Source organism: Epinephelus moara, chromosome 1, assembly GCF_006386435.1.
Source record: "Epinephelus moara isolate mb chromosome 1, YSFRI_EMoa_1.0, whole genome shotgun sequence".
Classification (NCBI taxonomy): domain Eukaryota; kingdom Metazoa; phylum Chordata; class Actinopteri; order Perciformes; family Serranidae; genus Epinephelus; species Epinephelus moara.
The window spans coordinates 25,861,549-25,976,937 of NC_065506.1; the positions used below are offsets into that span (position 1 = coordinate 25,861,549).

The following is a 115,389-nucleotide window of genomic DNA, read 5'->3' on the forward strand; positions in this document are numbered from 1 at the left end:
TTGTGATGCCAGTGAATATCTATGTACGATGATACTTTAATTTTTAAAAATGCTTGAGCCTCAGTCGATAAGGGTGTAATAATGTCAGAGACATAAAAAGCAAACAAACAACCACAATTTTATCTCTGCTTCATTAAGCACAGTGTGTCTTTGGTTTAATATAGCAACTAAGCAGCACATTATGTATTGTAATGTAACTTAAAACATGTAACTTTGCCCCCTAGTGGTGAAGTAGGAGCAGAGAGACCCTACAGTATTGGACACCCTACTGTGTTGAGTCAGGGACTGGGTTATCTCAAGAGCCTGGTCCTTAAATCCTTTAGAGAAATTGCCCACATACTCCCCTTAAACTTGGTATTCTATCTGGATGAGTATTTTTACAGGACATGCAGTGCACGACTGGGCAATCTATGTGTCCATCTAAGCCAGTGTTCTGAGTGTGTGTTCACACTTAATGTGCTTCATGTGACCTGCATGTAAGAACAGGTTCTGAACTGTTTTGGTTTGATGAAAATGGAAAGTTGGACAAAGTAGTAAAGTATGGGCTGGTTTCATTTCTAAAATTTGGAGAATTAGGCGAACTAGACTGAATTTTGAAGGCATACAGAATATATTGTTCATGGTTTCCTATCATATGTTTATTTGGTCTCACACCTGTATATATGGAAACTGAGCTAGGCATGAGATCTTCTGTGGGTTTAATCTTGGCGTTAAGGAAAAGATAAGGTAAATAAGCAACTTTTGAGGTTACGGTTTTGCTACTTTATCCAAAAAGTTAAGAGACAACCCAGTGTGAGCCGACTAGAATGCACATCAGACACAAACACTCGTGAAATGCAGGATGTAAGGCACTGGCCCCGGGTGAAATACCAAGTTTTTAGAGGAGTCCATTGGCCTAATGAGGACTTTGGAGCCTCTGAATGAAGACTACCAAATGTACCACTGCTCAATGTAGTGCCTGTATTAAAGCTTCATACACTAATCACGACACACACATTAGAGATGTAAAGTTAATCCTTGAGCTGTTAAATCAATCAGTTAAAGACTTAAAAATCACAAAGCATACATTGCATTGAAAACAGAAATGGACACTCCATACATCACCATAAAAATTATGTTTTTCAGAAGATTTTAAATTATAAGACTGCACATAAGCAGAATCTATGAATAAACAGCTGTAGACCTGATACACCAAAACAACAGGCAAGCACCTTTGTGTTTAAAGTGTGTCTTGCAAAGTGCATTGATTTGGTGAGAGGGTGCTGTCTGAGTGGCTTTTCAGTTAAGTGAATCCTGTTAGTTTGGTTATTTCTTATTTATCACCTCCATCTTTTCTTATTTTCTTTCACAAGCAAAAGACGTTTGGCTGACCACACCAGTGCAAAGTAAAATAAAGCAAATAAAGCAGTTTCAGGTTTTATCATACAGACTCTTAATTTGTATTCTCAGAATATAACAGTTTAATGAAATTAACTTTGGCATGAAAATGTTTGTTTTTGTTAGTTTTTCTGTGATGTTTTTCTGGACCAGGAACAGAGACTATAATTAGTTTGTGCAAAATGTTCAGGCATGTCAGTGGTCAGATGTGGTCTTTGATATGAGTTCAGGTGCAACATTTAACAGAAGATGTGAGGCAGCGTGAGTCGATGCAGTCATCTGTCTTTGTTTGTGTCAGTTCAGGGTAGACAGGGTGTGTTTCATCCCATCCTCATTAGTTTTAGACCCTGGTTAGCCACCACTGTTATTCCTCACTCTACAGTGCCTCGGGCTCAGAGCCACTGAGGAGACCGCACGTTATGTACACTTACACCACCTCGGTAGAAAACTTTTCATTCCCCTGCCTGTACCCTTCAACGTGCCCTTCACCACACCCTGCTGGCCAATAAGGATTTGTGAGCATGTGAAAGTACACACATGCAGTGCAAAGTGTACACACACACAACAGGGAAAAGACAGAATGAGTTCAGATAAAAGTAGCAGGCTTCACCACCCATTTTTTCTGTACAAACACATGCGAACACATAGAGTAGATTTCCCCTGAGAGGCAGGGACAGACACACAGAGCAGGGGGAGAGGAGCGACACAAAAAGAGCACAATGTGGGAAATAACAAACAGCAAAGGGGTCGTCGCTGTCACGGAGAATAAAAGCAACAGAAAGCACAAGAAAAGATGCAACAAAAGAGGTGCCATTTCGCATTGAAAGCACCACGTTTATCACAGACTACCTGTTGCACGCATTGTAGAAAGTTTCTGCAATGACCAAACATCACCATAGGACTTTGTAGAAACATGAGCATTGTAAAAGTAAAGCAAGATGAGCGCCCTTAACGGCACCTATGGTTGGTGATAAGTGACCGGTTAAAGAGTACATATTTATACTGTATATCTCCTTTTAAACACACATGCATTGATGCAGTGCACATGTTTGAAGACTTTGACCCCTGTGTGTATTTGCATGCACTCACATTTTAAAAACTTTTATCTAGGCCTATGTTGTAAAAACAAGGAGCCAATCACCGCACTCAAAGTAACCTTAGCCAGGAAGAAAGAAATGCTATTAAAGAGCTTGCATGTGATACTGATATTGTTATAAAACCTGCGGATAAGGGCGGAGCCATAGTCATTCTCAACAGCATTGACTATATAGCAGAGGCATATCGCCAGTTGAACGATGACCAATTCTATAGAAAATTAAAGAATAATCCCACTGCTGACTTCCAAAAGATTATCAGTGATCTCACTACTCAAGCCCTAGAACAGAACTGGATAACTAAACATGAATTTGAGTATTTGAATAGAAAACATCCCGTGACCCCTGTCTTATACATGCTCCCAAAAATTCATAAAAGTCTGACTAACCCCAAAGGTAGACCTATAGTGGCTAGTAATGAGTCATTCTTGGAACCGTTATCCAATTTTGTTGATCACTACATTAAACCATATGTTCAAAAGCTTCCTGCCTTTGTGAGAGACTCTACTGATGTAATAAACAAAATCTCTGAACTGCAAGAACTCCCTCCTGATACTATTTTAGCTACTTTTGATGTGGAAAGTTTATATACAAACATTTCTCATGAGAGGGGTATTGTAGCACTTGAATATTATTTACAAGACCGACATGAAAATTCTTGCCCTCCAAGTGCTTTCATTGTGATTTAGCATCACTCATTCTCAAACTTAATTCCTTTTCTTTCCACCAGGGAGAGTATTTCTTGCAAGTCAAAGGTACAAGTATGGGGAGCAATTTTGCTCCTAGCTATGCCAATCTTTATGTTGGTTATGTTGAGCAACTGTTTATCTTTAATGAGAACAGAAATCCCTTCTATCACAATATCATAAAATATTTCAGGTACCTTGATGATATTCCATGCATCTTTAAAGGGTCTCAAACAGAGTTTAGAGATTTTTCCACTTATCTCAATACCATGAGCCCTGATTTAAAGTTTTCAGCAGAGTCTGACTCTAAACGTGTGCATTTCCTCGATATGTGGGTCATTTTAGAAGATGGAAAACTTCTCACCTCTCTTACCAGAAGGAGACTGATCGTAACTCCTTCCTTCTGGCCAGTAGTTCTCATCCTAAAGCACTCATACATGGTCTACCTAAGAGCCAATTTTATAGGCTTAGACGTATTTGCCACTCAACTGAGGACTTTGTTGTTAGTGCTTCTGATATGAAACAACGCTTCTTGGCCAGGGGCTACTCTCCTGAAAGTATTAATGAGGCCTACAGCACTGCACTCTCTACACCACGCTCTGAACTATTAAAAAAGAGTGTTAAAAAGGATAAAAAGTTTTCTGTTTCATGTATCACTACCTATACTCCAAAAGCCTATGTGATTAAAAATACCATCATGAAATACTGGCATTTAATCTCCAATGACCCTTCACTTAGTAATAAATTCAAAGACCCACCTTTGTTTGTGTATAGACGGGGCCCTAACCTCCGTAATAGGGTGGTCAGGGCTAGTATACAAACAGCTCCAAGTCAGACCCTCTTGGCACCTCTGAGAAATGAAACTATCCATGCGGCAATTGTGCGCAATGTAATAATACTCATAAATCTTTTGACTTTAAACATCCCAGATCTGGAAGAAGTTATCCGGTGAGAGGTTTCATTACATGTAACACTAAACATGTGATCTACATACTCAAATGCCCCTGTGACATGGTGTATGTAAAACTATACGTAGTCTGAAGCAGAGAATCAGTGAACATAAAGTTCCATCAGACGTGCCGATCCTAACTATCCTGTTGCCAGTCATTTTAATGCTCTTTCTCATCCCATCTCTTCCCTCCGTTTTCAGGGAATTGAGCATGTACAGTTGCCAAGAGGAGGAGACATTGACAAAATATTATGTCAAAAAGAACTCTTTTGGATACACACATTAGACTCTCTACACCCAAAGGGCTTAAATGTTGATTTTGATATGAGTGTTATGCTATAATATGATGTTTGTAGATCTGTCTTAGACTCATCTCTTAGGGTTTTAGGCACTGCATTTTATGACGGTTTGCCTGATGTTTATGCAGTGTCCACACCCTTTATTTAGTGGCATGTATATAGTCAATCTCCTACTTGTTATGTTGTGTATATATGTATATATATTTTTCTCTATTGTCTGGTTGTTTTTGTCTGCGCATGGTTCTTGTGGAGTGTTTCTATAATGTTTCCTTGACTTGAAATCTATTGCTGTGCAGAGAGGACTACACACTCTGCTTTTGAACTACATCTCTGATCTGAGCAGGAGTGGTGCAGCACAGGTGTTGCTGATTGCCTTGATGAATCACATAAGACTGTTCATTGTACTCATGTGCTGATTGTCACCCTGAAGAAGGTCCTCTGACCGAAAGCTTGGTTAATTAAAGATACTTGCATCGATCCAAGTGTGCAGATCCTATTTTTACACAAGTTTATCTAGGCCTATGTTCAAATTTTGAAACCAGCATGACTCATACGATCTCTGGGGAGACGTTTAAAGGCCAAACCCACACCGGCGGCGGCTCGACGCGCGTTACGCTATTGTCCTATTTTTCCAGCGTCGCCGCCCTTGAAAAAGCGCTATTTTGTACTTCCCAGCCTAGCGGACTGGAGTGTGCAATAGAAATCCGGTTAACGCCCCGCAGCGCGACGCTTTTTGTGTGTGTTGGGGGCGGCACTTGACTCGCGTCAATGACGCCGCCGTCATATGACGCCGCCGGTGTGTTTTGGCCTTAAGTGTTTTGTCATGTTTCAGACGCCACAGCTTTAACTAGACGAAGAAAGACGCAGATTTCCCAAATGTGTGACTGCCAATAACTGCAAACACAGAGCTGTACTTCGCAAGTACTTCGGCATTGATTATATCAACTCTGCAACGCCCTCAGTTCATCTGAAACACATTCTCAAGCTGTGGGGAGCACTGCAGTTAGTTCGGATAGCAAAAAGATCACTCAGTGGAGCTCTGAAATCAGAGCTTGTTAAATGTGTGTGATCACACCAGACTATCACGGAGCTGACACACTGACAGCCATTCACTCTCACCTTCACACTTCGGGCCAATTTATAGTCAACGTGTAACCTAACCTGCATGTCTTGAAACTGTAGGAGGAGCCCCTCAGCATATAAATGAAGAAGAAGATCGAAGAAGATATACTGTATTAATCCCTGAGGGGAAATTTTATTCACTCTGTTGTTATATACAGACACAGACCTGAAATACACACACATGCACAAACAAGACCTATACATTGCATTACATGGAGAGATGTCAAAATGAGGGGGTCCTCATCAACAAGCGCCGGAGCAGTTGGGGTTCAGTGCTTGGCTCAGGGGCATCTCAGCAGTGCCCAGTGGTACCGTATTTGGTCTGGACCCCATGATTGTGAGTAGCTTATAGATCTGAACACATCATAAATACTCTCACAATATGGAGCAGCAGAGATCTTGTGGGAGTGGCAGCAACGAATGGAAAGACTCCCCATCAAGAATTAATCTCCCACCTAAGGCACAAAAAATCCATACCAACACTGTAATGAAGTTTGACCTCTTCAGATAATGTCAACTCCCACAGAGCAGACCCCTCAGGAGGACAATCCCACCAAATCCCAAGTGATGACAGATGATTGTGGGTTGCAGCATAATGGAGGTGTGCATTGAACAGAATCACAGCAAGAAGGGACCCTCCTGAATGGACCCCAAAAGCTTTGGTTCAACGTTCACCTTTATTGTTATTACACAGTGCAGGACTGCACAATGAAATGTAATCGTTGAGCCTCCTCCACGGTACACACACTCACAAAATACACTGCTCAGAAAAATTAAGCAAACACTTAGATCACACATCAGACCTTGATGGACAAATTATTCAAATTATTACTGATGTACATTGTATAATTTGTAGAGAACAAAATGAGATAACAGTCAGTGAAAACTGAAATCATCAACCCACTGAGGGCGGGATTCAAAATCACACCAACAATCAAAGTGAAAAACTGAAATCACAGGCTGATCCAACTTGCATGAATCTTATCACATCAACTCCTGACAACACTCCTGACAATGTCTGGGCATGCTCCTGATGAGTCAGTGGATGGTGTCCTGGGGGATCTCCTCCCAGACCTGGATCAGGGCATTAGTGAGCTCCTGGACAGTCTGTGGCGGTACTTGGATGCACCGTTACATAACGTCCCATAGGTGCTCAACTGGATTAAGGTCAGGTCCATTCCCTTTTTGGGGGTTGTTTTGCTTTTGCCTCTCCATTGCACCTGTTGTCACTTTCATTTGCACCAAAGTGGGTGAAACTGATTCACAGTCACTTGTGCTTCCTGAATGGACAGATTGATATCCCCGAAGTTAAACTGACTTGGTGTTAAACTGTGATGATTAAGTGTTCCCTTAATTTTTTTGAGCAGTGTATAAACAGATGTTTGAATATTTAAAATAGAACAGAATAAAACAACATCATTAGGCGATTCAATAGAACAAAGTTTATAAAAATAGCATTAAAGGAATTAAATAAAAGGAAAACTTAATCATGTTAACAGAAGATATACAGTATGTGCATATACACACAAAACAATAAGCACAGTATATGCAATATCAGCGTAATTTGTAAGCTACAGTGCAAAACAGTAGTGGGAATGAAGGTATATGGTAATGTGTAAACCAACATGACTGAATAGTTTCATGGTGCAATATGGCTGGGGTTCACTAAAAATCTAATATTCTTCTATGTGCTATTCATGGAACTTTATGTGAACTCCATTAAAGAAACATTTTTCTAAGGAAGTGGAGATTTCATTTTGGTCTGTACCGTACAGTACACAATCTACATCCACACATAATGAAAATGAACAGTCAAAGTTCCAAAAGCTCTCCCTCTGCTCACAGAGGACCAGGAGATATAATCCCTGCACATGTTGTATATCACTCCTCTCTGTGTCTCCTTCACTCCACGCTGCACCGCAGAAGAAGATAGATAATGAATAGTTTATAGGCAATTTCACGGGAAAACACCACAAAGGGGGCTTTAGCTTTTTCAGGGGAGCTGAAAATTGATAGAAATTCATCTCCCATCCAAGCTGTCCGCCCCCCTCCCCTGCTGATGTGGTCTCTGTTTCATTCATACTCTGCTCATCTTGTTTTAGATTGAGTCATGCACAGCCAACACATGCCCTCAATTAATGCCACTCCTCCTGTGTCTCTTTTTCAGTATATAATATCAGTGTGTCATTTCTTCAGTTTTCTTATTTTTCCAAACATACAAAAGATGCAGAAAATCACAGCCAGAGTTGCCTTTTTTTCGGCTTTTCATTCATCCCCCTCTCTCTCCACCTCCCTCCCTCTGTCTCTCTGCCTTTGTATGTGTAGTTGGCGCAGCTCCACGCGCACAGACGCGTGCCTGCCTGTCAGTGCGTCTCAGTCGCTTTCAGCAGCTTGCCCCGTAATCAGCTAGTTACACATTCCAGGAGAGAGGAAGAGTATGTCTATGTGTGTCTGAGGGAGAGTGAGTAGAGATGTCCTGGTGGATTATTGGATGGATCTGGTTGTCCATTACGCAGACGGAGTTTAATTTTCGGACCTTGTTAACCATGGATTGGACAAACTGATGTTAAAACTGACAAATCAGAGAGGTAAGTGTTAATCTGACTGAGATTTTGTCTCATTTCTATACAGAACTTTTTCCACTGGTGCCGTCCAGTGCATTCATTCATCACTCGTTGCGCGTACCGCAGCCAAAGAAACCTGTTATAGTGTGCGTGTGCCAAATGCGCGTAATGCACGTTGGCTGATGGATGTATTTGTGTTAGAAACAGTTATCAAAGCGTATTTTCAATCAAATGTGGGCTGAAACAAAGTGCAGCTTTATTCAACGCTCAAGGAAATGGTTTATTAAAACTAACATGTGCTGCTGTGAGATTAGGCTCATATCAGCAGGCTGGGGAACTTGCCATAATGGTGATATGATGTATGATTATTAACTAAGGCGACTCCACTGATGTTCAGAGACCCAAATGCTCTCACAGAGAAATTTCACACTTGACGTGATTGCCTGAAATCTGAGATGCATGGATGTTTCATAAGTTTTAAATGGAGCATATTTAAATCAGATTGGATTGTGCAACAGCTTTTATGAACTGCCTGAGATTTTCTTTTTTCCAAATCAAGTTATATTCTAGGCGACTGAGTCTCTCATTATGTCTCGCATGACGCACATAGAGTTATATATGAAGTTTCTGTCACCAGGTGAACGGGAAGGAAACTATGGACGCCGAGAGTCTTATTCAACACGTTGAACGAGACATGGAGGCCACTTCACTGCCGTTTGCAGTGACCACCGACTGGCTGGAGGACGGAAATGAGACGATTGGGAATCAGTTCCAGCAGCCCGACTGGCAGGTGGGAGAGCAGGGATGAGAGATGAAACAGGTTGAAGTCACAGCCAGCTCTTTCTCATTAGGGGAGAGCCTGGGAGCTTTTAGAGGAAACTGTGATCAGATGAGACCAAATGAATCAAAGAGGGCACTAATGTTCATCTGGTAGTGTTAGTAGCCTATGTGTGTGTACCTGCAGATGGACATTATTCAGCAGCTAAATCTGGCACAATACATCTCTCCTCTTAGAATTAAATTAATGCTTTGTATGGTCCCTGACAAATAAATGTAATTCATCAAATTAAACCGAGTGCACAAATGGAGTCTATTGCTGGGGCTGGATATTATGTAGGTCTATTCATTTTTCAGTATATATCTGTGCTCTTTATTTTGATTGTCCACTTATATCATCATTGAGCTGCTCACTGTGGTTACACTTACACTACAGTACAGTACATTTATTTTTACAGTCCTTTATTCCTCCTCTTTCTTTCCCTCTCCACTCATCTTGTCTCCTCTCTTCTCACGATCCATCTTCCTCTTCTTCCCTCTCATCCCGTTTCCTCATTTCTCTTCTCTCATCCCCATCTATCTCATCTTTCCCCCCCTTATTTCCTCTCCTTCCTCCTCCCTTCTTTCCTCTTCCTCTTGTTTTCCCTCCTTGTCTCTCATCATATCCCCTCCTTTTCCTTGTTTCCTCTCCTGCTCTCTACTCTTGTTTCCTCCTCTCTCTTTTTGTATCTTCCTCTCCTCTCCTCTCCTCTCCTCTCCTCTCCTCTCCTCTCAATTCCTATCCCTCCTCTCTTTCATCTTGTCTTCTTCTCTTATTTCATCTTCCTCCTCTCCCCTCTCATCTTATCTTGTTTCCTCATTCCTCTTTCCTCTCCCTCTCTTTCTCTTCTCTCATCTCCATCTCTCTCCTCTCCTGTCCTCATCCTCTTGTTTCCGCTCCTCCACTCATTTCCTCTTCCTTCTCTTTCCTTTCCTCTACACTCCTCTCATCTCCTCTCCTCTTGCAATCCATCTTCCTCCTCTCCCCTCTCTTCTGAACTTGGTTCCTCACTCCTCTTGTCTTCCTCTTTTCTCTCATCCCCACCTCTCTCTTCTCTTTTCCTCTTCTTTCCTCTCCTCTCCTCCTATCTCCTTTTCGTTCCTCTTCCTCTTGTTTTCTCTCCTCATCTCTCCATATCTCCTCTCCTCTTCCTCATTTCCTCTCCTGCTCTCTACTCTCATTTCCTCTTCCTCGTCTTTCTTCCCCTCTCTTATCTTGCTTCCTCTCCTCTCTTCTCCTCCCCTCTCCTTTCCTCTTTCTCTACTCTTGTCTCCCCTTCACCTCTCCTATTTGCTCTTCGTCTTCTTACCTTTCTTCTTCACTCCTCTCCTCTTCCTCTTATCTCTCAGGTGGCTCTCTGGGCCATAGCCTACTCCCTCATCATCCTGGTGTCCATCACTGGTAATGTCACAGTGATCTGGATTATTCTCGCTCACAGACGCATGAGGACAGTCACCAACTACTTCATTGTAAACCTGGCCTTCTCTGACGTTTCCATGGCAACCTTCAACACCCTTTTCAACTTTGTCTATGCCCTTCACAATGACTGGTACTTTGGCCTGGGCTACTGCCGGTTTCAGAACTTCTTCCCCATCACGGCCATGTTTTCATCAATATACTCCATGGCTGCCATCGCAGTCGACAGGTGAGAAAACTCTCCTCATATCATATTACAGTTTTTCTTCTTTCACGTATAACCGAGCATATTTAAACATCCCAAACTATGATGCCATCCACAAAAACAAACACCCATTTCTTAAGGCTTTAAACTCCATTCATCTGTTTCCACACATGTTTAAATATTCAAAACTCTTTCTATGTGCTCTGGAATGATGGATCCTAACGATGTCAGGTCAGTTCAGCGTTATGTATACAGCCCAAAATCACAAATCACAGCTTGCCTTTGGGGGCTTTACAATCTGTACAGCATATGGCACCCTCTGTCCTTATACCCTTGAAGCGTATAAGGTAAAACAACCCCCAAAACACCCTTTACTGTAATGGGTACAATATAGAAGAAACATCAGGCGGAGAAACTGTGACGAGATCTCTCTCTGAGGACGTGCAATAAATGTTGCGTGTACAGAAAGACAATCCATATAGCAAAATGATACATAGATTATAAACATATATGCGATGCGGAATTTACAAGACAAGAGAGAGGACGAGGAAGACACCACCAACAACAAAGATAAGTAATTGTTACTTGGTGCCACCTCCAGATCATTATGTGCTCATGCATGGGAGGACTATGAGAGAAGCTGGACAGCCAGTGTGCAACTCAGCCTCGGCTATTATATGGTTTTATCCATTGTACGTGCTTTCCTAGGGGAAAACAGGTCATTTACCTTGGTGTTACTGTGATACATGTAATGTTGTGGTGCATTCAGACTCCACTCTCAGTGTAGTTTTACCACAGTAATGGATGACCAAAGGTAACTGAGAGGCATCCATCTATGGAGGGGAGAGACTTTTTATAGCTGAGCAGGAAACTGCCCTGGTGAATATGGTTATTGACAATAATACCATCTGTTTCAGGGAAATTCAAACCCCAATAGCTGAGGATTAGTCTTTAAAATTTCCACCAGTGCTGGATGTCTGTGGTGGTGCGTCTGGTGTCAGGCACACAAGGGCATTTTCCTTGTGTTCCTTTGCTGTGTAATCTGTACATTTATTGCATTTGGATTTACATGAACTAAACCAGAACAGAGACACTGTACTAGAAAGCGGACACTAATGGAGGACTTATCCTCATCTCCTGCAGCACCCCATTTACAAGCTGCATTATGCAAACAGTCAGAAATGGGTGGATGACCACTTACTGAAACAGCAACTCAGCAGTTGTATATGCAAATAACCCACTTAAGTGCTACATTGCTACACTGTCTGTGACATGTTAATGTTTCTGTCTGTATGGGTTTTAATTATGGTGTATGTAGCCTTCTTTAAGTACCAATTATCTTGAAAATTACTTGTACAACTATGTATTTGATACAAACGGGTACATTGCAGTAGTTTTCATCAGTTAATTGCTCACTCACATCTGAGTTCCTGTGTCAGTCATGGTTTTTGTCGATTGCACTTAAAGAGAAGCTCCCTGCTAAGTCAGCATGCATTCACATGTATGTGCATCTCTTGATATCAGCAGCAGCAGTACAGAGGAAAATGCTGCATGAAGGAGATATGGGTCAACACGCAGCAGAGATACAGCTGTCATTAATGCGTGTTGGAGCATGAATGGTCGGTCTGTTCTCTCTCTGAAACTGTGCTTAACATATGATATGCCCTGCAATTAACACTGTATTATTAATGAAGCTTATGTTCATTCTTAAGACTGCTATGGGGAGATGTGGTACGTTAGATGGCATTGTGCTGATGCTGGTGTTAATGTTTGTCCACCCCCATTTCGATTTATGAGGAACGTTAGTCTAATTCAGTGGAATAAACACCATCAGCGATTAAAAGGCTATGATGTTAAATCCACACCTTTCTGACACAGTGTCAAAACAAACCGAAAATTATGGACATTACAAAGGCAGAATTTATCGCAGTGTTGTTGTATTAGACTGCATTTGATAGCACAGGTGCCCCCAATAACCTCATACCTGTATGTACACTGCAATACAGTCGTTCCAAATCAGTTTCATTGGAACATTTCATTATTTCTCTCATGACATATATGATACATGGCTCTCTGTGGCTCAGGATGGACGCAGTGATAAATGAGCTGCTAAGATCAGACCAAGTGTAGCATCTGCTTGAAACTCAATAACTCCTCCTCATTAGTTTCCAATTTATAAAACCATCAGTTTTCCTCGGTATCATTACTTGCAGCAGCAAGCACAAAACAATCACATATTAAATAGATAAACTATGAAACATAATCTGCATTCATAGAATGATTCAACATGTCGCAGCAACAACCCTGAACGTTCTCCTTATCCTTTACAGGTGGAACTGGTGCCAATCAGATCAGCAGCAGGGAGGGCTACAACTAATGATTACGTTCACTGTTTTTTTAGCTAATAACTAGTTGTTTGGTCTATAAAATTTAAAAAAACGGTGAAAAATATCGACCAGTGTTTCCAGAAGCCCAAGATTGTATCCTCAAATGTCTTGTTTGTCCACAACCCAAAGATTTAAGTAGCTGGAGTCAGAGAAATTGACCTTTTTTAAATCACTTAAACTGATAATCAAATTAGTTGTTTAATTTAATAGTTGACAACTACTAATTATTGCAGCCCTGTTTAAATGAGAAGTGAGAGTTAAATCTGATGTAAAACCAAATCGAAAGCCTAAGGCTGGGGGGATTTACACAAGAGAGCCATGATATAACCTTCTCTTACTGACAGAATATTTGTGTTATTTATGGTTTATCATTTCTGCCTACACTTAAGAGTTCACTTACATGATTTATGATGATAAGTTAACATATTTCCTTTTTGTTTATGCTCCACTAACCTTATTACATACAACATAATAAAATAAAAAACAGCACTGAAATTGCATCTTTCAAGGAATACGACACCCACAAAATGACCATCTCTATATAAATAAGTCATGCTGTGTTACCTTAAAAACATGAGGATAACTTTGTTTTGCTCGAATCCACAGAAAACAGCACACATATTGATTTATTGATTGTTAGGTGTCCACATTTATCAACAGCAAAACTATATGAAAACATCCATTTACTAACTCTCACATAACTCTTGCAGTATAATCCAAGTCTCATTCATCCATCCGTATGCTCAGTACTTTCCAAACACATGCACTTTATCTAAAACATAACTATTCAAAACTGATCTGAAAGTGAAACGTATCTTTACTAAGTTTTTGGAAAGTACTGAGCATATGACCGGTTGTTTCAGTATAGTTTTGCAGCTATTAAACGTGGTCCACAGTCAGTTATGAAACCAATATTTCCACTGTTTTTCGTGGAGGTTTGCCAGAAAATCAAAGTTTTCTTCCCTAATTCAAGAAAAGCCAGTATAACTAATTGATTTACAAATGGTTTTGTGGTTGAAGTATTCATTTAATGCAAATAATTTCATGCAAGATCACACAGTTTTTATCCATCAAGCTAAAAATGAGAAAAAGGGGCAGAAGCCATTCAAATATATTCATGCTGTCGGTCCTGGATAATTCAAATGAATGATTTATAGTCGTAGTTCAATCATTTGACTGTAACTGAGTAATGTTGTGAACCAAATTAGTATAAATGAATATAACTACATTGCAGGATTCACAACTGATTGCCACAACCAGTTGTTTGTATTCATCATCATTATTCTTCTTTTGTTGACACGACTTTTCATGATCAGTTTGAATTACAGGATATTGAGCTCACGAAGCTTTTTAGGTTGAGAGTTATGTGTTCAGGATGATGGATGAAAAGGTAAGAAAACACAGAGGAAACAAACAAATAAGAAAATGTAATTTGATATAAACTGTGGGTATTGATAAAGGGTTTTGATCGAGGCGGTCATAGAACACCCGACAACATCTTTTTAATTACCTCAAGTGAAGAGATTTGAAATCATTATCTCACAGCTAATGGTTTGATGGATGAGTGTGTGGGTTTTCTCATGAAGAGACAGCTTGACTTTGAACCATCTGCAGCACAGATGTCGACACACCCCTTACAGAATCAGTCTGGTTTCCTTCCACCTGTTCCTGTGAATTAAACATCACATTTCCATGTCATGATATGTATGACTAAACCTTTTTGTCTTCCTTCAGGTACATGGCCATCATCCACCCTCTGAAGCCCCGTCTCTCCTCCACCTCCACTAAGGTTGTGATCGCCCTGATTTGGATTGTAGCAATCTTACTGGCATTCCCTCAGTGCTACTACAGCGTGACAATATTTTACTACCCCAGAACTGTGTGCATGGTCGACTGGCCGGACGATTATGGGGGAACACATCAGCTAAGGTGAAAGAACAAGAGAACTGTGATAAAAAAACACAGACTGATCTGTACTATAAACTGAAACGTAGCCACATAACATTAATGCTAACGAGAACAATTAGCACCATATATAGGCTATCCACATCTTTTCCAGATGTTCCTTCAGCCCCTGGTACTTCTCAGTCTTTTTATCTTCTACTACTGCCCTCCTCTGCTCCTTGTCACCACCACTGTGTCTGGTTGGTTAACTAGAAGTTGAGTGTCAGGATCTTAGCCCTGCTCTTCTCAACCACTTTCAGTGGTGTGTCCTGTCTGGACTTGGTGACTTCTAGTCCACTCGGCACTGATGTTCCTGTATCTCTGCCACTTGGTTTTGCCTCTCGGTGAACACTGTCCCAGCTTGCATCTTACATCCTGCTACTATGTGCTGATCTGTTGCAGGGGCATCTTTGCACAGCCTGCAGCGGGGGGTCCTGTCTGCTATGGTGGACCCCTGCCTCTATGCATCTGGTGCTCAGGGCCTGTTCTTGTGCCGCCATGATCCTCTGTGCTGTCCTTCAGGCTGGCCTTTTGTAGTCACTGATAGGATTTATTAATGTCAGCCACTTCCTCTAGCTGTTCATACATATATATGATCTCTTAAGGATTATAATCATCATATTTCATGGTGTAGTGCAGTGTTAGAGAGTGGGGACGGTTAAAATCATATTTTTTTGCAGTTTTTTGTATTATCATTGTTGTTGTTACCATTATTATTATTGTGTTTATTGTGATGGTGACGAGATGGCCATTCCTATTTCATTTTCTCTCTCTTTAATATTCTCCACACACACACTCCACTCCAATTCCCTTATGTTGCATTCTTTGAATGTAAACAAACCAAAAAAGAAGTCTGCAGTTTGGTGTGTATGGACGTTTTGTGTCCTCTGGTTTGTCTTAAGCTCCTAGGGTTTTAAACCGTGAGAAACATATGGACCAAAAACTAGTTACTGAAGACTCATTGACACCTCTAATTGCGGGCTTGATTGACTTCTATAGGCAGCTAATGGTGTTGGTTTAGAGGTAAAGAAAGTTATGTTGACAGAGATCAACCAAAGGGCCGGTTCGCGATGTCTGAACCCATTAAACATGAGCTTTTTTCTCTCTTTCCCCCTCTGCAGTTACCAGTATGCAGTGATATTGCTCATTTACTTGCTCCCTCTGCTGGTGATGCTGGTGACCTACAGTTTAATTGGCCGATCGTTGTGGGGTGGGCGCATCCCTGGAGAGGCGACAGAACATTACCACAGCCAGATCACAGCCAAGCGAAAGGTCACCCACTTTTATTTTGTCTGAAGTTTTGACGTGTCACTGTCAATATTATCAAAATGCTCAGATAACTCAGGCATAGTTGAACTGAACTGAGTGATATGGGAGTTTAAAATATCACAATCTTGGCTTACTTTTCCTCTCTGTAATTTCTGACAGGTGGTGAAGATGATGGTTGTAGTGGTGGTGACCTTCGCCCTGTGCTGGTTGCCCTACCACATCTACTTCATACTAGGATCGTTTAACAGAGACATTTATAAAAAACAGTACATTCAACAGGTTAGCAGCCACCTTTATGTCTGTTACTCATTTCTCTTTAGACTGAATTATTTATTTATTTACTGGGCATCATGTTTCCTTCCTTTGTCAGGTGTATCTGGCCATATTCTGGTTGGCGATGAGTTCGACCATGTACAATCCTATCATCTACTGCTGTCTAAACCAAAGGTAAAAACATATTCAACTCCTCAAGATCAAGTATCCCACAAAAACGAGGCAGAAAATAAAATTCTCTCTCTTTCTGCAGATTTCGTGCTGGTTTCCGTCATGCTTTCTCCTGGTGTCCCTTCATCAAAGTGTCAGAGGAGGACAGGATGGAACTGCAGCACACGCACACCTTCAGAGTCACCATGACGCGCAGCCACCGCAATGACAGCACACACACCTCCATTAAAACAAACAACACCTTTGACATTAACATGGCTGCCAGCGCTGAGCTCAACACAGAGAGAGATGCTTGCATGCAGCCTAAAAAGCAGACGCCGTCGAAAGCACACAGCACAAACAACACACGTGTGGTGATGAGGCCAGATGATATGAAATCACCAGCTGCCAGACTTTTGCAGCACAAAAGTGACTACTGAGACAAATCATGCAGAGGACATTTTCCATGGAAAGGCAACAGGGTTTTTTTTTTTTAACAGCAACAACGCTGAAAATAAACAGACTGCGGCCAGTAAAGACAGAGGAGAGCCTGTCGAGTGCCAAACAGAGCTGAGTATACACCAATGTGTGTGAGGAGTTGTTCAGTGAACCTGACTTGGGACCAATTACATTTTTTTAAAGAGCATAAACGAATGCAACTGCCAAGCTGATGGATGAAAAGTGGTCGTATAAGCCTGTGAAAATACAGTTATATATGAAGACACTACACCTGGATGCTGGACAACAAGAGAGCTTTATTCTTTGATTGTTAAGGCCGGCTGTAGAGCTCCAATAATAAGTCGATTAAGCGATTATTTGATCAAAAAAAAAAGTTATTCAGCAACTTTTGTAATAATTTATTAATTGTGTCATTTTTCAAGCAAAAATGCCAAACATTTGCTGATTCCAGCTTCTTAAATGTGAGAATTTGCTGCTTTTCTTTGTAATTTATGACAGAAAATGAAGAGTCCGTGGGTTGCTTGGACATTTAAAGATGTCACTTTGGGCTCTGGGAAATAGTAATGAGCATTTTTCACAATATTTTTTGGCATTTTATAAACTTCACTTTCCTCCTCCATTCCTTTCGTCTGTCGCTTCTTTCTGCTGTGAACTGTGGATATATTTTTGTGTAACCGTAGAGTGTTTGTGTGGTCGCTGCTTTTCTCCAGCAGAGAATGGATGAACAGTCCGCTGGCATGAGCACCAAGCCTTAATAATGTTGTTTTTGTGTGTTTCCTTCTTTTTATTGCCACAGACTTCTTTAAAAGAAATTGGCTTTTTCTCACAGGGACATTTTCTGTTTCACTTCACCCATCATAACACACAACGTGATAATTGAAGTCATTTATTGGTCACTCAGTTTAATTGAAAAAAAAAGAAAGACTTTTTAGCTGCTTTTTTGCCAGCATTTGAAATTAACACCAAAGTGCAGGTCAGCTCCTGTAGTTAGTGTGGGGTCGGCCATATAGATGTTCCTCTTATGTGCTGCAGCAACACAGCAGTTAATCAGCTGTCAGATGAAATCTGTGGATAAAGTCAGCAGTTAGAATTGAAATAAAGTAAATGACCTCATTCAAGAGCACAGCGCTCAGTCCTTATAACTTGGTGCAAGTGATGGCATTTTAGAAGGAAAACCAGCCTTCAATTTACTTTAGACTTCACTGTATCTCCTGAATTAAAAGGTCATCATATATGTTACTGTACAGTAGTTCCTTTAACATATCGGTCACAGTGTGCATTCATACGTTTTGTTCCTTGTAGATTTTGACTTCACTACTGTAATTTTTTAACAGTGTACATTGAGCTCAGACAAAGATGTTTAAGTGCTGCTACATAGAAGAATGTGATGTAAAATGTAATCTATTGAGTATATTAATGTGAGATGTTTATGAGGTGTAAATGTAAATAAGGGACCTGTGCGTTGGTTGTGACCACGCACCAGGATCATGATGTTGTAAATAGCCTGTTGGCGTTAACATGTCAGAATGTAGAAGAAAATATTTTGATTCCCTGCAGAAACTTTTTAACTTTTGAAATACTCATGGTGACAAAGTGAAAACATCTGTGTTTGTTGTCTACACAAAACAGCAGGGTATTTGTTTGTGGCCTAAATTAAAGCTGATAATGTGTTTAATAAATGTGACAGCATATGTACGTGTGTGCAGTGGTCCCTCAGTTGAATACTACACATTCTCTGCTGCTAAGTGTTTTGTCAAAGGACACTTGAGATGGCCTGAGGCTGACACAGCTTTATGTTCTTACTGAACAGCGACCCACATCGGTCAGTCTTAGTCTCGTCTTGGACTTGACCACATTTTCACTTGGTCTTGTCTCAGTCTCAGACAAAGACTATAAGAAAATAGTATTTTATTTAAAGACCACAACTATGGGGATATCACTGATTAGCAAGTGCAAAAAAGGAGCCATACACCGGTCAGCCAAAACTGACAGGTGAAGTGAATAACATTGATCTTTTCATTTCAATGCAATGTTCTGCTGGGAAACCTTGGGTCCGCGCAGTCATGTGGATGCCACTTATCGCACTCCACTCATCTGAACATTGTTATAGACCAAGTACCCCCAGTCATTGCAACAGTACCCCCCCGCAGTCCACCATGCTACACCGTAAAAAATGGTCAGGAATGGCCCAAGCAATGTGACAAAGAGCTCAAGGCATCGACCTAGCGTTCAAATTCCCCAGATCCCAACATGATCAAGCATCTGTGAGACCAACGTGACAGGCCAGAGCCAGGTCTGATCGACGGTGGAGCCTCTGACCTGTCGAGGCATGGAGACGAGGCCTCTGGGAGTGTCCTGTGTTGTCTGGCACCAAGGCGTTGTTGACAGACCCTTTGAGTCCTGTGGGGTGCGAGGTAAGGTACGGGCATGCCCAGTGGATGTTCAATTAGATTGGGATCTGGGGAATTTGGAGGCCAGTTTGACGCCTTGAGCTCTTATTCACGTACCCCAGGCCATTCCTGAGCAGTGTTTGTGGTGTGGCATGGTGCATTGTCCTGCCTGAGGGGGCGCACTTCCGTCAGGGAGTGCCGTTGCCAATAGGGGGGTGTATTGGTCTGTAATGGCGTTTGGGAGGGTGGTGTGTGTCAAGTGGCATCCACATGAATGGCAGGATCCAAGGAAAATCCTCTGTAGTTTTTATGGGAATGTGGATCTTTCACATCGCTTTAAGGCGCGTCTATGGTTTGCATGTTTTACATTTTATGGTAAGTGTGTCATGCAGTGTGGGACTGGTCATGACTTAACCCCTTAAAGTCTTGGTCTTGTCTCTGTCTCAATACACTTTGTGTTGACGTAGATGGTCTTGACTACAGCACTACCATCCTCTGAACACGCTAACACCATCACTAAACACAATTTGTACATAAGTGCAAAATCTCTGGCGCAGAAAACAACACTGGGCTGACACAGGTTTGTCTTTTCTTTATTTAGTGACTGATTGTTTGACAGTGTTGGACAGATACAGTCTGGGTTTTGTGAACAGAAGAAGAAGAAGAGATTAAAGTGTCTGTGTGACGTGGGGCTGGCTTTCAGACTTTTCTACTGCTTTGGGGATCATCTGAAGGCAGCTCAGGACCTGCTGGAGATGCTGACCTCTATATTCTGGCAGTGTGAGTATTAAGTAGGAATGAAAATTCAACTTGCAATGCCATTGCTGTTTCTTTCTTCTTTTTTTTTTTAAACTAACAGTTTTGGATTTGTGCTTATCTGTCACCACAAACCAGAATTTAAACTGTGCTTAACAAATATGGCCGTATATTGTGCTGTAGCATCTCACAGATCCTTCCTCGCACCACAATGACCTGTTACAGTTACACTGCCATTATTTGAAAAGCTTTGTCCTCTTATAGTGTAGGATTTACAAAGAAAATATAAACACCAGTGGATAAATTCACCAGTCTTTTAATGAGTATTATTAACAGCAATAATATATTTTTTGGGATTTTGTTACAGAGAAAAATAAATAGGACTTTCCATGAATTGTATTATGAATGAGCCAGACAGTAGTTCACTCAAACACCCCTCTGAGTCTATGGGAGCATATGGAGTACAGTGCGTGAGTATAGGGAGAAGCTTTGTTTCCAACATGTTTAAATTCCACTTAAAGTTTCAGCTACTGTAATATTCTTCTTATAGATCATTTGGCCGTTGTTGCTCCACTGGCATCTATGTTAGCACCGCATTCCTGTTTCATGGCTGTTACTAAGTAACTGATAAGTCTCACTGTGATGATGAGGGTAGCCAGCACCTCTTAAGACAACGACGACAACTTAGCAGCAGCAGAGATCAGAACTAAAAGGATTTCTACTTAGTAAAATACTAGTGCTCTTGAGACATATTTTACAGTATAGAGCACATCAGAATAGAGTGGGATTGCTGTCATAAATTAGACCAAATCGGCACATTTAGCAAGCACGTGACATCTCCTGCAGATCACGGTGAAAGTCCCACTTTTGTTACTTTTCTGCCCTGACATACTTTATTAAATCCACTACAGGACAGGTACCGACTGAGGGGCTTCATCTGTACGCCTCATTATTGCAACAGCAATATTTTTCAACATCGCCCGATACAAAAATAAAATAAATAGCAACAATGTATGTATAACATATTGTATCATATCTGGGTAAGATATTAAAAATTTTAAAGCAAAAATATTCCCTTTCATCTCATTACACGTTTATATATCACCTCATATCTCTGGTTGTAGGGACAGCGAGGAGCCTACAGCAGACAGCAGACACACTTTGGAAACTTTGGTTTAAAACAGTGTTTTCATGTCCCTGCATTCACTCGACATGTTGCAAGGATGAACATTTTTCTACTATGCTTCTTGTCTTGCAACTGTTGCACTTGGTATACTGTAACAGACTGCAGTTATCAGAGGAGTCCTGCAGATGGCGATGATACACAGCTCATGGGAGCATTACAGGAGTGTGCGGACTCTTTTTTTTTCTGCCCTGCACATTTCTTGCAGGAGTTGAATGTGCGTGTTTTATCTCTACAGATAAATTCAACCTCAGAAATCACAAAAACCTTAAGAGTCTGGGTATTGTTACATTGGTTAATCAGACATAATCTAACTACAACACAGTGCCTGACTTTCTGCTACCTAACACAGCAGAGAAGGCTATCTCCTCCCTCTGTCACGCAGACGGGCTAAAGCAGCTACAGGAGTGTTGACTGGACTGGTTGGCTTCAGGAGGACATGGGACAAAGGGAAAGAACAGAAGAGAGGAGAGGGGGAGCATAGAAACGTAGGGAGATACCAGCAAGACAGAAGAGATGTGTTCTATTTATTGTTCAGCTCTTGTCTCAGCCGGCAGCCCACAGCTGTGATGAGTGCAGCTCCTTTCCCACTGCCGTCCTCTGACAGCAGGAAGTTGACGTTACACTTGGGAGCCAGTTCTTTTACCGTCTGGTGCATGACTCCAGAGAAACTAGGCAAAGACAAAAGATTTGGTATTAATCAGTGAAAGCATCTGTTACATGTTTGACAAGTTTAACAACAGCCTGCAGGTCCCAGAGAGCCCGTAAGAACTATGTGCATAAAACCACAGGCTCCTCTGGGTGTGTCAGCTCAGCATGGATAATATCACAGGTGGTAGTAAAATGACAGGATTAGGCAGTTTGTTTATCGCAGGTGCTACAACTAACATGACATGAACAGTAATGTTCTTCTGATAAAGATTCCGTTAAAGGAGCAGTGTGTAGGATTTAGTGGCAACTTAAGTGGCAAATTCTCCCATATGCCAAGCATGAACTCCCAGTTAGAATTCCTTCAGTGTTCGTTGTTAAAACTTAAGATCTAGATGTTCAGGAAGTTTTGAGAGGGAGCCGAATTATCAGCAGAGGGTTCTTCCTCTCAGAAACAAACAGATCAGGTGATTAAAACCAGTAAAAACACTGAACAAAGCAGTTTCATGTTACAAATCAATGTTTCTCTGATGCTGTTCATCTTATCGCAGACAGGCTTCTAGTCCGGCACCTGCTAATGAGTGCTCGCCTTTTTTCTCTGATAACTTCAGCTCCAGATGTTAACAAAGTTTTTACCGTGAACGGAATTATCCACAGAGGTCTCTACTCTCCAAAACAAAGAGACCCAGTGATTCAAACCAGTGAAAAAACTGAATTAAGCAGTCTCACATTAAAAAATGAATGTTTTTCTGACGCTGCTCATCACGGAGAGGCTGCTAACTACGGTGGTCGATATAACAACATGAATGGCCCTTTCTAGAGTCCGTCTTTGGTTTGTCCATTCTGGGCTACTGTAGAAATATGGAGCTGCAACATGGTGGATGCCATTGACAAGGACCTACTCCCTATGTAGATACACAATTCTTATTTTCAGGTGATTATACACTAAAGCAGTGGTCCCCAACTGGTGGGTCAAGAGTCAAGTTTGTAAAAAAACACACTTTATTTTTAAGTTAACAGTGAATTTCTGGCTCAGAGCTTTTATTTTGAAGTGCTGTTTCCTGCTGTAGTGTGAGTGACTAATGGACAGCTACTTAAGAGACAGCAAATAAGCTCGACGATATGGCCAAACGCAAGTACGACGCTAAATATATCGAACTGTGTGGACCTTGAACCAATGACTAAAGGAGCAATCTCAACTCAGCTCAACTCTATTTATAAAGCACATTTGTGTTGAGTGAAGTGCTGTACAAAAGGAATAAATGCTAAAAACTCATACATCTGGACCCAGTGGCTGGATCAGTTGGGAACTACTGCCCTAAAAGGAAATATTCTTATCATATTACGTTCCATTTCTGACAGTATATTTCCCTAAATCCTACACACTGGATGTTTAATAGAGATCTTAACTGTCGCTTGCATAAAAGAAAGGAGGTGGACTAAGAGATTTTATTTAACCACAGGTATCTCTATTGTGTCGAGCAACTGTCAGCACATCTCATACATAATTAGTTCATATAGTAAGCATGACTCATGATCTGCACCCAATAATAATACGAGACACACTCTACATGCCGTTAGCACATTAGCACTTATTGGATAATCAGTTTCTGAACATTTACTCGTTGTTACATTAACTGACATGACATTAAATTAGCACATCAGACCAGTGCATGTGATCAGCATCTGAGATTAGAACTTTTTCTCTAGGCACATGAAGTATGAAGATGGCAAACATAAATGCACAAGCAAGACATAACAGGGACTGCACAGAGTCTTGGTGTATATTAATACCCATCCTGTTATCACTTGGCAAAATACAAGAATATATAGTCGTAGAGAAAACAAAACCAGTGAGATACAGCCAGCTTCCTTCCTTTGATACTGCGGTTTCTCTTTTTAGATTTAGACAAGCAGGTAGCCACAACAGCTGCTACCAGCGGGAGTGATTTTCTGCCAAATGCTTTGGGAGACTCAACAAGAACAATACTGACACATGTTACATGAATCATGAGGTGCCTGAGAGAGAAAACTGCCAGGACAGGATTTTAAAAAGGAGTAAACACAAATTTGCTGAGCTATAATGGCCTGAAGCCACAACTGGTCCACAACTGGTTGAACCTGCCTTTGTCTGCATTTGCTTCTCTTGTGCAGAGTGAGTCCCACCCCAGGGATGGCAAATACTGTTGTCATATGAATAAGGTAAAGCTGTAATTAGATGTACTGGAACATTAACAAGCCCTTTAAAAACCTGTCAGTATACCACATGAAGAAATGGCCTGGTCATCCTATCTTTGTTTTGTAGGCACCTGAGTAGATAGTGAATAGTTGTGATAAATCTGACTCACTGTGGATGTAGTTTGTAGAGCGTCCCGTCCACTCCAACAGTGATGTCCAGATGGTCCAGTCCTCTGTTCTCTCTGATCTTATCAACCACAGCCGCCATTCCTGCCCCGCATATCTGAGCTGCACGATGGGACACCACTCCACATACCTGCATAACAATGAGAACCATTATCATTATTGCAACACTTGGCAGACTGTATTCGCCACGCTTTGCTGAGCCAGCGATATCAAACAACATCATATCACTCCACAAACAGTGAAAATAAATATAACCTAACACGTCTGATTCTGTCAGCTCTTGTACAGTCACATATGCCTGCATCTTTCACAAGACAAGTGTGATAACAACATATTGTGGGGCTCAGATTCGACTATTCACACTCAGTTGTCGTTTATCAGGTACACCTAGTATAATAAAAGAAACTTACGCACATATTTATATTTGGTAAAAGTGTCTGTGTTGGTATGACATATTACATGGGTTGTGGTATTATTTACAATTACGCAACAGTTTCTGTAAATTTTGAAAAGTGCATAGTAGTGGACTATGCTTAAGTTATGTTACTATTATTTCAGTGTAAGAATACAGGTGTAAGTTATTTACGACAGGCATGATGCAGTAAGACTGTTCTGTACGCATCATGGGCGTCACCTGGCCCGTGCATTTGGGACTTCAGTCGCAAAGTTTTTTTTTAAATTGTGACTAAAGAAGACGGCAGTGTTGTAAGTCTGTATCTTCAATGAACAGAGATGAAATGAGCAGTACGGTAGCCAGAAAGATGTTACATGACAGAGCACATTGGCCCTCTGAACTGAGGGTGCATGATGTTCTCGAGGGGCTGTCCCAGGATGAAAAAAGCACAGAACAATATGAGGACAATTTATTTTGTAACAAGTAAGGTAATAAAAGCAAATCCGACCACACTGTGAAGGAAGACAAGAAACTACTGTTTATGTCAGTAGCCCTGTGGTCCGACGAAATAAGTTAGCTTACAGTTAGCAATGGCCTCCACATGACTTTATTCACAATTTCTACAAAAAACTGTGGCTATTCCTTTGATCGGTGAACGCTTACGGACGAAAGGAATATAAATAATGGAGAAATGGACACACATTCTGCTCAGACTAGTTGGTGGTGGGCTCCCAGTGGGTTTTAAGAGGTTTTAATATCCTAAAAGCCAAAATTTTGTTTATTGAAATCAGACAAAAACCCACTGTCCCATACCCTGCCTCATTGCTATTGCACATGACAAAAAAAGACTGGTACAGCATGGTGTTAAAAAGACAATGACATGACTGCATAGGTTTGGATCATAGGCAGTTTTGGACCATGTTATGCAGTGTTATAGTGTGTAATATGTGAGAGTTTATAGGATAAGGACATCAAGTTGGTCGTGGAATTGGAGAGAGGTCATTTAAAAAGGCTTATCTGCCATTTTTAATCCCAAATAAACCTTGTTGTAATTTTTCCCTACCTCATGTCAGTACTTTGGGTCTTCAAAAAAAAAAAAGGAACCTGGAAGTGACCTTGGAACATGGGCATATTAAAATGGCTCCTATACCTAGCTAAAGGTGCTGTGGTCCGATACAACAGTCTGACATAAATCCGACTTTCATGAAGGTCATAATGTTCAGTTTTTGTTGTGTTTGTGTTTTAGAGAGGTGACGATTCAACTGAGGTGCAATAAGGGTCAAGAGTTTGTGCTGACTACTACTAGATGTCTGGAGACTGGATGTCTCATCAAGGGTTGAGCATTACACTGAACATGCTTGTATGCTGATTTTTTTTTTTTATCTTAAAAACAAATTTTTATATACTAGTCTCTTATGTGCACACATTTGTATCTCGCTATACGTTACCTCTTTGACTATGATACTGTCATCGCAGGTGCTGTCCAGCCCTAAGTGTTGCAGGATGGATCTCACTTGCAGCAAAGCCAATCTGTCACTGGAGAAAGAAAAAGACATAAAAACTGACGTGTTAGCAGAAGGGAAATAAACTGCTAATGAAGTTCAATCTACTGGGACTGATGTTGTCACTTTCACAGCTTGACAAAATGAGACACAAAAGTCTAGATTACTTTTCACCTCCTCGAGGAGACACAAAAAAGTGTTAATTATCTTACCTCTCTATCTGTGAGAGGAACTTTGTTTCAAAGATGCCTCTGGTCTTCAGTGTTTCAGAGATCTGTCCTCTGAACAGGAATCCTCTCTTGGTCATATCTATCAGGATGTTTCGCACAATCTCGCCGAGATACATGCCGCTGCACATTTTCTCATATCTGTAAAACACGTGCAAAAACCAAACATGCACATGAAGAGACATACAGATGCATCCACACATACTGAAGGTGTTTCTGATTTGAAGAATGTGCACGTAATATGGGTGTGTGTGCGTGTGTGTTTATGAGGGGGATGTTAACCTTTGTTTGCCTGGATTGAGGGAGAAGTCGTCCACAGCGCGGTCGTACTCCGTCCTAATGTCATCAAGGCATCCGTTGTCTCCGAAAGCCCCCCACTCCATGTTGACACACATCTGTCCTTCATCTCCTTCTATCATCTCGATGTTCCTCATCTCCTCCATGTAACATGCGTTACTGCCAGTGCCTGTAATCACACTCATTAATTAGATGGATAGAGAACAAATCAACTGAATATATATTTCAAAAAGAGTCCATATAAAGGTAAACTAACCAGCGATGAGTCCAATCTCACAGGTGGGCTCTTCGTACGCACAGGTCATCATGGTTCCCACTGTGTCGTTCACTACTGCCACTACATCCAGGTCAAACTCCTAAAGAACAAACATATAATGTGATGCAACATCACAGTCTACATTTTTGCACACAGATTGAATGATGCTGCTCCTCATATCCTACCTCTCTCCTCTTAATGGCCTCCCTCAGCAGACCCACCACGTCCTCTCCTTCACAGTCTGTCGCCTTGAATCCTTTGGTCCATGTCACCAGGATGCCCTTCACACACACACACACAAGGGAAAACTGTCACATCTTGCAGAGCGTACGAGGATTTAACGGCCTGCTCGGAGCTTAGAAAACTTTTCTTGGGGCTCATGAAACATTGTTATCAAAAGTTGTTATTTTGGATAAATTTGGGGTTTCCTCTATCGCTAGTAATATGTGTGTTTTTAAGATGTAAGAGTCTCTGGGGAAGTCAGACACAGTTCAGTTTATATCAGAGAGGGAGAACACTCACAGCGTCCAGGCTGGTCTGGCGGCAGGGGAATGAGAAGGTGAAGCCCAGAGGAAGACGAGCATTCTTCATGCCCATGTAGTCCAGGAAGTCACTGATACACTGCACAATGTGATCAAACAACTGGAAGGAGAAAGATATGACAACATGTGAAACTACAGTAATAATATTAAAAAAGATTTGACATATTTTGCTCCATTTTGAGCCTCCAGTAACTAGTTTTCCTCACAACCTCCAATATTTCTTACTGGCCAGATTAGTATTAACAAAAGTAACTGACCACAGACAGTACACAATGTAATCCATCTGGGCTGTAACGGTTCACCATGCAGGATTGTCGATGCCTGCCAGCCAAAGTGAAAGTAAAAGCCAGTCTCAGATTCACTCCTTTGGCAGTTTGCCTCGCTATATTTGTTTTTTCTTAGCGCTCTCCTGCATGCCTGCTGCTTATGGTCTGGAACCTAGTTGCTACCTTTTCTAACAGCCTTGACCTCAAGTGAGTGCTGTGCGGGTTCATGCCCATAAACGTCCTGCATACAGAAAATACGAAAATACAGGCAGAGGGCAGAGTCTCTGGGAAAGAGTACACCACCACACACTCCTAGTGGGTCATGAATGATGATTGAGAGGGAGTACTTCTATGTGAATCTATATTATTATGAAAATCTTGCCTAGTATATCTTTAAAAAGGCACATAATGGATTTTATAGAACACATTAAAAGAGTGGTTAAAATCCTACGCCTGGGTCCGAGACCTTTGAATCAGCCCATTCCACTGAGTTCGACGTGACCGATTCTGCTCTGGCATTGTGACATAAAACAGTAACTTCTCATTTAAAATATAAACAACCAATGAGCACCCCAGGGGAGGGCTAACGATTAGCCAATTAGCACCAGGGACGCTGCTGTCATATAGGCAATTAAATCCTCACATTAGCTAGAAAATTGTGGCCAGTCATATGAGGCCTGGTCTGTGTCCAAAACTGTTCAGTATTCACCAAACATTCCAGTACATATTGTGTCCTCATGTAGTGGGCTCAAACTATTTCACAATACATCAATTTAAAAGTCAAGCATGTTGTTTCTCCGGCCACACCTCAGTCAGTGACCTCATAACATGTGTTTTCCATTAGTCGCCCAGAACAAAATTTCTGTTGTGACATAACCTTTAGAGTGTGTGAGCAGAAGTTTGCAAAATAGGCTTGAGAGGGACCTACTTGGAAGGTTTAATCAATACTGAGCAGTGGAGAAGCACTTTCTCCACCTACTGTATGTGATTTAGTGTAATTTAGTTGTCATTCAGCACTGTGTCTGTGTGAGAACTAAACTACTTTTCCAGACCATTGCTGGAAATTTGAATTAATTTTCCTGGTTAAATATGTGACACACATCAACAGATAACACCTTTCCCTGTCACAGGTCTGTACTGCCTGCAGACCAGTCAAATTATATAACAGTTCCGTATAATGAAAGCTCTAAAATATGTAAATTACAAGGCTGCATCCACAGTCACATAACACTTTAAAGAGGCCCTGCACACCCACTCACTCTGGCTAACTAGACCTCTGCTCATGTCGATGTTAGGCAGAGATATGCTGGGCCTCAAGAAAAAAGTGAAATAACCTGTAAAATTTTTATAAAATTGTGCCATTTCTATTCTAACTTTCTCGTCCTGTGTACCTCAGGAGGAAGAGAGACACACGGAGGAGTGAGAGTGAAGATGAAAAGGCCAAAGGTGACAGACGGGATTAGCTCCAGCTGGTGCACAAGAGTTCAAAGTTTAAATCTACGGTCAACTCAATTCTAATCTCAACAAATCATCAATCTCTATTTCTGTCCACCTCTTACCTATCGACCTACTTCCCATTGTCTTCCTATCCTCTTACCTCTGAGCGTCACATCCCCAACCTCTGACCTACACTGATCTCTACAGTACCAACAAGGCAACAGGAGGTGAAGTTCAAACAGTCTCAACCGCCCTTCTGGCTTTTACTTGAATGCATTATCTGCATCACTTCAGTCAGTCTAACACAGACTGATGGATCTCACCTCCTCTCCTGTGCCCTGCATCACTTCTAGAGGAATAGCGTAGATCTTGTTGTGCATCTCCACCGTTCTCCGCTTGCCAGAACGAATCTTAACCAGCAGAACTCTGAAGTTGGTTCCTCCTAAATCCAAAGCCAGGAAATCACCATGCTCTGGATAACGAGACAGACAGATAAATAAATAAATGAATAAGTCAGGAACAATGTCAAACACACACACATACCTACTGAAGAATAGAGGAAGTCAATGTGAAAATCCACATTCTGCATTTTGGAGATACACTGTCCAAATCACTCATATGCTTAATACGCAACTGCACTTTAGTTCACCCCCTGTTGTTGTTATTGTTATTAAGTTGCAAAGAAAAGTAACTAATGTTATGTATTGACCTCAGCTGATCTCTCTTTCCATCAGACACACACATGCAGGAACATGTGTGTGTGTGTGTGTGTGTCTCACCTGAACCATCAGGAGTGCTCTTCACAAATGTTGGCAGCATTTTGACAGTCGCAGTGTCCTGTGTGCTCTTTGAAAGGCCATTTTGGATCTCTTCCCTCATTCGCTTCTTTACCTGGAGACAATAAGAACATCTTAAATAGTACAGTGACACACAGTGAATGATGCAGACACACACACACACACACACACACACACTACAGTATCTCTGTCCTCACCTCCAGCAGTTGTTCGGTCGTCAGACGGAATTCGGACAGCGTTTCTGCAATTTGTCGTGAGTGCTCTGCGAGTCGGTAGGCCACAGCTGTCACCATGGCTGCTCCTTTTCCACTGCCGCTCTCTGATAGCAGGAATCGAACATCAGTGTCCGGGACCAAACGGCGGACTGTCTTGTGAAGACGACGAGCATATCTGAAATACATTGAGAGAGTCAAGAGCTTAACTTTGACAGTATATGCTGAACACTGATAAATAACAAGTCAGACCTAATGGAGTAACACCCAAGAGCAGTCCGTAATGATCGTTGTGAAAAGGTGAGGGGCACTGAGATGTATAATATCACATTTAACTGCTGACTGCTGAACATATCTCTAATGTTAATGTCACTCACTGTGGGTGCATCTTGTACAGAGATCCATCGATGCCTACGGTGGTTCGGAGTCGTGTCACGCCTTTGTTCTCCTTTAGCCTCAGCAGGATGCCTGCCAGGGTGGCAGCGATCAGGTTGGCAGAGCGGAAAGACACAATGGTACAAACCTGAGGGGGGAAGGAGGAGAGAAATTCATCAAGAAGCAGATCCGAACTTAATGAACTGCAGAATAAGATGATCAAACTTTATATTCTATGTAAACTCGACAGCTTTGATCTTAGACATGTTTGCAAAAACATATGGCAGCATAAATCTAATTTTGTTCTTCCTATTTCCTTTAGATACATTTAATACTTGGATATATTTTGGCTATGTGTTGCTTCCCCTAATTTAAGTGACATCTCTGAAAAGAGGGATTCACAAGATTCAAGTGCTGTTTCAGCAACAATACCCACATGCTGCACAGCGATGCAGTCGTCGGTCGAGGGCTCCACACCAAGTCTGATTAGAATCTCTTTGGCTTTGGTCAAACCCTCCTTACTCCTAAACAACAAAGACAGAGGCAAAGAAAAAATCTTAATGACTAAAACTAATACTGAAACTAACAAAAACCAAATTAAAACTAAACATTTTTTAACAATAAAAACTAAACTGAAACAGACAACCCCACTCTGGGCACTCACTACAACTAAACTGAATTGAAAACAAAAATTCAAAACGAAATTTAATAAAAATCCAAACTCTAATGACTCTAAATGCGACTTACTTCTCTATGGCTGAGATGTGTTTGGTCTCAAACTTCCCCTTAGTGAGCAGCTCAGGAGTGATCCTTCCCTCAAACAGCAGACCTTCTCTGGCCATCTTCACCAGGATGAGACGAACCAGCTCCCCCAGGTACATACCACTGACCATCTTCTCAAATCTGCGACACAGTGGAAGAGAAGATGAGGAAAACCTCTGGTTAAATATCCTGACAGACAGCTGTTCTCTTACAGCTAAAGATGCCACTAGTTGTATTTTTAGCAGCTGAACACAACCACCTTCACCAAAACTTTACTATCACTATACTAAACACTTTAAACACATATATTCTCGCAGCAGAGTTTTAACACATGCTTGCCCAGGCATGCTAATCGTATGCATAAGTGTTTCACATAGTATGGTTTTGTGTTTGGGAGGTACTGACTGAGCACACTACTGGATAAATGAAACTTGGATTATACTGCACAAGTTGGCTTGTATGAGAGCTTGTAAACAGATGTTCAATTCAACGTAGCAGGGGTGAGTAGTTGATATCCAAATGGTCATTTTATGGGTGAACTGCTCCTTTAATGTGCTAATTCAGACACTGCTCTTCTCATGGTGAGGCTATAAGAATCTCACATTTTTGGAGAAGCAGACTTTGCCTCCCATGTGGGAAAAAAACAAGGGCCAAGAGCCAACAAGGAGCTGCCTGCTGGTCATATTAACAGAGTGCAGGACTTGTGTGACAGTTTGTGTAAACAGCAAGCACGCAGGGTAACTTAGATCTTAAAGCAAAACGTCATAACTCATCTTCATTCATCTAAAGATAACAGCATGTTTAGAAGAACATCGCTGCTATTCCCAAAGTTTTTAATCACTACTGAAAAATGTATGTATTTTTTGTTTCATTATAAATGAATAAACATTAGTCAAATCATCACCAGAACAATAATCAACAGTTGGTTGAGTACAGTAACAGACAGTTAACCATCAGCTGATTCTGTGATTCACTCATTCACATTATCTCAGGGATAAACAACAAGTCTGTAATAGTTTTGGTATGACGTACAGCTGTTTGCCGGGGTTGAGAGAGCCTCGGTCTATCTCTCTGTCAAACTCTGTCCTGATGTCTTCCAGCCTGCCGTCGTCTCCGAAAGCTCCCCACTCAGTGTTCACACACATCCTACCCTCGTCTCCCTCCACCAGGTCAATGTGACGTAGCTCCTCCATGTAGGACGCATTGGTACCCGTACCTAAACACAGAGAAATACACATCAGTACAGTTCAATCTCATTACTATTCTGCTTCTTTTGACTATTCAGATGCACGTTGTTGTAGTACCGATGATAATGCCGACTTCACAGCGCTGGTCATCGAAACCACAGGTCATCATAGTTCCAACAGTGTCATTCACTACTGCCATGATGTCAGCATTATAATCCTACAGAGAAATAAAACACACACAGGTAAGTATGGTTTGCTTTCATCCGTGCCATTTTGCATCCCAGTTTGAATGGAATCAAATGCATTGAAACAAATAAGTTGATAACGTTAGACTGCAGACAATGTGACAAGACTCACTCCTCGTTTTTTAATAGCTTTGTTGAGCAGCGTGACGACGTCCATTCCCTCCACTCCACTGGCTTTGAAACGCTTTGTCCATGTTATCAGAACGCCCTGGAAACAAACAGAGAGAGGACAGTGTTAAAGGACAGAGACATATTTGATGCTATATGTACGTAGGCTGTTTTGTTGGACAGAGCCTGGAACATGTGTTACTGGGTAACAGGTCTCCATAGCAACTGTGGCAACAAATTGTTGCATGGTAATCCTCAAATATTTGAATAAAAGATAATACATGAAATGTGTCGTGTGTTACACAGACGTCAGCGGCATCAACATCTGCATCGATTGATCCATTTTTAATTTAGTTTCACCTCATCTAGTTTGGTCTGCTGGCAGGGGAAGGAGAAGGTAAATCCAACTGGGAGCTTCTTGTCTTTGATGTTCTGTTTTTCCATGAAGTCCCCGAGACACTCTGCCACATGGTCGAACAGCTGGAACAGAGGTGGAGAGGTTGGTTCAGGACGAGCTGATGCAACTGTGTGTGTGTGTGTGTGCCTGTATTTCCGTACAACCTACTTTAGTTCCAGTGCCGTGAATGATGTCCTCTGGTGTGTCATAGATCTGACTCTCCATCTGAACGGTCTGTTTCTTCTCATGGCTCACTTTGACGCGGAGGATCCTGAAGTTGCTGCCTCCCAGATCCAATGCAATGAAGTCTCCCTTCTCTATTGAGACAGAAGAGGTGGGGAGATGATGGCGGAACAGGAAGAGAGTAACAAGGAAAGAGATAGGGGGGAGAAATGTCAATTTGCAGTTAGTTACATAAGGAAAGAGTTGTTGACATTACTGAAGAACAAACATCTAATTACACAGCTCTGGACTGGGACATAACTCGAAAGGAAGACATGAATTAACAGAGCGTCTCCCTTCAGCCAGTGTAGCAGACAAATACAGGTCTCAGTATTGGTCTACAGTGAATTAATGTCAGACAATGCGGCGTCTATAAGCAACATGAAGCTGTTTCAGATAGAAGTGATGTCTTGTCTTTGGGCTAAAGCTGTCATCTATCAGCTCCTTCGAATACAGTGAGTAAATACACAGAAAGTAAGGTTTACACTGTATCTATACACTGTGTGTGTCTTCATATGTGTGTGTATGCTGGTGTCTTCCTTGTGGGTTTGCTTCAATCTTTTCTGCAAGATGAACTTCCTGTATGGTTATTGGTTAATGATTACCCAACCCCACCAGAGCCTTTATGATTACAATACCACCGGTTAAGAGCTTATTAGAAATGATGCTTCATAAGGCAATCAAATATTGTTTTCTTTTACTGAAACTGAAAATTCAGTTTAAGCAATGATAATTTCTCAGCTAACCGTTGTGCCTTAAACATTAGAAGCAGTTATTTTGTCTAATAAATAAATGGATGCCAGTGTGAAATGTTTGCAAATGTTGTGGTGGCAGAAGGAAACCCCTACTGTGTAGAAAGTGTGCACTCATTCTCATTTCCGAGTCCCCAAATAGAGACATCTTGACATTACGGCTGCAACAATTAGTCGACTAATCGATGACTAATCGACTATCAAAATAATCGGTGACTATTTTTGTAGTTGACTAATCAGTTTGAGTCATTTTTCATAGAAAAGTACTATAAAAGTACCCCAAAATACTCTTACTGCAGCTTCTTACGTTCAAATATTGGCAGCTTTACACACTCTCCCATGACGGTGAACTAAAACCCTTTGGCATGAGTACGGAACAAGACATTAGATGACATAATTTTGGGGTTTGGGAGAGACAGACCGACATTTTTCAACATTTCAAGACATTTTTCAATGAAATGATTCGAAGAAATAATCGACAGATTAGTCGACAATGAAATGACAATGACAATGACAATGAATCGTTAGTTGCAGCCCTACTTGACATGCCCCTTAGCACCTTATAGCAATGCACAGGCTAGCTTTCAGCGAAACTATGTGATGCACAGCTTAAACATCTTGTTACACATGGTTTCTTTTGAGAAGCAATAACAGTCAGGGTTAGACAACAAAACTATCTGGTTAGGTTCATAAAAAAGATCATGATTTGGGTTAAAATAAGTTGATACGTAAAGACCTGGTTTCACATGGGACATAAGCACAGAAGTGACTTAATGTTACATTAACTCTGGTATTACAACAGTGGTCTCCTGGATGAAAGTCAGGTTTTGTCTCCTTCTCGCCCTAGGTAGAATTCTCGCTCTTTAAACCATGCCAGTTGCTCTCAGTGTCAAGTACTGCCACAGATGTGTTCACATTGGAGTGACTTGAAAGCCCCGTCCATCGCATAAAGACGTGAAAAAGTGTCTTTGGCATCGATATCACACGCCAAGGGCTGGGACAATTTGACACCCTGGGAATGAGAACAGGCTTGCGTTGCTGTTGATGGTGTCTGTGACCTGTTATTAATTGAATCCTGGGAACTTCTGAAAAATAAATTCAGTCCATGGTTACTTGGCAGTAAACAGTGGTTCTAGTTTATTCTCTCTGTCTGAATTGGGGACATAACTGGTTCAAAGCTTTGTGATTATAATAACTGCTATTTACTGCTTTTCATAACTCATTAGTGATCAGACTAAGAGATTTTACCGACCTTTGATAGGAGGTAATAAAGCAGGAAGTGCCCCCTCACTGACATGCAGTCTGTTTCATTCTTACTACTGTTTCCTTCAGCTATGATTCCTCTATGATCCAGTACAAACAAATCAAACCGCCTAAAATGCCCATTTAGAAAGCAGCAACAAGATGTCCAACACATCACAAAAATTATTGGTGCTGCTGCAGCAGACAGAGTAGAGAGACCACTGATTCGTATGTCAGCTACTTTACAAATAGTCAGTCTTTACATGCCTCTTTAAAACTGTGAATTGTAATGACGGTTGTAGACAGTGATAAAAAATGTACAAAAGTTTACTTTCATGCAGCAGTGTAATTTCACATTATTACCATCTCATGCCACGACTTTTTGTGCAGATCAGAATGCAAGGTCAGGACAGACTGATAATTTATCTGAAAGGAATGTAAATGCAGCAGAGGCAACCAGTGAAACAAAACATGGCTGTGTTAGTGTCTGTGAATAACAGGACAGCTGCGATTATGGTTGAAAAATGATGAGGAAAATATAAAATATTTCTTCTGAACTCCATCTTTATCTTAAACCCTGCATTGGTCAGTGGGAGCAAACACTTGCATTATCACTACTAAAACCTGGCTTTGTAGAGAGCAGATAAGTGCCTCTTTCAGGTCAGTTTTAAATAGTAAAGTTTTAGTGAATATGCATGTGTTTGGAGAGAGTTTGTAGATGGATGTGTCAATATAGTTCTGCTGCTGTTAGACGTGGTGCCCAATCAATCAATAGCTCAACATGTTTGCTGCTTTTCATGCAGGCATGTGTAGAAAAACAAAGTTTTCTCCACCAGATCAAGGAGACACGGCATGATTTATTGATATACAAATGGTCACTTTATGGATGATATATTTCTTTTAGAGAAAGAGAAAGAGACAGCTTTGCCTCCATTAATATTCAGCTGACTAAGGTAATAAAAAACCTCTCTCAGTTTAAGTGGACATACGCTGTCCTCCTTAAGTACAGCATGTACAAGATATGGACTAATTTTAAACTCACATTCACCCGAGTTACAAGGGCGTAATGGCCGCAGTAAATTAGGATTAGTCAGCATGCAGCAGACAATGACATGATGACAGGTAGAGAGACAGGACAATGTCTAAGAGCACTGTAGCAGGAGACAGTAGTTTTGCCTTTTGAGTTCAGGTTAGATTAATGCACCAGATGATGAGTGAAAACTGCAGTATGCTACTCTCTGTCACCCATTTCCTACAAGACAACACTGCGCTGCATAACATCATTAACCATCAGCATGGTTTTGTCTTTCTGGATTGCATTGTTCAAGAGCTTTATTTGTTATCATCAACTCTCAGAAGTGTTTCTGCTGATCTAATCTAATCTCTCTACACTGTGGTGGTTAGCACTGTTGACTGAAAACACACCTTTAAGAACACTGTTTTAGTAAGCGCACCAGAACTGTGTGTACAAAGCTTGCATGTTTGTTTGCCCTGCGTTTCCATCTCGTTCACAAGATCAGACAAGCACAAATCAGGTCATCTGGACACTTTTCACAAATGGGAATGACTTGGTACCGCAGGTATTTTCCTGTCTTCTGAAAGCAGAGCCAGAGCACAGCAACTATGAAAAAATGTGTACAATCTGTTCCTCTCTCGTTCATGCAATACACTTTCCTGGTGACTACATGGCTCAGTTTAATATTGGGCATAGTAAAATATTTTGAATGTACCTCTACCCAGACCTCAGTGGTGGCAAAATAGTTTTTACTGTCCCTGTTGTGTTAATACCTTTATTATTTGGATAAAACAGAAGAAGAGAGGCAGAAAGAGGAGACACAAATGATCATTTTAGCGAATTATTTTCTATTTCTAATGCACTATGTTTATGTTCATTTTATTTGAGAAGGAGCAATGCACGTTAATTAACATAAGTATTTGAGTGCAGTGTGTAAATGTGCCAGTTTAGCCATACAGACTAATTTTCATCTGCAGTCCTGAGCAGATTGATGGAATTCAAGTAATAATCTGAGAGATTTTTATTTCAGTAAATTTTCTGTTAAGTCACAATCTATTGCTGAATGACGTAACACAATGGTGACTGAGTCTACGGCCCACTGATGAAAGTATTGCCATATTTATATATATATTTGCAGTATTATGAACGGGGTGTGGGGTGTATTAAGTTACTGCTAATGCACACTGAACATTTCTTTCTGCTGCAGCTCCACTTTAAAAGCATTTAACTGGCAAACCACAGACTGTACAAAATAATGGAAGTAGCTACCATGAGGTCACCCATTGATTTGTGGACTCCCATTTTGAAGACTCAAGTTTGGCATTTCAGCCGTAGCCATCTTGTTATTTTGGAGCCAGAAGTGAGTGTATTTGGAAGACAGGTTGGAGCTGTGGAGGAGCAAGGCGTGGATCTGACTCACAGACTGCAGCAATACAGTCTGTGAGCCTTAATAAAATGTGCATAGGAGGATTATATAAAAATTCATCCCCTGAACAGTCATCATCAGTGTTGCAATTAGCTACAGAAGACAAAACCGTTTTTGTACTAGGCTGTAAAGGTGTTTATTTCTGCTGTGATGTTGGGCATTTTAACATGGGGGTGAATGGTGACTGACTCATTCTTGGAGCCAGCCTCACGTGGCCATTTGAGGAACTGCAGCTTTTGGCACTTTAGCATCACTTTTCAGCCCTGGAGGTTGCCGCCTGGATGTAACCAACTTCTTTCACTGTGCTCTGGTTTCTGCAGAGTCATGTCATGCGCAGTGTAAAATCAGATCATAACTGCTCACAGAATGATGGACAAAGGCCAATTATTGTTTGACTTCCTTATGAAAACGGTAATACTTGGTTTTGCTGCCCCCAGAACTCTGTGACCTATGGTATTAAACTGCATTTCCTGTTACCACCAGTAACTACAGCTGTTTCAGGACTGAAATCTTTGAGATAGTCACTTAAAAAGAAAACATAAAAGAGCACGCAAGCATTGTGCAGCCTGACCTTTGTTGTCATTCGTTTATGAAGTCGTAAAAACAGCAAACTGGCTTTGATACTGATTTCGTGCTATAAAGTGTCGATGGGGTTCAGATCATCCAACAATGGTAAAAATATGAGTTCAAAGGTACTAACCTGAGCCATCAGGAATTGACCGCACGAACGTTGGCAGCATCTTCAGCACAGCAGTGGGGTTAGTGTCCCTCCCCAGTCCTTGGGCCAGCTCCCTCCGAAAACGCTGCGTGATTTCCTTTAACGTCTCATCAGAGAAACGCATGGAGTACAGGTACTTATCGATCTGAAAGTAAACATCAGACAAAAAAAAATACGTTCATCTTTTGTAATCTTAACTTCTTGTCATCAATCTGTAACCACCACAATAGTATTAATATAAAGCTTCAATACACACACCACTGTCCTCTGACACTAGCTGAGTCATATTTTTTGGGCATTTAGTGAGAAACAGATGTGAAAGGGAACGGAGAGGAGGACATGCAGCAAAGGGCCCTGGACCGGACTGAAACCCAGGTCACTGCAGTAAGGACACAGCTTTAATGGTATGTCCATCCGGAGTGCATCTGGGTCCATCCCGGCGAGTTCACTTTTAGTTTATGACTGAGTAACTGAGATTTACTGGAATTGGTAGAGAATATTCTGTAAGCATGATGAAGCAGTGAATATGACTAACCATCCCATAATGTTTTTAGTCATCCATGTATAAAACCCACTTCATGACTGATCTCAACTCTGCTTCACCCAGAAATGAATCAGAGCCACAAAACAAAATAAATTATTATATTGCTTTCTTGCAACATAATGGAATAAAACTCTGGACAGTTCTTTGATTACACCTATCAGTCAGTATCTAAGGAAAACGTACAGCATCATCAGTGTGACACAGTGAGAACAGGAAGTAGGCTATAGGCACTCGCTTACAGCTGTTATCAAGGCATGTTTGCACAGAAGGGTGTTCCTTGTGACTTTATTATGGGTATGACGGTGGTGAGTACAGAAGTCTGACAAATAACTAACAGGGGGAAAAGTCACTAACTGACTGGTTGCCATAAGGACGTGAGTCGTACCAAATCCACAGATAAAGCACAGCTAGGTGTGCCTTGAAGCAATTATCAGCATGCACTGTATGACTTGACCAGTCAGACTGCCTGTTGAAACTGCCTGCTGTGTAAACTGTCATAGATACAGCACACAGCAGCTTGAGCTGTCTGGCCTTTCAGGAACAGGATGTTAACCAATCCTGGTGAAATCCATTGTTGCATCACACTCTTTAATGCAGCAAGTGTTAAGTGTTACACACCAAGAACAGAATGTAGAGACACATTACTCTGGTTAAATGTCATGTTCACAATGACTTCTTATGTTAAAAATACAGAGAGCTGGATTAACCCATAACTGGATTATCATCAGTTTCATAAAAATGACTACCAGAAAATCAGAGAAATATACAAAACACCTTGCTGCCTAGATCACACAAACGTGCTCACATGATTTAAGAGTCACACACAATACGTGTATGCACTGTGACGTCAGTGTGATAATTCACTAGTACTACTCATTGTAAGTGGCATCAGAAAGGAATGTTCTGACTTCCTGTTTTACAAGTCACAAATTAACTGTATTTCCTATACAGCTCTGGTGTAACAGGATCAGGACAATGTCAGTTTGGGTGTGAGTGTACTTCACATCTGCTAGAGTAGAGAAAATGAGTGTTGGGGAAAATACACTAAAGCTGTAGTTCACCTAACTCCTAGCTACTTCACACTGAAAAGGAGTTAAACTACATATTTTCTACTCAAAATTTTCAGCTTGTCAAAGTTAAACTTCTCAAAAACTAACTCAACTACATCCAAACTACATTACAGGATATGATCACAATGTGAGTCTGGAATCTCATGTTGCCACAGCTGAGATGACAGGGTGGGCGTGTTTGATTTAGGGACTATGGCAGGTCAATCTTCACCTAGGCAGCCCAAGTAAGGATGTGTTTTAAGGAGAGAAGAAGGAGCAATGGGCCTTTTTCACGGCAAACATTTTGGCTTGTCATAGTAGGAATAGCACAGGTGAGACTGACATTAACGATGGCTCAGTTACAATAAGTGTGCCAGACAGCTAATCCAGTGGGCCAGCATGCACAAGACCAGGACCTTCCCCAAAGTGGAATTTAGCTGTCTCATTTCTTACCTATAAACTTACTAGTTACTGAATTAACTATCAAAGTGCTGTGGGTGAAGTAAGAGAAAATAAATTTCATATCACACTATCTAATATATCTGTGCTTCTTCTTCTACAGTGACATGTTAAAATTGATGCCTTAAAAAAGGTCTGTTTTGTGGGTGGAATCAGGAAATTGCTTAACTTCTAGTCAAATACTTTGTATTCAGTGGCAGATGTTGTGGTCGCAAACCAGAGTCAAACAGGAGGTGACTGTCACATGACAACTGTGACCAATGAGCTGTGGTGTTGCATCATACTGTATGGCAAGAAATATCATGAGAATATGATGAATATGTAGTTTGTAATTAACTACATTAACTACATGACCCAAAGTAGTTAACAAGAAAAAAAGCTGCTTACATTTAAATATATTTAAACTGACACCCAACTATTACAAACTGTAGTTAAACTAGTAATGTGACGTTAACTTCTCCTCAACACTGGAGAAAATATGTGCTGACACTAAAGGACAAATATAGTTTTTGATATGAAAGGTAAAATCAGCAGACAATTACCTCATTGTACATATTTGGGATTTGATGTCAGATATTATGCATATTGAAATAAAACAAAAAGGTGTCTAAGCAAGTTAAAAAAGAGTTGGTACAGAGTGTGAGAAGACTTTGTCTGCCATAGTAAGGGGTCAGTTTGGCTTTAATGATCATATGTTAAAGTGGACAAAGAGTAATGACATGCTGTTCAACAATTCATGTTTGAATAGTATAAACAAGTTGTGAGTCAACACGAAGTGGCGGATCTTCCTGTAGATGACATAGGCAGTTGCCTTGGGTGCTAACCAAAGGAAGGGAAGGGGGGGAGGTCTTCCTTTTTTTGGACATTAAAAAAAGCATTGAGGATGAGGGAAATGGTGAGTGGAGTGCATGATCAGAGCAGTAGGGTACAAAAAAATGAAAACGCAAAAGCTACATACAGTATTCTCTCATTGTTTGTTATATATTATTGTTACATTTAATTCAATTCAATTTAATTCAAATTAATTCATTTAATTTTCATTTTAATTTAATTTAATTTAATTTAATTTAATTTAATTTTTATTTTGTTTTATTTATTTTTCTATTACCCCTGGGTTGCCTCGGGCGCAGAGTGTGCTAGGTCACATACATGAGAAGAGCACTGTCCACCTGCTAACTACTCTGTGGGTGTTACATTCCCTATATTCTGTCTAAATGTGGAGTCTGCCTCTGGGATGAAAGCTCATTAGCACATACCCCTGTCATACAGGAGCCGGCAGCTGACTAAATGTCACCTTTCCCCTTCATAAGCTCAGTAAAATAAATTTAGACTGTAAACCTGCTGGACCACAAACAGGTCCACACACACCCCCCCCCCCCCCCCTGTGTCTTACCCTGAGGTCTAGTCGGCAGTTAAAAGAGACATTTAAACAGCACTGACACGTGGGTGCTTGATGACACCCTCCCCTCATGACGCTGCAGCTTACCCTCAGCATCTGTTATTTCAATTATACTACAGTCATGCACTAATACAACCACATGTCTCTCTGCTCTCACTTTCCCTACACACAAATACTACCCCTTCTACCTGCTACTACCACACTCTAAACACACTCAGAATATGTTAGTATTTAGAAGAACTATTTGACAACAACTGACCTCTGCAGAAATATCTACATATATCAAGATATGTAAACAAACAGGTTGACCAAATAATTTAACAACTTCAGTTTTGTTAAACACTGGATGGATAGAGTTGACAAATACAAAGTGTCAAACACACAAAAGATTGTTTCAAGCACAGAATTTGTAAGTCAACTTGGTAAACTAACATCCTGCTTATTGTCCTGACACTGCGCCCCTTAGGCACCAAACAGGTTAGAAACGCAAACACACAACTTTATGCTGTTGTATTTGTGTGTATACATGTATATATTTGCATGTGGTCTGTTTGACCCAGGGTCAGCTGACAAATCTGAGGAAGTGAAAGCAGAGTTGGATAAGAGCTACTACCCCACAAATGTCCGTTTACAGCATACCTACCTAACTGTCATAAAAGCCATTGGAATTTATAGCAGAGTGTAACTACCCATCTGTCTAGTCACACCCAACTTCACCACTACAGAATCTTTTGCCTGAATAAGGAGCAGGAATCCAGAGTAGATAAGAAAGCTCTGGCCTTTCTCCAAACTTGGCAACATCCTGTACTGACACATTTGCACTTCTCTTCAATTACATCTTGTTAAAGTTCCATTTATCGATATGTGTGATGCATCCCTGTAATGTGAAATGGTTCCCAGTACTGGTGATTCCATTGGGAATCAATAGTCTAGTCTGAAGCTCTTTGCAGTCTACAGCTCACTGTGTTGTTTGACTGGTCCTCGTGACTGAGTTCATCCAGCTCTCTCTAAACTCTATGTGCTAAATGCTAAAGTGTGTGAGGGACAAACACTGACAGCGTTAACATGCACACTAATATTACAGTATTAATCCAAATATGACTATATTCTGAATTTGATACAGGTCATGTAAACAGTGTAGTCTGTTTGTACATCCTGAATTAGGCCTTTTTCCGATTTAAGCATTTTTCATGTAAGACATGTGGGTTATGTCGATAATATTCAGGTTTTAGGAGCATTCTTTGCACATGTATATAGCGCATTCACAATATGCATCTCAGTTGCAATTTTTACTGCAGTTTACGACTAACAGCCCCTTGCCTGTTTATAGTTGGCTCCGTGTGTTGTCATGGAAACGTGCACAAACCAACTAGCCAACAGTTTACAAGGCTGTGGGGTAGAGGTGCACGCCCAAAAGAAAATCCCATATTTGTGGTTGGACAGAGAAACACACGTACTTTTAAACACTATGAAAAACTTGGAATGTGCAGGTTTTTGGATATATGCAAATATCTCTACACCGACCTTTCAAAGTAGGTGGTTGAAGGAATGAAAGAGGGAGGCTGTCTGCATGGTCCAACAAGTCTTCTACTGGTGGAAACCTCTCTAAAAAATCCCACTTTGATGCAAAGACACAAATCGGAACAAGCAGCTCCAGACGCTCCACTTTCTGAGATTTTGCGTGATAAACGACATGTTAGGGCACGTTAATTGAAGTATGCATGTAAACAGGAATATTAGTGGAATATTCATTTTCATTTGCCAAGCAACAGCTTGAAGAGCTTAGTAGGAATGTTTTATTGTTCAGAATAAGAGCAAAAACCAGAATATTTTGTGCATGTAAATAGTTAATCAGTATGTTTACATGCACGGTTAAGTCGAGTTATGGTTATAGCTCGACTAGGCCATTTAATTGGACTACTGTCCTTGTCCCAGTGTACGAGCACAGGAGGGGAATCGATTGTATGTTCGCCTACCATAGGTGGCGATATGCCCTCTTTCAGTTTGTTACTAGTGGACCTTTTTCTGGTTGACCTATGACATCAGAGGCCATACAACAGACAGACAAATTAGCAATGGTAAGCTAGCGGCAAAGTGGTACCGTAGTGGAAAACTTTACAGCTCTGTGCATTTGTCCATCCAAAAATGCACGGCTCGGGATGTAGATTTCACCATATTACTACCAGCTTCTTCTTCTGTTACACATTTAATGCTTTTGACTTCCGGGTCAAAGCCGGGGGCGGAAACTGTGGAGCATGCACCAAGCGCCTTGGCCAGTTTGGGTTTGATTGACTGTATACATGCAGGAGTAATTTGACTCCTGATTGCATTATCTGGGTGTGTTAGTCCAACTTTGAGAAATTCAATTTAGTACGATTTCAATCTGACTAACGTGTTATCAAATATTTTAAAAGTCTGATTTTAGTCGAACTAACACAACAAATCAATTTTCTCTGATGTCATGTTAACGCACTAAATGAGGCCTCAGGTCAGCTAGAGACAAAGGTAATCACACCCTAACACCAATCAGGGAAAGCACTTTTTCCTTTTACCTCCATAGGACAAACTTTGCCTGTCAAACAGTAGATCATGTCTCAACATTATATTAATAATCACTGAAAGAAAACTTTTAAAAATAAAACTTGTATTTGGCAACTTGAGTTGTCCAATGATGTGAAAGTCCAAACTTTCTTTCACACATCTAAGTCTGTTAACAGCTCATGCGGAGTTCTACTTTATATGTGAAAAAGCTTGAAGCCTTTTGTGTCTCCAGAAGGAGCTGCATAAAAATCTAATACACTGCCTCAAGTGATGTCACATATCATTAGCTGAGTGTTTGCATACCTGTTAAGAGCCATAAAATTTAACAAGTTTATATTGCATATGAGGGGTGGGACATTTATTCTACTTTACATGACACTGTGGTACACACCAATGTGATTAACTTGAAAACAGATATTTATGTCTGTGAATGAGCACGAGTTACTTTAGTGCAGGTCATGTGCACCCCTCAAGCTGTCAGCTGATGTACTCAGATCTACTGAGGTTACACTTATTTAAGCTGCCAACCCATTCTGCTCATGCCAACTGCTACTACACCGCTGCTGCCTGCCAGTGCTGCTACTCATTGCTCTTAATAGAAATTCTGATCTTTTCACCACCTCGCCTTGAGATGAATCAACATGATGTGAACATCCCAGTGTCACATAACTGTATAACCATTCACTCATAATGTTTTCATTTAATAACATAAGCCTTCTGACTGTATTTTACATGAACCAACCAGTTTATATACAGTATACACTCAGCTAACTTGGGTTCTCAATGCATTTCTAATCAGCCAATTGAATGAGAATGCATCCTTGGAGAGTCTACTTGAATAACAATGTGTTACTGGATGAGCAGGCGTGCTATGTTACAAAGGAGGGGATTAAATGCAGGCATTGTCCACGTTTCTTTACATCAGACTAAGAGAAACACACTGAACTCAGATTAAATTCAGTCCCTGCTGCAGGAAAGAAATTAGCATTTATGACTCAGCACTCTGCAGACAGAAACCATGCCTAAGCACTTTGTTAAAGCAGGGCATCATCTGATATCACAGCTCAGATCTCTGCTGTGGATTCTCACCCCTTACATGAATACAGCAAATACTGTGAACAACAAGTATGATTCATCTTCATTAGATTTATTAGGGTCTTTTAACCAAAACAGGAGTTTTCAGTTTTTCCACTGATGCTGAGCAAAGTGACATTTCCAGTAAGGTCACATGAGGTCTCTGCGGTGTGTGTCTGTATGCGTGAAACTGTAAAGGCCATGTTTTCCCTTAAACACACCTCTGACACACAGCTTTCTATGGCAGTGCCTCAGGCTAAGCTAAACTCCCTCCCTCCCCCTTTCTTCCCCTCTTTCTCCTTCTCTCTTGCCTCTCTGTTTGCATTCCTCCCCTCAACAATGGCGTGGTTCTCCTTGTCACCATGAGGTGGTTTGAGGAAGCACTGAAACCTGACTCCATTGTGTATGTACGTGTGCACGATGTCGTGCACACACGGCCTTGCCATGTGGAAAAATACTGTCCTCTACACTGGCTGCCCTCTCCTGCTCCTTCCCCTCCACACACTCCGCTCTGGATGTCCGCTAACAGCCCACAGTGTGTCAAAGAGTACAGTCAAGGATACTGCAGTGGACTGAATGAAGTGAGGACACACTCAGCTGATCGCGGCTCTTTGACAGCTGCAGCTACACACAGTTTGTCTGAAAATACATTAGTAATGAGATTATCTGCACACTTTCACTCATGGTTGCTTAAATCCTGAGCTGTATGTTTCGCAACAAGAGAGGCTGATGTCTCGGTCCAGACAAGCCCTGCTCTTTGCAGAGATACACAATAGCTACACACCTGGCGCAGTGTGTGTGTGGGTGTGTGGGTGTATTTGTGTGTAAGCCTTCTCCTCCTGTCACCTATGGTCACATGACTCAAAGCTGGCCTATTTTAGGGAGGCAGGGAGAGGAAGAGAGCAGGAGTAAAGAAGGAGGGAGATGTGTTGTATTACATCAGATCCTGGCTGCTGATAAATGTATTTCACCTTTACAGACTGATTTGACACGAGGCACACCTGGTAATGGCAGCTCTGTGTATCGCCTCGAGTGAATAAAGACTGCTGAATTCAACTGAACTGAGAGTGTGGCGACAGGCAGGCAGAGGAATGAAGGACGGAAGTGTGACAGCTGTGAACTTTTTCCACTTATACAGGAAGAAGATCAGCATTTTATGTAGAATCTGCAGTTTGTGATGACGTGTGACATCATCAGGGAGCGACCTTAAAGGGGCTCTGCAACATATGTTGACAGCACATGTGGAGACATGGCTTTGGATTAAATACAAATTTAACAAAATGTAATTAAGACATTTCCACTGGTGTAGAAAAAGAATTTGATACTGACAAATACAGACAGATATTTAGTTGTCCTTTTGGAAAGTCATCATGTAGCATACAGTGATTGTCTGATACATTAAGAGACAATTATAATCACACTAACAACAACAACAACAACAACAACAGCAGCACTAAAATAAACAAACATTATTATAGTCCTATTCATCTTCTATTATTAAAGTGCTCTACATATCATAAGAGGCAGCATCCTCGCAGTCATTTTTGTTCACAGTTTGTTCAATAGTGCAACAGTGGTAGCAGCCCAGGTGGTTTGAAGGGATGGTAACCTATACCGTGCCTGAAACAGCTCAAATACACTGAATAAAGGATGTGAAACTTTTCTAGTAAACGCCTACCCTTCCTGACTACTCGTGACTCATGTTGTTCTGCTGCTGTCCAGCAGTCTTGTTGTCATGTTGAATATCTAATGCAGTTGTTTGTTATTGTTCACCAACAATGAAAAATATCAGGCTATAGAAAACAGAGTTAAAAGGCTCTCTATAAAAGGTGCAATAAATTTATGATGTCACAGACTTCCTCTGACTGAGTTTTACTTTATGGGACTACATTTCCTGCCTGCACTGGAGGTCAATGAGAAGTCAGAAAGCAACTGGACACCTTGTACAGAGGTTAAATTTAGGTTGGAATGAAAATCTGATTGACGATATTTTAAATGTCTAACGTTAAAATTTCATGTTGTGTACATTTGGAAGACTCTGGATTTTGTTTTTTGGATCTGTCATCAGTATTCTGTGTCAAATCGATGTTGGCCTGACACTGAATTTTAGTCGCCCTACATCACAACCTTAATTCAACCAGCTACCAATGTCTAACAGCGCTGGTGGCCACCTGGGATAGTTTTACAGAATGGAACTGTGTGTGTTGCCAGGCAACATTATTTCATCTCACATTTACTCAGGAAGTGCTTCACACTGTTAGTGTTGTCTGAGCGGATAAGATCAATTCCTTCAGCGCACACACACACACACACACACACATACACACACAGTTCTACAGACGACTAAAACTGGTCCAGTCAGTTTTACACCAGCAGTCACACTGACGGTGTGGGCTGCTCAGCTGAGAAGCTATGAAAGACACATTCATGGTGCTCAACTCATGACACTCTTCCCCTCTTTCACCTTGAACTTTTTCATATCCAATCATGCTTTAAAACCTACTAAAAGACTCTTTTAGTTCTCTTTTAATTCTTTTAGGTAAACACCAATTAGTGCTACAGAAGACTTTAGACAACACCCAAAGCATGCGGACATATGGTAGGAGCAGATATGGAGATAAGGGATCTTCGCTACGTGTGTTGCTGCCACTTTCTTAGTTGATTTTTCTCTCAAGGAAACACACAGTAAATTCCTGGTTTTACTATAATCACAATGAGCATGTCAAAGGATCAGCTGTTAACAGGCTGCTATAAAACAATGAAAGGCAGGCAGCACATTTACTGAATATTTTATCTTATTAAAGCAGCTTAGTTCTTTTTCCTCTTTGTCCTCTGTTGAGCTCAACTGAGAGAAATTAAAGTTTCAAGTATCATTCTAACGAGAACATAAAGGAAATCCAGTGACCCCTGAAATAACTCTGCTCTTTCCTGTCAAGCTCTATAGTTTCTCCTCCATCAGCTCATCTGTCCGCTCATCTTCGCTTCTGACTTCCTCATTTCTCTTCTTCGCCACACCTTCCAAAACTTACATCATGGCAACACTGATGTGCCATGACTACACATCTTACTACTACCCTGTGCAGTTTGTCACGTCCCACTAAGCCAGCCTGATTTACGTCTTACAATAAAAACAAATCCTTGTGGCCATGAGGTGACTACCGCACTTCGGCATGCTCCACGTTTTGATCATTTCCTGAAAGAGATGTATCATATAACAAAGATTTCCTGATATGCACTTTACGGCACAACTCCAGCTTTACAGCAAAGTTCTGATGATGCCGGTATGAGTAAACTCATTGACCTCTACCAGCACATGCTGTCCTCTCCTCTCCTCTCCTCTCCTCTCAGCCTCTGCTTTGTCTCCCCATCAGTCTCTCTCATCCACACAATCACAATGTCAAAAAATGGAGGCAGAAGTAAAGAACATCACTCACCTTTTTGACCTGATCATCCTTGAGTTCAGTGAAGTAGTAGGCTAGTAGCTGGGCCGCAATCATCCTGCTCCTGTTTCTCTATCACACACACATGCAGACTGACTCAAACACACTTTCTCTGTCACACACACGATCACCTCAAGTCAGATGGATAAAAATCCTAAACAAAAAAACTAAAACAAAGAAAATCAAACTCTGCCCCTGGCTGTACTTGGTACATACAATCTGTCACACGCCGCAAGAGATATACAAATATCCTGAGTCCAATCCGGTGTGGTTTAAAATAGACAGAGCTTCTTCATGTGCAGCTAAGACTCTCTATAGCTCTTCCCTCTCTGAGCATGTGAGTGAAGCCAGGAAGCATGAGTGAGACAGCAAGTCTAGCTGCAGGAGGCAGTGAGAGGGAGAGAGAAGCAGGGAGGGCCAGAACACGACCCTGCCCACCATCTCTGAGCTCATTGGTTGGACAGGATGAGTGGCCATGGGAGGGTGAGTGCCACATCCTCTTTTTTGTGATTGGCTGGCCTGCTGACGCCGCGGAGGCAAACTCAGTGATGGAGGAGGAAGAAAGAGAAAGAGGGGGACTGCCTAATTAGGGAGGGGGAGGGGGAGGGGAGGGGAGGGGGGACATAGAGAGGAAGAGGGAAGTAAGTTGCTGAGGAATTTAGCACTGGCTGTTTCAGGGTAGTTATAAAGTTACAAACCGTACCATGTGTGTTAGTGAGAAAATGACTCATAGTCATAAGCTCTTTAAAGCTCTCAATTAAATAGTCATTTGGCTACGAAAGGTAGGAAGGAGTGGGAGAGCTGCAAGCGTCTGCTTCTTTGATTCTGAAGAAGTTCTAGGGGTTTTATACACAGCTCTGGTAAAGTTCAGGACTGTGACAGTAGTGGGTTCAAAGTTATCTGTGAGACAAAGTGTGGCAGGAGTGGAGGAAGGTATTTGGTGCTGTTGCAGTGTCTGTGTTATATTCAAACTTGACTTGAATGTCAGGCAGGGTCGTCCACACCTGAACATATGCACCATGTTTGTCATCTGGCTTTATTGTCTGCTCTCTGTATGAAGATGGGAGGGGAGTTCTTTGCAGGTTTGTACATACTGGAGTCAATGTGTAAACACAAATTAAAACTGTGTTGGGTTCTGGACCATTGCTTAGAAGAAACAAGTAGGGATGCACAATAATATCGGCATGTCATCGTTATCGGCCAGTATTGACTTTAAAATGAATTATCAGAATCGGCCAAAATGCTTTTTCTTATTTCGTATCTATGAATGAATATAACTTACATTGAAAATCATTGTATTTCATGTCTCCATCTGCTGGTGGGCCATCACAATAAGAGTGTTCATGCAAAATATGATGTTAATTCCACTACAGAAGATGATGATCACTAAAATTAGGAAGGGGAAAAGTGGATATATCGATATCAGTGTCAGTTATTGGTCAAATGAGTTATCTATCTATCTATGAGCCAAACAGCCTCAGTACTGAGTGCGGACTGGTAGCTGGCGAGGTGCCACTTTGCCTCCTGGGCACTGCCAAGGTGACCTTGAAGGAGCTGTGTGTGAGATTCAGGGAGATTTTGTGGTGTCCAGCGGTGAGGATTACACATTCTAACCAGCTGAAACTTCTCGTGATTAGAATTACTTCAGTGTTCATTTGTCAGGAGATTTTTAAGGAGAGCCGAATTATCCGCAGAGGACTTTTCCTCTCAAAAACAAATGGACCGGGTGATTAAAACTGAACTGAATAAAGCAGTGTTTTTCTGACGCTGCTTGTCACAGAGGAGCTACTAACTATGGTGGCTGACACAAAAAATGTGAATGGCCATATCCAGATCCAGTGTTTTGTTTGTCCATTCCGGGCTACTGTAGAAACATGGTGGTGCAATGATCTCCGCAGATGAGGACCCGCTCCCTGTGTAGTTATTAACAACTCATTCTAAGGTACTTCAACACAGCAGTTCTTATTTTCAGGTGATTATACACTAAAGAAAACATACCTATGAAATTATATTCCATTTCTGCCAATATATCCCCCTAAATTCTACATACCGGACCTTTAAGCAAAACACAGAACCTCCATGGGCAGCCCCCTCACTCTCGCTCATTACTGCATAGGTTTGTGCTTGTTCTGGCCTGTGTGTGTAATGTGTAAAACATAATAACAGAGTGAATCCCCCTCAAGGAACTACAGTAATAAAGGAATGCATTATTTCACTTTGCCTTTTGCCATGACTGGTTTCATCCCTGCCCGGCCTTTCTGCCTCAGATAACACATGAGGCTCTCTGGTGTTTTGCAGTGCCTTTGTTGGCTGGCAGTGAATCACAGTGCCTTATCTGTGTCTAATGCCTTTCATGGATCTTTACTTGTTCTTGTACTTGGGCATGTTTACATTTTTATGTTATGTCTCTGTGGTTGAAGGTCTATGTTTTGACATTTAAAAGCAATTGTTTCGTCATATTATTTAGTGTGTTGAACCCTAAAAAGGCTACTGTCTTTTATCACCTCAGGTGTGCTAATGAAAAATGTATGATCCCACCTCCCTGTGTGTGAGACTACTTGTACTGTGTGGGTCTGTGGGACTGAAAGCTTAGACAGTAAACTAGGTGCCTGCAATAGCGACCAGTGTACAGATGCTTTGACCTTGTGTCATTTCTCTTCATACCTCTTAGAAATTGCAGAACAGTGTTACTGACAGAATGCACCTGCCTGATCTGTTCACTCCACCTGCATTTCTAAAATTCTGGTAGACAGATGAGCCTCTCACTCAGTCACTCAGTCACTCACTCCAGCATCCTGAGAGCTGACCCATCAGACAGCCACTCCACCTCTCTCTCGCTCTGCTGTCCATTCAGACAGACGTGACGTCATTATCATCACGACAACAGCTGCCTGTTGTCTGGCCTCTCTAGAGAACAACCACAGACACAGATGCACTGTAATCCTTTATACACTTAATATATCCGCCATGGAGTTAATTCCACCTTAATACCCTATCTAAAAGGCAGCAGTGCAGCAAAGTGAGTGGCCAGGACTCACTTCAGACTCTGCTGAAGAGTCCTCCAAGACATTGTGTACAGATGATGCTTTGAAACGGAGTATGACTTCTGAATTCATTATGGAAAGGTTTAGGCAAAATTAAAGTGGTACTAATTTAAAGTGGTACTAATTTGGTTTTCTTTAAGGAGCCTTTTTCTTAGCTTAGAGGTCCACTGTGTAGGATTAAGGTGCATTTAATGGCAGATATGGTATGTAATATTCATACACCATTCATTATTCTTCAATCACCTAAAACTAAGAATTATTGTGTTTTCATTTTATAGACCACTTTTAGAGCTGTCATCACAATGACGTCAGTTTGTAAGCTGGAGGCAAAACATGACTCTCCACCACAGGGCTGTAGGCTACATAGGAGTCTTAAAATGTCGCCTTGTTGTGTTTTTGGGAGCCATAATAAAAGGAGTCATAGTTTAAAACTTTAATTTTATCGCATACCAGAGGCCACTGCCCATCTACAAAAACTATTATAACTATGACTAAATGCGATAAGCCGAAAGGACTGGACGGAGGCGATCATCAAAATGCTCGTGTGTGCAGCGCACACTTCATATCAGGTTAGGGAAAAAGTATTTACTGTTATAGGAATGAATAACTTTATGTGTATTAAGGGTTATCATAACCACCTAATCAGAAATTGGGGAAGTATTAAGAAGAATATTGGATTTCTCTGTAACTTTTTAGCACATTAGCTAACGTTAGCTTCAATAGCAAAACAAACTGGAGGAAACTGTTTGTGTCGTCCTCCTTTGTAAGATTGGTATAGTAGTCAACCACAAAGCCAGCCACCCCAATCAGCCATCCACTGAGTGAGAGCATAGGGGTGGGCCAGTCTGGTCCTGTTGGTTACGAATTTACGAAAAGTCCAGTTTGTGCCAGAGTGCCCTTCGGTATTTCTGAATGCACCACTTGTATCATCTTCCTCCACTGTCTAAAATAAGCCAAAAGCACTTACTAATGTCTGTGGAGAATTGTTTTGCATCCAGCTAAGTCCTGCCCACCAAAAACAAAATCATACTGTTTACTAACAATAAAAGGGTCTCTTAGAATGAGCTGTTTATATCTAAATATGGAGCAGTTCCTCTTTCAATAAGTCCACCATGTTGTTTCTACAGTAGCCAGGAACAGACAAATCAAGCACTGGCTCTAGATAGGGCCATTCATGTTTTCACATTTTTTCACACTGTAGCTCTCCTACACGCTAAGCATACTGGAAACGTGTCAGTTGGTTGCATTCTGCACGCTCACCACTAGATGTCACTAAATTCTACACGTTTGACCTGTAATGGGTATTTTTGCCAATGATTGGAGCAGCACTAATGGAATTTTCGATTTGTCAAAGTCTCCAGTGTTTCTAGTAAATGTCCCATAGAGAGGTAGCCTAACCCAAATCTACGATGTCAGATTGCTCAGAACAGCAGATAGTGTTCCTAGTGCAGATTTTTCCCCTTGTATTTTTGTTTTGTTTGACAGACTGCAGCACAGAAACCTGAATCTGTGCTGTTCATATGAAGCTCCATGCACTACAACATCTGTGATGTTTATTTATGCATTCCAGAAATTTCACCGTATTTTAAAGGTGTGGTTGTTTTTGTTTTGTCACGGTACCCGTCTACCTCTCCTGCTTGTGATTTCTACCTAGAGTACCATTCGACATCCTCTCTGTCAGCCTGCCTGGGCTTGTTGTGCTCATACGTGCAGTGAGGGTTGTGCTGCTTACACAAAACACAGACTGCCTGGCTGCATTGAAGGTATGTCTATTTAAACAGATGTTACAGAGCAGTAACACAGTTTCTCTCATAGAACTTGATCTGAAGTGAGAAATAATATATTGATGTAAAATCATGTCATCTACATTTATTCACTTATACAAAGTCACTAGAAAAACATCTTGTCTCTAAAGTTTCCACAGAAAGTTTTCACGTTAAAACTCTTCTTCCATCCTAACAATTCAAATGAAGTATTTTGGTCATTTGAGGACACAGAATCTGCTCTTAATCCTGTAATTGGTGCAGTTTTCCTACAGTGAAGGTCATTTCTCTCAGTCAAAGCATTAAGTAAGTTAATCCTAGTGTTTGTCTACAAACCATTTGTATGTTGCTTTATTTATCCATCAACATGCCATGTCAATCTGACACTCACACACAACCCCCTGACCAACACCTGATTGTTTTCCTCTGATGTGTCCAAAATGCTGAAAAAGCTTTTAGGAACAGCAGGAGATTTTTAAGATTTTAAGTTTAACCTTGGAGAATGTCAGAGCAAAAAGAAGATGTGGAGATCAAAATGTCTGCTGCTGAGAGAAAGTCTGCTTCATCGGCTGCTCTTTAATCGGTCTTAATTAAAAAGCGATAACAATTAGCCACCTGGTAGCATGTCTCTCACTGTGAAGATCACCAGCAAGCAGCTAAATTTATGCTACGGCTCAATAAGCTTTCATTAGTCACCTTGCTCCAGCTACAGGTTGTGACATATGGCAGTAAGTTAACCAATAGCACAACCCAGTATTAAACATTAGCTGCTAACAGGTGTGTCTCTGCAGCGTGATGTTAAATGACAACACACAGTATTTTCAAGCTCGAGAGTTCAAGTTTATGAACATGTTTGTGCTTCGTCTCTTTCGTATTTCTCATCTTTTTTCTACAGACGCATTACAGATAATCCCAATCCAAGCAGTGTTAGCTCCAATAGATTATTATGCTATGTCAATAATTAAATTACCTTCATTGATAACGTTTTCCCCTGATCAAGCGAAGCTGGCATCCGACAGTTGTCACCACAATGTTGTTTCGGGACATTGTGTTCTCTCATTTTTCCACGATCCACTCCATATAGAGGTTCAAATCTTTGATTCATTATATCTCTGGAGACAATAAGGGACTGTCAAATAAAAATTAAAGCCTGTGCTCCCTGAGAACTACTGCTTGATAATTAAACAGAACAATCCTTTCAGAGGAGGGCCAGAGCTCGTCTCGCTGTAGGTCCTGAAGAACCAGCGTCTCAGCTCTGCCAAGTCTACTGGTGACCATTTCTGTGTTTGTGTGTGCATGTGTGTGTGTCAAAGGTCTGATTGTTGGTTTACAGAGAAGACAAAGAAACATACTCACAGAGCTGTGAACACACACACACACAAACACAAAGAAAATGGATGTATAAGACTCACACACCTTGCTCCCTGAGGAATGCTCGTTCAGGCAGACTCTGGAAGATGTGAGGGGCATTTGAGGTTATTCAAACTCAAATAAAAGCTAAAATAAAAAAAGGATGTACAGTGATTGTGTATGAAGTGTACAACAGAGTGGAGGGAGTTTGTTTAGAGACATTAAAGGAAACTGAGGACAAGAACAGGAGTGACAGAACGTGCCAGCTTCTGTTTCAGTCATTTCACTGTGCTGTGCTGCACGAGCTGCAGATTCAGCAGCCCAGCTGTGTTTGCTGCATTGAAGCTGCAGAGTCAGTGCATGTGTGGTTTAACTGTGAAGCTACTAGGTCACTACTAGGACAGTGAGGGATTACTGTGCAGTGTGTGTGTGTGTGTGTGTGTGTGTGTGTGTGTGTGTGTTGTGGCCCACGGCGGGTAGCATTCTAACATGTTAATCCCTGACAGATTAGCTAGTGTTTCACTTCTGTTAGCACGCAGCCTTTCCAGATACATTTCCTTCCTCCTTCCTTTATTCCTTCCTAATTTGTTTCCTCCCTTCACTCTCTTTCTTGATGTTTTGCTTTGCATTATTTTCTGTATTCCCTGCACTCTGCTGTTTTCTCCTTCATCTTCAATACATCATCTAATCAGTCACGACTGGATTAGCATAAGTACGCTGATCATTGCACTGCTCATTGTGTTGGACTGTATCCAGTATTGTCAAGTCAATAGTAAGAGATTATAATGCAACTTGTAAATACAAATACTAACTGTATTTTCTGCCGAGAATGAGAATGATTGAAATTTAATCCGCGATACTAAAACACGTCAATTCATTTGTTGCATCAAACCCCCTCAGCGGAGTTTTTCATGTTTCTGTTTGTACTGTTACTTCAGCATTACTACGCAGTGGGACCAGATAAAGACACTGGCAAATGGGCAAGGATCCAGCAAGACAGATAAAGCAGACAGACAGAGTGGCCAAAATGGCACAGATGCACAGGCAGACAGACAGACAGACAGAGAGAGCGTCCTCTCTGCCAGCTGATCCCAAAGCTCTGCTCACACACCCCAGGGCTTCAGGACAGACACCAAACAACCTCGCCCAACCACATCAAAAAGACAACTGTGTCAAATGTTGGAATGAAACCATCAAATCACAAGTAAATTAGAATTTTATTTGAACCTCAACAGAGAATAAACGGCGGCAGACCAGCGTGACCGATATAAAATTAAGGAAAATGATGTACAGACTGAGTGGACACAGGAAGAGGCTGTGTTCACATTGTCATCAAAGGGAGAGAGAGAGTTAAGCGACCACAAGGACAGAGAGTCGGTCCAGAACGACTGAACAGAGCGCCGGTTGTTGTTATTGTTGGGAAATGTGGTCAGCGGCATTCCAATCCTCCTCCTGCCTTTTATCAATACTGAGATACTGCTGACTAACACACACACACACACACACACACACACACACACACACACACACACACACACACACACACACACAACCTTTCATACTGATGTTTTATCTTCTTTCCTTCAGTAATAGCTGCAGGAAAGAAGATAATTCAGACACTAAATGAATTGTTTACATTTGAATAGTTTTAGCCCCAAAAGATGAGGAAATTAAGTGATTCAAACTTCCATTAAGTCGATGTCCTCACAGTGGAGAGAATACTGCTGTAACATTTTTTTTTTGCCTGAAATAATCTTCAATTTTGAATTTGTCCTCCTGTCCAGAAAAGCATCCGTGACCCTGGATCATGACTGAACACAAACACGCCATCCCTTTGTCTTTCCTTTATACAACACACGATATTTTAAAAGGTCCAGTGTGTAGGATTTAGAGGCATCTATTGATAGAAATGGTATGTAATATTCATAACTATATTTTCATTCATTAATAATCACCGAACCTACAAAATGTTATGTTTTCATTACCTTAGAATGAGACATTTATATGGCCATATGGAGCAGGTCCTCTCTCATGGACTCTGCCATGATATTTTACAGTAGCCCAGCATAGACAAATCAAACACTGGCTCTAGATAGGGCCATTCGCATTTTCACATTGGCCACTGTAGTTCTCCTACACCAGGGGTGTCCAAACTTTTTTGAATGGGGGCCAGCTGCTTCTTGCATCAATTGGGTTATTTAAAAAAAGGAAATCACAAACAAACCAGATAAAGACAACTGTTTCATCTTTCAGTGAAAATGTATTCTTGTCTCCTCTGCTGCTGCTGAACGTGACAGCCCTCACTGTTAACTTTATGCTTATTTGCTGTGGCTGTGACACGTATGCTGTCAGATAACCGTTCTGTTTGCCTGTTTACTGTCTGACTAAGACAACACATTAGTTCTGCCTGCGTACCTACTTGATGCATGTCTACAAACTGTATGATAGTCCTGCCATTGTGAAGTGAAGGGAAAAAATGCAAGTGATATTGTGTGGTGGGCCATATATAGTATATTTAAAGATGGTCCACAGGCCAGACTTTGGACATGCCTGTCCTACACGTTTAGCTGAGGGAGAAGTTCGAGTTGTGCAACCTCACCACTAGAGGCCACTAACTCCGACACATGGACCTTTAATAGCTTGACACTGAATATACAACACAATAATTTATAGTGTGTATGAATCATCTGGTTGAAAGAACTGAATTGATACAAATTACTGCAGTGCAAAAGTTTATTAAACACTTCAAACACAGTAGATTTAATGTGCGTGTGTGTGTGTGTGTGTGTGTGAGCAGAAGTGAAGAGACTGTTCAGTTCTTGAGAGAATCACACCACGTGTACAGATCACACTTTGACAGCTGAATCTTATTATCAGTCTTGTATGATAACTTCACTTTTTGTTTGGTCTCACATACATGCCAACCTTGAGGAGTTTGCACGGTGTGATTTTTGATATCAGCGTTCTTTCTTTTCCTAAACTAAGCACTCAGCCGTGTTATCAAAGGCAGAGTCTAATCAGTGCATGGCTAATACTGGCATGTGACTGTGCAGCTGTGGGTGTGACACTTCCCACATCTAATCTGGTAATGATTGGGAAATAAAAGGCTTCCAGTTTTTGCATTGGCAAGCTTTGTTGTAAACATTTGGTAGTTTGAATCAAGTTCGTTAAATATTTTTAGGGACCAGAAATTAATTGCGGTCTGCACAGTGCAGCACAAATGGCTGTATTCATGGGTGGGAAGCCTGTCAGTGAAAAACCTCTGCGTGTTTTATGCCCTTCAGGCGAGGCTCCGCTGTCAGGTGAGAGAAGCTGTTGGTGAATCCATGTGACACATGACAGTCAGCAGCTCTCTCACATCAGATGACAATGGCAGCAACAGGTGCAGCAGTGCTGACAACATTTCAAATAATGAGAAAAGTGAAAAAAGGACTTCAGTCAGGTGAAGTTACATCTCCGGCTTCTGTTTGGCCACAGCTGTGATGAGGGCGGCACCCTTCCCGCTGCCTTCCTCTGATGGCAGGAAGGTGACGTTACACTGTGGGGCCATAACTCTGGCAGTTTCTTGGAGGACTATAGAGAAACTAGAAACAGCAGAAGAAGAACAAATAATTTAGTTTTTATTAAGTAACTTGAAGAAGCTAAATAAAGAGAAACAAGTAACATCAAAACTTTTGATTGGACTGATTCCTTTTAAAGTATAGTTTTGTGTCCGTAGCATACACCGACTACAACAAATAAAAAAAACTCACTGTGGATGTAGTTTGTAAAGTGCACCGTCCACCCCGACAGTGATGTCCAGATGATCCAGTCCTCGGTTCTCCCTGATCTTTTCGACCACGGCTGCCATTCCTGCCCCACACATTTGAGCTGCACGACGTGACACTGCTCCACATACCTGCGTAACAATGAAAACCATTATCATTATTACAACACATAACAGACTGTTGGTGCCACAGTTTGCAGAACCAGACAAAATCATATCACCCCTCATTCAGTGGAAAGAAATCTTACTGACTCCCAAAGTGAGGTTGCAACAGAGAACATGCTTTTCTGGGCAAGTGTGTCAAAACGTCAACTCTTAACCTCTCTGTGGTATTTGAGACAAGAAATAGGACACAGGGTTGCAGAATTTTGATATTTACATCTAAATACTTTCAACTGGTTGACAAAGTTCAAAAGTTTAATATCAATGGTTCCTGCACACTGGCTCAACAAGGAAATGAGAAAACTAAAATGAAGCAGAGTGATGTTAACGAAATTACTCCTGTGTTTTTCTTGCACTGACTGAAGTATCTGCGAGTAAGGTAATGGATTTAGACTTCAGTCCTGTGAGATGCAGTGCTGCATTCAGAATCGCATACTCACTTCATACTTAAAATCACCATTGCGTTAGTGAGTTTGTCTTGTACTGGTGATGGGTGCAGTTTGTAGGGGCATGTTGTGCAGCCTTCAAACAAAATGTGCCTGCAGCTATACATGTCTCAGACATCCTGGTATTTCTGGCAAACTGCATTTGACACACTGACATACTAAATCTTTATCTGACATATCAAACAGTATTATAGTATGGAGGCTGATAAAGTAGTAAAATAGACTATAATCATTGTTAATGATATTAAAAGCACTTGCTTAAAACATCCGTGTTGGTCTTGCACAAACATTAGTTACAGTATAACAAAGATTGTGTCCTTAAATTTGTTTTTCTCTGACTGAGACGGCGCTGAAACAGCTGTTTGTCTACAAACATGACACAGTGCTGCTCATTATTTTCTGTCTTCTACCTCTTTGGCGATGATGCTGTCGTCACAGTTGCTGTCGAGCCCCAGCTGTTGGAGAATAGCTCTGACCTGCAGTAGAGCCAGGCGGTCACTAGGGGGAGACAACACAGTTTAGACACATTACAGTAAGCTACAGCCACACATTTACACTCACACACACCCAGGTGGCATCATTGAATAAGGGACCATCTGAAAAAGACATGCATAGATTTTCATACGCAGTCTCACTTACAAACACACACATACAGTATATACTCTTCCCATTCACACACAGTTTCTCCTACCTCTCTATTTGTGACAGGTATTTGGTTTCAAATATTCCAGGTGTTTTTAAAGCTTCAGTGACGTGTCCTCTGAACAGCAAACCTCCACTGGTTAAATCCAGCAATACCTGACGGACAACTTCTCCTAAATACATCCCACTGGTCAGCTTTTCAAACCTGCACACTCACAAAGACACAAATCATTTGTTAAAAAGACCATGTGACCACCTGATGGAGTCACTGAACAGCTAAAAGGTTCGGAAAACACGCAGAGTCACTGGAGCATGAGACACACACTGTATTTGTATAAAAGTATACAAATAATGTGGCCTTAACACATGTGCACAAACTTTACAAAAAGTGTTTCTCACCGTTGTTTTCCAGGGTTGACTGAGTTTTTGTCGACCTCAATATCATAAGGTGTGATGATGTCATCCAGAGAGCCATCATCACCCAGACCTCCCCACTCTGTGTTTACACACATCTTTGATATCTCAGCATCCCCCTCCTCTCCCTCTCTCTCCATCCCATCCTCCTGCAGGGAGCAGAAGCTAATGAGTTTGTTTTAACAACACCACAGCTCATTGAAGGACTAAACAGTGTGAGCCTTTTATAAATTTTATACCCAATCTTCTCCTTCAGGGGTCCCCTCTTCTCTGTCCAGTCTTCCTTTCTTTTGTTCTGTCTTCTCAATGTTCTTCAGTTCCTCCATGTAACACACATTAGTGCCAGTTCCTGTGAAACACAGTCACATGGTCTATCTTGTATTAAATATAACAACTACAATAAGGAAAGCATTCGTACTGCTGGTCAAACTCATTATGGTTAGAGACAATCCAGTGTGCTTAGCAACACACACATGCATTACTGTTACAGTACTCAGGATGACCCTGATTGGTGAGTGCTTTTTTTTACCTCACGTTATAACACAAACCATCATAACTACGTACTGACAACAACCCTTAACACAATTCCAGCCTTTTTTGAATACAGAGACAGGGGTCTATTTTGGGTCCCCTTCTATTCACCATATACATGCTACCTCTCGGACAAATCATGCATAAAAACATAACTTTAACTTTCACTGTTACGCGGATGACACTCAATTATATGTCCCGTTAAAGCCTGGTTCCTCTGATGCTGTCTGTTTTATGTCTTGTCTGGCTGAAATCAAATCCTGGATGTCCAAAAATTTTCTGCAGTTGAATGACTCTAAATCAGAAGTAATCATCATCACCCCCTCTGGCCCCAGCACTAGCACCATCACCAATCTCACCTCTAGTCTGGGTACACTGTCTAATAATGTCCAAACAGAGGCCCGCAACCTGGGTGTCATTTTTGACTGTGAACTGTCTTTTGATGTGCAGGTGACCAGAGTACTTCAGTCCTGCTTTGCCCAACTGAGACAGCTAACCAAAATCAGGTCATTCCTCTCCCCTGCAGATTTAGAAAAGGTCATCCATGCTTTTATCTCTTCCAGACTCGACTATTGTAATGCACTTTATTCTGGCATCAGCAAACGAAACATTAAAAAACTGCAGTTGGTACAAAACGCTGCTGCCAGGCTTTTAACAGGTACTAAGAGAAGTGACCACATAACACCAATCCTTGCTGCCCTTCACTGGTTACCTGTGAGTTTTAGAATTGATTTTAAGATTTTACTGCTTGTTTTTAAAGCCCTGAATGGTCAGGCTCCTGCCTATATCTGCGATCTACTAACCCCTTATGAGCCTGATCGCTGCTTGAGATCCTCCAGCAGGGCCCTTCTATTAGTTCCAAATTGTCGTCTTGTCACTAAAGGCGACCGGGCCTTTGCTGTTTGGGCCCCTCAGCTCTGGAACTCCCTGCCTGGAGATCTCAGGCAGGCTAACTCAATCTTCTTTTAAATCTCTTCTTAAGTCTCACTTTTATCGTATGGCTTTTTCTTAACCAATGATAATTATTGTAACTGTTTTTAAATTATTTGATGTTTTATTGTTTTTATGCACTAATTGTTCTATTGTGTATTAATTGTTTTCATTGTTAAGCACTTTGTAACTCCGTTTTGAAAGGTGCTATACAAATAAAGTTATTATTATTATTATTATTATTACTTAAGTAAACCAAAGTTAGTAATCAGTCAGACATCTGCAGCTCCTCCAGAATGCTGCAGCCAGAGTCCTTACTAACACCAAGAAAGTGGAGCACATTACAGCGGGCCTTGAATCACTTCTCAGCTCAACTCAACTCAGCTTTATTTATATAGCACTTTACTTAACACACAATTCTGCTGATGCTCAACATCATACACAGAGGAAAACAAAAAGCAAAAGGAGAGAACAAACAAGAGAAAAAGAATAGTACAATCAAAGATAATAGTAGAATTAGAATAAGGTGCAATAAAAACCTGATAAGGATAATAATAGTAATAAAAGCACAATAAAGGCACAGACTTCAGGTTAAAAAACTTGGGGTGGTTGGCTTAGACACAATCAAAGGTGGCAGAATACAGGTAAGTTTTTAAATGACTTTTAAAAATCTCAATGGTGGGGAGGAACCGGATGGGAGGAGGAAGAGAATTCCACAAATTTGGGGCAGCGATAGAGAAACTCCTGTCCCTCTAACACTTAGTCCTAGATCTCGGGACTGATAAAAACCTTTGATCGGAGGATCTTAGCTCTCTGGCTGTGTGATATGGGGACAGGAGCTCTGTTAAGTAGGAGGGGGCGAGACCATTGAGCGCCTTATATGCAAGCATCAGAATTTTTAAATCAATCCTGTAGCTAACAGGCAGCCAATGTAGTGAGGCAAGAATGGGGGTGATTTGCTCCCTCTTCTTTGACCTTGTCAAAACTCTGGCTGCTGCATTCTGGACAAGTTGAAGACGGGATAAGGAGGACTGACTGATACCAAAGTATAGTGAGTTACAGTAGTCAAGGTGGGAGGATATGAAGGCATGGATGACTTTCTCCAGGTCAGAAATACAGAGAAATGATCTGAGTTTGGATATGGTGCGGAACTGCATGAAACTTACTTTAACTACCTGATTGATTTGTTTTTCAAATTTTAATGCCGCATCGAAAATGACTCCAAGATTTTTTGTATGAGATTTGACAGCAGGAGCTAACAGGCTCACCGGCTTCCTGTGGGTCAAAGGAGGATTTTAAAATGCTTTTATTTGTCTGTAAAGCACTGAATGGCCTCGGGCCTAAATACATTTCTAGATTTACTTGTACAATATGAAGCATCCATTAGGTCATCTGGAACCAGTTTACTCAGCGTTCCCAGGATCAAAACCAAGCATGGTGAAGCAGCTTTTAGTTTCTATGCTCCCCAACTGTAAAACAAGCTCCCCGGCCTGCTAAAAACTGTTAACTCATTTTAATCAGGGCTTAAACATTATTGTTCAGAGCGTCTTTCCATTTTACTAACCCCTGTAAAGCATTTTAAATTTCCTTGTGTCTAAATGGTGCTATATAAATAAACGTACCTTGCGTTATTGACAACTACTCAGAATGTCATCAATTTGAAGGTCACATACCAGCAATCAGTCCGATTTCACACTGAGGGTCTTCATAGGCACAGCTCATCATGGTCCCCACTGTGTCATTGACCACTGCTACTATGTCCAGGTCAAACTCCTGCAGGTACAAGCACGCAGTACATACAAGAACAAACATTTAGCACACGACTCAACAGCCAAGAAAATGCAAGGCGATTTACTCTACAGAAAAATGACGATGACTTCATTTGTCATTATAATTTACATTCAATTTGTGGTGAAACAGTTTTGTGCATCTTACAGGTTCTTTACTTCCACATGCACATAAACAAATATGTATAAATAGGAAAGCATGCAGGATTATTCTTTCACCTTATCTGACAAATCCCAGGTAATCCATACTGAATCTTTTCTGTTGTATTTTACTCACGTTGAGCCTCTTTATGGCTTCCCTCAGCATGCTGACAACATCCTGTCCTTCACAGTCTGTGGCCTTGAAGCCTTTGGTCCAGCTCACCAGTGTGCCCTACAGGAGAGTTACAAAGGTTGAAAAAGATTACAAAATCAATGTCTGTTTACTTGTGTATTTTTTACTGTATGTTTCTCTGAAAAGCTATTAATTTGAGCATTGGTTGATCATTGGTTGTTATTCTGACGAGAAAGTTTTCTATGGTTGTAAAAAAACTAAACTAACATAGTGTCCACACTCACCGTGTCGAGAGCTGACTGCTCGCAGGGGAAAGAGAAGGTGAAGCCTGCAGGAAGATGAGCGTTCTTCATCCCCATGTAGTCCAGGAAGTCACTAACACACTGCGCTAAATGATCAAACAGCTAGAGACAGACAGAGAGACAGAGAAGGAAAGGTTTTTACTGAAAGATGACCAAGTATGTACTGTTCATGCAATGCTGTCAGGTCAAATTCATTTTCCACAAATGTTCTTCTTAGCTCAGTAATTCAAATCCTCATTAAATCATTATCAATATTTTACAAAGGCAAGCCATGGTTTAATTTCTGCACAGCTTTCTGTGTATATTATTTGAAACCCCCATCACAATGTCCTACCTCTTCCCCAGTTCCCTGCATTATCTCCAGTGGTATGGTGTAGATCTTGTGGTAAAGCTGTGTGTTCGGCTGCTGACCTTTTGTCAAGTTCACCAGCAATGCTCTGAAGTTCGTCCCTCCTAGATCCAGGGCAAGGTACTTCCCATGCTCTGGAAAAACACACATATAGTAACTTATTGATTATCTGTTTTAAAATGATTCTGTTCAGTTTATTCTATTAGAAAACAACAATTTTGGAAGGCCTTTTAATTGTTCACTTTGATTTTCATTTAAGTTTCTGACCTGTGCCGTCAGGTGTACGGTACACAAAAGAAGGCAGCATCTTGATAGCAGAGGGGCCTTTACTCTTCAGCCCTGCTTCCAGCCCCGCCCTCATCCTGCTCTTCACCAACTGGAGCTGCTCTGGGGTCAGTTTGAAGGGAGACAGCGTCTCATCCACCTGCGATACATGTCAGAGATACTGTATAATATCAGACATCAGGGCTGTGCAGAAACCTTTAGAGGGGCAGGTGCTAAAAGTTAAAAAGGGGCACATGGACCAGTATTTTAAAAAAGCAAACCACACTAACATAATTTATAGCATAACCTGTTGAATTATTACAATCCATATTTCCACAGAATGCAACTTGGCATCCTACAACAAACTGCACCTGGTGAAATCAGAAGGGCACTATGATACATAAATATCCTCCTGAGACCCTGTGTCCTCGTATGGAGACATCACATTTTAGGTTTACTTGACCTTATACCATCTAGTGGTAGTAAGACCACAATACACTAATCCATGTAAAAACAAGATGGCAGCTAGCTTTGCCACGTCAGTATACAACCGATCCTGACACAAAAGTGGACAAGGTCCAAAACCTGATCACATTTTATGGTTGAAAGTTGTTTATTTATGATTAATAATGTTGGTAGTTTGATATGGCAACAAACTGTAGCAACAGTAACAAGCTAAGACACTGTTAATTAGGAAGTACTTGTTTGAAGACATTGGGACTTTATTATCATCTTGTTTGAGGACTCTAGGACTTTATTGTTGTCTCGTTTGAGGATGGTGGGACTTAATTGTTGTTTCGTTTGAGGATGGTGGGACGTTTTATAATCTCATTTGAGGACATCAGGACTTAATTGTTGCCTCGTTTGAGGATGGTGGGACGTTTTATAATCTCATTTGAGGACATCAGGACTTAATTGTTGTCTCATTTGAGGATGGTGGGACGTTTTATAATCTCATTTGAGGACATCAGGACTTAATTGTTGTCTCATTTGAGGATGGTGGGACTTAATTGTTGTCTCGTATGAGGATGGTGGGACGTTTTATAATCTCATTTGAGGACTTTAGGACTTTATTATCGTCTCATTTGAGGACATCAGGACTTAATTGTTGTCTCGTATGAGGATGGTTGGACATTTTATAATCTCATTTGAGGACATCAGAGCTTACAATTGTGTCTCGTTTGAGGACATCAGGACTTAATTGTTGTCTCGTTTGAGGATGGTGGGACGTTCTATAATCTCATTTGAGGACTCTAGGACTTTGTTGTCGTCTCATTTGAGGACTTTGGGACTTAATTATCACTGACAGTGTTTAGTTTTTTTACTAATTGGGTCCTATTAATTAATTGATATAAGAGAAATTAAAAATACAAACAGGACGAAAGTTTGGGTCTCAGGATGGTATGAGGAAATTCTAAGTGTGTTGAAATGTAATTTGAGCTGATTTTCCATAAAGATTTCTCCAGAACTGTGCAGTTCAATCACAATTTCTCATGGACATAGTCGGGGTCATCCTGAACAGGAATCCTTTGAAAATTTCATATAACCTATTGAAGATTTTTACAAATGAAATTTCTAATGTTAAGAAACGACAACTGTGTTAGAATGTAATCTGAGGGCACTTTCCCTTTATATTCCTCAGAACCTGCACGGTGAAATCACATGAACCTTTGCATGGTCATGGTCATCCACAGCAGGAAGCCATTGGAAATTTCAGCTAACGTATGAAGGAAAGGTTTTAATGACGGGTCAAAGGTGATTATTCGGAGATATTTTAACTTTTGAGGTCTCTCTTTGTATAAAAACAGTACAGTAAAATGACTCTGAGTTTTACGATAACTGGATTTTATGTAATATGCAGTATAAAGTCTTTGGACCTTGGACATCAAGTAACAAAGGGGCAGGTTCTCAGGCACCCTCAGCCTTCCCCTCTGCACGTACCTGACAGATACAATAGCTGATGAGGTTAGAATTAGGGGTGTAAGAAATAATGATACAATAGAGTACTGAGACAAAGTGTTTTGTGATACTGTATTGATATGCAAAAACACTGTACTGATGTTTAATTAATAGTTTACATACAAAGATTTGTGACAGTGGTTCATTTTGTGTTGTGTTTAAACCCCCCTACTGCTAGATCTGTCAGTGTTGTAACCTATCTGCAGCCATCTGACTCTTACACTCATAACATATTGCTAGCGCAGTATATATATCAATATATTTAATCATAACTCCTGTATTGTAAGGTATCAGCAGAGTCTTGCCAATACGCTGCCCTAGATAAAAACATAAACTACATTCAGTATACAGAAACACACACAAACAACATCCTAACCTGTCGCCTTCGTGATGCCAGTCGTTGGGCGACTGCTGTTACCAGGGCAGCTCCTTTGCTGCTGCCATTGTCTGAGAGCACAAATCTGACTTGACAATCAGGAAGCAGCCGCCGCACTACTTTATGGAGACGTTTAGCATACCTGAAATGGAAAGAGGGGAATCTGTAGCAGCTGCAACAACATTTGATTTACATACAAATGTGTTTTTACAGGTTACAATATTAATTCAAGGTTCCTGCTATTAGCATGTGAATAGTAAGGAGGATAATTCAAGATATCTCCAAATGAAAAAGGTCTATTGATGATTTTTGTTGAATATTTGTTATAATAACCTACTGTGGATGTGTCTTGTATACAGTTCCATCCACACCTACAGTGATCCTGAATTTCCTCAACTTCCGGTTTTGCTTAATTCGAGTCAAGATGGCAGCCAGTCCTGCAGCTACCAGATTTGAGGACCTGAAGGACACTATGGTGCTGACATGTTGAACAGCAGCACAGTCGTCAGACGATGGGTTCAAATCAAGATCCGTGAGGATGTTTATAGTGTTCTTCAGACCAGTTTTGTACCTGTAATAGACAGATGTGGATGGTATCACTTGTTTTTACAGAGAGGGAGTGTGACACAGACAGAGAGACAGATAACTTACTCCTCCATGGCCGCTACATGTGCTGTGGTTATTGTCCCTTTAGTCTTTAGGGCCTCAGACAAATGTCCATCAAACAGCAGCCCGAGTTTAGCCATCTTTAATACAACCAGCCTCACGAGCTCACCCAGGTACATCCCACTGACCATCTTCTCCATGCTACAGTGAGGAAAAAAAGAAAGAGATGGGGTTCACGTCACGGTTGATATTGTGTCATACATGCTGTGCTGTACCATATCAATCTCATGAGGAAAGACAAAGCTGCTCTCCTCACATTTGTTTTCCAGGGTTGTTGGAGGCTGCGTCCACTTCCCTGTCAAACTCAGTGATGTAATCGTTCAGAGCCCCATCGTCTCCGAAGCCTCCCCACTCAGTGTTCACACACATCCTACCCTCATCTCCCTCCACCAGGTCAACATGACGCATTTCCTCCATGTAACACGCATTGGTGCCAGTGCCTAAACACATAAACATACAGGATATCCATGCATTCATGTTTATACTATTGAAAGAAACTTGCTTCCTTTTGTTATCTTTAAATAATCACAACGTGTTGTGCCTAAACTAACATTAAACAAGCAACTATTATTCTAGATTTTGAATTTGCCTCAGAGTCTAGTCCAAATAGTTCAAACACAGAAAACAGAAAACAGTTTCCTCACACACATGCATTAACATAGTGAACCACTAGAGGGAGCAACATTTTAACCAAATAAATGAATGAAGGAATGACTATTATTTATATAGAACCTTTAATGCACAAAATGCAGCACACAGAGCTTTACAATTCAGACAGCAGCGACAAACAGCAAAGAAATAACACCATGCAATTATACAACACTCATTCAAGGGGAAAAGAGAAGAGTAAATAAATGCATCAATCAATAATTAATCAAGTAAAGTAAATACATATATACAAACACGTTAAGAATATTAAAACAGATAGCTGCGAGTTATAGGCCATGTTAAAGAGATATTTTTTGAGTCGTCATTTTAAACTGTCCACTCAGCCAGCAAGTCTAATATTCTAAGGCAGGGTCTTCCATATTTTTGGGGTGTAGTTGCTAAAAGAAGCATCCCCAAAGGTTTTTGTAGTGACATTAGGAACAGATAAAAGGGCAGCTGCAGAGGATCTCAGGTTTTATGGAGGGACATGAGGTGCACAACAACTATTTGTATCTGATTTTTTTCATCATAGCATGTCAAAATATGTTAATTTCAAACTAAAAATAAATTTGAACTTTAATGACATTTAGCAAGGTCTCAGTTCAACTATATTCAAAGTTTTAAGAATGCTGTTTTGTTGGGCTGCATTATATTGTCAGGGGTTTCAATTTTGCAGAGTACCGTACATGAACAGAGGCATACCTGTAGAAGACAGAACTGACACAAAGTATCCAGAGAAGTTTGCAACTGCAGTTGTCTGCTGCCTCAAACAGCTACAGAAAACTGTATAAATCTGATATCTTGTTGTCAAATATATCAATATATTGATACATATCAAATCTGAATATTTTTGACGGTTTAATCCTCATAATTATATTGTATCTATATTTCCCACGCAGTGCCTGTTAGTAGGAAAACTCAATTGTCACTGTACAATACGCTGTGGCTCTGAAAAATAGACGAGGAGCATATTTTCATAGCTTCTGGAGCACTTCTGAGATGTTTCTAAAATGCTTTGAGCTGCATCTGCTGGAATTACAAAAATTGTAAGTGGTCATGATCAGCCAAGGCTGCTGCTCGGATGCCCGGCAAGATCTGCACTCTACCGAGTGTATTTTGTAGTTATCATTATTATCAGAGTAGATGTGGCATTTGGGAATGATATGAAAGGTTTGCTGCCAGATAGACAACAAATAGAGGCACTCTCTCACACTTACACAGCCCATGGGTATGCACAGATAAACGCTCCAAAAGTAGCAACAGTAGTATTAGTAGTAGAGGCTGTAGTATGATAGATGGAAAACTGTGAAAAATAAAATGGAGATTCTGCTGCTGTCATGTCTGAGAAACGCACACACCAACATGTCTGTGAGTGGCCATTGCTATGATAATTAATGAGGGACACCTGGACCAGTGGAGGGGGGAGGGGCAGACAGCAGTTCAGAGCAGGCACCTGATTTAATGGAGTTGAAACCTCTCAAACACCTCCTTTTCAACATATGGATACCACCAGGGAGAGGAAATGATCTTTGTGTATATGTCTTTTTAATGTTTGTGGTGTCAAACATGTGATCTTGGCCACAGGTTAGAAATCTGGTGCCCCCCAGCTCTTTTCAAGGAATTTCTCCTCTCAGATTACATAGGAGTGAATGTGAAAGAAATGGTCTCTCCCTTTGCTTGGAGGCTCACTGAGCCAAATGTGTCACTGTGTGTGATTCCATAGTAACATTTCTGCGACCAGCACAAATTTTCCTACGTTTTGATGTATAAATTGTTTATGTAGAATGGAAACTGTGGGCATGACAGCGAATTAAGAGAATTTTTTAAAGAAGATTTTAGAGNGACTTTGTATAATAAAGTTTTGTAAAAAAATTATTTTTAAAAAAATTCTATGATGGAACAGATGTGATGTCACAGATGCTCTGTTCCATCATAGAACAGATCATCTGTGACATCACAACACAGTTCCACCAGAGTTTGTAAACAGGACCTAAATTCAAAGAATTTCAGGCACCAGTACTGCTGGAATATCATTTTGCTTGAACTCAAGGCGGCGTTTTAGTTATTTTTAACAAACATGAGCCAAACAAAGAAGTCAGCTGAGGCACTCGAGGCAGAGTATTTCTGCATAAGGAAAAGCTTTGACTTAGCCATCGAAAATGCAAAGAAACTATCCAGTGAGTCTTTAGTCAAAACTTTAACTGGAAAGAACTCTGAAAATGTAGTGGGGAAAGTGAAGGTTCAGAGACAGAGGTCATACAACCTGGATGATGATCTGAAATCTTTGCATGATGCATATGACAGCATCAACAGTACCGTGGCAGCGATGATTAATGAATTCCCTCTGTTTGATAGAGGGGGTAACCAGCGAGTAACTGCCCTCCCGGCCCAGAAAGAAGAGTGCCGATGTTATTTAAAAAATAAGGACATCATTAGCGAAGATGATGGTTCTGGGCAGCAGGAAAAGCCCAAAAAAAAGCGTAGAGGCTGGAAGAAATTTATTTAGAACATCAAGCCCTGGCACTGGGCAATAAAGTGTAGGATAAAATGATTCCTCTGCTTTTTACCCATCCAAATATGGATGGGTAAAAAGTAGAGGATAAAACTCTCTGCTGTGTGAGGTTTTCTCTGGGTGCTCCAGTTTCCCCACACTTAAAAAAAAAAAAAAAAAAAAAAAAGCCCAGCCATCAGACGCTTACCAACAGCTGCCAAAGCTCTGCCTCCATATTTGGCCCCGGTATCCCTGTCGTAAGTACTGCTGGAATATCATTTTGCTTGAACTCAAGGCGGTGTTTTAGTTATTTTTAACAAACACGAGCCAAACAAAGAAGTCAGCTAAGGCACTCGAGGCAGAGTATTTCTGCATAAGTAAAAGCTTTGACTTAGCCATCGAAAATGCAAAGAAACTATCCAGTGAGTCTTTAGTCAAAACTTTAACTGGAGAGGATGGGTAAAAAGTAGAGGATAAAACTCTCTGCTGTGTGAGGTTTTCTCTGGGATGCTCCAGTTTCCCCACACATAAAAAAAAAAAAAAAAAAAAGCCCAGCCATCAGACGCTTACCAACAGCTGCCAAAACTCTGCCTCCATATTTGGCCCCGGTATCCCTGTCTTAAACTTTAAAGCATTGTATATAATGTAAATTTACCACCGCCAATTCCATGAAGTACATAACAGAGATGTGTACATTGTAATCATGCGCAGAGTCTAAAGTTTAGCATCTTGTGTTCTGTTAGCTGTATTGCATTACATGCACATACACCTACACAACATGGCAATTGGTTAGCTTGTCAATGTGACATCAATGTGCACGTTTTAGCAGTGTAAATGTAATTAATTAATAAGCCTACCTTTATCGGCTGCAGCTGAAATGATGTCTGTTTGAGGTGGATACATATATCAATGCGCGTGCACAGTAACTCGTGGGGTGAATGCATCGACTTTGTAAAAGAATATACCAATAGTGTAATTTTTTGAAAAAGTCGCTTAGTCACCTTCTACCTATGCCAATCCTCAATGACTATGTGCAGTTTCACATAGATTGACCACGTCAGTGAGTAGAAAAACGTGGAACAGACATACCCACAGACAGACAGAGTTTTTGTCATTATATAATAAGATAATAAAGCACTAATAAAAGAAGTAATTGTGTCTTGTGAGGGGATTTATTACATACATAAATACATGGTTTGAGAACACAGTCAAAACAGTCTTGCTCTGTCCCATAGACTCTTTACTCTTAGTAAATAGTGTGACCTTTTTTGGTGGGCAGGACTTAGCTGGAGGCAAAACAATTCTCCGCAAATATTAGCTAGTGCTAGTTAGCAAGTTCTGTTGGATTGTTTGAGAAATGGAGAAAGACGATGTGAGTGGTGCATTCAGAACCCATCAGCCTAATATTCTGTGTGCACATTTATGACTATATGCACAAGGAGCCCTCTTGGGTTGCAGTGATTCACAGTTGTTGAAAAACCTGTTTTATTAGCAGTTTTATATCGTCATTAACTGCTGACTCCTCACTCCTCTTTACTGGCTGCAAAGTTGCGTTTCCTTGGATAGTGAAGACATGACCCACCCACCTCTTCTTCTGATTGGCTAGTACTCGTTACCTTTGTTGGTTGGGTTGATTTGGATTAGGCAAGAGATTTTAAATGAAATTACAAATTCCAGTATTATGACAACACCAGTACTCACCAACGATGAGTCCGACTTCACAGTACTGGTCATCAAAGCCGCAGGTCATCATGGTTGCTACAGTGTCATTTACCATGGCTAACACCTCTACATCCATACCCTGCAGAGTGAGTTACAGAGTGAATAATTAACATCAACTACAGTACAGTTTTATACTGGATTAAGTGTTTCTTAAGAAGTGCAGTCAACTCTAACTGATGTTAGGTGGGTATGATTGTCTCAGTGCCTTTACTGGCCTTTCTGATAAATGAAAAATAGTTTGTGGGTCATATACAGGTGAGTAGTAGCTGCTTATGTCCTACCCCAGTTCTCTCAATAGCCCCTCTGAGGGCCTGGACCACATCTTTACCCTGAAGGCCTCGAGCCTGATAGTTTTTACTCCAGTCCAGCAATAATCCCTGCAGAGAAAGAAAGAAATGAAAGGACAACAGTAACATACTGTACTGCAGGTGCAGGTGATGAAAACCAAATGGAAGGATGTAGGGTGTCATTACCTGGTTTAAGGCGGACTGTTCACAGGGGAAGGAGAAAGTTAAGGCCAGAGGATGTTTCTTCTCCAAACTGATGTTCTTCTCATGCATGAAGTCCTTCAAAGACTCTGACACGTGGTCAAATAGCTGCAGACAGAACGGGAGAGAAGACAGGAGGACAGTCAAGAAGAAGGTGGAAAAGGCTGATAATGTGTCCCAACTGCTGCTCCCATCCTTATCCAAATCTCTTCCACATGCCTTCCCTTTACTATACCCTCCCCTTGTTCCTCTGCTTTTCGTTGTCCATGTTTCCCATGTCTCCTCCTCTCCTCCGTACCTCTGTTCCTTTCCCATGCAGTAGCTCCTTAGGTATCGGGTAGGTCTTCTCCTCCATCTCCACTCCTCCTCTCCTGATCCCCATGCCCTCTCTCACTTTAACCTGGAGCACCTTAAACCTGGAACCTCCGAGATCCAACACCAGAAACTGTCCTTTCTCTGCAGGAGTGGTAAAGACAGGCAAAAATATATGACCTGTATCACATGTTTCTTCAGAATACATTGACCTACAGTGTGAAAACCATTACTGCGAGTTACCTGATCCTTCCGGAGTGGAGCGGACATGTGTTGGCAGCATCTTCACTGCTGCTGCAGCGTTGCTTTCCGCTGAAAGCCCCTTCTTCATTTCAGCCTGGAAACGAGCCGAGATGTCACTTAACTGGTCGTCATGGAGGCGCATGGCGTGCAGAAACCTGTCCACCTAAAAAAATTAGAGAAACAGAGTCAGCAAACAGACACAAAGGGAAATGATGCGTACTAATTTAATCTCTGTTTTCTATCTTGACAATAAAGTCATAAACAAATAGGGGCGGCAGAACAAATGTGTCACAAGGTCAGATTCACTTTATCTTGTTTAATCAACCCTCAAATTTGGGGTCTGTATTCATAGTTGTGACAATGTGGTCCTAACAGAAAGATTAATCTGTTATTCTAAAAAATACAGGTTTCTTCCATCTTGATGGTTTACATGAGGCAAACATTTGAAATGCCATAAGATTTATTGCTGCATGCCAGATTCAGCACAACTAAAAGCTCAAAGGTCATTTTGTGGTGAAACTTAATCCAGGGAGTGTTGCTTAAATGAAGGAGACAGAGACTATGGACTTCTTTGCCTCAAGTGGTTGGGAAATAAAGAGTGTGTCATACAAAAAAAAAAAAAAAAAAAAGAAAGGAATGACAAAAAAAGCATGAATCAAAAAGCCTTCCTATGCTCAGTCCCTCCCCGTATACTGTATCACTGTGGGGTCATGTTTAAGGATAAGGTCACTCTGGCTGTGCACCTGGCTGCATGTCATATTGTATTTGTGTCGGAGTGTGAATGTGAGCAGTGTTTCTTATGACAGCGTCAATACTTTGTCCCTGGGACAGTGTGTCACACCCATCTGCACTACAAGAGTAGTAGTGATACAGCCAGGGGAAGATGTTAATCATTGCTCAGGAGAGACAAATGGTGACACAGTAACTAATCATCACAGCACCTTGATCATCTTATTACAGCACAGGCTACTGCCTTATCTTTTAGATTTAGTAGATAGTTGTGGGCACGTCTGCAAAACCTCAGCAAGTCAGTGGATACAAATATATGTATATATTCAATCCTTTAATCATTGATTAATCCTGACAGAATTTCTCACAGTGAATAATTCAACACTACATGAGAGCAATTAGCAAGGAATATACATTTTATTTCTTTAAAAACAAAATCACTGTCTGATAATTTTGAGGTGGACTTGCCATGATTAGCACATACAATATTTTACAATAAATATGTTAGATAAAGGAAGGCAATTAATACACTTGTTGGATTTAAAGGTAAATGTAAGCCAGTGAGTGTTATATACAGTACAGGTCAGCAGCTGTTTAGATGAATATATTACAGATATCTCTGTAAATCTCATCATACCTCATCTGTAGCAGAGCACATATTGAATGTGGCCTCTTTATAGGAACTAAAGTTTAAGCTGTGATTATAACGTAAAACTGTGTAGTGGCTCTTACCTTCTTTGTGGGGTCCTCCTGGAGTTTGGAGAAAAAGAAGGAAACAAGGTGAACAGCAAGCATCTTGATGTATAATGTTTCTCTGCCAGTGCACGAACGATACAACTGCACACACTCCAGTGAAATGTTGTTGAAAACATTCAGTGTGTGCACATATTAAAATACATTAAGTCTGTTTCTTCCCTCCTGTCTTGTTTTGGTTTCACTGACTGAGTCCACTAAGCAGAGACCAACCGCTACTCTGACTCAATGATTAACAACAAGCCCAACCCCTTTCTCCCATCATTTCCTCCAATTTTTTCTCTTACTGCCCAACCCTCTTTGAATATTTAGTTTCACTTAGCGTCTCTGGTGAACTGCACCTGACCTTTACTGAAATTATGCAGAAACGTAGGATAATCAAAAATGAGTGATGAGTTACTCAGCAAAGGTCACGGAAATGGAGAAGTGACATTTTTAAAAATACTTTTGCAGTGTACATTTCCCAACTTGCCCCAATTTTTTGAGAGTGAGTATAATCTAATATTAGAATGTATGCTATCTAACACCAAAAACTATATTTTAGAAATGTCTTGTAGGTAGACAAACAATTGAAAGACTGAGATATCTGCCTCACATGCAACAGCCCGATTATGAGTCAGTACAAACCAAATGTTATACATACCCAAAGAACATTATTTTATTTTCTAGTGGAGAGCCCAAGGTTTCCAAAGATGCAAAATATATAGGGCTGAATTTTATGGAAACGTGTATAAAATGGTGCATGGGATATCTAGAATATTTCTATTTCAGTCAGGACCACTTTAGTCAAAGAAAACTTAATTTCCATTTGCAGTATTACATTTGGCGGTATGGCTCTGTTTTGGGGCCTCTGCTTTTTCTCAGGCCTACACAGAAAGCCTTTTCCACACGCCTAGTTGGAAAGCCTGAGGCAGAGAAAGCAAACCTCCTTGCCCTTCCATGCGCCTACATGGAAAGCCTGAGACAAGGAGAGCAGCAGCAAAGACCCCCCGGAACAGAACAGAGCAGCATCAATGACAAACAGAAATGACATTGATAAGTCAGACACAGCATGAGAAGTTGCATAGAAAGGAATCATGTGATCTATCAGCTGACGGTCTTCCATCAATCAGCTGCTCCATCAGTTGATTGGCTGTTTGAGATCAGCTGATGTAGCTGGGATGTGAGCTGAGCTTGACATTGGGTCCATCCCAAGTCTCTTATTTTTATAGTGCTACTGCTAGCTCCTCGCTTGAACCGGAAGTCGAGGTCCGCCATCTTCTAGGCCATCCCAAGTCTCTTATTTGTGCAGCGAGGAGCTAGCGCTAGGAGCTAGCAGCAAGCAGCAAGCTTTAAGCAGCTACGAGCTAGGATGGTCGAGAGCTTCCTATCCGGAAGAGTTTTTCAGCTGAACGCCATGGCGTATAAATACCCGCCCTCTACATCTGGCACATTTGAACGAGATGGCAGAGAAACAGTACAAGAGTAAGTACCCGTTACATGCATTCTTTGCAATGAATCGCTGTAATTCACGTACCTACTTGAAAGAGTAATATTTCATGCAAGATTGTTATGTTGCAGTTAGGTTTCTTAGTCACAACCCGTTGCGTTGTTCATCGGACTGTCGGTGATGTGCGGCTGCTACGTGCAAAAGTGTGTGACCAGAGTCATGACGGCGGGGGATGGGGGCTACTGTTTTGGTCAGCGAATATAATGAGACTTGGGATGTACCCATAGTAACGCCAAATGCTGGCTCCGTTATGCAGCAGATCCAGTGGTGCTGCTGTCATCAGGAATGGACGTCGCTTCATGTGATGCTTCAGTGGAAAGGACGTCTCATGTCTCTTAAACCGACAATGCTCGCTCATCGCTCTTAGCGCTAGCTAAGGGGCTGTTTAGCCGGGGCTGTTTAGGCAGGAGGGGCTGTTTTAGGCGGGAGGGGCTAAACAGCTAGCAAAGTCGGCTATGTAAGATAACTAGCAGTAATTTAAGAGACTTGGGACGGACCCATAGTGTCCTGCCCGAATTAACGCTATGCTCTATTTGATGGAATGGTGCAGACATTTTAACATCAAGTATTTTCTCTGAAAAATTGGAATAAGCTGAAAAAGAATATTTATGATACTGCTGAATAAGATGATTTTAACAACCTCAGGGCTACTTAAAGGAAAACAAAAGCATTATGTTAAGGGATTAAAGGTAACTGTAATTTACAGGCAGGTATGTCTGCCACATCCATGTTTGTTATTGCCACTAATGTGGTTTGTCTTTTCGGTATAAGAAAAGAAGTCATGGCTTGAGGTTGTTTCCCATAGTACATGAAGTCATCTTTCCTGTTTTTAAATGAATACATATGCAATTTGCTTCTGTTTGAGAGTTTCTCATTGGAGCTCTTTGTTGCCTCTTGACCCATTGAAAATTCACATGTGGAAGTCTTGACTGAGTTAACTTATTATTCAGAGTTAGTTTTAATCATGTGCTTGTGTTATTTTGTTGCTCCCTGGTGTGAGATGCATCACACAATTTAAACATGAAATCAAGACTGTTAAAATATAGTGGATTTTAATTGACTAATGTTTTCACCTTTAATATACAAAGAAACAAGAAAAATCTCATCTGTATATAGACACTAACAGGGCTGCACTCAGTTTACTCTATTCCAAGTGTTTACAGGAACTGCAATTAAAGGTCCAGTGTGTACGATCTAGTGGCATCTAGTGGTGAGGCTACAGAGTCGACACTTCTCCCCTGAGTCAAGCTTGTAGGAGAACTACGGTGGCTGATGTAAGGACATGACTGGCCCAATCTAGAGCCAGTGTATGATTTGTCCAAGCTACTGTGGAACACGGCGGCCTCTGTGGAGGAGGACCCGCACCATATGTGGATACAAACGGCGAGGTGAAAACACAATGATTCATATTTTCAGGTGACCATAAACTAATAAGAACATAGTTATGAATATTATATTGCATTCCTGCCAGTATATTCCCCTAAATCCTACACATTGGACCTTCAATGTGAGATTACTTTAACTGACAGTAACTGCCCAACTGGGTTGGATGTATACTTATACTGTTCTGAGGGTTTACATTGAAGAAAATAAAGCAAAATAAAACTGATTCCAGACCTGCATAACACACATACACAATGTTTAAATGTTTCTTTCAGCATTTGTAACACACAGTGACTCTCCACTGAAACACTGCGGTAAACCATGCTGCTTCTCAGTTTGCAAGCAAGAACTGTGGGTGAGAAGTTCAGGCAGGACCTGACATTTCCAAGGACAATTTCTTGAAAGCCAAATTCGAGTGAGGTCAATAAAGTTTGCCGTTTGGCTAATTGACAGTTTTAGATCCTTTTCCAAGGTAAAAACTTTTCACAGTAAAAACAAGTAAATCACATGATCTAATGACCCAGTGCTTTGGCGGAAATCTTAGTCCAGACCTGTTCAAACTACATATTGGTGTTTTAATGATTATAGCTCAAGCTAAAAGCTTTTTATGATCCCTCCAGGGCTGGAAAATGTGATCCATCTGAAACAAACCACAACAAATCAGGGCTTGTATCAGCTATTGACCTCTATGGGGACAGCACTGACCATGTTACAACTACAACACCTGAGAGTTTTCTTCATTTCTTCTTCCTTCTTCCTTTCCTGTCGTTGTTGTTGTCAGTTTGTTTTTCTCTACTGCGTGCACTCTGATTGGTGCTTTCCTGCTTTTTATCTTTTGACCACTCCCTCTGCAGCTGCCGGAGCAATTCAGGAGTCAACATACCGTCTCTCACGAGGCGACTAGCCAGAGACCTGTCCATCGTCTCTTCTGAGCGTCTTTGTCCCTTTGGACCTCTGCTGTTGGTCGTATAATTACTACTGACACTTCCACTGATTCCACCTGTTTGTCCGTGCCTGCTGCTTGGCGTCTGCAGCGAGTCAGCGATGGCTGGATCAGTGGCTCTGATGAGACGGGTGATATTTTGGACGCCCTGTTGTATGATGTTATCGAGCTCCCGCTGGGTTTCCCGAATCAAGGCCGTGTCTGGAAACATGTCCATGAAGCGGTAGCTGTGGAGACAGGCAAAAATGTAACGTAAAATAGAGTTTAGAAATATGATAATGAAACTTAAATTAAATTCACTGCACCACATTTTTAGACACAACAAATATATGATTGCATGAAACAACAGCTGCCCATAATAACCCCATTTAAATGACAGGTTACCTTAACCAGAGGTAAAGATCCAACACATCGTGAACGGCTTCCAAGTGCACCAGGTCTTTTATGTTTTTGGGTGCGGACAGAGGCCAATTGACATGGCGACAGACCCAGTCAAATGTCAGGGGTTCGTCTCGGCTGAACTGACGGGCAAACTGAAAGAGAAACAAGATTCAAATCAGTGCAACAAAGCTGTAAGGACAGGACAGTATGTAAAGCTCAACAGATGAGCATATGGAAGGACTAGAGCTGTATCAGTTTGGGGTCACTGTGGTCTAACAAAGTATTTCATATGATCTGATTATTGAATTGTCAGGAGTTTGTCTTGCCTGTAATGGTTGAACTGTTACGGGGGGGGGGGGGGGGGGGGGTTGGGGGTCCTCTGCCAAGCACTGGGCATTACACTGAATTTCCACTTAATTTGTTGCCCCAACTCTGTGTGCTCCAGTGCGCACCTTGAATCTCAAAGGTTACATGTTGAGGACAGTAATTTAGTCTTGTTTTATTAGTGTGATATAACCATAAAGCGACAGAGCAAAAGTACAATCCCTGTACAAAGTATCCTCCTGGGGCGTCGGTAGCGTAGTGGATAGTGCCAGCGCCCCATGTACAGAGGCATTGCCTCGCTGCAGTGGTCGCGGGTTCGAGTCTGGCCTGCGACCCTTTGCTGCGTGTCAGTCCCCGCTCTCTCTCTGTCTCCCCATTTCACACACTGTCCTATCCATTAAAGGCAAAAGCCCAGATTTGCCCCTATGAACCTTGTCGTATTTATTTTTTACAACAATTAAATCACTGAATCAGTTTATGTTGTCTGACAAACAGAAAAAAGTAAAAATAAATAAAAGAAGCAGAAATGAGCTCAAATGTTTTGTCTTGTCTTTCACTATGTGTCTCGGTGTTGCTGCTGCTCCTCAAACTTCTTTCCTTCCTTGTCTCCCTCCATTTTTCTCCTGCCGTCTCATACCTTCTTCCCATGTCAACTCCTACTAATCCTTACCTTTAGGAAGGAGGTGCAAACAAAAGGCTGCTTCTTGTTGATGGGAGCGGTGCAGAAGACGTAGCGCGACCTCAGATTGAGTGGAATATGCTGAATCATATCAGCCAGGAACTTGAAGTCGTCAATGTTGCAGACGAAATACATACCGTCCACCTGAGAGAGGCTGACAAATATGTCCTGTGAGAAATGGATGGAAGGAGAGAGGAGTCACAAAGTTTGTCAGAGTGCGAATTCACCTAGACTTGAACATCTTTCTTTTGTGACATGTGGATGTAACAGTCAGAATTTAACTTGTTCTCACAAATCATACACATCTCTTAATTGACAGCCCTGTTTTAACCAGGTCCTTCTGTGGGATAATGTGCAGTGTCACTTGAAGCAATCGTCATGTCAAAATGGCTACACAAAGATGGCAGTTACCTCAGTTTACCTTCCCCTGCAGTCTTAGATCTCAATAATGCAACTTCAGGACTAGTCTAAAGAGGTTCACACAGCCCGACAATGGGGGCAACAGTCCCAAAAGTCCCTCCCAAAATTAATTCAGCAAATGGACACCTCAAAGAATTCAGGCTATTCTGAGGACAAAAACACTTGAATGGATAGCTGGCTATACTCACAACAAGGTTGGACAGTGTAGCATCAGGTAGGTGATAGGCAAACATCTCTATCTGCTCTGCTGTAGGATGGAGACCTGCAGTCTGAGACAGAGGAGGAGAGATAAACACAGTGAAGCTTGGTTTTTCAGAGACTACCTACGCATGTGTGTTCAACTGCAAGCTTGTCTGTAAATGATTACCTCTATGGGGTCTATGGATTGGCTGAGTATTTCCTTCAGTACAGGCAAATCATCTCTGTGCATGGTGGTGACTTCACCCTCTTTAAACTTGGAGGAGAATCTGAGAGATGTGACAAAGGAGACAGGTTTAACTAAAATTACTGCCTTGCCACCAACAAGTCAAGTTTACATCCATGTCTGTCCAGCACTGATACACAGGTCAGGGATTCCTAAAACCTGCACCAACCTGGCCCGCAATGGCTATATTGTATGTAATTTCCAGTAAATATCACAATATGAAACTTGTGGTTTCTGTTTAAAAAGTATTTTTTAAGTGGTTACAGTTTTGTATGATCTTTAGAGCAGATGATATCCTAGGGAGTTTGTTTACAAGGGTGCACAGCCGATAGGTACAGTGGTTTGTTTACATGACATAACAGAAGTGCATATTGGACGGATTCTGTGTGGACGGAGAGGCGCTTGCTTGCTGTTAAGTCACGGTGTTAGGCCTCGGCTACATATTCTCAGAGGGAAATATTTTACCAGACATCATGACCGCAGAGATTTAAATATGTCCGGACTTCAACAGATTTGTCCTGGTAAAAAAAACGGACAATGGAAACCCTAAACACAGCAGCACTGATAACAAAGCTACTTGCTGTGTGTGTTTGACAGGGATGGATAAAGACAGAGAGAGGGGAAGAGAAGGTGTAAGGTGGGCTACTGCACAATGTATATGTAAGTTGTTAATAACTTCCTCACTTAATGACCCACCTGCACGAAAAACAATATTTTCTAACAAGCTTACCCGAAACGCCTGACCAGTGGGTCGCCTCGCACATCACTACTGTTAAGTCTCATATAATATAGGCAGTGAAGGAATCTCTTTATAAAAGCACGGTTTCTCTGTCTGTGTGTGTGTCTGTCCCCTCCTGTCGCCCTCTTACGGGATTTCGTGGGGCGTGATGTTTTCTGTTCTCACCAGAAGAGGAAGAAGAAGATTCTCATGGACACTCATGGATACGCACACCCACGCACACTCGAATGATCGTGATCATGGATACGCGGCATTGCCAGGTAACTCACATTAACCACAGGCCAACGCATTACGGAAACCTGCTTAGCATTGCCCTCACTCGCATAGCATTAGCTTCAATCAACGGAACCTGCGTTAAGGCTTTTAGCGTCAGTCATCCGAACCTAACCTGTCCGCTAACTTCACCTGCGTTGACGATAGCTTCGTGTTGGTTGCAGAAAGTACATTGCACTTCACCACTCAGTTGACTGTTGTTCCATTTGTTTTTACACTTTTCCCAATGACAAAGCAAAAAGATACTGGTAGTGGTACTTTCACATTAGTGAAATTGGGTTCAGCTCCCTACAGTGTCATTGCTAAAAGCCAAACACAAGACATTACAACAACTTCATAAACAACAACTGATTAAACATATACACCTCAATCTGTATCCATATCAATCGCAGACACATGTAGCCTATCGTCTTTCTACTGACGCCTCCTTACCAAAATATATGCTTACTATGGGCACTGCACTAGTTTAATAAAAGGCACTAAGTGATTTTTTTTGCGTGTTGAATAATGGCCAGAAAGTGTTTTTGCAGAACATAATGATGTCACAGTTGAGTTGACCTTTGGATTTTGGATATGAAATGTCACTACTTCATCATTTTATTCTGTTAGACATTTGCGTGAAAGTTGATCATTTTTAGTGTATGAATTCTTGAGTTATGGCGAACAGTGTTATTGTGAGGTCACAGTGACCTTTGACCACCAAAATCTAACCAGTTCATCCTTATGTCGGAGTGGACTGACAGTGGACTGGAGTGCCAAATTTGAGGAAATTCCCTCAGTGCGTTCCTGAGATACCTTCGTCACAAGAATGGGACAGACGGACGGCCACAGCTATCACTGGCACAGAGGTATTAAAATGTACTTGACAGAAACTGAATTTGCTTGTTAATATTGCATCCTCTCTCCCACCTTCAACCCTCCTGAACAGGGATAATATGAGTGAAAATGAGACTGACCTTCCCGCCCGGCCAGATATCTGCAGAGCTTGTGATGTGCTGATGGTCTCCATGTGTTTCTCCCCTTTCTCATTAATATTCGGCTTCATCAGACTGTTGAAGATGATACGCTTTATACTCCTAGAGAGAGAAAAGGGGGGAAAGGCAGACAAATGGATAGACATGAGCTGAACTAGTGGAAACTGCCAACGTAGCTACGAATTCAAAATTAGATTCTGGTTAAAGCCCATGTGTGTAGGATTTAAAAGTTTCTGACTGTAGCAGCCCCTGGTGGTGTTTGACGAACATGCAACAGCAAACAACAGACTAACTGTTTTACTTATGACCTCTTTTGGGCTCTTCATGGTATTACAGTGTGCATGATGGTACTTACAGGTTAAGGCCCATGCCAATAGCATCTGTAGCAACCAGTATCTTGCAGGGGTCATCAGGGTCATTGAACTTCTTGGCCTGTGACAACTTGGTGCCTGCAGATCACAGAAGTCTGGAGCTTATTTACAGAAGTCTATCACACGAAAAGCTCAAATATTGGATGGTTAAAAGTTGAGTTTGAGCTGCAGCACAGATGAAGCCCAGTAGCATCTGCCTGACTTCCAAGACTTTATTCAAACATGACCACCTCCTACTTTAATAAACGTGCAGACGCTTCGTGGATGGAAACACACATTTATAGAGGTTTTATCTTTATCTTTGCAGCCAGTCTTTAGTCAGTACTGAGGATCAAGTTGACAGATTGTGTCTTTGCCTTACACACATTAATACATCTATCTATACGCCCTTCTCACAATCTCACCTGGAGGTAAACTCCCATAAATCACAGCACATTCCAGTCCTCTGGCCTCAATCTGTCTGCTTATGGAGTAGATGTCATTTTTACTGAAGCAAACGATGCAGTCTCCCGGTCTCAATTTGTCCAGTGACTCCACAGCGTGATCCAAGATTGCAAATGGGGTTAAACGCTGGTAGGTGTGGACCTTGAGAAAGAGACAGAGACCCAAATAAAATGATTTTAAAAAGCACTGAATAACATCAGTGACACGCTTCTCTTCCTGCTGCATTACACGTCACATCCTCACCTCCACCTCCTCCCCAGTGGTGTACATCAGCTCTCTGATGAAGTCTATGGCAGCAGGTTCCCCACATATGTGGATCTCCTCGGCACAGAGACCTAGAAAAACACAAAGATGTCAGCTGCGGCAGTTGGAAACATCTTATTCAAAATGAATGATAAAATCAAAAGGTACAAATGAAAAAGTAAAATGCAGACTTTGTGTACATTAGGGTTGTTAAAGTGACAAGCACTGGCACGATATTAGATTTTCACTACACGATTATCACGGCCAAAAGAGTTCACCATTTTGATATTATCACAATATCTTTACAAAATAAAAAAATAAAAAAATAAATAAATCAGTTAAAATAATGATATTAGTCAGATTCATCTTTAACACTGGTTTTTGTGCATTTTGTCCCTTTTTTAGCAAATTAATTTCACGCAAAATACGAGTGTAGGGAGGTAGAGAGAGAGTCTGTAAGCGTACAAAAAGAGCAGTTACACTTAATGGATAGTTAAAAGCACAACCAGACGGCACTGGGGGAGGGCGATTAAAGGAGAATGGAAAAAATGGACATGATTCAAGAGGAGCTGGATATTTTACACTGAATCACATGTGCATTATCAACATGATATGAATATTTCATTTTAAATATCACGGTTATCATCAATGATGATATATTGGAACACCTCTATAGATGACTTTGTACATATTTTGCCTAAAAATGTTGTGTTTGTGAGTGTGTGTGTCATGACATTTAGAACATTTTCATTATCATTGCTTGATCATCATAAATGCAACTATTGCAGGAAGAGCCCCATCAGTTCAACCTCAGGCCAAATCAAAAACAGAGTGAGACAGAGAGATATGACATACATGTGCGAGAAGTCTGTCTGTGTGTGTGTGTGTGTGTGTGTGTGTGTGACCGTATGTTTTAGAATGTGTGTTACAAACCCAGCAGCGCTCTGGTCCAGGCCCAGCCTCTGGAAGGATCTTTGATCATTTGAATTTCATCGATTACAGCCACCTCATCTGAAGACAGAGAAAACAAAAAAATCTGTGTTAAATATTCTATTCTCCTTGTTTTATAAATTAACACAAACATAATTTATAATTTCAATCAGTGCCTAAATTTCTACATGACCTGACGGGGGCAACATTCTGTTAGTTTTTGTGATTAGAAGAGACCAGACTCCACTTTTGGGGGGTCAATGTGAAAAGAAACAGCAGCAGTCAAACGTTCATATTTGATGTAGCTGACATAATCTGATAAGATACAACATAGTGTGATGTCCCACAGAGAAATGTTGAGTTTTCTGGTCATATTTTTGCTATGAAACTGAAATGTTTGCATGTGTTATGTTTACATACAGGGTGTGCTGACACTGCACATCTCAATGGTACAGGCTACATGACTAGCTGCTCGACCCTCCAAGTCCACGAAGGTCCTCTCCTCTCCAGTAACCAAGTCACATGGCACACCCTGTGAATACACACACGCACACATACACACATGGGACAACAGTAAATGGTAAATGGACGGTAAATGAACTTACACTTGTCAAGTGTCTGTCTAGTCTTCTGACCACTCTAAGAGCTTTTACAGTATTTATCACTATCACACCCACATTCCTACAGCTGAGGTGCCATCTGCTACTCAGTTTAAACATTCACATGCAATTTTGGGTTCAGTATCGTGCCCAAGGATGCTTCCATATAAGGACTGGTGAAGATGATAATCCACCGCCAATTAGTGGACGACCTGCTCTACCTCTGAGTCACAGCTGCTAACAGCACAGTGCAGTGACAAAGAGATAACAGATCACATCTTAGAAGTATAAGCAAAATTAGGAAATAGGAGACATTTTTCTTTCTATCAGTGAAGACTTTTTTTTTTACATATGTAGTCCCCAAGACCTTTAAAAACACTGATGTGTTAAAATCAGGGGAGTTTCACTTTTAACAACAAAGATAACAGAGCAAGACAAATACGTACGGCAGTGTTGCTCTTCTCAAAGATCTCGTGGGCCAATAGTTTCAGCGGCCCACAGTAGACTCCAGACTTAGCAGCCAGGTAGCGCTGGATGGCGTGATAGGTTTTACCACTGTTAGTGGGACCAGCGTGGAAAATCACCTTCCTCTCGATGGCACGAGCCTCAGGGTACCTGATGAAAACACACACACACACACAGTAATGTTGTGCAAGTTATGATACATGAATGCAGATGGTGACTGAAACCTACAGCCAGCACAGTTTGAAGGGACAGTTCATCCCAAAATCCCACCACAAGCCGAATGCCATCTAGTTCTATTATACTGTATCTGAGAGAAGATGGACATCTCTACTGCCGATACCTCAAAACACTCAGCAACTCACACCAAAACAATCTAGATTGATAAATAACACTACAGTTAAGAGGAAAAATATGTATTTCTGATTTGGGGGTGAACTGTCCCTTTATGTGAAGGTGTAATACCACTGTTGGTACCCACTAGGGATGGAAATAGAGAACCAGTTCCAGCTGAGAATCGATAAGGGTTCGTCATGCTCTGTAATACCTACCAGTTAGCAGGGACTCTGAGGTCTGAGATTTTTCTCAGGTCATCCATACAGTCCAGCATGGGAAAGATTTGCTTGGCATGACGCATAAAGTACGGGTAGATGTCATCTATATGACCTGGAGAACAACAAAAATTAAAGTTAATTAAAGTTTGAATTTGATTAATTAAATGAATATGATCTCTTTGAACACAACTCCTTCTTGAGGATCAATTAAAAGCCGACAAACCTGCTCCAGAGCAGATGTCACTGAGGATGATATGCAGATCTGCGGGGAGTGATGACATTTCCAGAGCATACTTTCTGAAGCTAATGAAGGCCTGGTGGAACAGACGAGCTGTATATATACACACACACACACACAGACACAAGAACACACATGAGGCTCACCAAACAAAGCATGCTGGTTAGATTTCTGTCTGCATCATTCTGACATCAGTGTCAAAAACTTCACAAGTTTTCAGATTCAACAGCTGCTCTCCACCAAAGGCAGGACCTCAGCACATGATGATCTAAGAACTTATCAGCGCAAATATGTCTCCAATATGTTTTATAGAAATTCTTCACTGTCTGTTTAATCAGAAATATTTTGAGTTAACTAGTCTTCATTTTTACCATAGGAGTTTATTGTTTCAATAGAGTAAAAGCTCTCTGGTTGATGACAATATTTATCAGGCCACAGAAGTGGAAATTTATTTTACAACAACATGACAAGTGGGACATGATTGTTCTTCAAACAATCTCTATAGAGAATGATGTTGAGCCCTGACAGTCTAATTCCACTGGCATAGGGTGGTGACATAACTGCAGCTTCAGCTTTAATCTAATAAAAGGAAATGTATATCTGGTCCTTTTCTCTTGTTATGTATGCGTCATGATATTTTGACTCGTGATTGATGTTTTGAATTTCTTTATTTTAAATTAAATTTCTATGGTAACATTTTTTTTTGTAAATTGTCCATTTATACAGAACTGTTTATCAGAAGCACTTCACAATTAGCAGTGAATTCAACCATTCACCTGCACACATACTGTATGACAGCAAGCTACCTTGCATGGTCCTGGCCTTGGAAGCAATTTAGGGTTCAGTGTCACTATATTTTGTTTAATAACATGCTGCATTTTAAAATCCTGTGGTCTGTCACACAGAACATTAACTAGTAGACAATTACATTTAGTCAAAACATTGGAGTTAAAATTAGGTGTTTCTGAAAACAATGCATTGACAACCTGAGATGGGGGGTAACTAGTTACATGTAATTAAATTACAAAGTAAATGTAATTGAAATCAGAATAGCCCATGTAACTAAGTTACAGTGACTCATCAAAATGTTGGTGATTACAAAGGGATAACATCTGAGTATATTCTTTTTGGTAGAAAGTTTATATGCAGAATACAAAATTCATTCTGCTGCTTTGCATCTTTTTTATGTGCAGTACTGTCTTCTCTTGGTATTGCTTTATTGCCCAGTTTAAAACGTGTCAGAGAAGAAATCAAATAATAAGATACATTAATGTGATGAAGTGATGCAAACAATTTAGTTAGTGATCCTTAAATTACTGCATTTCCAAAGTAACATTTCCATCACTGCTGACAACTGTAAAAAACATGCAGTTTTATTTCTCACCATCCAGGCCATGGTCTGCTGCCAGCTTCTGCATCTCCTTCCTCTTATAAAACCGGTTCAGGATTTTCAGAAGTTCACCTGAATCAGAGACAGTAAAGAGAGACAATAAAATAAGTTTTATATCTGTAATTAACAGCGAGCAATCAACACACACACACAGGCCACATAAGGATATAAAACAAGCGCTATCCAGTCCACTAGTGGCTGGCACATTTGCTTCACCCATCAGCCCCAATCAATGGTCATCTGTGTTTAGTGGCTGGTAAAAGTTGCAGTCACTTGCCATTTGGCCGGTAGACAGAAATAAGTTAATAGCACACCCTGCCTTCACCCAAACTCAGGGACCAGCCGGGGGATGTACTCACTTCTGTCGAGCGGCTGTGTGAGCTCTGCTCCCACACTCCCATCTGCCGAGGAGTCAGTCTTCAGAGACACGGGGACAAACAGAGAGGTGTCCGGGGGCTTTGGAGAGGAGCTGTTAGATGAAACATGTCTGCTACAAACCACAGAACCAGCCTGGTGTTGTTTATTTGACAAAACAGACCCAGAAGACACATAACAGTTGGCAGCGGTGATGCGGGCAGTCCGGGGGCTAATGTGGCGGTGAAGCCGAGAAAACAAATGCATACACCGATTAACTGACATCTCTGCGGGTCGTTTACACCCCTGGTGTTACGGGCTAAGGACAAAAATGTGCTATCGTCGCCCCATGCTGCTCAGCAGGTGTAAATATGTAGATAACACGCCACCGATATCACCAGAGGACGGTCAACAGTTTTCTCTTCCTGGTAACACAACGTGGGATAGGACCAGTCGCCATGTAGCTGCCCACAAATGTGCCTGTGCTAATATCGACCATAAAAAAATTTATATTCAATTTTAAATGATAAATTCTCACTTAAAGTAGGCACTATTTGTCATATAAACAGTTCAATCCAAGAATTGATTTTATTTTGAACAATATTCGCAAAGTTTGCAAAAATATAAACAAGCATAAAATGGACTCCTCTATATCGGAACCCGAAGATCGTCTATGCAACGATAATGGCTGCCTCACCATCTGAAAAAAAAGTCCCGCTTTTAGTGTGTCTTTGTAACATCGCCTACCCTTTAGTAACTCACTCTTTGAATGTTTCCTATGCCATACTTTCACCTGAGTTACTTTTCAGAAATGACTGTTTCCAAAAATGTACAGGATACTTTTAGGTCTATTTAGGTGCCATGATAAATATTATTATCTGTCATTCCATATCCTCCTCTCCACTGCACTAAACACAAACTTAAATGCAGCATTTTCCACAGGTTTAAGACTTCTTATGCACATAAGGGACTTGCTTCTCTCAAATTCTGGTCTCATATTTTTTTTTAAATTCGTGTTATCCTTTCCAAGATAATCCATCCACCAGACAGGTGTGGCATATTTAAACAGCTATTCAAACAGCATCATTACTGTACATGTGTGCCTTGGGCTGTTCGCAAAAAAAGGCCACTTTTAAATGTGCAGTTTACTGACACATCACTATGCCACTGATGTGACAAGTTTTGAGGGAGCGTGCCATTGGCGTGCTGGCTGCAGGAATGTCCACCGGAGCTGTTGCCCATGAACCGAATGTTCATTTCACTGCCATGAGATGTCTCTGGTGTCATTTTTGTGAATTTGGCAGTACATCCAACCAGACCACATGTAACCAGATAGCAACCAACCACTGGAATGAGTTTCTCTGAGACAGTTTCTGACAGTTTGTGAGGAGATTCTTCAGCGGTGCAAGTGTCTGGCCTCACACAATCTTACAGGTAAAAATGCAGGATGTGGGGGTCCTGAGCTGCAGTGGTTACATGTTGTTTGCTGTTGTGAGGATGGTTGGATGTCCTGCCAAATTCATGGAAATGACACTGGAAACGGCTCACAGTATTGGAATGAACAATAAAGATTGTGGATTATGTTGGCAAAGTGCTCACAAAAACAGATTCTAACAAATTTGTGACAAAACTTTGAGAGAAGTGTTGTGTTCATAAAAAGTGTTAGGACTTTTATTTCAACTTGTGAAAAATGGGAGCAAACACGTAAGTGCTGAGCTTATATTTTTGTTCAGTGTGTAATTCAAGACAAATGTTTAAGTTGTTTTGTTTTTTTTACTTAGCTTTTCATTTCTCTCTTAGCAGGCATGTAGCCAGAATTTTAGAGAAAAACTGGTGTCAAAACCCCCAAATTCACCACATCAACACCCTCACAGAACATCGCTTTTCAGAGTTTGAGATGTTACAGTATGCAATGTTTCCTCAGCTGTATTTAGAGAAATGCCTTTTTTTCCCCAAGGGAATCAAGCTATTTAAGTCTCTCTGAAACCTCTCACACAATTTTTCCTTGGTGGTCATCCAATAAATGCTGATAAAGCCAGATTCAGACAAATGTAAATTATCTTATACATTTTTTTGAGTGACTTACAGGTTGGATTTTAAGTCACTAAAAACTTAAAGGCTGTATTTTCTACATGAATGTCAAGTTGGATAAATTAATTCTTTGTACTAAACATGAGATGTACCTGTTTACAACTGAGAACTGAGCTCATATGACTGGTATGTTAAAGACAAAGTGTTGTTCAAAAGATATTCTGTATAAATTTGCTTTATTCACGATTCATTTTGGCTATATATTTGGGTTTGGTGTATATACACATATTATCATATACACACACACGCACACACACACTCACACACACGCACATGTCGATGGCATGATTAGACATTGTATAAAGATTAACATGCAGTAGATAAGACAGGGGCAGAGAGTTTTGGCATTTAAGTGTTTCTTCATTACCTCTGCAGGTATTTAAAGCACACCAAAAAACCCCCCACCTGTACAGTGTTCAGAAAGACAGAAAATGTCTGACAGGCAGAAAGAAAGCATCACCTGAAAATAAATTACGCTGTTCCCAAACAAAAGAAAACCAGATTGCAAAGAAACAAATAAAATCTCAACTGTGGATGGGTGTTCAGAGGTTTATGAAATGAAACATGTAACATGACAGTATGACTTGCACACGAAAGAGACAAAAAAAACAAACAAAAAAATGACTTAATAACGTCCAATTAAAACAAGTAGTGATATATAAATGACAGTATCATTTCCATGATAGACACAGGAGATCTCTGAGGTGAAGTTGTCCTTGAGTCATGTTTAGTTTCAGCTTCCATGCCCCTTTTAAACAAAGTTAAGCATCGGAGGGGGAAAGTGCAAAATTGGCCACAGATCAGAGCTTAAGGGCAAATTCAACCTACACACAAGACCGGTAACATCACCAAACTGTGTGTTTCTGAGCGTGTGTCTTTAAAGCAGGACCTAAACAGCCGGTCTGAGCGTCACAGTGGAATATTGTTTACAGTATGTTGATATGAGATCCCTCCCAGCGCTTACAATAACAGACATGAGACTTTTTTTTTTTAACATTAGTATTCTACTTATACCAAACCAACACGCTCAAAGATGCAACCTGCGAAGAGAAAGTGAAACTGACAGCGAATCTCCTGATCATGGCTAGCGTCATTTAATTTGTCTAATGCATCACTGATATAAATAAAAACCGCTATTCATGTTGTGATGACAGGTGTTCATTTTCAGGTATAAGAGGCTGGACAACCTCAACTTTCAACCTTTTTTTAACCTTTGAATTTAAGATACTGGAGATATTTCTTAAGTCAGCTGATGTGAGTCAGCCGACACCAGCCCTGACACATGAACTTAAAGGTTCAGTTCACCCAAATTACATATAAACATATTTTCTATTAAGTTTTGATATCTCTTTCTATAATCTCCTCTTCCACCTTAATAAAATGGAGGTCAATGGAATCAAAATTGTAATTTGGGTGAGCTGACCCTTAAAATAACTTAAGGGAGGAAATGGTTTCTATATTCTTCAAGATTAGTCATAAATAAGCGGCACTTTTAAGATCAAACAAAAGGCCTCGTGCCAGAGAAACTTCTTCAAACTCAGAGTGAATCTCCAAATACGTTTGGAGGCAGTTCTGTGGTAACCAGACAGACATCACTGCATCAAATATTCATCTTAACAAGAGATGTTGAAATGTTGTATTGAGCTAAAGAACCTGTATCAAAGTATAATGCTTTTAGAGCTGCAGCAATTAGTCGACTTACTGATTTGGAAAATGACTGAAAACTAATTGGCAACTATTTTGATGGCTGATAAAGCGTTTCAGTCAGTTTTTAAGGAACCACTACATGAGAACAATTTACAAGCATTTGCTGCATTTCTCTCTATAATGTAACTGTAAATTGAGTATTTTTAAACAAAAAAAGATACTCATAGATGTCACCACAGCTCTATGAAATTGTGATGGACCCAGTTCACTTTCTTCGGACATTCTATAGACTAAATTCATCAATTAATCGAGAATGTGCAGGTTACTCGATAATGAAATTAAGCATCAATAGCAACACTACATGATTGTTATCTATTTAAATTATTTTAGGAAATAAAATACAGTGAAATGATAATGTTCACCTTGGATCCAACACATTTCTTGTATGGAACGAAATGTGGACTGGAACTGGAAACATAAAGGTGCATTTAAACCCAGCACGAGGCAAATTTTTCCACAGGGCACAATTACAACCGAATGGACGTGAATTCACGGCAGATGACGAGAATGACAGGAATATGGGAAATATATGTATCCACCCAAGACGAAATTCTTCAGGTTGTGCAAAACATTCATGCAAGTGTGTCGCAAAAGCCTTTTACCATTGAGATCTAGTTGAAATTCTCCTGACGTCACTGAGAAGGAGAGATGGAGGATAAACTTAAACTGTATGGAGATTAAACTAAAAAGGAGAGGGCTCGGAGAAAAGTGAGCGAAGACATGGGACTACATGATAAGTTCTGAAAATATGTACGTGTTACTTTTGTAAACCATATTGTTGAGTTGCATTTTAGCAACATGCTTTGAGTGACTTAACACTGACGTTAGCATTAGCTGCTTTCCTCAGTTAGTTAGCACAACTGTTAGCACAGTAAATATCAAAGACAACCCAGCGGCCATATTCTTACAAGTAACACGAGGCAAAAATCCGCTTCCTGTTTGGTGCTAACACACCCTGAGAGCAAAAAATGTTCATGAAAACGCTATATTTGAAAATGATATATAAAATTAAATTAAGATGTTAAGTTAAGATGAACATTTGTTGCACTAAACAAGACACTTGCATGGAAGAAGCAGCCTGTGGACTGTTGGAACATACTTAACAACAACTGGGAAACACTTGATCTCCCAGGTAGATGGATGGTCGAGAGCACAGTGGTATTAGCATAGCTTAAACTCAGGTATTGTGAATGAACACAGAGCGCGTGTGTTGACTCATAGCTTAGCCTCTCATGTCCTTTGTTCAGGCTGATCCCCACATGTCTTGAATACCTTAAGTCATTGACTAGCTCATCCAGAAATTTTGCAGGGGATGTCAGAGGGAAGATGCCGGAGAAATTCCAGGGTAAGTGCTGCCAAAATTTGCAAACAACAGAAGCTCCTGTTGCAGAAGAAAGGGATAACCGTGTGGCGGTTGTCTGTGGCCGCCTCCTCTTTTCCGTCTTTGCTCCTGTTTTATTATGCATTCAGATATCTGAGACTGTATGGCTTCATTTGTGTGTGCTTGTGTGTGTGTTTCCAGTCTGAGACGCCAAGATGACATAGGCTGCCTCACTGTTCCTTGCTTGGGCCGGTTTGATTTGCACTCTTGCCTTGACGTTTAGCTTTCAGCCATCTTGGATCGTATGCTTGTGCGTCTGTATGAGAGTGTGTTTCAGTCCTGGCGGGGAGAGAGTGAAGGTGGTTGGACAGCTCTCGTCTGAAGCTGTGGAGTGGTGATGGGGATGTCTGAAGTTATGTCATGTGTATTCATGTATACATTTCTCAGTCCAGGGGGATAGTGGGGCAGCCCGCACACCTCTGGCTGTTCAGCAGTGAAGAGTTGGTGTATTTTCTGTGTGTATTTTCAGTTCATAGTGTCGTCCTCACATCTCTGGCTGCTCTGCATTGACTGGTGGGGTTCGGGCCTCGGGAGACTCGTAGCGCTGATGGAAGTTTCTTTTCCTCATCTTCTCTGGAGCTTTTCTCCACAAAACAATCTCCTAAACACAGAAGCAGAGAATACATGAATGAAAACTCAGAGTAATCCCAATTAAAAATACAGTGGCAGTGTTTACATTCAGTGTCTCTTTCCAAAACTCTTTGTATCTAACAAATGTGTCACACCCGAGCTGTTGAGTTCCAGTAGCACCAATGAGAAAACCGAGATGTTGTTGATAGAAGTTGGACAGTGTTGTGTGTACGACACAAATAGGACAGAAGTGCTGATAACCTATATATTACTAAAGCTTTCCCTCCTGTTCATGTACAGGGCAGCCATATTGGATTGGAGTGGTTGGTAAGATCCCTCCAACCTTCAAAGTCGAAAATCTGACGTCAGCGGGCGTTCCTGCTCAGGACTTTTCAGGACCACTTTTTAATTTTGACCTCAAGTTCAATTTTGACTCCAGTTCAGATGGAACACACCAATAAAACCAATAAAAATCTGCAGGGACCATATTTTAAATAATCCTGCATTGATTACATGCAGGTTTGCTTGATAGCAGTGGTCTTCTTCACTGCCTTTCCTCGCCATTGCTACTTTTCCTGGGGCATTGCCGCCACTTACTGTTGGTCAATGCGAAATAAACAACAGGGTGTCAATTGTGCCATTCTCATACAAGAAAATGTAAGTCTACATGCGCTTCCAAAATACTAAAAAAGGGGACCCACTTGTATAAACTTTACTCCATAGAGATACTATTTAGAGATATTCTGACACCATTTTTTCCCTTCCTGATTCTGATACCTGAACTTGCATATCAGCCGGAAAAATGTAGAGGTGCTGTGTGTGCAAGTGTGTTACCTGTTGTTTAAAGTATCTTCTGTCCTCCTCATCCACCAGCACCAGATTTAGGAAGTAGCGTACAGAGAACTTCTTGTTGACATCCCTCATGGTGGGTGTCAGGTCATATCCTGTACAGAGACACAGTATGTCATGTGCTACATTCAGTCCTTGTGTACAAATATGCTTATTTAAATGTTTTAATAAGAGGGAAACTGACCATCGTCTACCATATCTTTTTTATAACAGAGAAGAGAAAAAGGGAGGGGAGCACAGGAGAAGACTTACCTGCGAGGAACAGTCTGATGGGGATTGATTCTCCTTTAACTGGAGCACCATCCATGATTTCATACTTTGCAACCGTCTCTGTCTCTGTGGTCGTACTGGGACCTGAAAAGGAGGACAAAAATGACATTAAGCGATAGAATACGGTAAAGTGGAGCAGAGCTGACAGAAGTTTCTGCTCTTACTGCGACTTAATCAGTTTACAGGAGTAAACCAGTTACAGCATTTTACAGCTAAAGAAACCTCAAATGTGACGACCTAAAGTTAGCACATGCTCCTGTCTTATGTTTAATCCATGTGTTTCACACATGGCTATCCTAGATTCTCACCGATGCCTGTTATCTCCTTCTTGATGAGCTGTAGCTCCATGTGTTGGATCTTGATCCTGACCAGCAGGAAGTAGATCTTCCCGACAATCACATCCTTCAGGTGGTATCTGACAAAGAGACACATCAAGAGAAGCTGAACAAACTGAGATGAGGTCAGAGGTTATGAGGGGAGATAAGAGGGTTAGTGAGGTACGATGAGTCTAAAGTCAGAGTTTGTTACAAAGATAGCTCACTTTTAACCTGGCTGAGTCGCTATGATAACTTGCGCTGCGCGGCTAACCTGGTCGAGACCAGTTTATGTTCATAACGTTACCACTTTGGACTATGTTTTTATGCTCCGTTCTGATTTGCTGAAGCCTGTTTGTACACTGCTGATATATAACACCTCTTCCTAAATGGATGTGATGGGAACAAGCAAACAAATTATTTCAGATTTTCCCAGAGAAGATGTCCTGACTTGCCCTTTGTATCAGCAAACAGGGTAAGCGCTGTGCGGCTTGCTTAAAAAAATTGCTCACCCTGGCTACATTTTTTCGATGCTTCATGCACCTCCACCTTATTTTCAGAGCAACAGCAAGCTGTTCCTTTGGCTCAACAGACTCCCTGAATGTTGTTGCTAAGGCAAAAAAAGCCTGGCTCTGTCCAGTTTGCTCTGTAGTACACCCCTCTAGTCTTATTTGGATTAAAGGTTTACTGAGTAAGCAATAAAGACGTTAACAGAAAAGTTAAAATGATATTAATCTTACTTGGATTTATTGTATTCGAACTCAATGTGCAGACAGTCCTCTATGCCGACCTCCATCTTGATCGAGTTGTTGACATCTGGGTAGGTGGCTAACTGGTGGACGATCAACTCGTACTCCTTCACCAGGTCAGACAGACGACGGACTATTGTCACCCTGAGGAAGTACCTGTGAGAAACACACAGACAACACGAGCTTTAGGAGTCAGACTCACAACAATACTGAGCATGCTGCCGTCCAAAGATAATTCCCCACTGTGTCAATCATAAAAAAGAGAAGAGTCGCATGTAGACATATCTAACCCAAACAACCCCCCTGCAGTTTGCCTTGTGTCAAACTGTGTAATAAATATACCTTAGCCTGACATTCGCTCCCGTGTAGGACTCATAGGGCTTCTCCACCTGCATGAACTCAAAGTCGTAGCTCCTGTTCTGGGTGAGTTCCCCAGGTAGAGCCAACTCCTTCACCAAATCCACAAACTCATGGGTGTTGCTCTTGTCGGAGAACAGCTCTGAAATACAGCAGAGTGAACATAGAGTGTTGGTGTATAGTTGGACAGTTTAAACACACTACAAAAACTCAGTTTCAGTTCAGTTCAGATTCTACGCTCTTTCAACACATCACTTTTGTCACCCTCCTCCTCCTCATGCGTATACAGTCAGAGGAGGGTTTAGCTGCACTATGGCAGCCTGCACATGACAACCACATGCTCCGTTAAACCTTTTAGCCACATGAGAAAGCCAGCAGCCGACTGTTGGCAAGCAGTTTTCCAGCTATAAGGTGATGCACTTAATTAGCATTTCAAATATTTCTATCTAGCTGCATATGGCAATTTGGAGGTTATAAGTATAAACAGAATATATCCATCAGCACCATGCTGCTAACATCAGAGAAACAAAAGAGTTGGGTAGGCTCATCGTAACCATAAATAACAATTAACACTCTAGACACTGTACACCTCTTGCAAAACACACAGAGATAAAATAGCTTCAATCATGCTCACCTATCTGTCCAACAAACTCAATGCGGATGCCCTGATGCTCCAGCCGCTTTCCTCCCTGCTTCACATTTAGATTCACCTGGAGAGGAAATATTTCATTAGATCAACTATCACATGAGCCAAAAAGCATATTGTCACAATTATAATATTTCCAATTCATATATAGATTTGACTTTGCCAGGGAAAATCTAAAATATCCTCTCTTTATAGAGAATAAAAACAAGACAAGAGCTATCCATTATTACTACATATATATTGGATCCTCCAATATGACTTCATAAAGCTGATATTACAGCTGATACATTCACGGATCCTAAACATAGATGCTACAGTTCCTCTTGAAGTCAGAGCAAATCTTGCACACACATCAAAAGAACATTATTTCCCAGTAGGCTCCATTAAAGAGAGGATCCCAGAATATACTGTGGCATGGCAGTGAAGTCTATTATCTACTGACTGAGCATGGTTAACTACTAAAATACAATTATAGCTAATTTAAATTAGGCTTCATGTGTGTAAGACGGCCTTATTGAACCTTGTGGAGCTCTGCATCCTAACCTATAAATAATATAAACTCAGTTTACCTTGCCAGACACAGACTCTCCGTCATAGAACAGGTAATGTTTCTCCACCTTCCCATCTTCTGTCTTTAACTCGGCTGTCTTTCTGTTCTCTGCATCGTTCAGCAGTACGTCTATCTCACACACCGGCCCAAACAGACCTCCTAGGAAACTCTGAAAATATGAAGCACAGTGTAGAAAACAGCATATTACACATGTAAACAGACTATATAAGAAATGCAACCTGTTCAAAGCTGACTCATTGGTGGCTTGTAAGAATTATACATTGACTAAGCCTGTATTTGGAGTAAATTAGAAGTTAATGTGAACAGAGAAGATGGTCTTTTTTAATACTGAAGGGCAAGAACTGCACATTGTTAAGCAGAATGACAGCTGACATCTGTATTTTTTTATGTTCAAGGTTCATCTTTCCGGAAATGATTCAAAACAAAGATAGGCAAATCTATGATCACCATGACATTTGCCTATCTTGATTTAAAAGACTGAAACACAACGTCAGTCACATTTTAAGCCCGACATTATAAATAATTGGACTGGATAACAGGACTGGAGCAGCATTCCAGTTTAGAGGCACCAAGTATATTACAGTTTGTTGACACATATTCTCTATGGACTCTGATTACAGACAATGGCATGCAGCTATCTGCAGTAATCACAAACGCCACCACAGCTGCTAAATTAACATGTATACCTGTGTGCACATGTATGGGACTGATGGGTGTGCTCTGGAGATAATCACATTTTGAAGCGGTAACCATGTAACTCCTCCACAGCTACTCCCTATCTGTTATTTCCACACTAACTCAGCCACTTATCACTGGCTGCACAGCCACATTATTTTCCTCTGAGCTGGCACAAAGTCACAAGCACATGCTTCAGCATGCAGCAGATCTGGAGGGATAAGCACAATCATCAAGATGCCAGGAGAGACCTCTGGACACGAGTGAGAGGCTTGTGATTGATTTTAACCCGTAAAATGATTTATAGGAGGAATATAGGAGAGAAAATAAGAGTATCCCAGTTTTAAGTCCAAACTCAACTTAATATAAAGCACAGCAACAGTACATCAGAGTCAGAGGGTGTCAACTTGCATCTGTCCTCAACTAAACCTATAGGCTATCAAAGCTTTTCCAGTTAGCATATCCTTTAAACATCAAGATATTAAGATAATTTCAGGAGTCGTTACTGTAATTCAACATGCATGTGTCCTACGGCACAACTTCACATTACACCCCGCTAACCAACCACCAACGCTAGCTAGCACTGACATTTCTCTCAGCCCTATGCCAGCTGTAGTCACCAAACATAAACAAGCTTAAGTTAATTCAATTATTAACCAACACTTTTAGTTGCTGCCAATACTCTCCACAGCTGCTGGGCCGTTAGCTAGCTTAAAACATAATTTAAAAGGCAGAGACGGCCTCGGACTAATGCTAACTCGACCAGCCTAGCTAGCTTTCCTGTCAGGTTTAAACATTAAATAGCTGTTGTCAAGGGAAACCGCGGGTCCGTCTAAACGCTGGTTTTTTGTCAGTTAATCCCCCCGTTCGTCTCGGTGCAGTCCGGACAACTGACGCTTGTTTTTACACTCACCATCTCGGCCGTCTAGACAGTTGAAGCTAACAGCTAGCCTCGCTCCGTGCAGCCTGTCTGTCTGAACCAGGAGGTAGTATCAGGACTTACCGTCATGTGACCCGGGTCATGTGTGTGTTGTCGAGGGGGAGGGGGCTCAGCTCCCATGGGATACAGTCAGGGATACAGTCACAGGTTATAGACACCACCTACACTACTCACATTGTATTACTACAAAAATATTAAATAGGGTTGTGATAAGAATAGCAGGTAATCCCAGAATTCATTTTGAGAGCAGACATCTATTTCTCTACTCTGTCATTATAAAATTAAAATTAAAGTATTTGTTTCAACTGAAAAAAAGTTAGTGTCCAGGCTGCCTTAATTTTTTTAAGTTGATTGAATTAGAGAAGACATGTTGGATAATTACAAAATTGCCTCAACTTGTCTTCTTAAATTCAGCCAACATAAAATTTTACGGCAGCCCAGACACTAACTTAACTTTAAGTTAAAACAAATAGGTGCTTTTTTAGTGTGTCCGGACTCTTTTGGGCTAATGTTTATATCAATATTTAAGAAAAAAATATTAGGTGATATTCTTTTCTTTCTTTTTTTTAAATAATAAACATATAACAAACATTTTTGATAGGAATCCCTTCAATTTGGTAATTAAAATATCCAGACTAATATGTGTGTTTATTTTACAGTTGAAAATAAAGCTTATCAGTGCTCTCTGGTGGACAAACTAATGTCGACAGTGCCTCTAAATTTCTCCAGACATATCTTGTGCATTTCTCTACTGCTCTTTGTTGTTACATGTCTGCCTATGCATTATGCTGATATAATATAAGCCTATGTGCGACAAACTAATATTGGAGTAACACCAGCCTGACAGGTCTTTATCTGACTAAGCAGGACCCACATCATTTCGTCATGCTGTTCAAAATACCACTTATCTTTTAAAATAAGTGGTGGAAGGTAATTAAGTACATTTACTTAAGTACTGGACTTAAATACAATTTTGCAGTACTTGCACTTTACTTGAGTATTTCCATGCCATGCTACTTTATACTTTACTTCCTTCACTACATTTATTTGACAACTTTAGTGACTTGTTTCTTTGCATATTCATATTATTAATACAAAATATAAATCAATAGATTGTGATGCATTGTTATAGATGAAACTAACCCGCAGTATATAAAGTAATAAAATTGGCTCAACATTTACCAGCTGCAGCATCAAAGAGGTCAACACATTGATGCATCAATAATTATAATCCAAGGGGCGCTGGTGGCTTAGTGGTAGAGCAGGCGCCCCATGTACAAGGCTGCTGCTGCAGCAGCAGCAGCCCGGGTTCGACTCCAGCCTGTGGCCCTTTGCTGCATGTCACTCCCTCTCTCTCTCTCTCTCTCTCTCTCCCCCCTCCACACTTGCCTGTCCTATACATTAAAGGCTCAAAAGCCCCAAAAAAATCTTTAAATAATAATTATAATCCAACGATATATTATATATGACTCTACAACCGGCCGTTCTGCATCATGCTTACTTTAACGATTGGTAGGCCTACTTTAAGTATATCTTGATGCAAATGCTTTTGTACTTAAACTTGAATATGAGCAAGGAAAGTAGAGTATTTTACACTGTATTATTGGTACTTTGACTCAAGTTAAAGATCCGAGTACTTCTTCCATCGCTGTTTAAAATAGCTTTCCACTAACAAATCTGTTTGGTGCTTTAATTGTATTGTTTGTTGTGTAAAATAGTTTTGAATTATGAATCTAGATTATACCTATTGCAGTTCAATTTGATTGATTCATTACCCTCAGTCTTGTTGTTCCCTTGTTAAATTCGGTAATGCATCACATTCATATTCTCCTATGTTAAAAAACAGATTTCTAAAGTCAATTTAGCTTAATTTTCCATGCAAAAATCAACGTTTTTTTCCTAGGAAAGGGCGCAGCTATAAATCATCCAAAGATAATCTCTCATGTTCATGAGTGTAAACATAAGGGCCGGAGCAGGAGAGGACAAAGTCATTAAAACCTGTTTACCCAAACATGACATTCCCAAATACCCAACTGACTGCAGAAATGTACAGTTAACAGAACAGACAGACAGACAGTTTTGATCAAATCTGCTGAAAACACAACTGAATACTATTGTTATAAATCCTTTATTGTATTTCAAATGCAAATTAGACAACGCAGAGCATGTTAAAATGCATGCATGTGCACAGTACATATTCTGATACTATGTTTCAGCTCACAGTGGTTAAGATTGCGTGAATCCGTTCCTGAGGGGTTTGGGTTTGCGAGGATCTCTTTGCAACTTTGCAGACCAGAAGTTCCCAAACAATGTTATATAACTCTCCTGGGTAAGTGTAAAGTGTCAAAACATTTGAGACAAAGGGATCAAATAATATAAATAAGTCTTTGTTTTTGTGGAACACATGACTCATAGCTTAAAAAAAAAAAAAAAAAAAGGTTAGGACCACGGCTATACAGAATGAGCAACACGTGGACGAAGGTGTCATCTTATTGCACAGGTATTACAACTATTCGAAAGCATATTTCAAATTTTATAGTAAAAAGCACAGTAAAACTTACATATTTTTTTCCACAAGAAAGCAAAAATACAGGTCCCTGCCAACTTAAACTAAATTAAAGTGTGTATACGTCTCATTTATGCAGACCATTCTTTTACTTTGGCAGCTACTTTTTCAATGTTTACAGTCTTTTGCCCCTGAAAAGAGTAATTCCCACCAATAACATTGAGAATATAAAATATATATATTTGGCCTTTGTCAAACTCTGAGCAACCATGTTTTACACCACCAGGTAGTGATGCAATATTTGTTTTACTATTTGAACACACAAGGTAGAGATGAAACAGATGCTAGCCTTGTTTATGTGTCTCTGACTGGGTGGGTGTGTATTCTACAGCAGAAGGTGGTCTTCTCTCAGCTCCTGCTCTGCTGGTTTTGCCTCACCAAACACAGGCCTGCTGGGAAACAATCTCCTCATGCCGCTGGGTTTCTCATCTAGAAGCAGAAAAACAAGGAAAGATCAAACTACATGAAGCAGAAAAAAAGGATGACATTGACAAATACTGAATCCATGAAACTCAGGACATGTCCCCCTCAAAAATACCTTTGTATAGCTTCGCGTCTTTCTCGATCCCAGACTCACCGGAGCCAGGTGCAAAGGCCCAGTCTGCGAGGAAGCTACCTTCAGCTCCAGAGCCTTCATAACCTCCAGAGCCTTCCTCAGTCTCCACAGGTGACTCTCCCTCTTCACCTGTGATTGGCGATTCACCCTCCTCTACTCCCTCATCGTACTCCTCTTCCATCTCATCCACTCCCTCCTCCTCCCATGTTGGACTCTCACCTCCATCCTCCTCAGGCTCAGCCTCTCTGGAAACACAACGAGAGTCAGTTATATATGGGGTTTAGCAGGTTGTAGCTGTCTGTTTGAGAAGGCTGTCCTACTTCATCTTTTCAGTAAATCATACTTATAATCATATTACTTCATCGTAATTGACATTTTCACTGCATCGCAAACAATAAAGTGACACAACTTCACCAATAAACATTAGACACTCTTCCTAAACTTTGCTGCAGCTGAGCTTGTGGAGCGTTTTGGATTTCAGCTTTAAAGATCCTGAGCAGACACATAAAAATACTTGAAATAATATTCGTCTGTGATCTTTTTCCCCCACAAATAGTTCAGCACACTCCCTACAAACGCTTTAAAGCACATTTACTCTTCCTCCCTCATTTAAAGGTTCAGTGTGTAAGATTTAGTGACATCTAGTGGTGAGGTTGCAGAACTGAAACTTCTCCTGTGTACCAAGTGTGTAGGAGAACTATGTTTGCCAATGCAAAAATACAAATGGCCCAATCTAGAGCCAGTGTTTAATTTTTTTAAATTCTGGGATACTGTAGAACAACATAGTGGACGTATGAAGGTATAATAGATGCCCCTAAATCCAACACACTGGACCTTGAACACCCATCTATGCAAATATTCTTCATTTCAAAGGGGTGACTTCCATGACATACCACTGACATTCTACAAACCAAAGGATTAAACGAAAAAAATAAATATTAGTTGCAGTCCTACTGCACATATCTCATTCTGCAAAGTGACTGTGACAACCAAAACACACTTAGGTTGATGGGGGCTTTAAAGGTCCAGACTTGGGTATTGCTATGTTTATGTCTATTCATACTGATTGTACTGTTGCTCAAAAAAAATGCCAGAGGAATAGTCAGTGTAATAAGCTTTTGGTTTTACTTTGGTGCAATTATCAGGAGCAGGTAGATGTGCTCTCCTTGCATCTAATATGTTGCACTACTACCAACTACTGGATTTAAACTAAAATCTCTACTTCATAAATAAAACAATAATAACCTCTTCCCATCGATTTCCCACTCTGCTATGAATTCTGTTTTCTAGGTGTTTAAGAGAGCCTCAAGTTTCTCTCAGCTGCTGCTGCACACTTTCTCCCAAAACTCCCACAACACCCAGAAATCTCCTGTATCTATAATTATGTCCATTTTCTCACATTTCAATTCTCCTCCAGCAGTACAGTTAATTACCATTGCCACAAGCCCCAAAACACCTGATTCCTTACAAAAGCAAAACTCTGCATTCTTCATGACTGACGTGTCCTTCATAGCTTCTTTTCTCACACCATACCTTGTTTTACCTACTTCCTAACACATCTAACCCTGATTATTTCTGTCTCTCTTACTCTCTTTGGGCAGTTATCCTCCCATGCTGCATGATTCCCTTTACAAAGAAGACACTCCACAGTCTCCTTCACATTAATGCTCCTCACATTTACCACATGGCAACAGTTCTTACACTGTAGTGGTTTGGGAACATACCACCTAACTGGGTACGACACGTGGTCTAGGAAGACCCTATCCGGCGGCAAGAACTCCAACTCAAAGTGAAGAGTAAGACATGAAGTCTTAAACTTCTCTTTTCTTTTTTGTTGTCAAGCATCTTTATCCTGAAGCTGTCTGTTAGCCCTTTACACTCTTTGAATCTCCTTGCATCGACTCTGCGTGAGACTCCACCCCTACCCCTGTTATTGGAACGTTCTTGCTGAGCGGAAAACATACCAGCTGCTGTAAGTGATACACAGCAGCTGTGCATCAATCAGGCAGATAATGTCATATCTTAAAGGGCCTACACAGGAGGTTTCACTTGTTTTTGCTGATGAGACCTTGTCTGAGGGCTGTGTGGGTGTGCACAGACTGTGCTTGAGTGACATATGCCTTGTCTTGCATAGCCAGACTTCTCGCTGCACTTTGTTTTAACACTGTGCCAGAGCGGGGCAAAAGTCTGGCTGAATGCATCATAACTTTGCACTAAGGGAAAAAAGCACTCTGGGTTGTTTGTATTTCTTTAAACCAATCACAATCATCCTGGGTGGCGCCACGTCCAGCATGTAGAAACAGTGCCCTTGCAAAATAGTGATAGCAGACAGAAGAAGGGGAAGAGAATTACATCTGAAATAGGTGGCCAATGGCGCAGTCTACTGTACATCCTGTGAGTCAGACTAACATCTGTCTGACCCTTCTATTAGCTTTGTATTGCACCTTTATCATTATTATTGTTTCACGGTATTTGGTGACCTCACTTCCAACAAAGCTCAATCTAGCTTCAAGAAACAGAATTCTATGTAGCCAGAATAAGTGAAAACACCTGCATGTATAGAACCTTTAAGTGGAGACCTAAGGTGTTTTCCAACTGGAAGAACTCCCAATTTTGTTGTGTCCACACCCCAACAACTAAGTTTGTGGTTCTTAAAAAACAGTTTTGAGGGACTTTTTTAGCTCCTGTAGAGTAGGTACTCGCCCAGCAAAAGAGGAACCAGGACTAATGTAAGTGTACGGGGACTGATCGCATGCACCCAATGCAACACATCATAATGAATAAACACAGACAAATGGACTGACTGTGAAGTCTAGGCTTTACTGAGCATTTATGTGGCGGTGGCACTACAGCCCAGTTTTGGCTTGTCAGTGAGAAAGTGATGGTGCTATACCAACCACTGGCTGGCTACAGTAATCACATCAGCACTCCTATTGGCAGTGCAAATGCAACAAGCAAAAAAACCCTTGACTGTATATAGTTCTCAAGGGAGCTCCCCAGTGGGCAATCAAGACCTACATGCAACAACAGCATTAACTGAACCTGACTTCATCTGACTAAATCATTTATCATATCTGCTTTATAGACAGACCTCCCTTTAGTAGTTGTTGAAATACATCAGTCAAAGTAAAAAAAAAAGTTAAAAGTTGAATTACAGTATCCTTTTGACATGTAATCTGGTACTTCTCACACATCAGTATCAGACTAATGTGGCACATACGCAGACGCAAAACAATGGACCAGAAGTAGCAGCCCACCAGGCGTCACAGCCCACTTCCTTTCAACACTTCCCTCTGACTTCCTGTTAGAGGTGCGCAGCAAAAAGGAGGGCTGCTGCTTAAGCAATTGCTGCCTTAAGCAAGCTGAAATGATGTAGGAGGCCTGATAAGACTCTGACTAATAACACAAACAATCTATAAGAAGAACCCCTATTTCAAAGCACTCTCATTCACTCTGTCTCCAACCATGCTTTCTACCTGCTACCTTCTGACATATCCAAACCTTTCCTCTCTTTTTCTTCAAGTCTCACCTAAATCCTGTATCATTTATACATTTTTATAGCTGCTTTGCAACCAAATCATTTAATTCTCAGTTGGACGTTTAATCATTTTAATGACCAGACCTGTGATGGTAGTAGCTCATACAGTCTATCATGTTCATTGGCACACTGATGCTAAAGCAACCAGTCATCCACCTTTTCTATGCCTCTTTGTACAGACCATATGCTTTAGAAAATGTGATATGAAACAGTGTTTTACGACAGATTAAATTTGGAGTTTGCAGTTATTTATGCGCAGAGTACATAATGCTACAGCTGGTTAATTCAATACAAGACACTGTGTGATTTCAGCAACACTGCAGATGGACTGCAGCTTGATAAGATATGATTTGTGGTGTTCATTTCAAGTTTCCTGTTTTTAAAATATAAGTTCCTTAACTGATAGCATCGCTGTTGGTTTAAGAGGAACCCTAAAAGAGGAAACTGAAGGCTCAGACCAAGACTGTGACACAGACTTTCTCAGGATTCACACATATTCAATATAAACTCTTTCAAATGTACCACCATGTGTTAAACACACACACACACACACACACACACACACACACACACACACACGCAGTTCTTTACTGGCTCATTAACTCCAGAGGGTCACAGTTTTAAAGTTCAAGGTAAACTACTAAATGAAACAATCTGGACAGAGATAGTCTTAACAAAAGGATGGTTTGAATTCCTTTTAAGAGACTATTAACATATGAGTCATTCTCCACTCGTACTGCTCTCAGAGGAATTGGATTGTTTGGGGGTTTTCTTGCAATTAACTGTGAAGAAGTTGGCTGGGGAAGCGAAAACAGATCAACCTTTCACACCAGTGGCCAGAGGGAGTAGATGTGCTATATATGTCTGCCTAACACACAGTGCGTACAACCTTTGGGTGGACTTAAAAAAAAGGTCAGATTTAATGATATGGAAACACAATTTTAAATAACTGCCCAATTTTTACAGAAACTGACAAAAGATATAAGGCTTAGAAGTAGCTACAAGTTGATTGCTTTCCATTTATTTTAAGGCACAGACATGGCGGTGTGTTCATCTCTTGAACTCTCTGCCATCTATTGTTTTTTTAAAAACTTGCCATGGCAAATAGCCTAAAATTTAATATCTAATAAATGAATGTGGTTCAGTGACGTCCTTTGATGCTCAAAGAATGCTCTCCTTAGGAAGAAAAATCTGGAATTATTAAATAGAGATTAAATAGAAATTAATAATAATGAATTAATTAATTCACTTTGGCCTATCCAAGCATAAGGGACACATATGGACAGTCCCTTCACCTCAAACACACACACCAGCACGAAGAAGAAATGTATACGAGTTATTATATTGATACCAGAAGTAAGTCTGCATCTCTACAGCTTACTAGATATTACTAGATATTTCATTGTTCATTGTATATTGTATATATTTCAGATTGTCTACTTTACTATTTTATTATTTATTTTATTTTATTGTCTACTTTAATATTTTATTTTATTTTATTTTATTTTAATGTCTACTTTAACATTTTATTTTATTTTATTTTAATGTCTACTTTAATATTTTATTTTATTTATTTCATTGTCTATTTTAGTATCTTATTTATATCTTCATCTTTATCTCTTGTTTCCATTCATGCTGTATTTCTATTTCTACTTTGCACGGAGCATTGGAACAAAAACAATTTCCCCCCGGCGATTAATAAAGTATTCTGAATCTGAATCTGAATCTGAATATAATATGTTTCTTTTAGTATATGCCACCTCTAATTTCCCCATATCCTCTACTGACATGTGTTTATACCATACAAAATTCTTCCTTAAAATAATCCTTTGGTGTGTATAGACGATCTGTAGGAATTATCTTAAGTGCAGAGAAAGTACCTACATTTCTCCTCGTGATTCCACACGTTTGGGAAGTGAAACAAAGCCAGCCATAGATCAACACCTTACACTTTAAATTACGTGCACTCCTACTTCTGTACTCTGTGACAATATGAAAAAGACCATGAACTCTTAAGGTCTTTCTCACTGCAGCCCGAACCTCCCAGCTTCTCCCTGTCAGCCTTTGTCTTATCCCTCCACGTTGTCTCATATTTTGGCTTTTCTTGGCCACCTACCTTACACTTAAGCGTGCGCACACACACACACACACACACACACACACACACACAGAGGTTGGTTGCTGGGGTTGTGTTGACCAAACACACAGAGGTTGGTTGCTGGGGTTGTGTTGACCAAGATAACAGATCCAATGCAGCATCAGCATTTCTATATTTAAAGTCTGCATTCATCTGACAACAGCATACAGGGGTGTCATAGTGGAGGGAAAAGTGGGACTGATGACCCAAGGCCCAAGTTGGAGGAGGGCCCTCTAAAAGCCTGGAATGTGCATTTTGGTTTTGTTTATAATTCTTCATTTCTAAGCAATAAGTGCAATGACTACATTAAAAATGGTTGAGTAAGTCAATTGAAAGACTTCACTTGGCAAAAAATGGAAGCTCTGTGAGGCCCCTCTCAAGCCTGCACTTCTCTAAACACAGCTAGAGCCATGTGCTAGAGCATGTACACACTGTCATGTCTTTCCCCAAGAATGGGAAATTGGGGTTTTAAAAAAAGACAAATAAATGCTGAGGAAAAACTCAAACTGACTTTGTAAAAGAAAAATTCACAGGGTGGGTGAGATACATGGATCAAGAGATGAAGGGCGGGGGGCCAACAGAGACTGTGCATAGTGGCCAAAATTTGGTGCTACACCCCAGACAGTATACTTTATTTTGTTTTTCCAGACTTAATTTAACATTGATGTGAACTCACTGCTGCAAAGACATTCTCATCCCATCCCACACACACACACACACACACACACACAAACAAACACTTACAGATACTGTGCAGTGGCAGCAGGCAGTTTGGCTGGTAGGTCTGGACTCCATGCCATTTCTGTACTTTTCTGAGTGACACAGTTGGCCTGGTCACCCTCGGGGTTACATCTCACAAACTTATACACAGCAGTTGTGGGCGCTCCTACAGAGAGACAGAGAGTTGTTAATGTTCAAGTTATGTGCTGTTTTTTTCATGCAATATTTCATGTCACATTTCACTTCAGTCAGACAGTTCTTGGGCAATATCTGGTTGCTCATCTGGATCAGCTCAGTGTGACAATTAGGGTTCACTAGTTCCATATTTGCAGTGTTTCAAGAGATTACAACATTATTCTGAAACAGGGTAAATAGACGGTTGGCCTGATGGGCTTCTGCAGTGTTAACGTCCATCAGAATAAAAGATTATTCTGCTTAAGAAGAGGAAGTAACGATACCACAGCCTTTTCTCAACACATTGCAGCAAGTTGATCATAGAGCTTATCTGATGCTGAAAGTATTAAAAGTTATTTCCCACCAATATTCAGTGTAAAGAAGTTAGCCGATCACTTATTGCCTGTTTTATTGCTACAGCGAGCAAGATAAGACGGTGGGATCTCGACATTTCGACAACTGGTGTTGGGTGTTCATTCATGGTTTCATTATTGCTGTATCAAAAAATTGCACAAGTTGTCTGTCAAAACACCTTTTCCTGTTTTGCACACACTGTTGGGCTCTTGGCATTGTTTAAAACGTTTTTAAAAAGTCTCCTGGCTCTTGGAAAATCTTCCAAACTATTAAGTGTTTAAAAAACACTTAGTTGTCTGTGTGACATTTGTGCAGCACACCACTACAACCCAAAGCTAATCTACCACCATCTGTCATGGAGGCCACTGATATCTGACAGTTGTATCAGTGTTATTTAATTGGGTGTTTTTAGATGGGTGGCTTCCTGTCACAAGTAGTTTGGATCTTATGAGTTAACACAAGGGACAGTCACTAAAAAGGCAATTTCAGGCCTAATAGGAACCGATGACAATCTGTTGATTGAGCTTAGGCTAGTGTCACGAATGTACATCTTGTGACACCTATAATACATTCATTTGGCATTTTATAATTTAATGTTTAATCCAAATTCTACTGAATAAAATCTTGATTTAGCTGCTGTTTTATTTAGACTTGTAATTGGTAAAATCGAAAAATCTGGGGTGTCAAACATACGACCCGGAGGCCAGAACCAGCACACCAAAGGGTTCAATCCGGCCTACTGGACGACCAGGCCAAGTACAAAGTTTTAAGGGCCAGGTTAAAAAGTGATTAGCTGCTTCAGAGGCCTATACTTATCTGGAAAAAAAACACCCAAATACTTACAGATATTAAAAATTGTGTGAAATATTATCAATGTGCAGCTTCAGCACAAAAATAATCTGCATCAAAATCCTGTTTTAAAACAATATAATTGGAACTGCACCTATTTTTCTGAGGACATCTCAGGTTGTTCGTCTGTTTTATGAAAGGATGAACATTTACAGAATGTATTTGTGGATGTTTACATGAAAAGAAAGGGAAAAATCAGAATGATATAAGTTGATCGATGGTGAAGAGAGTGTATTTATGTCATAGACTTGCTTAGTGATGGATTAGTAGGCCTATAGTTTGGGATTGGGGGTAAGGCGAAGACATGTTGCTTCTTCCTGCTCCTTTTCGGACATGAAATGTTAATTAATGTTTCTCATTGTAAATCTCTTCATGATTTATTGTTTGTTTCTGTTTGTAGGGTTTTTTCTACAATAGGTATATCCTGTGTTATTTTATTATTTTTATTAAATGTTCAATATAATTCAGGCAAATCAAAATTAAAATAAAATCTCCCTGTAATATTTTGTTTAGAAACATCTGAAAACACATCAAATAATTGCTGTTTTTATTTACTTATTAGGGTTTCCCCATGCAGTTTCCTTGTGTCATGGTGAGAGTCCAAAAAGCCCCTTAATATGTACTGTAGGAGACACAATGTTCAACAAGCCACAACGAAACTTGACTCGGAAACTGAAACGCCTTTGCTTTCCGATCTAATATGAACTACACCAGACAGGGGCTCCCACATATTTTCCCCACATGTACCTGTAAGTGTTCACCTCAGTTTCTCATCTTAAAGTATAATGGTAATGATGTATTCACACTTTAAAGTTGTGTTTCTGTTCATGCCATTTGCGCAGCCTGTGAGTAGCCTACAGACGAACCTGACGTGACGTCTTGACATATGAGTCACACACTTACCGTAACCCCATTATGCTGACACAGTGAGACAAATAGTGGCACAGTTCCTAATTCTGCCTGTCAATCAAAGACCCCTGACGGCCCTCAGACCCCAGTTTGGCTCACTCCCTGAGCTGTTATTGTGAGGCTGTGTGTGTAAGCTGTCAGGGTGATGACATGTTTCCACTACAACCTGCCCAAATACAGTCCACATGAAGTCTGCAGCGACCTCCGCCTCAACAGTCACAAATATTTAGCGATAAAATACTCGACTTACCCTTTCCGTTATGCAGGGCGAGGCAGCAGATAACGAGGGCCAGAATCAGCTTCATCCTCAGCTTTGTCTCTCTTTGACTCAAACACCAAGAAAATGTGTGAAGGCACTCCTTCTCCAAAATGAACCTTGTTGCGCTGGTGTTGAAGAATAAGAGTAAACTGCAAACTCCCCCTGAAGGAGCTCAGCCCTCTGAGTGCGTCATGGTTTCCTGAAGTCTTCTGGTGCACAAAATGAACATCCTCAGTGGAAACTTTTGCATTAGCAGCCTCAAATATCAGATATCAGTGCGGAGTCTGCGTAACTACACACTTCTACTGAGGAAATACCAGAAGATTCAATCTGTGTTTCTGATAATAACGACCGAGAGGAAGCAACAATCTGTCTTAATTGGCTGCGGGCTCGTTTTGTAGTGAGATAAGGAAACGATAGCATCTCTGAGAGCTTCTGCTTTTACGTGAAATTATTTCACTTCAATTGAATTTGGTCTTTTTAACTCTCTCTGTATGTGAAAGTAAGCAATTTTCTCCGTGTGTGTGTGAGAGAAAGAGAAGGTTGTGTGCCACCCTTTGATTTTCTACTTGTGGTTTCACTCATCTTAACTTTGCTTTCTTCTAGTTTCACAAGGCTACAACAGAAACATGAGAGCAATACAATTATTTAAAAGCAATGAATTACATCAACATCAACTTGTCTGAGTAACACAAGGGAAAGCTTACATGCAGGGGGGTAAATAGAGACAATGCAGGCAGTGCAGATGCACGGGGGCCCATGGGGTGGGGGGTCCACAGTGAGTGTTTGCAGGGCCCTCTCTTTCTTGGGAGTGATTCAACTTGCCACCTCAGAAATTCACCTGTGTTCAAAGAAGAACACACGATAAAATACAAATGTTATCTGCTATGCCTTCGAAAGGGCAAACCCATCTCCCTCTGTTTCTTTTTTTTTTCTTTTGTGAAATAGTCAGTAGAAATCTATAATAAAATTATCTGTTCCCTTTACATAAACTATAACTAAAGTATCTTAAAAATCCATTTTGTATTTTTGTCATATACAGATTTGCAGTGATGATTGGCAATATGTACGTTGTTCAACGTCAAGTCTGTATTTTAATGTGACAATACTATAAAATATGTGGAGCTGTCCACATTTATTTGTTTCATTACCCATACACTCATACTGGTTTAATTTCACAATAGTAACAAACAATGGCGAGGCTTATGGCAAACACTATTGTTACATGGCTGGATGTCACCAATCAGGTGAGGGTATAGGCAGGTCAGAGAGATGTGGATGCTGCTCTGCAGGGCGCTCGATTTGCTTGCATTAACTCTAGAGGTGTAGATTAATTTACAAAGGTGATAGAGCCTTTTCAATTAGAGCTCCATGACTTTGGAATGACGTGCCTGGGGAGATCAAGGCTGCAAACTCAGTCTCATTTTTTAAACCACTTCTGAAAAACTTGTTTAAAACTGCCTTTCCGTGATGTTGTGTGTATTCTGACTTTTGCTTTTATCTTGTCTTACTTGCTTTGTCTTTTATCCGGTTTTGTAAAGCACTTTGTAACTGTGTTTGAAAGGTGCTATATGAATAAAGTTTATTGTTATTATTATTATTATTATTATTATTATTATTAGTGGATATGATGAGGAAGGTCAGTGACAGAGAGGCAGGGGCCCCAGTGATCTCTCAGAATTAGAACTCAAATGGAGTCGGGCATTACGGCACACTTTTAACACACATTTAAAGAATTGACGCCATAGGCAAAATTGTAAAAAAACACCAAACTATACAACTTATAAATAGATAGAAAAAAAATATTGCAAAACGGCACTCAAATGCCTGCCTGGGAGTCACTGCAGGTCTCAAACCTCTGTTACGGTTAAAATACTTTTGCCTCAAACTCCACAGCAGCAGCCTCATGTCCTCAGATACCCACGGCACATCACTACTGAAGTGTCCTCACCTTATAGTGTGTGTAAAACTTTGGCTGCTTTGTGTGTCTGCACGTCTTTTTCATTATGTGTGTTTGTGTTTTTTATGTGTCTTCACATGCCCTGCAGATTTATGTATGCATGCTTGTGTTTGTTGTGGGCTGAATTTAATCAAGCGCATATTCTCAAGTTAATTACAGTTTTGATGTACTGCTACTTTACTTGACTATTTGCATTTCTGCTACCTTATATTGCATTTTTTACTCTGCTACTGTGCATTTATTTACCAGCTAAGTTATTAGTTACTTTGCAAAAAAAAAAAGATCAAATTTGATCAGCTTATAAAATATGATGAATTTGTAGCTTAAACTACATAAAATACTACATTTAAATGATATTTATTCCACAGAGCAGATGATAAATGTAACAGTCTGAACAGGGCCATAGGGCATGCTCAGTAGGGGAGACCGGATATGGTTGTAACACTTTTTGTCTAAACGGCTATAACTCGCTGACTTTTTGTGTTAGAGCTCCCAAATTTTGGCACAAAGTTATTTGTCTACTATGAATAGCAATGTTTTTAACTTCTCCAAGTATATACTAAGCCTTAATAATATTTAAATGAATGAGTTATCAGAATCAGAATCAGAATCAGAAATACTTTATTGATCCCCGAGCGGAAATTATTTGTGTAACAGGTGCTCCTTGCTCCTTGCAAATAAAAAGTATATATATATATATATATTGTAACCTAAACAAGATTATTTACACAAACAGAATATATACAGGCAGGGTGAATGGGGTTATTGCACAAGTTAAATTAAATTATTGCACATGCTGACAGTGTGTGAAAAAGTCTCAGGGCCACTCAGAGGGAGGAGTTGTACAGTTTGATGGCCACAGGCAGGAATGATTTCCTGTGGCGCTCAGTGGTACATCTTGGTGGTATGAGTCTCCCACTGAAAGTACTCTTGTGCCTGACCAGCACATGGTGGAGTGGGTGTGAGACATTGTCCAAGATAGTTC

General features: G+C 40.8%; 6 protein-coding genes across 7 annotated transcripts; 1 reads left to right on the top strand and 5 right to left on the bottom strand.

The window, feature by feature from the left end:
* The first annotated feature begins 7,862 nt into the window (after positions 1-7,862).
* On the top strand, positions 7,863-17,933 carry tacr2 (tachykinin receptor 2). The gene is made up of 8 exons (XM_050036707.1): positions 7,863-8,115; positions 8,729-8,881; positions 10,258-10,553; positions 14,651-14,845; positions 15,982-16,132; positions 16,289-16,408; positions 16,500-16,576; positions 16,656-17,933. The coding sequence occupies exons 2-8, from the start codon at positions 8,747-8,749 to the stop codon at positions 16,990-16,992; spliced, it is 1,311 nt and encodes a 436-aa protein (XP_049892664.1). The 5' UTR covers positions 7,863-8,115; positions 8,729-8,746; the 3' UTR covers positions 16,993-17,933.
* A 2,040-nt stretch (positions 17,934-19,973) lies between these two features.
* hk1 (hexokinase 1) lies at positions 19,974-49,606 on the bottom strand. The gene is made up of 21 exons (XM_050035606.1): positions 49,232-49,606; positions 38,714-38,876; positions 33,525-33,673; positions 33,320-33,439; positions 32,964-33,059; positions 32,724-32,823; positions 32,452-32,635; positions 31,405-31,560; positions 31,094-31,181; positions 30,660-30,805; positions 30,268-30,460; positions 30,053-30,164; positions 29,597-29,745; positions 27,551-27,670; positions 27,214-27,309; positions 27,029-27,128; positions 26,758-26,941; positions 26,461-26,616; positions 26,195-26,282; positions 24,337-24,482; positions 19,974-22,011 (listed from the first exon to the last, which is right to left on the bottom strand). The coding sequence occupies exons 1-21, from the start codon at positions 49,292-49,294 to the stop codon at positions 21,864-21,866; spliced, it is 2,757 nt and encodes a 918-aa protein (XP_049891563.1). The 5' UTR covers positions 49,295-49,606; the 3' UTR covers positions 19,974-21,863.
* Positions 49,607-58,114: 8,508 nt separating this feature from the next.
* Positions 58,115-75,844, bottom strand: LOC126384390 (hexokinase HKDC1-like). The gene is made up of 21 exons (XM_050035487.1): positions 75,628-75,844; positions 74,167-74,329; positions 73,910-74,067; positions 73,597-73,719; positions 73,405-73,500; positions 73,103-73,202; positions 68,519-68,702; positions 68,248-68,403; positions 67,934-68,167; positions 67,597-67,738; positions 65,265-65,421; positions 64,983-65,131; positions 64,631-64,750; positions 64,350-64,445; positions 63,959-64,058; positions 61,064-61,173; positions 60,810-60,973; positions 60,460-60,615; positions 60,179-60,266; positions 59,147-59,292; positions 58,115-58,978 (listed from the first exon to the last, which is right to left on the bottom strand). The coding sequence occupies exons 1-21, from the start codon at positions 75,688-75,690 to the stop codon at positions 58,843-58,845; spliced, it is 2,841 nt and encodes a 946-aa protein (XP_049891444.1). The 5' UTR covers positions 75,691-75,844; the 3' UTR covers positions 58,115-58,842.
* Positions 75,845-78,168: 2,324 nt separating this feature from the next.
* supv3l1 (SUV3-like helicase) lies at positions 78,169-89,708 on the bottom strand. The gene is made up of 16 exons (XM_050035814.1): positions 89,268-89,708; positions 88,903-88,980; positions 87,504-87,611; positions 87,278-87,392; positions 86,711-86,879; positions 86,086-86,197; positions 85,669-85,746; positions 84,736-84,827; positions 84,453-84,633; positions 84,033-84,126; positions 83,660-83,779; positions 81,635-81,734; positions 81,456-81,536; positions 80,839-81,015; positions 79,848-79,996; positions 78,169-79,690 (listed from the first exon to the last, which is right to left on the bottom strand). Exons 1-16 carry the CDS (start codon positions 89,545-89,547, stop codon positions 79,258-79,260), a joined length of 2,367 nt encoding a protein of 788 aa, XP_049891771.1. The 5' UTR covers positions 89,548-89,708; the 3' UTR covers positions 78,169-79,257.
* A 1,804-nt stretch (positions 89,709-91,512) lies between these two features.
* vps26a (VPS26, retromer complex component A) lies at positions 91,513-100,453 on the bottom strand. Its single transcript, XM_050037129.1, has 9 exons — positions 100,356-100,453; positions 98,766-98,915; positions 98,185-98,260; positions 97,536-97,692; positions 97,185-97,349; positions 96,439-96,545; positions 96,113-96,214; positions 95,846-95,955; positions 91,513-95,042 (listed from the first exon to the last, which is right to left on the bottom strand). The coding sequence occupies exons 1-9, from the start codon at positions 100,356-100,358 to the stop codon at positions 94,926-94,928; spliced, it is 987 nt and encodes a 328-aa protein (XP_049893086.1). The 5' UTR covers positions 100,359-100,453; the 3' UTR covers positions 91,513-94,925.
* A 2,038-nt stretch (positions 100,454-102,491) lies between these two features.
* Positions 102,492-112,601, bottom strand: srgn (serglycin). Of its 2 annotated transcripts, none has more exons than XM_050037698.1 (4): positions 112,436-112,601; positions 109,924-110,065; positions 103,526-103,749; positions 102,492-103,377 (listed from the first exon to the last, which is right to left on the bottom strand). In XM_050037698.1, exons 1-4 carry the CDS (start codon positions 112,488-112,490, stop codon positions 103,274-103,276), a joined length of 525 nt encoding a protein of 174 aa, XP_049893655.1. In that variant the 5' UTR covers positions 112,491-112,601; the 3' UTR covers positions 102,492-103,273. The 2 variants fall into 2 exon arrangements, with proteins under 2 accessions (XP_049893655.1, XP_049893564.1); XM_050037607.1 differs by having other exon boundaries at positions 103,487-103,749; positions 112,436-112,596.
* Positions 112,602-115,389: the final 2,788 nt, after the last annotated feature.

What these genes read in the sequence shown, in the direction of transcription:
- tacr2 (XM_050036707.1), top strand. Translation starts at nt 8,747, where the DNA reads ATGGACGCCGAGAGTCTTATTCAACACGTTGAACGAGACATGGAGGCC. An exon ending in GCTGCCATCGCAGTCGACAG is followed by an intron (nt 10,554 to 14,650) that starts GTGAGAAAACTC and finishes GTCTTCCTTCAG; the next exon opens with GTACATGGCCATCATCCACC. An exon ending in TACTGCTGTCTAAACCAAAG is followed by an intron (nt 16,577 to 16,655) that starts GTAAAAACATAT and finishes CTCTTTCTGCAG; the next exon opens with ATTTCGTGCTGGTTTCCGTC.
- hk1 (XM_050035606.1), bottom strand. Translation starts at nt 49,294, where the DNA reads ATGATTGCGGCCCAGCTACTAGCCTACTACTTCACTGAACTCAAGGAT. An exon ending in GAGCACTCCTGATGGTTCAG is followed by an intron (nt 29,746 to 30,052) that starts GTGAGACACACA and finishes CTCGTTATCCAG; the next exon opens with AGCATGGTGATTTCCTGGCT. An exon ending in TGCAGGGCACAGGAGAGGAG is followed by an intron (nt 27,671 to 29,596) that starts GTGAGATCCATC and finishes TTCTCCTTCCAG; the next exon opens with TTGTTTGATCACATTGTGCA.
- LOC126384390 (XM_050035487.1), bottom strand. Translation starts at nt 75,690, where the DNA reads ATGCTTGCTGTTCACCTTGTTTCCTTCTTTTTCTCCAAACTCCAGGAG. An exon ending in TGCAGGGAACTGGGGAAGAG is followed by an intron (nt 64,751 to 64,982) that starts GTAGGACATTGT and finishes GTCTGTCTCTAG; the next exon opens with CTGTTTGATCATTTAGCGCA. An exon ending in AAGCCATAAAGAGGCTCAAC is followed by an intron (nt 64,059 to 64,349) that starts GTGAGTAAAATA and finishes TTGTACCTGCAG; the next exon opens with GAGTTTGACCTGGACATAGT.
- supv3l1 (XM_050035814.1), bottom strand. Translation starts at nt 89,547, where the DNA reads ATGTCAGTTAATCGGTGTATGCATTTGTTTTCTCGGCTTCACCGCCAC. An exon ending in CTCAGAGTCCCTGCTAACTG is followed by an intron (nt 86,880 to 87,277) that starts GTAGGTATTACA and finishes TGTTTTCATCAG; the next exon opens with GTACCCTGAGGCTCGTGCCA. An exon ending in CCACTGGGGAGGAGGTGGAG is followed by an intron (nt 84,634 to 84,735) that starts GTGAGGATGTGA and finishes CTCTTTCTCAAG; the next exon opens with GTCCACACCTACCAGCGTTT.
- vps26a (XM_050037129.1), bottom strand. An exon ending in GAGAGTCTGTGTCTGGCAAG is followed by an intron (nt 98,261 to 98,765) that starts GTAAACTGAGTT and finishes TTTCCTCTCCAG; the next exon opens with GTGAATCTAAATGTGAAGCA. An exon ending in CATCAGACTGTTCCTCGCAG is followed by an intron (nt 95,956 to 96,112) that starts GTAAGTCTTCTC and finishes GTCTCTGTACAG; the next exon opens with GATATGACCTGACACCCACC.
- srgn (XM_050037607.1), bottom strand. Translation starts at nt 112,490, where the DNA reads ATGAAGCTGATTCTGGCCCTCGTTATCTGCTGCCTCGCCCTGCATAAC. An exon ending in CGCCCTGCATAACGGAAAGG is followed by an intron (nt 110,066 to 112,435) that starts GTAAGTCGAGTA and finishes GTCTCTCTGTAG; the next exon opens with GAGCGCCCACAACTGCTGTG. An exon ending in GCTGCCACTGCACAGTATCT is followed by an intron (nt 103,750 to 109,923) that starts GTAAGTGTTTGT and finishes TTGTGTTTCCAG; the next exon opens with AGAGGCTGAGCCTGAGGAGG.